Below are 103,954 nucleotides of genomic sequence, written 5' to 3' on the forward strand. Positions count from 1 at the left end.
CCTTAATTGGTGCGGTCATGTTCCATGATGACACTAAGGACAATTGTTAGGTTGTTATCCGATTTTCCGTAAATTCACAATTATTTTCCACTTAATTGATGGATTGAATCTTAAAACTCCGGACACCATGCATGGAACTGCTAATCTATTATTTTCTACTACCTCCTACCCGGGCCCAACCTCTGACTCACTCTCATATACAGGAAATCTCATGGGTGAGCCCTAGAGAGCTCCAACCGGTGGACAGATAGCATGGTCTTGGGAAGTCGAGAACGATCCAAATTGCTAGCCAACCATCATGTTCTATATCTCTCTCGACATAGAGCTAGGTGTTCCTTAATTAGAGTGATTTTAAAAAAATGCCTTGTATATATCGAACCGAGGAACTCCATCACAATGGCAGAGCTCCTCCTAAGATTGGGAAATTTTTCGTAGGGACATCCCTGCTTATTTACACAATAAGCTGTGTATTTTTGTGTTTTGGCCCTCACTATTAGTTGTATTTTCTTCTCTGACCCTACATGTATTTATTTTCTGCCTCCCCTCCTGACTCTATAGATGGAGTACTCTATAACATGACCAACCTGCAACTACTATAGAAACCGTTACTCTTAAAAACTCACCACTGGTGCAAGGTTAAAAAGCTTTAGAAATAAGTGATTTTGTATAGTACCAGTGTGCCGTGAGATAGAATCACATCAGTTTTTCTATTTTTTTTTTGCTTTCAGGACTGGCCCGGCGCGTGCTGTTATTAATTAATTACTCTATGATCATGTGCGGATGATTGGTCGCAGATCTTATACATGGGAGTTAGGAGCGCGTGGAGCCCCGAGCGTTGGTAGTTTGGACACCAAAAAAGATGTAATCAAAGCCGTCTCCATTGGAGCTAGCTAGCCGGCCGGTCATCATGGCACTGTGGGAGTGGGGTACTTGGAAGTCATGAGTCTTTGGGTTCGTTCCTTTCTCTTCTTTACATTGCTGACCAGGACTTGTGGTGCATGTCAGATATGGCCGGCCCCTAGATCTCATTTCAAAGAAAAAAAAAGGTAGTAATTGTTAAACCGAGGGGAGAGAAAATGTGGGAGAAGAAAAGCGGGCTGTTATAATTAGCTAATAACCAGCTGCAATCACATGCTCTTACCAATTTTATGAGATTACAATGTGAGCCAAGTATTATTAAAATAGCAAGAAGCCTCTTTGGCGAAGCTCCAGCCGCTTCGCCCCCCGTGGACAATTCGAAGACGTCATCGCTCCCTTCCCTTCCTCCCCGACCGTTACCCTTCATCCCCCTTCCCCTGTCTTCCTCCCCGTCGTCCACCGCCAATGTGGCACCGCGATGCCGCTGGGAGGCCAGATCCGGCGGCCCCACCGCTTTAACTCATCTCTGGCTAGATCCGACAGTCTTTTTTTTGCGAATTAAAATTTTAAAAACTAAACTAAAAGTTACAATGCTTGTCAAATGATTGAAAATTAAAAGTTACAAATATCCCACACACAAAAAAAACCGATACCCATTTTTGGGCTGTCGGAATTTGTCTGCCCATGTTGAGTTTGGTGGTCATACACCAATTAGTCCAGCCCCCATAAAGTAGTACATATTTATATCTAACTATTACATGTTGGTTATTGCACTACCTAGAGATGACATGTCAACACATTACCACTATATTAGGCATCTCCCAATGCTTGTCTCTTAGCACGTCATCTTAGGCATTTTGCTGACATGGCACCCTCTTAATGATGAAACTGTTCTGGTTCTTATGTTAGCGACTGTCTCTTCACACAAACCAACACAAAGTCATTAATTCTCTCTCACAAAGCTCTTAAATAAGTACTACTTTAGATACAACAATAAGAGAGCATTGAGGGTATGGTTTCTTAGCATTTATTATGCGCTAAGAGACAACACCTAAGAGACGATGCATTGGGAGAGTGGCCTTATTATCCTTGCTCTTATACTGATATATGGGGTATACAATTCATGGTCTTAATTGTCCCAGTGTACTAACGCTGCAAAAAGTGGCCACTATGTTCCAAAATGCATGACGTTTTGGATATAAAGTATGGGAATGTAGCCTCCGAGATGCAAATATGAATAGTTAGTAAGAGAAATGAAAAGTTGCATGAATAGAAAGGATTTTCCATCACAATTTGTACTCATAAGGATACGATTTTCATTTTGGCAGATCAATTAGTCTCCAGCGAGCTGCTAGCTAGCATAGGCCTACATTGAGATTGATGTCGATCTGCTTTCATCATGCAAAACTATCACTCGATTTCTGAGTTGTTATATCTATGTGTGTGTGTATATGTCTTACTTTTCTTCCAATAAATTTGTTTGTCAGTGATGGAGGGGGATTCATTCCCTTTGGGGCCATAAACTAAATACTTACATGTTGGAACGGGAGAATAATTCTCTTCAAATTTTAAATATGAAGCATAATTATTTTACTTAGTCCGTAACAACATATGAGGATTATGCATGCTACAAAACGTAACCAAGATAAGTCCACATGGTGTCTCTCTGTGTGTTTGGGTCTTCTTCTATGCACTTGTGAGGAAGGCAAGTGAAAAAATCTTCCAATGGATGTTGATATATATATGCTGCAGAGAATCAAAAGAGCACATGTTCTTCTTCATGCAATATGTCACTCTTCTTTAGTAGGACAGAAGACTGTCCCCTCCACATATGCATGCATGCATACGTCACCACCAAATAAAAAAAGAGCATTTCGCCACCAACAACGTACAAATTCAATCCAAACAAAAATGTGTATAGTGTTTATGGAAGGTCAAAACTAACTAGGGTTTAGCTTCAAGCTTCCGGGGGGGGGGGGGGGGTCCCATTTGGGAAGGGAAAGTAGACAGGATGAGTAGGAACATTGTAAACCGCTCGTACGTGTGCTGCCCTCTCACTGCCATTTTCTTTATCTGCAAGGGAATAGATGCTTCCTTCTTTGACAATTAAGCAAAGATTCTTCTCAAACATTCCCCAAAATGTGGTTTGATTTGGACTACTGTAACTCTCTAGCTAGTGACTTTTCTTAAGCAATAAGAAAGCGATAGGAAAAAAATAGTGGGAGCCAGGTACAATATATATGCCTAGGGTAGCTAGGAAATTATGAAAACTCAATGAAAGAGTTATAGAGATGTCAAATTAAGCCCATGGGGGCTCTTATCGTATACAACTAAGATAACTTTGTCTGTACAATACTCTCTCCGTTCCAAAATGTAGGGAATCTGGCTTTCGTTGACCGTCAAATTTTCTTAAGTTTGACCAAGTTTATAGTGCAAAATATAAAAATATACTCACAATTAATGGATCTAATGATCTTCATTTGGCACTATAAATGTCTTTTTTTTAGGTTGGTCAAACATTAAAAAGTTTGAGAGTCAACGAAAGTTATACGTTCTACATTATGGAAGGAATGAAGTAGTGCTTGAGTTTTAAATTTTGATGATTTTGTATGTGTTACCAGAAATTTCCTCTGGTGGGGAAAGGGGTATCTGCCCCTGAGATGAAAAATACAACAAACTTTCCAAGAGGCAAGAGGCAACAATAATAGCGAGGACAAAAACCCTGGCCGTTGACCGCGACGGATACACATAGTCGGCGAAGTTGCTTATTGAAATGTGTATTATGAGGCACACTGTAAACATATATGAAAGAGGTAAGTTGCACCTGTGCACATTTTTTAACCAAGATGGAGTGGATTCAGATTTACCGCCAAACTTGACTAATTGGGGTATTCAGAACCACAGAGTTCGAAGCATCATAATTATTTTGGTCATGCTTATATATGTACTTGTCTACATTATCCTATCTTTTGAGTGTGTTCTAATACATCCGCAGCTGTAAACCTCGTAATGAGCCTAGTTTCTGTTGCTAAAAAAATATGAAATGAAACAAGCTTATATATCAACATCATCGTTGAAAATGCATGTAACTTTCTCATGATCACGCACTGCGTTATTTTCTGCATGGAAGTGGAAGAATAAAGACAACATTCTCAAGAAAAATGCAATAAAATAGCAGCCTTATTTGAGCATATACTCAATCTCAATTGATGTAAAAGTTAGTGGCTAACAGTCCTTATCTTGCTACCAAACAACCTAGCTTGATTTGTCTTTATCATGGATGCAAAGCGAAAAGAGAACACACTTCTATAAATCAAAGTCAACTAATTACTTAAAGATCTAAGCATGAAAATTCCATGACGTTTCTGATATTTTTCATGTTAACATGTTATTTCCAAGAATCTCTCTTAGCCTTACAATATATAGTGCAAATGTTTCTCCCATAATTTTCTTCTGTCAGTCTGAAACTGAATTTGCTTCTTCTTCTTTTCTTGGTACAGAGGCTGATGAAAGAGTTGCCTTATCTCCGTTATCTAAAAGAACCTAGCATATTGCATATGAGTATAATTAACTTGATTATACATTAACATATATATACATGCATGCATAGTAGACAAAATGGGATCTGATTCTACTTTATCGAAGAATAAATGACATGATACAATACCACCTTTTTCAACCGTAGTTAACAAATCCGGTCTACATGCTCCCATGAACTTGTTTTGGAATCTAGGTAGGGGCAAAGCCAGAGATGAACTAAGCAAGCTTGTGGTTTGGATAAACATAAGTATATATGATCCATAATTCTTGCATTTTAAGTATTGTTGGCCATGGCCAAGAAGGCTAAGGTTTGGGCCCATAGGCCTAGATCCGACAGGAGGACTCCATAAAAAACAGTGTATATCGAAGAGAAAATTTATTCCACTCCAAATAAGGACATCTGAAACCAGAATTATTTTTTTGCACTTGTATCTAAAAAAGTATCACACATAGGAGTAGTACAAAAGCAAGTTGTCCGTAATAAAATACTAGTGATAGTACGCATATACGGTTAGTTTTTTCTTTTTTCGAAAAAGTGGATATAACCCCGGCCTCTGCATCGACTAACACAATCATATATTATTAAAGCCAGACAAAACCAGGCAGCAAAACCGAACAAAGTCAATCCAAAAAGAAAACAATGATTCCACCAAATTACCACTAACCCTATGGTACAAGCCGAAAACGAAAAGAAAGACAACTCCTAGAATAAGAAATGATGCACGTGCGCCGATGATGACAAGTCCAATCTAGACCGAACTCGGGATTTTCATCCCCAAATCCAAGCTTCAAACCATCACCTTCAGCAAAGTCACGACACAGGCGCACGTCAAGATTGTTTGATCTGGGATCAAGTGTTTCCGGCCACAGTACACATATACGGTTAGTGATTCTATAGTAAAGTTGGTATTTAACTTTTAGCTTGATGTGTAATTTAAGCTAAATATGCATGGTATCCACTGACATCTCTACAGCCTATAGTATTAATTTCGCAGGGAAAAGGTTAGCTTACATTTCAAGCACACATTTGGAGATGCTCCTTGGCTAGGTCGACCAGGACGACACTTCACTTAATTATTTGGGAGGCTCTCCTTTACTAGCACTCATGCATCATGCATAAGCCCTAAGTACTGGTCAAGATTCTAACCATAGGGTCAGTTAGTTAGGAAAGTATAGGAAGTAAACCCAATCCAAGAAGCAAACTCATTTTTCTTGTTTCGTCTTCTTTCCACGATGGTTTAGCTAGGGATTATTTACTAGCTTAGCTAGTTGTTAAAGAGCTACTGTAGACATTAAAAAGACATACTTGCGTGCAAATTGTTTGTGTGTCTTTCTAACCTCCGGCCGTCCCAACATAGATATCTCCAAGGCCACAAAACGTGCAATCGAACTTAATTTTCTAGTGCTTTTTACCACTAACTAATAAAAAATCTAACTCGCCAACTAATCAAAACTTGGTTAGGTGGAAATTTTAACATTAGACATTTGTCCTGAAGAAATAGTTTCTAGAATTTATGCCTTACATTTATGTTTGTGCAAAAGCACCAAGGTTGTTCATTAGATACCGTGCAAGGTACGTACTGTACGAAGGTACACCATCTTTTTTTTTTTGCGAGTACCATCTTTTTTTTTGAGAAACTCAGTACAAACGTAGACCTCACACACGCGCATACACTCACCCAAACACAGACCTCACACACGCACACACACTCACCCCTATGGACGCACACACGCACACCCTACCCCTATGAGCACCTCCGAGAGACAAAGCCGGCAGTTCTTGAGAGATTGACGAAATCACCACAGACGCCTCGCTATTGACGGGTACGTCACCTAACTACTAGTGAAAGAATAACGCCGATTAAACCCTAGAATAAATCCAGGTAAATGTGAGCACTCATGTCAAGTCTAGGACTTGAACCTTGGTGGGCTGGTTCCACCACAAGGAACCACACCACCTGAGTTAGGCTCAGTTCACTGCAAGTACCATCTTTTTAGGAATAGAGGAGTATTGTTTTCATGGTAGAAAAAATTAACAAAAATATCACTAGTAAGTTACTTAATACTATTGAGTTGCTTGGACAACCAGACATAAAAAAAATCCCCTAACTCTCTAGCATAAGCTTTTCTCTCGTTTGCCTTTGATCGATCAGCTTGAGATCATCTGTACAGAAGACATTGTTATGCTTTCCATCTTAAGAATTGGAAAGGGGCGCTGCATTTTGTCCAAAAAACTTACTCACCATTAATATGCATAAGAGTGGGCGCTCGGTTACAACGAACCAATCGGTTTGGTTCTTCGTGTTTTCAAAAAAATTGGTTTCTCAAAATCGCTAACCGATCTGTTCCTCCCAAATATGCTAACTTAAAATTCAGTTCAGCAGAAGTTCGGTTCGGTTGTCGGTTTTAACCGAATAAAACCGAGATATGCAGTATTGAGAAAAAGTGCCACCATCGCTGCGGGCATGCAGCCATCCTACCTTGATGCATGGCACCAACGGCCGCCGCTCGCTGCTGCTAGAGTCGGCGTGGCGCCGATGGCCTCCGGGAGATCGGGACATTGGAGGTCGGCAGACAGGAAATCAGGAGAGGAATCGACAGAGAGTGAAGGGATCAGGAACATGAGATGAGAGAGGGAAGGGAATCGGCAAATAAGGACTGGAGGTCGCACGTCGTGCCGTTGTGGGTCGAGGAGTCGTACAGTTAGTTTAGGCATTTCGGTTAACCGAGGTCAATGAACAAACTGAATGAAAAAGTTTGTTCTTCAGAACTCTAAGCTGAAATTTTGATCGGTGTTTCGGTTTCTGTCCAATCGGCTTTGGTTCTCGATTTTTAGTGATCGGTTTCGGTTTCTCGGTTTTTATGTCCGTCCTGAAATATACAAGGGCCTAACCGGACAAAGAAAAACGAACAATATATACTCATCCTATACTCTTGTTTACTTGACCATGACTTAAACATGCATGAAGTTGAACTGGGTAACAAACTATTTTATCAACAATGCACTGTATGTGTCGTGACCCGCGAGGATCGTCTTTTGACTCTCATACCGGGGTAAATATATTTATACTCCTGGTGAAAACGCATCCCAGTGTGCACAATTTCGATCATTAGGATTTGAATTTTGATAAAATTAGGGTTATATATGCCTCCACAACTATAGCTCTCACGGTCTCACCCCACCAAGAAGGTAGTTCTCATTCCAAAGCGGCGATTTTAACGGCTCCGCCATGTGCCGGTGCTCTGCATGCCTGCCACGTGGCATTGGGTCGGGTAATGATATATGTTATGGGTCAATCGTATATGGTATGAGTCAATGATATATGGTATTGGTATATGATACGAGTCAATGATATATGGTATCAGTCAATGGCATGTGGTTTTGGTATATGGTATAAATTAATGGTATATATATATGATATACTTTATGGTATATGGCATAAGATGCCACGTGTCAGCACATGGCTGGTTGCATGCAGCACATGGATGGTTGCAGGTTGGTGGCAGACTACCGCTAGGTAGCGGAGCCGGCAGACAAGTGTTTACGTTCTCATTCTACCTCTTGCAGTAATGTGCCTAGCACCAACTTAGGAACCAAATTGTATATGTAGAGTTCCCTTGTCGACCAGCCGATCTTTAGCAAAGCAAAATACTACAATATGTTCACTATATTGATCTGTATAAAAAGCACATCTTTGGCCTGGCATGATTAAAGACCATGTATGAACAAACTAAAGATTGTCTTCCGGCATTACATATAGCATCCAGAGAACTTTAGTGTCTAATCATTGTGTAGCCTATTTAATCTCCCAAAGGTATGTAAGGTGTGAACATGGTTGATTTATTTGTCAATGGCTCCCAATACACTAGTGGTGAAAACACACTCCGAAAACTTTTTCTAAAGAAAAGCTGTAGTCTAATTAATGTAGGGATCCTTCTCATCCCTCTTTTTTTAGTTTCGTATCATCTTCTATCAAGGATATGATGATTATTAGGTGATTAGTAGTTTAGGGTTCATGAGGATCTTTGAACAATGATGATTATTAGTAGTAGGTATTAGTTTAGGATTATTCATAAGGGCCCCCTGCTGCAGTTATTTTTGTAGCTTGGACAAAGTATGCAGGGGTCATACGGAGCGATCTTGGCCTGTGGATGCATGATAGAAAGCAGCCAATCATGTGGGTACATTCTCTCAGTTTAAGCACTCATGATTTAGACACTTAAACCCATATAGATATTGTATCCATTCTTTTGCTTTAATCAATTTCTGCAAATATCCAGCGTGCTGTGAGCATGTATGCATTCTCAAACCATCTAGCCAGTAAAATCCGGACTTATGTGTAAATGCACGGGTTGAACTCTTAGCATTCCGGTCGGCCTCCGGTCTCCGGTCAAGAAGGCCGTTTTTTTCTTCTTCACCCTTTTACCTTTTTTTACTTTTCACCATCAGGCCAAGCTAGGTCCAACACCGGCGGTGAGATTTCAGCGTCCGAAGGAGTCCAGTCATGTCAAGCTGATGTAACTCGATCTCCATGGCTGACTGAAAACAAATATTACTAATCCTTCCTTTCCTAAAGTGTCCATGCTTATGCACTTTCTGTTGCCTTGCTTGGTGAACTGATCAGTCTGCAGTGTGACCGTGCTTTCTTTGACTCCGGCTGCTTTTTTTTTTTTTGCGGGGAGACTCCGGCTGCTTTAAAGCTCCTTGGCTACGACTTTTCCTTTCTTGAAACTCTTTTTGTGTTTGTGCTATTTGCCAGTACATACATGGTCTTGTGTGAAATGCAGGGTTTGTGATGGGCTGAATTTACCTAGGGCCTTGTGACTTCGGTAGATGTTGGGTCTCCTCGATTCACTTCAGGCCCAAGAATCCATGATATAGATCACCACAGACTTGAATGTGCCCAGTTCATGTTCTTCGGCCTCAGATGTGGAGTGTTTTCGGGCGTCCGTGGATGTACTTGGGCTGGGCCCGCTTTTTCTCAATAAACTGCACGCCGATTTGGTAAAGTACACCAACCAGCATCACAACAAAGTGGATTCATCTTTCTAGAGCACTGCTAAGTACAACAGGCGTACGATTTTGTTACAACAATGTGTCTTCCCTAGATGAGGAACAAGGCTATTTCTACTCTCTTTTCCCGAGGAGATGAGTTGATTTCATGAAATTTTCACTCCAAAATTCCAAACATGCTCTAGTAAACCGAGTCATGTCTGAGTGGACAGACAACTGCTAATTTCGGTGTTGAGTTAGTACCTGCAGGCTGGAGCTGCATGCAGGATGCAACCAAAGAGACCGGCGGCAGGTGATGCGTCTCTTCAATAAAATGAGGATGTCCCTCTCTGTTGCCTACACTGCATGCAAACTGCCAATTAACTTAAAGGCTAAGAACACACTGACTGATGAGAATCCCAGGAGGGACACTTGGATCTTGTTTTTTTTCTTATCCTTTTTACATTCTGACTGCAGAAAACCAGAAATTACACAAATGTGCAACTTGATTAGCCTCTCTACTCCACACTGGTTCTTTGTTTCTTGTTGCTGCTGCTGCTCTGTTTTTTTCTACCTCCTGCCTTTTAATCTCTCTGTTGTTCTTCTTTTTTCTCTTTGGATCTTTTGTCATGTTGCAATTGATAAAAAAGGGCCTGTTGTTATTATGAGACGTGGCCCAGCACCAAACGGTGACAGTACAGGTGGGTGGCCCAGTAGTGTTGGCCCTTTCTTCTCTGGTCATCATCCCATTAAAATCCCATCGCCCTATCATTGCTTTGCTCCATCGACAACTCGTCGGTTGCCAATTTATTTCCCTCGTTCCGTTGTCATTCATTCATACCAGCGGGCCGAGGATTCCCAAAGCAATTTCTCAGCAGTTGTAGAGTTTACCTGAGTTTCCACGAAAACCTTATTTACCCTATGTTTTACTTGGACTGAAGTATAGTAGTCCACACGCGCTCCATGGACTTCTTTGAAAGACAAATGACACTAACACCTTGTTTGCGGTGTAGCTTAAGGTACCATCCAACGGTTAAGGAGGTGGAACCGCTATTGCTTTGGAAAAATGGGAGGTGGATCCCCTCCTGTAAAGTCAGTGACTTTGCAAACACTGACATGTAAATTGCAAGGGGACCTGCTTCCAGAAAAATGATACTCTTGCCCACGTGAGTAGTTGAGATAAAACTAGCTACTATTAGATGAAATAGAACGGTTACTGTTGGAGATGGCTTTCAAAGTATCATCCATCAGGAGATGTCAATTATATCACCTCTGAATGATCTAAATGATGTTCAAGTCAGAAAGAACTAATTCTTCTGCAAATATACATACCTTTACAAATTGTGGTGGCTACAAGTCAATAAAAGTGTCTTTTAAGGACTAGATGCTATCAAACAATTGAAGTACAGTACCAAATTTTTTCTCTAACGGCATATCCAATGAAAACCACCCAACTTTATGGTGAAAATTCTATGGGAAACTGATGTAAAGTTCAAAAGAAATCTCAAGAAAGTAGCATGTGTTGGGGAAATGATGTTCTATATACCTGTAAATTCAAGTCGGAAATCAATTGTGTCTGGCATCAGAAAAAAAAAAACTGTCCAAGAGATGGCTATAGGCTTGGAACAGCTTTAAACGGAAGCGGGTGGGACAAACGACATAAATCCGGTGGGGCAAGCGATTTTTTGTTGTGCTTAATTTATTTCAGAATTTGATGTGCAAAAATACACATGAAAGCAGAGAAAAATGAATAGTGTAAAACAGAGACAGGTAGATTGGTTTGGAATTGCGCATCTCTCCTAGGGCTAGGGCTGGCCATGTCTCCATTATAGCCAGAGATTGATCTTGTCGAGTTACAAGATTACAGCAGTTAGGATTCGGATAGAACCGAATAGAGATAGAGTTAAGTTAGATTCTAACTACTCTAGATTACAGCCGTATCACATGCGATTCTAACCGATCGATCTGTACATCTCATGCAATAGTTTAACACCCTCCCACAATCTAAACCAGGGAATGAAGGTTTAGATTGCGTCTACATTTAAGGAACGGTTGCAATGGCAATGGCTTGGTGAAGATGTCGGCCACTTGATCTTGAGAGGAAATGAACTTGATCTGTAGCCGCTTCTGTGCAACACGTTCACGAACGAAGTGAAAATCCACCTCGATATGCTGGTCCGCGCATGAAAAACAGGATTTGCCGATAAGTATGTTGCGCCAAGGTTGTCACACCACAGGACTAGGCTGCGATCTGACATGAGACCAAGCTCGGACAGCAAGGATTCCACCCAAACAAGGTCGGCAGTGGCATTGGCTAATGACTTGTACTCCGACTCCGTGCTTGAGCGTGATACCATGTCCTGCTTCCTTGCACTCCATGCAATCAAGTTACTCCCAAAGAAGATTGCATGGCCTCCAGTTGAACGCCTATCATGAACACCTCCACCATATCCCATCACACATGTCATCTTTGGCTAATTTTTTTAAAATAATATGATTTTTTAATCATTTTCAAAAATAATACGCGTTTTTCAAAAATTTCAAAAATAATACCGCCTCGGTCTCGCCCAAGCCGAATGGACCCAGTCGACCTGGCCCAAGCCGATTAGGTCCAGTTGGCCTCGGCCAGGCCGACTGCAGGCCGGCTGCTCAGCGTGCGGGGCCCCCACGAGGCGCTTGGCTTGGCCCAGACCGACTGAGCCCAGTCGGCCTAGCCTTGGCCGACAGGCCAGTCGGCCTAGCCGTGGCTGAAAGGCACCTGGTGGGCCGCGGGCGGAATCTTCCTTTTTCTTTTCCCTTTCCCTTCCTCCCTTCCCATCCCGTGCGCGAGCCCAGCCAGACGCCCCCGAGCCCCTTCTTCTTCCTGCTCGTGTTCTTCTCTGTTCTTCCTTTTCTCCTCAAATGCCCCCATTTTCTAGCCCTAATTACTGCATCTTGATCCCATTTAACCCACAAAATCGCATCCCCTACCTAGTTGGCACGCAAAGACATCTCGATCTACTGTTTTCATAGGCCATGTAGAGCTAATTTTGTGGTGCAAACTTGGAGCAATGGTGGTGGTTTGGAGGAGTTTGGAGGTGGTGGTGGTGCTCATCCGGTGACTGTGAGGCTGCTCGAGGTTGGGGTTCACATGCTTCAAGGGTAAATCCTAATCTCTCACGTATTTATCCTATAATGTATATGTTTATGAGGATACGTGTGTATGTATATATAGAAGTATGTTTTAGCGTTTGGTAGTGCTCATTATTTTGGACAACGGTTAATGTCGTACTGCTTAGTATTTGATGCGTCTAAATATTATGGCCGGTAGTAATATGTTTTGATAGACTAGATTTTTTTTATACCGTACTGTTTAGTATTTGACGCGTATTAATATTTTAAATCTGCTGTACTGCTTAGTATTTGACGCGTCTAAATAGTATGGCCGGTAGTAATATGTTTTGATGGGCAAGATTTTATTTATGCCGTACTGTTTAGTTTTTCACGCTAATATGCGTATTGTTTAGTATTTGTCGCGTATTACTATTTTTAATATGCCGTACTGCTTAGTATTTGACGGTCTTAATATTTTTTATATGCCGTACTGCTTAGTATTTGACGCGTCTAAACATTTTTTTAGGCATCAGAGATGTCCGGTGTAGTGAAGTTTGTTTTTTACTACGGTTCCGATACTGTCTTCACAACTGAGCACGGAGCTGATCTGAGTCACTTTAAGTATGCGGAGTTGGATCTAACGGCCCCTCAAACATCAACGTTTACTCAGTTGCAGGAATGGTTGGTACGATGTTTAGCGCTCAATCCTGAAACATACACCGTCCGTGTGCAAGCATTGTGGACCAAGTCAATTTCAAATATTTTCTGGGTTTTGAGGCCGATAGACCGGACATCAAAGTGGGTGCGCTGGTTAGAAAGTTGCGAGAAAAGGGGAACTACACCTGTCGCCTTAATCTAGGTTGTCGCTCATGAGACCAATCTAGCTGAAGGCGAGGATGAATCAAGTTATGACTTGTCCAATGCAAACTCTGTGTCGAATGCTGGAGGTGGTGGTTATGAATCAGGCCAGAGCTCCGGGGCAGTAGGAGAGGATGAGTACACTGGCGAGGCAGATGCGGACGAAGAAGATGGTCACTTGCAGAACCAGATGGAGGATGAAGATACAGATGGTCGTAGTTCTTATGACGATAAGTCTCATGAGTCAGACGAAGAGGAGGTGCCGATTCCTGCATCATGGAATCAACACTTCTCTTCAGCTATGACCGTGAACGATGGGCACGACTCTGCATGGCAATATCATCAGAACAACATTGCGAAGGGTGCCAGATTTCCTGACAAGAAACATCTGTAGGATGCAATAATTGCTTGGGCAATGTCCACGCAAAGGGTTTTCAAAACAACAGTCTTTTCACAAAAGTATCTGACAATGGAGTGCGAACAAATAGATTGTCCCGGGAGGGTGCATGTCTACGTTCCTAAGTATGACACAGATTGGGTTGTGAGTGACTTGGTGTTGCACACATGTGTCATTCCCAGTATGCCTCAAGACCATCGTAACCTCTCGTCAACGCTTCTTGCTCGGTTGCTTTACACGGAGATAATGGAGAGCAAAGCAATGGAAGTGAAGGCCATCATGCATAAGGTCAAGGTAAGGTTTAAGTACAACATTTCGTATGGCAAGGCTTGGAGGGCTAAGCAGAGGGCTCTTGAGGAAAGATTTGGTTCGTTTTTCGACTCGTACGACTCTGTTGTCTGCCTCCTCCATACACTACAAACCCGTAATCCAGACACCTATGTCGACATCCAACACTTCCTGCACCCAGAGTATCCAACTGTGAGGGTGCTGCAACGACTGTTCTTCCCTTTCGGTGTATGCGTCCAAGCTTTCCATCATTGTCGACCGGTGATATGCGTAGATGGCACTTTTCTCACTGGCAAATACAGGGGGCAGATCTTGACCGCCATTGGTCAAGACGGCAACAATAAAATCGTTCCGCTCGCATTTGCTTTCGTGGAGGGTGAGAACACTGAAAGTTGGTTATGGTTTTTCAGGCAGCTCAAGAGAGCAGTTGTGCATGATAAGCCGAATGTGTGCATCCTTCATGACAGACATGCAGGCATACTCAGTGCGATAAGGACACTGACAAACCCTAGGCCTGATGAACAGACTCCATGGCAGGACATGTAGAGTCGTTGGTGCATGCGGCATTTGGGGGCCAACTTCTTCTCGCAGTTCAGGAACAAGTCACTTATGAATCTATTCAAGAAACTCTGCAAACAGAACCAACAATGGAAGTACACTAGAATACGTGGTTATCTTGATGAGTTCACGAAGAAACATGTTAGGGAGAGGACAACGGCACGAAATGCAGCGGTAGCAGCACATGTAGCAACAGTGGCTGCACAGACAACAGTTGGAACAGGACCATCTGAGGAAGAACCTGTTGGGCTTTGTGACTTGCCAGGGTTTGACCCACCCGGCACTAGGAGAAGGGTTGGGAGGCAGATTCAGCAGTGGATAGAGCACGAGCCTCTGGAGCGGTGGTCTTTGCTGCACAACACACATGGCGCTAGGTACAGCGTCATGACTACTAACCTGGCAGAAACATACAACTTTGTCCTAAGGGGAGATAGGGCTTTACCACTTACAGCCATCGTCGAAGGTATTTTCCATGGCGCGGTGAAGTATTTCAGAGATAGACACCAGAGAGCTGAAATGCATATCATGAACAACCCAAATACACCGTACTGTGAAAAGATTATGAAGTACATGGATGAGAAGATGAAAAAAGCTAGGTCTCATACTGTCGTCGTTGCCAACTGACAAGTTCGGCGTTGGAAATGAATTGAGGACATAGGAGGTGAAGATTGAAAATGAAGCGTGGCCAACGTGTGAGTGCACCTGCAACAAACCAAAGTTGCTTCACCTTCCTTGCTCACATGTATTTGCTGCTTGCGGGCAGCTAGAGATGGACGCAATCTCATTTGTGTCTCCCTATTACCTGAAAGAGTCTGTGCTTAGCACATGGACGGGTGAGATGCTAGAGTTTCGTGCAATGGACAATTTCAACAAGGTAACCCTTGGTGAAAGGCGGTACATCCCTGACCCTGGGCTACTGCGGACAGGCACAGGCAGACGTCCGTCCAGGCGCATCCGAAATGATATGGATGAATCTGAAGCCGGAGGACCGTCACGACAATGTTTTCTATGCAACCATTTTGGCCATAGGGACACTTATTGTCCAACTTTCGGTACTGGCAGAGCTACTGCTCATGGAAGAGGGAGACGTGGACGACGAGGGAGAGGAAGAAACTAGACTATGGCCTTAATATGTACTCTATGTGAAACTATGTGTTAATTTGTACTATGTGTGGAACTATGCTATAATTTGTACTCTATGTGGAACTATGTTTTAATTTGTACTATATGTGAAACTATGTGTTAATTTGTACTCTATGTTTTAATTTGTACTCTATGTGGAACTAAGTTTTATTTTGTACTCTGTGAAACTATGTGTTAATTTGTACCCTATGTTTTAATTTGTACTCTGTGTGGAACTATGTGTTAATTTGTACGCTTTGTTCAACTATGTTTTAATATGTACTCTCGGTTTAACTATGCTTAACTTTGTATTGTATGTCTAACTATGTTTATAAATGTTGCAGGTACAAAATGAAGAGAGTATCATTGCTATCTCCGGAGATTGAGAGTAAGCATCAGGCTGCTCGATTGGTGGCGCATCCTGGGAGTGTCGAGCCCCTTGTCACGCGCAATCCTAAGGAAAATTGGATGATACACTCTGCCTGGATTCAGCGGTATTTATTCATTCATCCCTTGCATGTCCATTTTACTTATTCATCCCTTGCATGTTCATTTTATTTATTCATCTCTTGCATGTCCATTTTATTTATGCAGTTTGAAGTGGGCTGGCCTTTTACCTTTCGCACGACTTGTTGAGGCAACTCGTGCGGAAATGGTAGAGGGTGAGCGTCGAGGTTTCAACTCTACACGGCTACAAATTGACCACTCGCTGCTGAGCTGCTTACTGGATAGATGGAGGCCCGAGACACACACGTTTCACTTTCGGTGGGGAGAGATGGCTCCTACTCTCTAGGATGTGTCGATGCTGCTGGGACTACCATTGGTGGGTGATCCCATAGGACCGTTGCAGGCACCAGCTAATTGGCAGGAGGGTATGGCACTACGTTTTCAAGGTATGTGTTAATGTGTGCCCTACGTTTTCAAGGTATTCTTGCTGGAGCTGGGCCACTCACCTCGGAGGCTCACGGACCTAAGCTAGATTGGTTGCTCAATTACCAGGTTAGATCGATGTGTTTTAAGTTAATATATCTAAGAGCATACCTCATATACTTGCATGGGTTTACTAACATTTGGTTTTTGTTGCATGCAGATTCAGAAGTTTGGGTATCCAAAGACCCAAATGACTGAGCCTCAGATCACTCGGAGCCTTGAGGCATATATAATGTGGCTTCTCGGGAAGGTGATGTTCACCGAGAACCACGTCACCACCATTAGCGCACGCTACATCCCTATTGCAGTGGAGATCGCGAATGCAACTTGTGGTGACGACATCACACGGAGGAGTTGGGGTTTGGTTGTCTTAGCGGCTACGTACCAAGGTATGTGCAATGCTTGCCAGCTTGCGTCGCCCAAGTCAGCCCTGTTTGGATGTCCTTTATTGTTGCAGCTCTGGTCGTGGGAGAGGTTTTCTATCGGCCGATCAGACGTTACGGGTGATCACCCTAACCCTGAGCAGGAGTTGTTTGACTTAGAACACATCGACCTGCCTACTTTCGTGACAATTTAGACACGTAACAAGGTATGTCAAATGTGAAATTTATACATTAGTTTACATAAACCAGTCCTGGCTTAGACGAATGGAGGAGAAGCTACGCTCTGTTTACGCGGCTATCACGTGCACCCGCACTTCGGACGTCGTTCACCACCAGGCATCCGTACGGCCCCCTCGTCCCTCCACGCACCAGCAGCGGCCACGTCAGCAGGAAGCACCACACCTCCGACACCACCCGCGTCCACGTCTACCAGAGCAGTCGACGCCCAGGCCACCACCTCCTGAGCAGGCTGGAGGTTCGTCGTGGCACCAGCCGCAGTCTTCTTTCGACTATTGGCACCAGCAGCAGCCCTCTTTTGAGGCTGGAGGTTCGGCGTGGCAGCAACAGCCCCCCTCTTTTCAGGCTAGAGGTTTGGCGTGGCAGCACCAGCAGAGTCCCAGGATGAACTTTGAGTTTCGTCCACAGACCCAGCCACAGGGTATGTATATTTCTATCTATTGTGTTCATTACCATGACTGCTACACAATTCTAATGCTAAGTACTTTCCCACATGCAGGAGCCTACGGGCATTAGTCGTTGTCCGAACCCTCGTGGGGTAGTGAGCAGGATCACGCTCAAGGAGAGGACTATTCTGTCCAACACAGCTGGATGTTCAATACTCCGCCACCAGACCCCACACAGGAGGATACACAGTATCGTGAGGATGGGTCCGTGATTCCTTCGCGCAACGTTGTGCCACCTCATAGGTATGGCTGCACCACACCACAAGCACCCTCGGAACGCCGTCCCAGACGTCGTGCCTGATATTTGCATGTAGGACCTATGTATGAGACATATTTCTACCTATGTGTGAGACATATTTCTACCTATGTATGAAAGAGACATGTTACTATTTTTCGCATTCTTATTCAAGTTACATTTGCAAATAAAAAACGGCAGGACTGAAATACATATGCAATAGAAAGACTGAAATTAAAACCGACAACTTAAAATAAGATAACCTAACTCTAGCCCTACGAAGATGAAGTGCTCTTGCCCTTAGACGATGATGTGCTCTTTCCCTTCGACGGTGCAGTACTCTTCCCCTTGGACGATGAAGAACTCTTACCCGTTTTGCTTGGCATGAAGATATCTTCATCGGACGATGATGTACTCTTCCCCTTGGATGATGATGTGCTCTTTCGCTTCGACGGTGCAGTACTCTTCCCCTTGGACGATGAAGAACTCTTACCCGTTTTGCTTGGCATGAAGATATCTTCATCGGATTCCTCCTCTTCAACCCATAACAATGGATGTTTTCTAGCCCATTGTAGGTATGACTCACTCTTACCTTCACTGTGCTTCTTCCACCTTGCGTGCAACCTTAGCAGTTCTTGTCGTATCTCTGTAGAAGTTCTCAATGACAAATTGCACCTATATAATTGATGGCCCAGCTCAGTTAGTAGGGTGTCACTACTAATGAGTTCGTCCCATGGAACTATCCTATTGTCTACCTTGAAATCACCGGCTAACCACAATAGCTCATGGGACATACCTGACCAAAATCTACGATCATCTAGGAAGCCGGACGACATCTTCCCAGACGAAATGGTGAGACTACACTTCAATACCATGGACGGTCTTTTATAGTTACAGAAGATACAAATAGATGGGAAACAGTGGCGGGAGAACCAGGCGGGAAACGGTGGCGGAAAAAACAGGCGGGAAACGCTGGTGGGAAAAGGAGGCGGGAAATGGTGACCGGAAAAGGAGACGGGAAACGGTGGCGGGAGAATGAGTTTGAGAGCCTATAAATACCTCATCTTCGGTAGTCATCCAAGCATCCTTCCCACTACTGTTTTTTCCAATATTCCAGTGTCCCCCAATGAGTTTGCCTTGCTCTGACCAGGGCGAGAGGCCGAGGAGGATGAAAGATGCGATGTTGCCTCGGGGGGTGGAACATCTCAGGTATTGGTGCGGCAATCTATGCAAGGTGAAGGAGGTGACAGATTTTTCAGATAAGCTGGCCATGAGGTTTTTCATGTGCGCGAACTATGAGTATGAACCACCTGTCCCGGTTTCGCCGTACGACAAGCCTCCGGTAAGCACATTTAGGTGTTCTAAAACATGTTTTCTGTGTCATAATAGATTTGTAACAGTAGGCTTTTTTGTAGTCTCCTCTGCCCCTATGCATGTGGTATCGTTGGATTAACACGGAGATGCCGGATTGGGCGGTGGAAGAGATCAAAACAAGGTCCCGAAATGCATGGCAGCGTTTCCACGTGGAGGAGCGTGCGGAAAAAGCTACAGCCCAGGAGAAATAGAAGCAAGAGAGAGAGCTGAAAGAGCATAGGGAGGAACAACGTCGTTCGATTGATGAAACACTAAGGAAAAACAGGGAGAAAGCGCTTGAGATGCAAGAGGAGGAACGAAGGTGCATGGATGCTCGTGAGGCAGAAAGGGAGAGGCAAAGAGAAATGGCCGCCGTGGCAAAGGTTGCAGAAGAACGTGGCGATACGAGCGGAAAATGGCCTAAGTGGACTCAGTAGTGCTTGTGTTTCAAATGTATTTGCTATCTTTAATTATGTCCAATTGTGGTATTATCAATGTATGTTAATTTAATCGTGCCTTGGTTCCGTAACCAGCACATTATCGATGTATGTTAATTTATCCAAATTTATCCAAATGTCAAGTCTTTCAGTTCAAACAAACCGCAAAGAATCGACACAAAAATTGTCCAGCACATTATCGATGTATGTTACTCTTTATCCAAGTTGTCAAGTCTTTTAGTTCAAAAAACCGCAAGGATTCGAGACAAAAAATGGGCCTCGGCCGTGTATGCGTTGATCATGCAACGAACTAGTGGCGAAGCCTAATTACTTCCAATCGGATTCGGCGTGTTACTTTTATCCAAGTTGTCGAGTCTTTTAGTTCAAAAGACTGCAAGGATCCAAAACAAAAAATTGGCATAATTACTTTCAATCGAGCTGGCCGAAACTGACAGCGCCAGTCGGCCTGGGCGAAGCCAACTGGGCTTCAGTCGGCCTGGCCCAGGCCGACTGCCTCGTGGGGGGCCCGCACGCTGAGCAGCCTGCCTCCAGTCGGCCTGGCCGAGGCCGACTGGGCCTAATCGGCTTGGGCCAGGCCGACTGGGTCCATTCGGCCTGCGCGAGGCCGAGGCCGTATTATTTTTGAAATTTTTGAAAAACGCGTATTATTTTTGAAAATGATTAAAAAAATCGTATTATTTAAAAAAAATTAGCTCGTCCGTACATCTCATTTTTTTTCATTCAATCAAATGGAGAGAAAAAAATAGTGTGAAAAGAAAGAGGGGGAAGCACTCTCAGTTCTCAGCTAAAGCCTCTCTCAAGTCTCATCAACAACAAAATTAAGTGTTCCAATGGCAGCTGGCCGGGTTGTTAGCTAGCTTAATTACCACCATTTATAGCTAATTGAACATTGCACTCTCTCTCTAAAGTTGCAATGTTAGGTAACTCCGCAGTAATCTGAACAATCAAGATTAACCACACAAATCCCGTGATGTGATTACTGCAGTAATTTCTGGTCGTTCTTTAGAAGAATTTGGCCAGGTTTAAGAGAAGAGAGGAATATATAGTGTTGAAATTTCAAAGTTCCAGAGTGTTGTGATAATCTATACTATGTTAGTCGGCACTAGATTAGGCCACTCCCAATGCATCGTTCCTTAGGTGTTGTCTCTTGCCACACAATTAATGCGAATAAATCATATCCCCAATCCATTGTTTCTTAAGGTGGTATCTAAAGTAGCAGCTATTTAATAACTTTTGCGAGAGAGTTAATGATTTTGAGTTGATTTGCGTGAAGAGACGGTCGCTAGCATAAAAGACAGTTTCATCGTTAAGAGGATGTCATGTCAGTAAAATGCCTAAGATGACGTGCTAAAAGACAAGTATTGGGAGTGGTCTTAGTAATATAAACATGAACGGAACGTGAAAAGGTATTCCTTTCACACGACATTGGTTGATGAATAGGGCTACACATCGTTTTCTGGGGCCAAATTAGGACTAATCACTTTTTCTGGGTGTGATAGTTTAAGTTTATTTTTTTTAGCTTGAGATGTTTGCATTATCTCCTTTCCATACAACAGTTGCGCATATACCAATTGCACACCAACTATTATTTCTTGACAATGCTATTCAACTAACAATTCATAATATATGTTTGCAAACCTAAAGTGGCCTTCGGGCCGTCATGCCATGCTTCGGCGAAGACGGTGGTCAGTGGTCATTGGAGCTTTGCCCGGCGCCCGCATCAAGCAGGCGACACAGGCGATGATCAGGATGCAGGAGTGAAACTATTACAGCTCATTTGTCATCCATTATTTCATTTCATTTGGTAAAAAAAGAATTTCATTTCTTTGAATTTGAATTTCTAGTTCAAAAATCATGTTTTTCTATCACATGGATTTGTAGAACGGGAGACAATTCCAGAAAAATGATGACTTTTAGAGAAAAATTGGGATTAGTTCTTCATAGAATTTGAGATTGAATTCATGTGGCCAATTCCGTGCCAACCAAACAAGTTGGTTTATGGAATTCAAAATGAATTCAAGAATTCTAACCCCAAATGATGGTGTCAAACTAGTTGTAACATATATTTTCCAACCCTTCATTTGATCAAAAGCTTCCTGATAGTTTCAAGAAAGAGATACCTGATGCTATCCGTGTTCGATTCGACTTCAACACATTCATATTTGTATACGTACTATCCGTTTATCCGTGACTGACTCTGAGTCCAAAAAAAAGTTATGAAGTCTGTTTTCAAACCTACAATGATGCCAGAGAAAAACCAAGTAAAATAATGAAAATACATGACATATATATCGTCTTCCCACAAGAGGCCAAACTTTGGAATTTAGCGGATTATTTTTATATAGCATGTGTTTATGAAAAAAAAGAAAATAATCATACTCCACCTATCATCATTATAATAAGCTAGAGTTAAGTAGATAAAGCCTCTTAAATAATAGTGTAAAAAAGAGCCTCTTGAATAATTTCTCAAGTTTCACAAACTCAACTGCTTTGCAGCTCTCCACTTCTACTGTTCTAATGAAACCCAAACAGCAAAAAAGAAGATGGAAGTAAAAAACGAGAAAGGAAAAAAACGAGGGAGAAAGGGACCCAAGACTAAGAAAGACTTGCCTTTTTCTATTCCAACTCTCTCTTCCCCCATCTCTGCTTCTCCTTCTTCTCCTGCACAGTCCACACTGTTCCTCTGCTCCTCCTCTCGATCCCCAAATCCCAAGCTGACCAACCGAGCCCGCGCCCCGCATGGAGTGGACGGCCCCGAAGCCCGCCACGTCCCCCCCGACCCACCTCCTCTGGGACTGGGGCGACTCCGCCGCGCCGGGCTCCTCCGGCGACGCGGCGGGGAGGCGCGGGAAGGAGAAGCGGGCGAAGGGGGAGGAGGGCGGCGGCGGCGGCGGAGGAGGAGGAGGAGCGGTGGTGAGGTGCCAGGTGGAGGGCTGCGGGGTGGAGCTCCGCGCCGCCAAGGATTACCACCGGAAGCACCGCGTCTGCGAGGCCCACACCAAGTGCCCCCGCGTCGTCGTCGCCGGCCAGGAGCGCCGCTTCTGCCAGCAGTGCAGCCGGTGGGTGTTTCCTTGATGCTGCGAGATTGGCCGCGGGAGCTGTGTTATTGTGCTCTCGGTGCTCCTGCTCGTCGGACCTTGTGCTTTTCTTGCCTTCGATTGCTCTAAAGTCTAAACTGCTCGCAACTTTCTGCGATTGCTTTTGCGCGACTTTGTGTGTGCCTTAATTCCGGAAGCGCAAAAGTTCTGCGAGTTCGTGTCTACCGGCAAATTTCTTGCGCTTTCTTAGGCCAGGATGCATCGCGCTATGCTTTAATTGCGTGATTAGTTAGTCGATTAATCCGTGCAAGCTTGTGTTTAATTTGATGTGCTTATTGTTAGTGGGGTTTGGAAATCCTGGTGCTTTAGCCTTGAGATTATTTTGGGCGAGGGAGTACGGCTTGTTACCAGATTTGGGAAGAGAAGATGCCTTTTGCACCCACGATTAGTGCAATCTAGTGTCTACCTGTGGAAAATCGTACTGCATGGGTGAATGGCTGCGCCATGCATGTTTCCAGTTTCGGCATGTCTGGCCCCTGTCCTCTATATCGTGCATCTTTGGGAGGAAATTCTCTTGTGCTGTGGCTGTTGTGATTGAATTACTGTGTGGAGATCTGTCTTCCGTGCATACTTTTAGATGATTGTTAGTTTGTTACTTTGTTAGCCTATACAAATAACTGGCTCTGGTTTTGCGGATTGATTGGGTTTTGGTGATCAAGGTTCCATGCCCTGTCGGAGTTTGATGAGAAGAAGAGGAGCTGCCGGAGGCGACTGTCTGATCACAACGCTCGACGACGAAAGCAGCAGCCAGATGCATTCTCCTTCGCACCTGCAAGGCTGCCATCAACGTTGATATTTGGTAATTTATCCATTAAGTCGTTAATTATGCAAGATTTGAATTTTCCTTACTCGCAATTTGATTGTCATTGCTCATTACAGATGATAGACGACAAATAAGTTTTGTCTGGAATAAAGGTCCACCTAGCCATGTAAGGCCTTTCGCATGTTCTCCATGGGAAAGCCCATCTGAATTCAAGCTCTCACAAGTGAAGAACACGAGAGGAGTGTCAACCAATGGACAAGTTCATCTGGACAAATCTCATCTATCGAATGCTGTTCCAACACTGAGTCATGACATGGATGAGCTGTTCCCAGTAAAAGGTATGATTTCTCAAACATTTTGTAAACTACCATCGATGAAGAAGATGCTATATGATTTCTTGGTGGCTTAACACATTTATATTTATTAAAAAGAAGTGTTTTAATCTTTGAAATGTTACTTACGTGGTGTTTGAGATGCCAAACTCTGGCCCTACTCTGGAAAGTGTAACTGGCATGCTAATATCTCATATATTAACTCATATAGAATAAGTTATGGCTAATCATAGCATTATCAAAAGCCGGAGCTCATGCATACTTCAGCATACTGCCAACTGACCAACCATAAAAGAGCAGTAATCCCAGTGCTATTTAGCTGTAAAAATGTTGTTTCAGTTCACTCACTCGAACCAGTGAGGGAGATACTTCTTTATCTTCAATATTCTCGACTAATTCTTCAACATATGGGAATCTTACAGTGAAAGACTTACTTGTAACTCCTGCTCATGGCTGTTTATAGTTTCCGATAGGATTTTATTATCCTTAATAGAACATTAGGATTGGATAACCATGATTCCATGGCTTATTTCATATTGGTCTTCTATGCATTAATTGCAGAAATTCTTCTCTTGAAATGAGTCCCTAGAAATATATTTTATCATTGCTAGATGTATTTGTTGATCTTAGATACAAACACATGATGCCACTAGGCTTATGAATTTGAGTACATTCATTGTAGATAACGAAATGGAGTGTTATATGAAAATAAAAAACAAGGAGGTTTTATTCAAGATTTGTACTCCCTCCGATCCATAGTAAGTGTCTCAGATTCTGTACTAACTTAGTACAAAGTTGTACTAAGCTTGAGACACTTATTATGGATCGAAGGGAGTATCAAAATATGTGCTATGTGGAGTTGTGCTGCCTCAATAATGATATACACTAATTTTTCCTACTCCTGACACATAAACTTCAGTCTGCTATACTTGGATATGTACATATGAGAGCTTTATCAAGATGCTTACAACATGACTAAGCAGTACCATGAATATTACATTAGAACAACTTGCACCTGCATTGGACTAATTTGGTTTTTAGTATAGCTGATATATACTGTTTCATTGGTAGATAGCAGCCCTGGCATCTGAAGTAGTAATTATTGTTTCTATTTACCAAAAGTTGACACAATAGTGGTCTGAACATCACAAATTTGAAGCTACAATCAATATTGATATTGTGGCTACACAGCTAGGTAACGCGTACAAAGTGTTTTTAGATTTAAATGTTTGTTCCATTTAACAAGATGATGTCAATGCAACACTCAAGATAATGCACAGACGACAGCTTAGGAACTCCCAAATTCACTTTGGGATGTCTAATGTCCAAACTCCTGAATAAAGAATAACAGAGTATTGAGTCTCATGCTCCAACCAATTAATCCCAAAGCTTAAGCTGATGAGGCAAGGTGGGCAATGTACTCATCCTTCAACCTGGAGGCTAGTTACATACTGCGTAAATGCTTGCCAGCAATATCTGCTCAATTGTTCTTGTCATGTATCTCAAATGCATATGAGCCACAAGATTTTTTTGTTCAGCGTTCTAGACATCTCTGCTACCAATATTTGGATGTTCTTGGGTGTCCATACATTGATGAGGGAATCCTTTGATGGACTGATTGATTGATTCTGCAGGTCCCGATGCATCTTTAGCTGCTTCAAAATTAGATGGAGCACCGGATCTTCAGCATGCTCTCTCTCTTCTGTCAGCTAGTTCTCGTGGATTACCTGATCCTGCACAGCAAGCATCTTGTCTTGTCCAATTCTCCGGTGCCAGCCAAAACAGCCGGGGCCTTCATTCATCACATGGAGTGAGCTCTGCGTCGGCACCCTGTGCTGAAGGACAGCCTATGGCGCCGTCGCCTCACCTCGTCCGTTTTACCGTGGATGGCACCAGCAGTGGCTATGACACCACATTCTTCGGTCTAAACAAGATAAATTAAGGCGTGAAATGTACCGGCCTTTTTGGCTATTTTGGATCAATAGCCAAGAGCTTTTGCAAGAACTGCTTCTCTCGACGGTGTAAAATCTCACTGTTAATGTTACCTAGCTACATCAGCATTAATCTGTTTTTGTACAACCCTGCTGTCAACTGTTGGCTCTTCGAAACCATCGGATGAATTTGGACATGATTTTGTTTCACAAATTGTGCCTTATATATTTTTCTTTTCTTCTCCCTGTCAAGCCATTACACCTGTAGTTTCCTCGCATTTTAAAAATAAAGTGCAGTGTCCCTCGCAATTCCATGGCTACATTCTACGCATCATCAGTTTTAATAGAAGTACGAAAGTATATTGTGTATGTTATAATCACGGCTAAAGTTTAGAACGCAAGACGACTAGTCGATTAATGTTAGCATCGAACTAATTGATTGTTTGAGGTGAAATCAGCAATGCATTTTGGAACTAAAATTCAGATTACCTGCCATATGGTGGCCTACACCTGAGATGACTGATCATATGTGATGTATATTTTACACAAAGTTGAAGTTCACATGTTGAATTGGTCAATCGGTTGTTTGCACTGATAAGTCATGGGTATGCCAGGTTATATTAGTAGGTGATTTCATGATAATAAATCATAATACTAGATTAAATTTATTAGATTACTCTATCAATACTTGATAAAAGTTTATATCGCGATATGTTTTTTTGACTTTGTAACGATATTTGATTAGTAAGTGTTTGGTTCACCATCAGTCATGCATGATGTTAGTAGCGATAACTAAATTTTAAGATCACATATTGACACGTAGAGTCTCTTCAAGTATCAGTTTATAACTCATTCTTGCAAATATGTGGAATGTAGATTACGACGAATGGAGCTGAACTTAGGGCTTGCTTGTTTGGATTACGTCCTAGTGCGATAGCCCAATGGCAGCTGAACATGGGGACATTGGAACATGTGCATGCAAGGTGTTTGGTTGGCGTCCCGACTAGGCAGCATGCGCCTGAGTTAGGTCATCAAAATTGGTCTACTGAGCCCGGCTGTTTCTAGCGCTAGTATTTCGTCGGACTGGGCAGCAATTTTTGTCAGGTATCTTGTCCTGGCCTCTAACCAAACAGACCTTTACTACTTAATATTCTCATGACTCACGAAGAAAACAATGGAAAAAAAATTAAGATGTTGCAATATATTGACCACCTAACGGCATTTGTTACGTTTGGTACCGTAAAAACAAATATTAACGTATCACTGATTGTAACATAATGATCTATGTGGGTCTTAAATTTTGGACGTATCACCTAACTGATGTGGTTAGAGTGGTACTGCTCCTCGGATAATAGAATAAACCGAAAAGGAAGCTTCCATTACATACAGAGGTGACGAGACTAATTAGAGGATATGTATGATAGTTAATTTGATATTTTGTTGTATAAATAACACCAATTTGTCTTGAGCATGGAGAGAGAACAGCCTGGTTTGACCTCTAATTTAATTATATTTGTTTTCTAGAACGTGCACACACATACACACATCAAAGAACAGATTAATCATAAAACTCGAGGTAAAGAAAACGATCTTGTCTCCTCAAAGCAAACAGATCAAACAGACACAGATGCAGATGAAGAACTGAGTCACCGTCACAGTTGTCTTCACAAAAATCTGGGTGGGTCAGCTGGGTGTGTGGCTGATACCGAGTCAGAACAGCCAGGACCTGCCACTATACAATTCAGCATGTTGCTATTTCCAAATGGAAATTGCCAGCCCCATAGCACCGTACACTTTGGCGCATAGATATGGATCAAGTGGATGTGGTTTGACTATGCAGGAGATACTGATTGATCCAAATTGAGGTAACCAAGCAAGAATCATCTGAAATCTGAAATGCAAAGCGCGACACAGAAACACTTGCGAGTACAAGACAAGCAGATGTTATTAACATAGGAAAGCTCCATCACATCTTGTTAGCATACAAGGCAACATCTATACTTCATAAGATATTACTTTTACATGGAGGCGTGCAACTTACACGAGACAGAATGCACACCGATAAGCCTAGAGACTTCTGTAAGAGGCACACAGAACCCACACACTGATAACAATGAATATATTGAGATTGCCTCTTTTCTTCATTCTTCCCTGATTTCTCACTAATCCCCGCTGCGACCATCTAAACCTTTCTTGAATTTTCAGTCGGTAGTCATGGGTTCCGCGACACAGCAGCGGAAGCGTGCTTTACGGACATGGCTCACGACCTCCATCTCCGCATTCTCAAGCATGCACACGATCTCGGTAAATGGTGGGCGGACTTCAGGGTTCGCATCCCAACAGCGCGTCATGATATGGCTTAGAGAAGGTAGGCAATCATGTGGGATTACTGGACGAGCGCCCTTATTTACAACAGCAAACGCCGCCTGAACAGCTGTCATTTTTGTGAAAGGAAGCATCCCAGTTATAAGCTCCCACAAGACAATCCCAAAGCTATAGACGTCAACTTTGTGATCATAAGGCCTATGCTGGATCATTTCCCTGCGAACAAAAAAGATCAACCACTAACACATCAAGTATATGCACAGTATAATGCTAAACTCTTGTAGAGAAAATTCACAATTGCAAAAGCAGCTGGGTACTGCTGTTTCAATACTCAATAGTAAGCAAAAACACATATCCCCATTTGTCCATGTAAGCAAAGACAATTTAATCCATGCAAGCAAAAAGGGAACACCATCTGCTGGTTACGTTACTGTGCAGGCTAGTCCCCCCACTATGCCCCATGGCCAGAAAAATATTTGCCAATCCAATGTCAGCAAATTATCAGTTTGGTCTATAATGGAGCAATATTTTTTACAGCGAAACGATTGAAACTGCCATACAACAGACTTGCTTCATTAATAATTAAATCATAATAATAATAAATTTACCTGCTTCATTAAAAAAATAGTAGCAATAAAAAGGGGTTGGTTATTCAGGTTAGTAATCATGAAGGTATTGAGTAGTTAACAGTTCTATTTAGCACTACCAAACTGACTAAGGGAAATTGTTATGTAGCATGTACTGTTTAATTTTTTGAAAATCCGGTGAATATAATTAGAGCATCAGAGTATAATGTGACGGAAAAAAATCTCTGCACATCAGAGTTTGTAAATGCCACTCTTCATGCCAACAGATATTGACAAGCAGTAGAACCTCTACAGTGAAGATTTGGCAACTCATGAGCCAATACAGGAGTTGGCAAATGCCATGCCAAACACTATGGATTCAAATATATGAAGATAAATATGTACATAGGAAAATAAACAGGGGGGAAACTTACGGTGCCATCCAGCGGTAGGTTCCCGTCTCTGGTGTCATCCCTTCTGTTTTCACTTCAATACGAGCAACTCCAAAGTCAGCAATCTTAATGGACCTGTCTGCTGCAATAAGTAGATTATCTGACTTCAGATCCCTGTGGATAAATCCCAAGGCATGCACATAGGCCATTCCCCGGGCTACATCCAATGCTTGTTTGACAGCCAGCCTCAAAGGTACCGCCTTGTTCTGCCTTCTTGCAAGGAACTGCCGGACTGAGCCCCCTTTTGCATACTCAGTAACAATGCACCACACGATTGACTTCCTGCAAGCCCCTATAAACCTTACAATATTTGGGTGCCTCAGTGTTGATAACATCATAACTTCTTGCACAAACTGCTGTTCCAATGATCGTGCTCTCTCGGTGTCATTCTCAGGCTTCTCCAGCAGCTTAACTGCAACATCTTCTCCAATGTATGTTCCCCGGTACAGCTTCCCAAAGGCCCCTTGGGCAAAAGGAGCTCCCATGTCCAACCTCCCCAGATCAATGGCCCACTGCTGGTACTCGCTAAGTATCTCCGTTGGATGACTCGGGTCCATCAAAACCCGTGCCAACGCATCTTCATTTAGAGTTTGTGCAGCCACACGGTTGGGGCGGAAGACGCTGTTGCCAACCGAATAGTTTGCAGTTGGGGCATCACGGAGGCCTGGGTGCTTAAGTATGACAGTGCGGGACTCGTTCGAGCCCACGCTGCTGTTGTCCACTGACATGGTAATGGAACCACCGGCATAATTGGAGAGGTTGTAGTTGTCGGCGCTGTCCACGGACATGTGGGATCCCTCCCCAGCCCCAATCTTATGATAATAGGGCATGTTGTTGAAGCCATTGAACTCATTTTCTTGCATCCCCTTGCCACCGCCGCCGATCATGCCGTGAAACCGAGCCCCCTCAGCCATGTGAAAAGATGGGATGCTAATATCTGAGCTGCTGCAGATAGCACATCCTCACGCCGGAATGCCCTCTTCTGTCCACCCGCTAGCCCCTACGATCACAGATAGCTGAACCAGTGAAACCAGCCATTAAACACACACACACAAAAAAAACATGCAATCCTATATGAAGAACAGAGAAATTATTGCTTCATCTACTACCAACAAACATTTTCTAGATATGACAGGACACAATTTCTCTGCCAAAGAAAGTTGAGAAGTTTACTCATTTTGCGCAAACTACATATACACCACGCATCTACATCCAAACTTTAAAAGCCTTTCCCCCAAAAAAAGAACACGAAATTTCCTCCAATCCCGTCACAGCTCGATCGCTCCTCCCTACAAAATTCCGCAAACAGGCGCAACAACCCAGCAAACCGTGACGCCAAAACCAACTATCCACTTCCTAATCGCGCAAAAGAGCAACAATCGACCAGTCAAACAGACATCCGTGCCGCTGTTCCCCCAAAGCTGGGCGGATTTGGGGGGCCGAATTGGGCCTGAGCCGAGGGGCGACTCACCTGAGCAGGACGCTAGACGATCGGGCAGGCGGCGAGGCGGAATCGACGCCGGGGAGGAACGAGGGGGCGTCTGGGCGGAGAAAGATTCCGAATTGGCGTGTGGGGTTTGCTGCTCGGTGTTGGTTTGCTTTCTCCGGAGACCGGAGCAGAGAGACGACTCGAGACTGGGAAAAGGAGAAGAGAGAGAGATGGGGGGAGGTAGGGAGGGATGTGAACGAGCCGAGATACGAGCCGAGCTGGAAGCAGTCTCGAGTTCGGCTCAGCCAAGGGCTCGTTTGAGCTAAATGGCAAGTGGGGTACAATAAAAATCCAACGGGTTATTATTCATTTATTATGACGTGGGTTGTATAAAACCACCGCATCTAAGCCAAGATAACGGAGTGAGTTGCATAAAACCAACGTATTTAAGACAAGAGCATGGCGTGACCATCATTTTTGTAAGTTTTTAAGAAGAAACCAACAGGTTATTTATTAATGGAGTGAGTTGTATAAAACCACTGCATGTAAGACACGATATGGTGTGAGTGGCATAAAACCAACACATTTAATACAAGAATATCGCATGATCATCATTTTCTGTAAGCTTTTAAAAAATTCAACAAGTTTATATAGAGACTTGATAAATCGCACCGTTGGCCACTTGAATGTGTTTTGACAGCAAAATTGACAGGTTGGGTCTTAATGTCTGTGTTGAGTGTCACCTGGTAGTGTCCATTCATGGCCGAGTCAAACGAGCCGGCGCCGCGGTTCGAGCTCTCAAACGAGCCGACGCAGCGGTTCAAGCTCTTGGCTCTCTCTCTCTCCATCCATTTTCTCTTATTTATGGTAGACATACTGTCTCCACCGAAAATAATAAAGGAAATTTACTCTCATTTATTTTTTCCTTGCGCGTGCTTGTAGCTGGCATGAAATTCCAGCCAATTCCCTATAGATCGGCTCGAAATACTGTCTCCGCCGAAATAATAAAGGAAATTTACTCCCATTTATTCTCTCCTGCGCGTGCTTGTAGCCGGCATGAAATTCCAGCCCATTCCCTATAGATCGGCTCGAAATACTGTCTCCGCTAAAATAAGAGAAAATTTACTCCCATTTATTCTCTCCTGCGCGTGCTTGTAGCTGGCGTGAAATTCCAGCCCATTCCCTATAGATTGGCTGAAAATATCCTCCATCTCCACGTGATTCGAGGTCCACTCCCTCCCACGTGAACCATGCCCACAATTCACTCTGCCTACACGATAGAGATGACGTGTGTGCAACTAATGTCGATTTAAAAAAATTCAGGATGCTACAACTTTTAACTTGAGCAACCGAGCATCGGAACTGTAATCAATTTTCACCGCTAGGTCTTTTGTGGCAAGTTTTTGTAAACTAGATCCCATTTTTCTATAAATCTATCTGGCTACCTCCTTTGGTCTCGAAAAATATGTTTTAGTAATATTTCTGACATGCTTTCATGTTTGAAATAAACAGAGTATCTTACTAAAGTCCATTCCATCAGATTCGAAGGAATATATATGACTCATTTCTAACTTGTGTTAAAATGTCAAGACTTTTCTCGGGTAGGAGAAACCTCCGTCTTGTTCGCGTGAAGGCAGCTACTGATTTTTTACAAAAAGAAACACCGTTACGTCACATGATTAAACTTGGAAGTTGGAACTGGACGTTTGTACAGTACCTAAATTTCATCATGGGGAATAGGAATTAAAGGCATGGACGTACAGTAAACAGTCCAGTTTAAATCAACGAGCCGGAATTGTGCATTTTGTACGAACAATTTCACTGACGTGTGATGTAATCTTGGCTTGAAGCCATGCATATATGCAGCTGAGACGGACGATAAACCGTTTGCATTTCGCACCGGAGTATAGTGCTTTCTGAAATCGTTTTGTCATTTCGATTTCCGGATGGTGACGACTGACGAGGAGAGAGGGAGCGGGAAGAAGAGAGAAGAAATCTCCCGAAGGCTCGACCCTCACCGCAGTGGCGCCGCGCACACTCGCTCGAGCCCCCGCCCGCCCGCCGCTTCCTCCTCCATCCATGGATCCCAACGACGCCGGCCTGCCGTGCATCGTCCAAGCCCTGGCCTCCATCGATCCCAGCGACACCACCGTCCTGCCCTGCATCGTCCAAGCCCTAGCGGCGCTCCCCCCGTCGCCACCCACCCCCAAAACCCCAGCCCCTGCCACTCCCAGAGCCCAGCCGCCGCCGCCGCCCGCCACCGAATCCTCCAACTCCATGCCCCCGAGCCCCCGCCGCACGCGCTCCGGCCGCGCGCCCGAGTGGACCGCGGCCGAGACCCTCGCGCTCGTGGCCGCCGTCGCCGCCACGGACGACGGCTGGGCCCGCTCCGTCTCCGCCTTCCAGAAGTGGGCCATCGTCGCCGAGAACCTCGCCTCCTCCGAGGGGGCGGGAGGCTCGTCCTCCAGGCGCAGGGCGAGGCCCGCCGGCGACTGCAAGCGGAGATGGGAGGCTCTGGCCGCGGAGTACGCGGCGGTGCGGCAATGGGAGGCGCGGACCGGGGGCAGGTACTCGGAGATGGGCGCTGCGGCGAGGAGGAAGGCTGGTCTCCCCTCCGAGTTCGACACCGAGGTGTACGGCATCATGGACGCGCTCCTTGCGGATTCCGGCGATGCCGGGGGAGGTGGGGGCAAGGAGGGCTTGGTCGGTGCCGGTGGTGGTGGTGGTGCTGATGTGGGAGAAGAAGAGGGTGATGGTGTTGGAGTTGGAGAAGAGGAGGAAGATGACGATGACGACGATGAGAAGGAGGAGGAGTTGGAAGGTGATGACAATGAGGGGGAGATGCAGGTGGATGGTGGAAATGCGAATGCTTCTGATGATTTGGGTATGACTCCTCCCTCGTTTGCTTCCTGTGTTCACCGGCCAGCCAGAACTGATTCGCCTGTGGGCAGAGGTTTCGATTTGGTAATCGTGTGCTTTGATTTATGATATGTTGGTGATACTTGATGGTACAGTAGTAAATCTGTGCAGCTTATGTTATATGGTTGATGCTTATGTGAGTCTGAAATGCAGCCACATGGCATTGCAATGACACAAGGCAGAATATATTTTTTCATGAAATGGGGTGTTATGCCACAATGAGGTGTTCCTTAACTGAAGATGGTTTTCTTTGGACATTAGTGAAGTAGTAGTAAACTGATACTTCATTTGGTAATTAGCTCCACATTCTGAAGAGTGCTTTAATTTTTTTTGTTGCTTCTAATATATGCCAGCATTTTGTAGGAACCTATGTGAAACTCCCTGATCCGAATTTGTTACTCCCACCGATCCATAAAAAGTGTCGCCCATTTTGTACTAAGTTAGTAAAAAATTTGTACTAAGTGGGCGACACTTCTTATGGATCGGAGGGAGTAATATAAACTATTATTTCATAGTACTCAATGTTCTCTTCTGTAGGTCAATAGAAATTTCTGATGAGTGATGACACAATATATACCAAGTGCATGTGAGGTTCTCAATTCCTCATAAGTCATCTCATATTGGGTGAACCATTGAAGCCCATTTGCTACCAACATTGCCTTGTTTTATTTTGCATTGACATCGTTGTTATATTCTTATATGGATGGTTTGCTGAAGTACCATCTTTTGTGTTTGTGCAGACCTGAATGTACAAAATGATCGTCTGTCGCACATGATGATGACATATGTTTATATATTGAAATCTGATTCATTACCTTTTCCTACCAGCTACTGTTAAAACTTGTTCATTTCCTGTCATGTTTTACTACTCTGTACTAACTTGTGTGTTCCGTTTACCTAGAATACTGCGAGACAGAAACACAGAACGAGCCGAAAAAGAGCCAGATAGAGGCATGGGAACTGGCCAACAAGTTAAATGATAATGCGCAGCATATCCATATGATATTAGAAGGCGAGGTCGGCGATGATGCTGGCCAGAATCATGCCCCTGCCGATCCAATCTCGCCCAACGCAATGGAGAGCACTCGCCAGAAAGCTGATGAGCTGATCAAATCGCTCGGTGGGCTTGTGAGCTACCTGAACCAATTCACTGATCTGATCAAAGATAACGGGTTTGAGGATGTAGTTGGTGTCAACTGATTTGTGCTAGGAGGCTTCCCTTCCTTTTAAGGTTGAATCATGCTGCCCAATCCTTAATCTTTATCCCTGTCCGTCGATGTAAATATGAGGGCGCTGTAAGATGCTTGTAATCAACTGATGTAGGTTTGTAGCAGACATTTCTCATGGTGTTATCACCTTGATGTTTCAGATCTTAACTGGATCAGTGTATGTTTTTCCGGCTAAGTTCTTCCCACTCGATCCTAGTATGCCATACCAGCTAGTGAAATATTGAGATGAGTGTTTTTTTCATTGTGAAAGTGCCAACTTCGTCCCTTGACTATGTTTTGGTGCCTCCTTCGTCACTCAACTTGAAAAACAGGATAAAATTCGTTCTCATGCTAGTTTAGGACAAACCTATGCTAAATAGATTGTAATTACCATGCTAATACAAGTGAGACATTCATTCCTTCTATATTTTTATTTGACATGCTAAATAGACTGAAATCATGCCATGCTAAATAGATTGGAATTACCAGGTCTAATATTCTGAAGTTGCCGTGCTAAATAGGTTGGAATTACCAGGCCTTCTATTCTAAAGTTGACATGCTAAATAGACTAGAATTATCACCATCGTTACAAACTATGTCATTCATGTAGAAATACACTACACATAGAAAAAGGTTACGCAACTTACAATTTTCCTCCGTGAAAAATAGGCATCTCATTACAAATAGCAGTACTAATCACAAAAAATTGTCATAGAATTTTCAGAAATTATCAGTTCCTGTGATAAAAAAAACACGAAAACAATTAGTCTTGACTAAAGTAACCATGCTAATACATAAAAAGTTGTCAATGAAATCTAATAAAAAATTGACATGATATGGACATACTAAGTAGACGTGAAGTATATAATAAGTAAACATTTCATCAAGTTACCAGTACATTGTGATTGAAATTATCATGTTTATACAAAGACAAGTCACTAACCATGGGCCAAATTTTTTACCATAAGTAAGCATTATGATTGAAACTGCCATGATATATTATTCGAATTTTCCATGTAGTAGTTTGTAAGCTGCCATGCCTAAATATACAAAACTGCTAGCGCATTGTGATTGGAATTGTCATGCAACGTGGAGACAAGTTGCTGGGCAGTAGACAGTAAATTACCACCACCAAATGCATCAAGTGACCGGACTAGTCTAATTGAAATTACCATGTTATAAAGAAGTTGATTGCAATAGACATAAAGTAATCATGACTAAAAGCATCAAATTGCCAATGTGTAAAAAAATGCGTTCGCATCTAATCTAAAGCACCAAGTTACCTGTGCATAAAAAAGGAAATTTCCATGATGTTTATGAAAGGAATATGCCCGAGAGGCAATGATAAAATGGTTATTATCTTATTCCATGTTTATAATAGATGTTTATTTCTCATGCTAAGATAAATTGTATTAACCGGAAACGTTAATGCATGTGTGTCTAATAAACAAACAAGAGTTCCTAGTGATGCCTCTCATTTAACTAGCTTGTTGATTAACAGATGATCAAGGTTTCCTGATCATGAACATTGGATGTTGTTAATAACAGGGTCACGTCATTAGGAGAATGATGTGATGAACACACACCCAAAGTAGGTATAGCAATACGATCAAGTCATTAAGTTTACATTGCTATATCAAACACATACGAAGTAGCCCTAATCCTTAGACCATGAGATCATGTCAATCACTAACACCGGAGGAGTGCTTTGGTGACATCAAACGTCACACCGTAACAAGGTGACTATAAAGGTGGCGTTGGGTACTCTGAAAGTATTAGTTGAGGCTCATGGATCAAGAGTGGGATTTGTCCATCCAGATGACGAAGAGATATACTTTGGGCCCTCTCGGTGATATCACATCGATACCGCTTGCAAGCACGTGACTAGGTCACAAGGATGTCATATCACGGAATGAGTAAAGAGTACTTGTCGGTAACGAGATCGAACTAGGTATAGTTGATACCGATGATCGGATCTCGGACAAGTAAAATATCGCGAGACAAAAGGAATTGGTTACGACGTTTATGGTTCACACGAGATTACGGATCTCCAGATCCCATTGATGATTATTGATCGGAGATATGTCTCGATCATGTCCACATCATTCACGAACCGTAGGGTGACACACTTAAGGTTCATCGATGCTTTTGAGTGGATACGGAACACCGGAGAAAAGATTGGACAGCGTGGTGATTGTTTTCGAGGAGCACCGAAATTGTTTCGGGATATCAGAATAGTTAAAGGGGATAAGTGTTAATGTTTGTTGATTAAATGAATTGAAAAATATTAAATAAAAGAATTAAAATGTTTTATTCATTTATGGGAGAAAACCCCCTTCAATTTGAGTGGAGTTTTACACACATTATGGGGACCTTTGAGTTTGAATGGAGTGTCCACTCACATGAAGAGGGGAGAGGTGGGGGCACCCATTGGGCTGCTGCCCTTCCACTCCTATATATAGAGGGGTGGTGCTCCCCTTTCCATTAGAGACTCATTTGCACCTCTTGGTCCCTTTCTCCCGCTGCTCCACCTGACGAGACATGGCTTAGGCGAAGCCCTGCTCAAATAGTTTCTCCACCACCACCACCATGCCGTTGTGCTGCTGGAGTTTCCGGTGGATCCACTACTTCCGCTGCCCCGCTGGAACGAGGGATCAGAGGTCGTCGTTGAGCCGTATGTGTGACCGAGTGCGGAAGCGCTGCCCGTTTGCACCGCTCATCTTCGCGATCTTGAGATTGGCAAGTGATCATCTACATCATCCACGAGAACCGTTCTCGTTAACAAAGCTTTTGGTCTTCGAGGGTGAGTCCTTCTAGACTACGGTTTACCCGTTACTTTCATCTTCTAGATATGATCTTGGCCCGTTTGTGGTTTCAACCGTAGGAATTTTTTTGTTTTCTGTGCAACGAACCCTTCAGTTTAAACCTAAGTTGATGTGCAATAAACAAAAAATAACCATGCATACATGCATCAAGTTGCCAGTGCATGTGTTGTGATGCAGATGATGGCAATGGACCTGCATGGCAGAGATCCGTTCGAGGGCGGTAATCGAAAAAATAAACCCCAACAGTGTTAAAATCACAAAATCCCTCCCCATGACACAATTCCTAAAATCAAACATAGAACTGTTTAGACTCCACCATAATGAGGGACAAAAAATATACGTAGCACCAACAAGTTGAAGCCAGGAAAAAAATAGCTGATGGACCCCTAGATAAACCAAAATTCTCATCCAGAAATTAGATAACGCACAACCAAATAGTTCCTCCATTTGAAGCTCCTCTGCCCGAACGAATGTACATACATCAACACAAGATTTTAATTTTGAAAACTAAAGGCCCTTCCCTAGCACAAACACATACTTTCAGTGGAGAAACAATTAGCTCCACCGCAAACATGATGAAAGGGGTCACCCCCTAAACAGTAACAAAATACCAACCACAACCCGATAGAAATCATTTACTATCCAGCAATAGCCAGCCCGTTTCAACCGGAATCTGACACAAGGCCTCACAAAAACAGAACCCAAAAAGTACCACCTGATTTTAACGCGAATCACACACCAAAACAAAGCTGAAATGACCGAAATCTAGCAGCCCTCTTTGAACAATCCCTAACCTGGATGGAACACACAAATCCAGACGAAAATTGTGCATATAACAAACGGAAATTTACCTCCAAAATCAAGGCCAGGCAAAATCAAAACACAGAGCTACAACTCAAATTCCATGAAGCAATCTTTGTTCCCCCAATAGCGATCGCATGCATTCCGAATCAACCCAAATTTGGCGAAAATAACGAACACGCGAGGAGCACTGATGAATGGGGAAAGGGCGGGGAGAACTACAGTAACAACAACGCACGATTTTGCCGATCACCAGACTAAATCGCCGCAGATCAGAAACGAACACCATGAAGCAAAAGGAGATACGAGAGAGATGGATGAGGGTAAAACAACGACAGTCACCACGCACCTTGGATTTGAGAGCGAGGAGCAGACCCAGCCACGCACAAACTCTCTGGACGCCGGATTGAATCGCCGGAATCGGTTACCAAATCGAATCACCGGTCCCCGGAGAGACGAGAGATGAAAGTGATTGAACAGAACGGGCGAAGCAAACGAGGAGGGACAATGTCGTGTGAGGAAAATAGAGGAGGAAAGGATGGAGCGCGGTCCCCAATTTTAAATAGTGCAGGACACATGGCACATTGTCATTGAATGCGTGTAGATAACTGCAAGTGGCCACATCCAGCTGCAGCCTCCGCATGCATGACTAACACCAAGCTGGCGCGAGGCAGCGCTGGACCGATTACGTCAGTGCGTGCGAATCAGTCACATAAAGAACATCAGTGCATTATGTTTTAGGAAAGATCTAATCGTCTCCTCCCCTCCAGTTCAACAGACAAAAAATGGCAGAGGGGGAAAACAACCAAAACCCGCAGCAACAACCAACAAACAATGATAGCTCGTTTGTTATCCATCATTCGGGCTTAGAATTTTGAAATTCAAAATGAATTTCAGAAACCAATTTGTTTGGTTGGCACGGAATTGGTCATAAGAATTCAATCTCAAATTCCACGGAATCACGCTGTAGCTAATCCCAATTCGTCTTTACAAGCCATCATTTTTTTAAAATTGTCTCTCACTATACAAATCCATGCATGCGGTAGACAAACCTGATTTTTGAACACGGAATTGAAATTCAACCAAATGAAATTCTATCAAAATTTGGATTTCATTTCATTTCTGAGGATGGATGCTAACCGGACTGTCAGTTCAGTTGGAACTTGGAAGGAGGAAGAGGAATCGGCTGTTGGAGCCTATTCTTAGCCGGCTTAGCCCCATGCACGCACACACATGCAAATGCGAAGACGACGCCATAGCCCTGCCGATCTCGATCTCCCCTGCGTGCGCGCGTGATTCGTACCTACGTGCGGTCGTCATCAACCGCACCCCCCCGGGCGGGCGCTCCTCCCGCAAACACGCCCCTCCGGCCGGCCGTCGATCCATCCATCCAACTGAAGGACGCACGGATCGATCGCTGCGGTGCCGGCCCCCAATGGCGCGGCCGCGGCCGCCCGGCGCCATCGTCTTCTTCTCCCTCGTCTTCTCCGTCGCCGGCCTCTCTCCAGCGGCCGCGGCCGACGACGGCAAGACGGAGGGCGAGGTGCTGGTATCCTTCCGGGACACGCTGCGGTCGTCGGACGGCTCCCCGCCAGGCCCGCTCCGCTCCTGGGGCACGACAGGGCCCTGCAACGGCAACATCTCCTCCTGGTACGCCGTCTCCTGCCACGGCAACGGCAGCGTCCAGGGCCTCCAGCTCGAGCACCTGGGCCTAGCGGGCCTGGCCCCCGACCTGGGCTCCCTCGCCGTCCTCCCGGGCCTCCGCGTGCTCAGCCTCTCCGACAACCAGCTCACGGGCCCGTTCCCCAACGTCTCCGCCCTCGGCGTCCTCAAGATGCTCTACCTCTCCCGCAACAAGTTCTCCGGCGTCATCCCCGACGGCACCTTCCGCCCCATGCGCGGGCTCCGCAAGCTGCATCTCGCCGAGAACGACTTCTCCGGCCCCGTCCCCGGATCCATCACTTCGCCGAGGTTGCTCGAGCTCACGCTGGCCCATAACCGGTTCAATGGGCCGTTGCCGGATTTCTCCCAGCCCGAGCTGAGGTTCGTCGATGTGTCCCATAATAATCTCTCCGGCCCGATCCCGGGGGGGCTCAGCCGGTTCAACGCCACCATGTTCCAAGGCAACGAGTTCCTCTGTGGGAAGCCGCTGCCCGTCGCGTGCGACCCCGCGGATTTGCCGGCCGCGGCTGGTGGTGTCGGGGTGTCCTGGCTGGCCTCCGTCGCCGCTTCGCTCATGGTGCTCGGCGTATTGCTCGCGGTTGTCGGGGTCGCCACGGGCGTGCTCGGCAGGCGGCGCCGGCGAAGACGACGCGCGGCGGCACGGAGCGCGGGGTCCGAGGGCGACCAGACGCCGTCCAACCCCAAGCTCCAGACCGCGCCGTGCGTCAACATCAGCCAGGCCGCGTCCACGTCCGCCGCCGCCGCGCCGGCGGCGGCACCGGCAGCGGCGAAGCGCGGGGCGAGGCGGGACGAGCACGGGCGGCTGGTGTTCATCCAGGAGTCGCGCGTGCGGTTCGAAATCGAGGACCTGCTCCGCGCGTCCGCCGAGGTGCTGGGCAGCGGCAACTTCGGGTCCTCGTACAAGGCCACGCTCCTGGATGGCCGGTCGGAGGTGGTGGTGAAGCGGTTCAAGGACATGAACGGCGTCGGCCGGGAGGACTTCTCCGAGCACATGCGCCGCCTCGGCCGCCTCGCGCACCCCAACCTCGTCCCCCTCGTCGCCTACCTCTATAAAAAAGAAGAGAAGCTCCTCATCACCGATTACATGACCAACGGCAGCCTCGCCCAGCTCCTCCACGGTATGTAAATGTAATGTAACCAACAATTCATCTCCCCATCATTCATTCATATATATCAGTGATGGATCCTATAACTAAGCTGAGATCGATGGAATTTGTGTTTGATATGGATCAGGCAGCAAGGGGTCGATCCTGGACTGGGGGAAGAGGCTGAGGATCATCAAGGGGGCGGCGAGAGGGGTGGCGCACCTGTACGAGGAGCTGCCGATGCTGACGGTGCCGCACGGGCACCTCAAGTCCTCCAACGTGCTCCTCGACGGCGACTTCACGGCGGTGCTGTCGGACTACGCGCTGGTGCCGGTGCTCACGGCGTCGCACGCGGCGCAGGTCATGGTGGCCTACAAGTCCCCCGAGTGCGTGGCCAAAGGGAAGCCGTCCAAGACCAGCGACGTGTGGAGCCTCGGGATCCTGGCATTGGAGGTGCTCACGGGCAGGTTCCCGGCAAACTACCTCCGGCAGGGGAAGCAGCAAGGGAACGCCGACATCGCCGGATGGGTCAGCTCCGTGGTCAACGAGGAGCGCACCGGCGAGGTGTTCGACAAGGACATGGCCGGGACCCAGGGCCACGAGGAGGAGATGCTCAAGCTGCTCCGGGTCGCGCTCGCCTGCTGCGAGGCCGATGTCGACAAGAGGCTGGACCTCAAGGCCGCCCTGGCCAGCATCGAGGAGATCAAGGACCCACCGCCGCCGGAGCCCGGCGACTCCTCGACCGGCGCTGCCTAGACGAGATCCTAGCTACGTACGAGTACGATCCAATCAAGAGTGTTTGATCCTAACAACTCACGCACGTACTGATCGAATCATCGACTGAGACGAGGATTAATTGATCGCGTGCATTGCGCGGATTGCATGGTGCCAAGATGATCCAAGGCTTGCATGGGCGAGATGGCTGGTGAGCTTAGTTCAATGCGAATCGAATGATCCATCTGGTGAGCTAGCGAAGAGCCGAAGAACACATACATTTGAGCCGGCCGGCCGGGGTGGTGATAGGGGGTTTTGTGATGGAATTCTTGACTAATTTCGAAGGTGTAAATTGGTTTAGCATAAATGGATTGATGTTGAAGCGAAAGGAGATGCGGCGATGTTATGTTAGCATGTAATTAAGAGTACATTAATTGATTCCTTGGTTTACTTTTTCCTTTCTTTGGAATACATATATGTAGAAGTTGGGTGGAGAATGGAAAGTTTTGAGTAGTTCCTTCCAAACCATTCCGTTCTTGGATGAATGTCGGTCTGAAATTTGAGAGGATAAACACGTCTTAGTGCGGTGATGGAGTTGTGGGTGCACCCGGTAGATCAGCGAAAGTAAAGCTGGTCGCCTGAGTGATGTGAAGCCCATCGCAGAACGGGTGCAGCGTTCAATCCCGAGAGAAGGCAAGTTGATCATCGCTCCTTCGACCGTTGGTTAATATAGTGGGATCAATGTCCTCATTGTTTACAGGTCCCCTGTCATTATAAGTTTGTCATAGATTTGCTTGAGCCTGAGAAGCGGAGAAGCAATGGCAGAATCAAAGTGCGGGCAAAGAGTAATAGAAGAAGATAACAATATCATGTGTTCCCATAGCATGAGAGTTGGGAACGAGACACACGGCCAGGAGCATGTATTTTCCAGCCAAATGTAACAAAAATCTGATATTTGAAATGATGGTCAGCATACTACAAATCAAAAGATCACACAGCAAGGCAGTTATAAAAGATTGTGCAGCATGACAATTTCCGTGCTAATCGGTTGGTCAGAAAACCAAGTTAATCTTTAAAAAAAGGGTAATTTAAATACAAACAGAACATATTATGCTTGTATACTAGATTTGGGTAAAAGAAACTAGCTGTTAGACCAAAGTGCCAATAGACAAGTCTAGATACTATCATATAAGATCCATTTATTCCATTGCAATACATAGACACCATAGGACGGAATATTCTGGTTATACTTTCTTGGTTAGCGATACAACAAGAATAACTCGAGGGTTTGCGGCAAGTTCCTCTTGCAAGCTGCCCTGCAGGCTCCATCGGCGTTCCGCAGTACTCACAAATTTATCCATGATAGTTTCAGCCGGTCCAAAATGCTGAATTATTATCGGCTCAAATCCAGCTCTCAGCATATTGGCCATCCTGCTCGGGGTGATCAGCGTGTTGTCGCTGGTAGGTTCATGAACCTGCAGCTCTCTGATTGAAAATGAGCCCTCTGATTGGATGATATCTCTTAGCCCTTCATCGGAAGGTCCGTATATCGGTATGTAGAAAGATTCGAACTTTCCTCTGTTAATCACACCCTGGTAAAGTGGTAATTGTACCAAAATCTCATAATTCTAATTACACGACTATATTTATCAGTTCTCAAATGAGGAAAACGCTAAAAAAAAAAGGTAAAGTAAAATGTACCTTGGAGGCCATCTCACTTAAAATCTGTGCAACAGATTCCCAGGCATGAGTGTATTTGGAGGCAGGTTCTTCGGACCGCCTCCCTGCAAGGGAAACTACCATCCGGCCTCCCGGAACCAATTCTTTGGCCCTCAGTTCAAGGAATTGTGTGAAATCTTTACCGAACTGTCGTGCATAAGCTCCAAGGACAATGGTTCGTCTTTCTCGCCTAACATGCTCATCGATATCATACGCCGGGATTCGATTCCTCTTTAGTTCATCAGGAGCCTGTGGTCATGTCGAAAAATAATCTGCTGCTCAAGAAGGGATAAGTAATGGAAAGCAGACATCGAGCTGTGTAAAATGCATACCTTTGAGAGCCAGTGCAGGCTGTTGGACGAGCAAACAAGATGCAAAGAGTCACTGCAGAAGAGCCTCCCGTAAAAGGACCCTGGCACAATACCAGCAACAATGGACTTGTGACTCTGCTGGAACGCAACCAAGCTCTTCACCACCACATTGAAGTCATTGTCAGGGAGATCGTTAAGGAGGACACAGATTTCTGCTAATGGCTGCTGCTGATATCGGAGACAGTGGCTTTGGATGGCATCTACAGCGATTGACACTAACACGAGTGCATTTGGTCCAGAGGAGCAGCCCAAGTCTGCGACGACCATGCTTCTACTCGGCAACAAGGTGCTGGTGCTGCATAAGTCAGCGATAGCCTCTTCTATCAGGGACCTCATCCTGTTTTGTGCAGCGTTCTGCAGGCAAGTTATAATTCATCAGAAAGATCTCATTGATCTTATACAGTTTAGCGAAATTGTTTTCCTTTTAGCATTCAAGATTTTTGTTCTTCGCCTTATTTATAATTTTATTATCACAGTAACATAATTTATCGAGGAACAGGACCAAAGAAAAACAACAATACTCCTTGTCCTCGATTCATGTGGTAATTAACATAAAAGAGATACCTGCAAACTGGAGTTCTGAGCATAGCTTGTTTCTCCTTGTCCTCGATTCATGTGCACCATCTGTTCTGATGACATGGTCGTCTTCCAACTTAAGATCTTCCAACTTCAAGATCTAAAGAATGATGTCCAGCTGCTAAGTGAGGAATGCTAAGGCCTCTCCCAATGCAGGTCTCTTTAGGTGTTGTCTGTTAGTGCACAATAAATGGTAAGACACAACCTCCCCAACGTATAGTCTCTTATGTGTTGTATCTAATGGACTTTTAATTAATTAGATGTGGGATTGATACTTGCAACTCAACGATGTGGACTATTTGTGGCATGAACCAACCAGATTCATGTGTTTAACCCACTCAAAGATTTATACATGTGCTTATCACAAGAGATCGTCACCATATTTGCTTTCTAGAAATATTTAAACTGTCATATCATTCTTTGTAAGATATATAGATGTGTTGATCACAAGAGATCGTAGCCGCATATTTGCTTTCTAAAAATAAGAAAACTGTCATATCATTCTTTGTACGATGCAATGCAGCAATCTGAGAAATAAAACATGATTTGATTCCAAGACAACATGCGTCGGGCAGAACACAGATATAGACACACAAAATGCAAACTGAAGGTCTGAAGCCCACTGAGAGTTTTCTAAAAATTACTGCAGTGTCTACACCTGCTAGGCTGCTAGTACCACTTCCGGACCCGATACATGTTTAACGAATAACCACAAGAAGGCACAGAACAAAAATTCGTGAATAACCAGCAATGTTCTGAACTTCTGATGCAAAAAGCAGGTAAACAGCTAGTAGTAGTAGTAAACATACATTGACATGGAACAAGAACAGAACTTGAGATTTACAGTACAGGGTAGAGTTCGGAGCCACCAGCGGTGAAGTGCGGCCCTGTTGCCCTTGGGGCCTTTTCCCTGCTGCGGGCAAGGGGGCATTAGGCGGCGACAGTGGAGCTTGGTTATGGGCCAGAGGTCGTTGTGGTGGAGAGAACGAGGGGCGGCTGGGACGAGAGGAGCCTGCGGCGGAAAGCAGAGCAGAAGGGGGAGGCCGGCGACAGGGGGAAGGGGCAAGAGGCGCCGGCGACAGGGCGGGGCAGGAGGCGCCGGCGTGAGGGGAAGGGCGGAAGGCGGCTACGGGAGACCTTTTATTTTCCTTCAGAGTTCAGAGACGGCAGTACGGGAAGTCAAGCAAACCGCACGGGATCGATGGATTAATTTTTTTTCAGACACGAGCGCAACTTTGTACGTCCTGAATACAACAATAGTGTATCATTCATTCGTAAAAATATACACTTTCATTAGATAATTTTTGTATCAAATTTGTTCAAAAATATATGTATCAATGCGTCTAGATAGTTCCTCAAAGAAAAATATGCGTCAAGTTTCCACATGAAACGTACTTCCTCCATAAAAATAAAAAAACAGAGGGAGTATAATCGTACTCCCAAGTCCCCGACACTGCCCAATGAAAAGGCAAAATCTTTGGACGGGAACGGGACTACTTTAAGCAGATTTTGGATGAGATTCGGCCACCCGCACAGTCACATAGTGGGTGCTCCACTCCAGTGAACCATGGAAAGATCAAGCTACCAAATCAGGACATTTATGTTGCACGGATCGAATAAAGTGCAAAGGAAAAACCGTTAGGCGTCGCCACCTGATCTGTTGAATGCAATGCACTAGCTAGCAATTATGCGTATTCTTGTTCTAAAATGCCATTGGTCAACTGATGTCAAAAGACAGACATCTTTCTTTAAAGAGTACTACTGTACATTCGAATTTTTTTTAGTTATATGGAAGCATCGTCCTCCCACACGAAACCACGTTCATGCATACAAGCTCATGCTCCACTGAAGCGTCCATATCAGATCTATATAGCGGAGACCGTTTGAATATGGATTTTTGGCTCTCGGGATCCAGTGCCCTTTATAGTTCAAACATCATGAAAATCATGTTTTGAAGTTTCAAAAAAATCTGAATTTTTTTAGTATTATTATAGATGTATATTACATATCTGTACATTTTTGTGTAAAAATTCATTGATTTGTGGTCTGGGTAAAAATACAAAATCCGAAGATGTATAATAGCGCTATTGACGTATCAATTCCCTCCCCATATTTGGTATTAACAGTCAAATGATTACGAAACCGTAAGCATTTGACTGTTTGAGGTGCAGAAGCAACTAAATGATGCTTAATCCAAGGAAATCCATGTCTGTAAAACTGTAAATTGTACTCTTCCGATAAATAAAAAGCGTTGACCATTTTGTACTAAACTAGTACAAATTTTGTACTAAGTAAAGGACATTTCTTATGAATCCGAGGAAATACTAAGGCTTGCCAAACGAGTCATTACTTTGTTCGTATATAAATTATTTTTCACTTTGTGATACAGCAAGAGACGTAACGCACGCACCCATCATTATTGGGTAGGGCCGGTCGGCAACAGAGCAATGCATACTTAGTAAATATGCACAATTTAAACTCCTTTAACTTGTGATTCATTACGGTTTCGGCACAGGACTTGTGGGCTGAGCTGGGCTGCCAACACCGGCCTACACGTAAAAGAAACTATAGCCCAGCATATCGTTTCCACTTTTGAAGCCAAAATCTTGGCGTAAAAAGAAAAGCTAGCTACGTGTACTGCGTACAATCCCCTCAAAAAAAGAGAGCTACGTGTACAATGATAAAACAAAGACCAACAGGAAGCTACGGAGCATTTCGTTTCCTAGTCATAGCAGAAAAAAAAACGCCACTCGAACTAGCAACCAAAACAGCAAAAGGTTGACACCTGACACCCAAGCCCTGACGTAGATCGCCGCTCCCAGACAAAACCCAGCATCCAGTCTTGCTGAGCCCGTCCCACAGTTCACCATTCTAGCTAGGCTGAGATGAAACAAGGGTTTCCAGTAAAACAAAATCGTCCGTCTCTCAAGCAGTAGCATATTCCCCGTATTGGCGTCTCCCTCCCTCGACGCGCCTAAATTCGACGTCTGCCGGACCGCACAATACACGCAGTAATCCGACTCCTTCCGGACTCCACGATACTGTGGAACGCGCACCCCTGCCCCTTCGGATATGTTATTTCCAGCTAGAAACTAAAATTTTCACATCGGGACCAACGTACGCGTTTTGGTACAGTACAATAGCCCGTTTGTGAATAAAATAGAGGTGCATCTGAAACGGAGCCGTGCCCGGCTCTTGGCGATTTCGGGATACGTGGGCGGCCCGCCGGAGAGCCGCGTTGGAGTCGCGTCGCTGTCCTTCGTTGGGTGCGCTGGCTCGAAGGCGACGGGGCTTTATTGGAGGGAGTATCAGCGGCTACGATAGAGAACGGGTGACAACGGACATTCGTTGCTTTTTTTCCAAGAACTTTGATGTAATTTAATTTTTATTACGTTTAAAGTGCTTCTGATAAACCTTTACATCGATCCATGTTGTTTCGGAAGAAAAAAAAAGTTAGTGTGACGTGGTTTAAACCCCTGTGCCGTGCCCGGAAACTTCGACCACCCACCTTCTGTGTGTGGGGGGCTACAATTAAGTCTGATTTTGATTTTGACAGGACAAGCCAATGGCTCTTGTTATTTTCCGTCTCCTAATAATCATTTGGTTTCTTCTTTGTTGTGGTGGAACCAGTCAATTCAGATTCAAATCTCTTTTTATCTGATAAAGACACAACGGGTGCTTGAATTTTTTGGATTTATTTCGTGCTTTAACCAGCGTTATTTTTTCAGCGAGAGTGATGTACGAGGTGTCTGTGATGACTTTGTCAATCTCAAGATCATGGCTGCTCAGTTTCTCAAAGGTGCTCATAGGGTAAGATGTGCGTGCGTGTTTGCGAGCATGTGCTGTGGTGACCTATGTGCACAGATTTGACTTGGCCACTTATTTATTTAGTCGAAGTAATTCAAGAGTAGTTTTTCTTTTCTTTTGCCTTTTCACACAGGTACATTTTGCTATCCTTTTGCTTTATTTTGAGTTGTGGCCATATGCTTGTGGTGACCCATTTGGTTTCTTCTGCGAAAGTAACATGTATATTTCGTTTTGCGAGATAAAAGAACATCAGAGATAAGGGCGGGATTGGATGAATACGAGTATACGACGGTTCCCTTTCGGTTCGGAGTAAATTTTCCAGTGAAAGCATAGTCTAAGCTAAAATTGCAAGTAAAACAAATAAGTTGAGAACACGGGTGGCGCCTCATGTGTGGTGGATCAGCGGCTTCCGTGATTAGCGAGTGCACTTTCCTGGCCCGCGACATGGCAAGAAAGCATCATACTCTTCTGGAGACCATCCAATCGTTACTCTTTTACAACTTACTGATTAACGAAAAAGACAAATCTAACAATGCAATTTTGTTTTAATACGGCCCGTCTAGATGGTTTTAAATATACGTATTGGTTGGTGACTTGGAGATTCTAGAACGTCAAGTAAACAAAGAACAGCAGCAACTAATATAGGAGTATTTTAGGTCATGGACACTTGGTGTTCTCTATAAATACTATGTAATAATTTACATAGTAGTACTAAAAGAATCATGCAGTAATTCAATACGTGCCAAACTGGGACACTAATGAACAAAAATTCTTGCAAAAAAACTCCAAGAGAAATAAATCAAACAATCACCTTATATATGAATTTTCCTTTACTAGAATGCATTCCCTCTATTTATTTATTTTAATCTTACATCCATTAATTCCTAATTTCACAATATTAAAATAGTTTGACCAGACACCTCTTCATTTCCTCAAGTTAAGGTTACACACTATATATATGATCATTCACTTAAATTAATCTTGTTTTCATCTATTTGATTTGCATGCTAGAAAAAAAATGCATGAATACAAACGATTCCACACATGCCTTTGACTCCTGTAGAATTGAAAACCATATATTAAACTGACACGTGTTAGGTTACACCAGACTAATAATTTATATGATACGAAACCATTATTATTAGCAAGAACTTTTAAAAACGAATTTATTGATATAAATTTCATATATGAAATGAAAAAACACATAGTAATAGAGTTATCATTGGTCAAAACTTTGTCTTAACGAAACCAATTACGCCAACCTTTGTGAAAATGAGGAAGTATTTCTTTACTGCACATACAATTGGCCACAGAACTGCAAAAGTAGAGGGGAAATCCGTGATTGACAATCTGCAAAATTGTATAAGTACTAGATTTTCTTTCACTAAAAAAATGTCTTAAAGATTTCTAGATTTTCTAGACAAAAAGGAATTAATGATTCATAGCTAATTAAGCAGCCATGCAACTTTGCTTGTGCATAGGCAAACACATATGCGTGCATGTCAATGTCACGTACCTTGTCTGCTCAACAGGGAAAAGGAAGTCCTTGATGGTTGGTTCACGGTGAGCTCAGGTCACAAGAAAGCTTTATGAACCATAAATCTCAAGCATATTGGGCATGCATGATGAGGGCGATAAATCATTTTGTTAGGTGTGCCGGCCATGAGAAGAAGCAGACAATGACACATGACACTGCTACAAGTTTTAAAGGCGTAGCACTGTATCAACGAAGCAATCATATTCCTACTATTTCTATAACCAAGTTCCAGAGGACAAAAGAATAAGAATAAGCATGTTTTAATTTACCTGTGGTATCTTGGACCGGAAGAAATTCCAAAAAATCCAAACGGTTTGCACTAAGTTGTACTAAATCTTAAACACTTATTATGAATAGAAGGGAGTAAATTACAGGGAAGGAGTGTTTACTAGACATTTCAACGAAATTCACCAAGATCTTAGACGGAACCTTAGGGGGCGCGTTGCCTTTTGGCCTTTGAGTGCTTATTGGCATATCATGATGATGCATGATAACTTTTAGCAGCATTGGGTTCCGATTGTAAATGTTAACATATAATTATAGGTATATAAAATTAGCAGCACTTAATTTCCCGTGCTTGATGATAGCATTTGCAAGTGGCATGCTATAAACTCCCCCCCTCTATTCTTTTCATGACGATCGTGACACAGAAATAGAGACGCGTCCACATTGGATCGATCACACCAATATATGTTTTCTTTCTGAAAATTGCCAGGTTCTTTCAGAAAGTTCACGAGTCTTTTCTGTACTAAGAAAGAAAAGGCAAAAATAATGCATGTGAGAGTGATTAAGGGAGGAGCAACCAAAGGTAGCTGAAGAACTAATTGCGTTTCCAGAAATAAGCAGCCAAACAAAATTGCAGTGAAACTGCCGGAAAGCAAGTTTGCAAGTACAGCTGAAGATGGACGATCGATCGGCTGTGGAGTATCTGGCAAATGCTGAACAGACAAGCTACTCATGGGTCATGACACTTTCTTGTACTACTTGGACACATGACATTTACTCATGCATCCACACACACAACTAACTCTGTTGAAAAATTTGATAGTAGTACAAATGCATGAAGCGAACATTCACAAAAGGACAAGATCTCGTTTCTCATGCTCTGGCTTGACCATTTTTTAAGAATTTCTCGGAGGTAATAAAAAAGGACAAGCTCTTGATTCTCATTGCATTATTTAATATTTCCATGGAATAATGTCCAATTATGAGGAAATGTATGGAGCACAAAATAAAGAGGTTTTGCATGCGTAACCTCCACTAATTTAATAGATTTATTTTAATGTAGAACAAACAAACCTCCCTTTCCTAACTCCTCCACTCATGATCTCTCCCAGCAAATTTTCCCTTTAAAATCCCTCCCACCACCATCTCTCCCTTCCCTCTTCCCCTCCCTTCTCTTCCACTAGTATTCTTCAGGGAGGGAAGCTAAGAACTCTCTCTGGAAATAAGAGGGAAGTTGAGAGGGGAGAGAGCAAGAGGAGAGATGGGACTGTGAAGAACAGAACAACACATAAACCCATCTCTCTCTCTGTCTCTCTGAATCAGAGGATGATGAGGACTCTTGAGCCGGCAACCGGGCAGAAGGCCTCGCCTTCCTTCGCTAGCCTCCTGTCCGTCTTCCTCGGCGCCTCCGGCGCCGAGCAGCCGAGGCCCAAACGGAGCTTCGATGTCGCCGGTGGTGTCGTCGGGCTCGGCATCGTCGCCGCCATGGGCCGTGCCTGCCTCGCTGCCCAGCCGATCGCCATCGGCGCTGCGGCACGGCGCCGTGCGCGGGAGGAGGCCGAGCTCTCAGAGAGCTACACGTGCGTCATCACGCACGTGCCCGGCGGTCGCAGCGTGCGGAAGCGCGTGTACTTCGGCAACGGCTGGCTCGTGGAAGCCGGCGAGGCGCCGGCCAGGAGCAGGGCGGCTGACTTCTTGAGCCGCTGCTACCTGTGTACCAAGAGGCTCGATGGGCTTGATATCTACATGTATGGGTGAGTAATTAAATAGACTAACCATTTCATACATACATCAAGGAATTAATTAGTACGTGAAATAGTTTCAACGATGCGTGAGTACTTAACATGATCATTTAATTGGTATGCAATTCAGCCCTATTACTGTTTTTCTGAAAAGTTTGTGAGAATTTAGGTCCTTTTAGAATCTCCTTTCCTTTTTGTGAGGACAGTAGGCCTTCCTAAAAAGAAATATTTTGGTTGTAAAGGTTCCAGAATTAAGTTCTTGCACTTACTTTTTTCAGAGAACGACTAGGGTACATGGAAAAAATTGAGAAAAGGAGTACATGGGCTCGAAAAAAAAACTTGAGAAAAAGACTTCTTAATAAGACTAGACATTCCAGGCCCTTTCCTAGTTTTGGTTGAGACTTGAGAGGATGTCATGGTTTTGTAATCCTGGAAGACAATCTAGTTCAACCAAGGTGTCTTGCTATAGAAAGGAGTTACGTGCTGCAATAGATGTAGAAACAGTTAACTTATCAAACAGTTACTTAGTACTACACCACTCAGCTTAGCCTTAAAAGATACTCCGTATTTCTTTTCTACCTCCAATTTGGAACTAGGTATCTAGGGGAGATTGGTGGAAAACCTTTTCTATTCCAAACTAATTGCAAGATTTTCTAAGAAAAATTGATATGAGATGCAGCTCGGATAACACATCGCTTTAGATAGCAATCAGCATAGCTCGTGGAGATTTCACTATAATATTTTCAATATTTGTGACAAGCAACAGCATACTAACCACTTAATTACCTCTATTTTGCTCTTGACCTGCAATCATAGGGGGGAGAAAGCCTTCTGCAGCTCCGAGTGCCGATGCCACCAGATGCTAATGGATGACCGTGCAGATAACTGTGGATCAGAAGCCCTCAGGGCCAACAACTACTCGGCCTCGCAGTGCTCTGCACCAATGTCCTTCTCCCCTAGCATCGCAGCAGCCTAGCTGCTTGAATTGCCTAATGTCGTCAAGCTGCTCCTCAATTCTGTAGTAGCAGAGAGCATAGAGATCGAAAAGATCATTCAAGTGAACGGAAATAGAGTAATTACTAAAAATCTTCTGAATTATGGCTTGAATAAAACAGAGAAAGAAAGTTTTGGGGTCATTCCTCTGCGAGATGTTCAGCACTTTTTGAGTGTGATTAGCACTTAGCAGAGAAATGTCATAATATGTCCTATTCTGAAGTTTCAGCAAGAGAAGCAGTTAATTTCATGAATGTTAAATGGTTATATAATTGGCTTGGGAAAAGTATCCATGTTCTTATAAGAAACTTGTTTTGAGGAATGCGAACTTTATAAGTGGTAGTTCACATTCCAGTTCTAAACTCTGGTAAATCACAACGGAATCTGAACTGCTGCGGCAAAAACCAAGTTGTGAGAACTCAGGTATAATAAAGATGCACTCTTGGAAAAGAGTCCCCAGCCTATCTCAATCACAACTCTGATACATCCATATGGGCATATGGTTTATGCACGTTCGTGCAGATAGCAGGTGCCTAGCTAAGATCAACTTGCAATTTATGTCGTACACTCAGGTATAATAAAGATGCACTCTTGGAAAAGAGTCCCCAGCCTATCTCAATCACAACTCTGATACATCCATATGGGCATATGGTTTATGCACGTTCGTGCCGATAGCAGGTGCCTAGCTAAGATCAACTTGCAATTTATGTCGTACGCATACCTTATGCACCAGCAGATCAATTTCCCCGTGTCATGTATCAGTCGATGTCCTCGCAGAACAATTGATGTTTAAAACTCAATCTTGGTGACACACGCTTAGGTGTGTGTTCAAGATAAAAAAATCTTGATGACATTCTCTTGGCACTATTCATACATACACAGGATTATTCGAGGGCAGGAAAGCTTTTCATTTGCCAAACCTAAAAGCTAATTTGAAAGAAATGGTGGTTATCTGTCCTGTTTTGACATAGTTCTTGTTCCCTCGTTAGCAAGATGGCGATGCACAAATTATGGATTAAGTAGACCAAAGATATGCTGCTTGCATACTGACCTGGGAGAAAAACACACCCATAGACAGTCGTCTCTTGGATGGGATCATGGAGTATGAACTGCAAAATATTATCTTTGCCATCTAGTGAACTCAACTTTATCACTATACTTCCCAATGTTGCCATCTGGCCTTGGTTTTCCAGCATTTCCAAGCCCCTGACTCCATTTCCTGGATATGGACTTCAAAGTAAAAGTATCAACAGCAAATTCATGTCACTAACTACTACGACTCTGTACTCTGCAGCTCCGGCAGCCTTGAGACCACTAAACACTGATCATCGCTTTGCAGGTTTCCCTTTCAGCAACTCTTGCTGGAATTCCATTGGGCTTCTCCAAATACCAGCTCAGACTCGGACCATCTCTAAGAGAGGCCACAATCTCGTTTCACAAGCCCTTCATGGAAGTCTTCATTGCGAAATGCCTCAAACATCTGGAACCTGAGAAACGCCAAACATTTTGACCATATCAATCCTAACTTAGTTTCCTGAACTTTTCTATTCAAAAGGACATCTACTTCTCTCTTATAGAATGGAAGATGTGCTTACGGCACATCTCAGGACCTGGCTTGATTACATCATATACTGTTATTCCCCTTCCTCTCTTGATGTATACTCCCCTCCTGTCTTGTATATAAGTTTTCTATCTAATAAATATTGGTGTCGAAGCCTCCCCTGTGGCCTCCCCTGCAGTATTCCATCAAAAAGACAAGTCCAGTATGTACAGAAGCAGTCTCTGGCACAATCTGCTTCAGCTGTACCATGAGCATCATCATTCACATCATGGAGAACAAATCTCTAAAGATGCTCTTACGATATGGCACACGCAATAAACTTTTTTCTTTCAGAAAGAAAACCTAGTAATGCTAAAGTCTAGGTTTATAACTAATACCAAAAGAGAGCTGCAAAAACGAATCACTCCACCCTTTCAGGGTGCAATGGAGCATCAAAGGGATGCTCGCCATCATGGTTGCTGCTTGCCGTGTTATTCAGCAGGCTGAAGAACAACATGCATGCATGTCTGTCAGACATGGAAGATCAGCTGATGGATATGACTCTCAAACAATGGAAAAATTTGAAGTCCATCGCCTGTCGCAGTCTCACAGAGAGGTAAATGAGTGAATTTGCTATTAGGTAAATATTGACTAAATACAAGAAGACTTTGTTAAAGCAAAGCAACGAGCTTTTAACTTGACAGAAGCAAGAAAAAATATGGCCTTCTTAGTGCTCCATGAGTCAATTAACAGAAGCACATCCTAGAAACTGGCCCTTACAAATTATTGAAAAAGGTGTTTTGCTGCTGCAAGGAACTTAAAAAACCCACTCATTACAGAATATAACACGATTTGATACGCAAATCTACTCACTCAATTTAACTTGCATATTTAACCTAGTTCACACAGGGAGTATATGCCAGTATGGAGCAACTGTGTGTGTATTCCAAAGAATTGGTTCCATATGCACTCAAATGAAGAACTGATTTGGTTGTACTGAATGCTTTGTCCTTTGTTCGCAGAATAAAATAAAGTTCAACAAATGTGGATTACACGTGTTGATTACAAAGTGAAAATGCATATTGTTACTTGTACCAGAAAAACAATATTGTTATTTGTTAATGCCATAATATCTAGCATAGTACATGGGAAGAATTAGTACATCTAGCATGAATATAGTAAGTAAATTGAAAGATTTTGTAGTGATGCAGGAGATGTTTATACCCCTTCAACTCAGGCTCGAGCACTTTTTGGCTAAGATTTGGATGCCTACTCTTCTTAGTACATACAGATGTCAGTTTTTCATGATTTAGCTTTGGGTGCAGTGTGTACAGTCATAATGATTTGTGCTCTTTCTAAAAGACACATTATGCAAGTATGTTATGATATTGTGACCACAGCCTCTCACTGATTCGGAGCTACAGAACTTAAAATCTAAATGTATCTTAAGCCAAGATATTTTTAGATCAACTCTACAGTCTACACATTGAGGGTTCAATTCTGTTAAAACAGGTAACTCAGAGTAGGGAGACTAATAGCACCTAGCTTTCCAGTTCCAACTGGATCTGGAGGTTGTGGCGCCAAAAGTTCTTTTGTTTCTCTCTTTGTTTTGGTTCTTCTGTTGATTTTTTTCTTGCTTGTTCCTTTTCCATTTGGCCTTGGTGGTATGGTTTGCATCATTTTCATGCTTTATTCTAACACAAAACGGTACACATTTAGGTGTGAGCTCGATAAAAACTGGATTTGAACCCAAGAAACTCATGAATGTCGAACTTGCTGAGGCTCATAAAACAAACAAAGCACATACCACGTGAAGACAACATAATTTAAAGCTCACGGAATTGAATGAATAATTTTGCACTCGGAGTGCTCATTCTTCATTTTTGCACTATACTAGCCTGCAGACTTCTCAACATGTGACTATTTCTTGGCACAATTTCAGTAGAAAATTGATTTTTAAGCACTATTGTAGCAAATTATCAGGAATACGTGAAGCAGCCTTGACTCTTCAGTCATCTTTGTCCACAAAAAGTCACTACTATTTGCTAATTGCTCTGTACAGCAGAAATTAATATGTGCAAAACATCATATGTACAAATCTAATAGGTAGAATATTTTTCCCACTATAAATAGACAGTCATCAGTATGACTATACAAGGAAGGAGCCTGGGCACACACGCCTCCCCACCTCCCCCCAGCCACCACTATCCCAACCAAACACCCCAAAAAAGAACACACAGTACTAGAAAAGGATGAAGCATTCTCGTGTAGCCACCAAATTGTCTTCTTTTGCCAAATCTGGACAGCAGTCTATGAAATACTCCTGCCAGTTCATCTGTCAAACTAACCCACTCTTTATTCAACTAACTTATTTCACCTTGATCTCATTTGCTGGATATGAAGCTCTAAAGGTCCTTAAGTCTCAAGACAAGTCAAATACAATGAAAGATTTGGACCTGTTATTTACTTCTGTCTCTGCATCAACTGTCTCAAGCATGGCTACGGTTGAAATGGAGGATTTCTCAAGCACTCAACTCTGGATTTTGGCAATTTTAATGCTGATTGGTAGCGAGGTATTCACTTCAATACTTGGTCTGCACTTCATGAGGGTTAAATTCAATACAGAAAAGCCAGCCAACAAAAGTGACCGCTCATCTCATGTTGATATTGAATCTATTAATGCTGCAAACTTTGATCCCAGCCCTAGCCAAGGCACAGAAGTTACGGTGCCATCTTCCCAACTCTGCCTGGCAAACAAGGAACACGTCGACCCCAAGACTATCAAATTTTTAGGTACTGTAGTGATGGCCTATCTTCTAATAACAAACTTAGGGAGCCTCCTACTTATTTACATCTACCTCAAACTAGTACCAGATGCACAAGAAGTTCTGAAGAGAAAAGGGATTGGGAACTTCCTATTTTCTGTATTTACAGCTATATCCTCAGTTGCAAATTGTGGCTTCACTCCAGTAAATGAGAACATGGTTATCTTCCAGAAAAACTCCATTCTACTATTGCTAATTATTCCTCAGATACTAGCAGGAAACACATTATTTGCACCATGCCTGAGATACATGGTGTGGACATTCAAGAAGATTACTGGGAAAGAAGAATGCCATTTCATTCTTCAGCATCCAAAGGCCATTGGATGCAGGCACCTTATGAGTACAAGGAAGTGTGTTTATTTAGTTGTAACTGTCGTGAGCTTTATCATTCTGCAAACCATATTGTTTTGCTCTTTGGAATGGAGCTCAGAGGCTTTGCAGGAAATGAGCAGCTATGAAAAGATAGTAGGCGCTCTCTTCCAATCAACCAATGCGAGGCATGCTGGTGAATCTGTTGTGGATCTCTCAAGCGTCTCTTCAGCAATCACAGTCTTATACACCGTCATGATGTAAGTTCCTTTTCTAACCTTCTCCCAGAAATAGAATGTGTATTATGAAGAGAACTTCCTAGATTTACAGCACTCACCAGCAAACTATGCAATATAAGTCAACCACCTGAATGTGGAGCAAACATATTTCATCATACATCGGTCAAATAGTGGTTCTATTGATTAAGTTTAATCATATTCACATATATCATACTTCACAGATAGGTATATCTCATATATTAGATGGGAGATATCGTATTATATAATGTATGCTATCATTCAGATGAATTATTGTTAAGCTAGCCTTTAATGCATGTTTACACCAACTTGTATTAGGTATCTCCCGGGTTACACTTCATTTTTACACAATTATGAAGATCCGTATTCTAAGGCTAGAGAGAGAGATAACAGCAGAAGGCTATTGAAGGATTGGGTCTTCTCCCAGTTGTCTTACTTGGCTATCTTTCTAATGCTAATTTGCATTACTGAGCGGGAAGCAATGACCACAGATCCACTTAATTTCAATGTTTTCAGCATATTGTTTGAAATTGTCAGGCAAGTTACCGAAATTCGCTGCATTTTTCAGATACGCCTGTGGTTATCTCTTTCTGAGATTATCATTGCTAAACTTCTGTCTCTGATGCTTACTGCAGTGCATATGGAAACGTGGGCTTCTCGGTTGGTTACAGTTGCAAGAGGTTACTGAAACACGACGTATACTGCAAGGATGCTTCATATGGATTTGTTGGAAAATGGAGTGACAAGGGAAAATTAATTCTGATCGTTGTCATGGTTTTCGGGAGGCTTAAGACGTTCAATTTGAAGGGAGGAAGTGCATGGAAGCTTAGATAACATCGATAATGTGCAGACCTAGGATTTCCAAATATGTTATATAGCTTTGGGTGTACACAACAAATCACTAACGAAAGATTTGAGCCTAGTGTAGCATAAAAAGAAGTTGAAGGGTGCTTGTTACTCCCTCCGATCCATAAAATGTGTCGCCCATTTTGTACTAAGTAATAATTTTGTACTAAGTGGGCGACACTTTGTATGGATCAGAGGGAGTAGCACTTAGTATCATCACTTTTCTTTCACAAATAAGCCATTACACCTTCTTCTGCTAGGCTGCTAGTAAGAACATGAATAAAAAGATAACGATACAGAGAAAATAAGCACACAGCTACAGCGGTGTTTGGTTTCCATTGTCCATAAACATGTTACACTATACAGACCACCTCGGTTCACTGTATCTATGGCGCCAGTCATTGACAGTGGCAGAGAGGAGGAACTGGCAGGAGCCATGCCCCTCCCCCCCACCCCACCCCCTATGGCCTTACATCATTCTGCTATGGATAATTTCACTTGAACAATGTATTGTACGAAATATTTACAATACATTGTCCAAACGAGACCAACTATGGCGTACCAAATTAAGTTTTTTCTTTTCGAAAAGGAGGATGAAACCCCCAGCCTCTACATCAAAAGATGCACACAGTCATTTTCCCAGCATCCTAAATTCCTGCATCTGCCATCGTCCATGGAATCCCCATACTTTACCTCCCGAACAATACACTCGGTTTTTCATCCATTCTCCACACATTCAGGCAGAAGAAAGAGCGCAGATTCGAAACGACTAGCATCATAACTAAACATTAGGACATCAGTTGCCGGTCTCAGTCCTAGCATCAATAGGTGCGGGAAGCATCATCGCAGAACGCACGTGAGTTAACCTACCTCCGTAGTTCCAGGAAAACCAATCTAGGAGGACAAAGAGCAACAAGAGACAGCATAGTTACTACTGACTGAGTGACTGGTGAGGGACTGAGGTCTCGGTTCAACCACGACGCATTCGATGCATGAACAGCGAAGCTAACAAAAGCAACCGCCCTAAAATACAGAGTAAACCAGAGTAGTGCGCTCCTAGCCAGTGACCTAGAGCGATCCTTCGCCCTGATTAGCGAATGGAAGCGATCCAGACGAGGAACTGCACGATTAGAAACGTACCTAGATCCTCCTCCGGTGGAATACAGCGAAGTTTGGCACCGGGGGCACGAGGCGGGGCGACGGGGGCAGCGCCAGGGCCCAGGGCGACGGCTGATCGAGCTGGGGGCGCTCGCCGGCGACACACGCCAACGCTGGCGCCCCGAGGGGTGAGGACAATTCAGTTGGGCTCACTGGCGGTGGTCGCTTTACCCGGACCACTGGGCTCAGACCATGTGAACTGCGAGTATAGGTGGCCTCGGCCAACGAGCCGTGCTTTACCCCACTTGCACGGAATTAATCTGGCCGATCGGCCCGAGGCACAGCCAGTGCCGAGCCTGGGCCTCGACCTCAGGCACCCGGGCCGGCCCGGTACGGCCCGATTATTTATTTTTTCTTTTTTTTAGTTTTTCTATATTTGGACCACTAATTCCCAAAAATCTGCCCACCCAACAGTTTGGCCCATTATCTTTCAAATTTTGGCCCGTTTTCACCTTTTTTTAAGAATTTTTCCATAGTAGGGCCTTCTGCAACATGGCCTTTTCCCAGGCCCCGCCAGGCCTTAACGGGCCCGGGCCGACCCGACCGGGCTTGGTGCCGCGCCTGGGTCTGGAGACGGGGTTCGGGCCCGGCCCCTCTATTTCCGAGCTTCATCGGGCCGCGCCCCGACTAGGCCCGTTTAACCTGTAAGGGGCTAGAGTCGGGCTGGGCCGGGCCGTTGGCCATAGGCCTGGCTAACGAGCATGCTCGACTCGTTAAGACCTCGGCTCGTTATGCTCGTTAACCTTAACGAACATCAAAGTCTGTTTGGCTCGGTTCGTTTACTGGTCGCGAGCGCTCGTTGAGCTCGTTAGTGGTGAAAAAAATGGGCAGCATCTATGCAGAAAAAATGACAGACAAAACATGTGTACAACATTATATAATAAGTCCATAACAAATAAAACTAATAACCATTACAGGTTACAACACACATACTCATAAGACTAGCAGCCATTACACAGCTTCGGTGTCCTCATACAGTACAATACAGAAACACTAATAAGACTAATATTAGTTTGACGAGAGTACGAAACGACGAGACTAGAGACCCAACTGACCTAACGAGTCTTGAGCTTGGGCCGCGTTCAGGTAGTTGGGCTATTCGGGAGGGTGTGCTGAGCCTAACAAGTCGTGGTTACTGTGTTTGGTTCGACCGCTAGACGCCAGATAACGAGCTAACGAGCATGCTCGCGGGTCTCGCTAGTTCGGCTCGTTAAGCTTTTTAGTGTTAACGAGTTTCAGGAGGTGCTCTACTCGGTTCTTTAGTCTAACGAGCCGAGTACCAAACGAGTCGAGCTACTCTCCGAGTACCGAGTAAAATGTCCAGGTCTAGTTGACAACCTATAACTGTGAGGTTGCATAGCGGCCGTGCGGTGAAATCTAGTTCTTGGAAAGCAAAAATTGACAAGAAGGCATAGTTCTTCTATGATAAAATGTACTCACTCCATCCATAATAAAGTGTCGGAGCATAAAATTAGTACACTAACTTTGGTAGTACTGTACAACATGAGAACATCATAGTGCAACAAGTACACTAACATGGAAGCTTAACAACTAATTAATGAAAAAAAAGATATCGTATCCTAAATTTTGCGAATAACATTAATAAAAAGGTTTTGTGCATCACTCGATGCTAAAAGAACGTATCCTAAATTTAGGATCATTTTGATCGTGAAACCCGAGACAAATTCTAAATTTGCGCTCACAAAACGTATTTTAGAAACATTCAGATACGACGGTTAGATACGAAAGAGATTTGATGCCATTGGGGATGTCCGACGTACAAATACCTTCGTTTCTAAAAAAAAAGACAAAAAAAGACAAGAGCAGACAGTCTGACTGAGATGGAAAGAGAGAGCACATATTGAAAAGAAAAAGAAACTGTCGAACATCAGACATGAGCATTACACTAATTAAGCATACGCGGTCACCGATCCACGTACTCACTAGGATGCGTGTCGTCCAATATTAGGCCCCGCGCATATACTCATCGGCAGTTTCGCTAATGAGCTTGTGCAGCACGGAATCAGCGAAGGAAAGAGACATCTTTTTCTTCTCAGGAAGGAAGAAAGAATTTGATCGTGGGCAAATGGCAATTAATTAACTAATTAATCAACGGTGAGACGTAGTGCGAGCAAGAGGACAAAGCAGCCAACTCGGCCAAGTGCGTCACCTGACTCGCACACCTCCTTTCCTGTCTCGTCGGATCCTCCACGGCATGATCGCGGATTCTGTCTGGAGAACACAAAACTGCAATATCTTGTTTAATCAATTGCCCTTAAAATCTACAGGCCGTCTGAACTGGCCCCAAATTTTTCATGAAACATACTGTCTGGAAGAAAAAAAAATGTCTCACTTTGAAGTTAGAAAAAAACAGGTGATGGAATGCATGGCGAGACATAAGCTTGTGTATCTGTCCGCATTCGAGAGAATCAGAGAAACAATGGATCCTTAAGCACGAAGGAACTTTTGTCTCGACCGAATCTTCTCGTCTCTTCTTTAAGATCAGAAGGATCCATAACGAGCTAGGTGCATGCACCTGTCGCAGCCTCGTTTATGCAAAGGCAAAAAGGTTTGCAGGCAGGCACCACGGCGAGTTGCCCCCCTGGGTGTGCACAGACGATCCCGAGGCGCTGACGCGGACCTGGGTCCCACCGGTGGTGGCCGGCCATGCGACGCACCTGCGTCGCGTCTGCCCCTACATGAATTCTTTCCCTCTTCACCGACACCACGACCCCACTTGAATGCAGCCCCACATGTCAGTGAAGGTGCAGGAAATGGAATCGGGTGCGCACGGACAGCGGAATCCACGTGCTCCGCCCTCGCGTCCCCGGAGGTCGGTGTGGATCCGAGTCAGCTCCAATTCCGCTAGCGGACGTGAATTGTCCGGAATGCCCCTGGCGATGTTTTAACGCCGGTGCGGTGCGAGGCGCGACAACTTTTTTTTTTCTTTCTTCTTCCTGGTGACGTCCTCCGGTTCGTCGTGGTGTCCAGCTCTCCCCGCCGACCTCGACTTTTGGTCTGGTCTGGTTTGGTGGCTAGCGAAGCCAGGCATTGGTTTGGTTTGGTTTGGTTTTGCCTTTCCGGAAATGCCCTTGCTGTTTTGTCCTAAACGACCATGTGTTGTTTACTTTGTCGGGTTTCTTTTTCGGCTGAAACAACTGTGAGATTTCTCTCTGTTTAGAAATGCGATCGGCATGAGTGTTTCAAATGTTAATAGTAATGGTACAACAATGCATGCATGAATTATCTCTTACAAATTCAACACGGCTTAAAAATTACTCCTTCCGTTTAATAATTCTTGTCGAAATATTACATGTATCTAGATGTTTTTTAGGAATAGATACATCCATTTTTGAGCAAATTTAAGACAACAATTATGGAACGGAGGTAGTATTTCAATACGAATCAAATGACACGCTTTTGTGTAATATGATCTATTCCTGGTAGTCGTTGAACAAAAATTGGATAAGAGATAAATCTTTTCATGGAAAACATGGACAGATTAAATTTTCTCAAATGGAGTATATGGTAGCTGCATAAGAGGCATGTCATTCCATCTATTTAAAGATTTCTTCTTTTCATCACCATTTGAGTCGGCGATCTAGTGTTTTACTAACCCGGTGCCGGTGCTCTTTATGTTTTAAGATATGAGTAAATTGTTTCTTCTTTTTTACTTATTTAATTTGTCTGGGCCATGAGTAAACGTCACTACCTAAAACGGGTTGTCGAAATTCAGATATGGTTGGATATGTCCAAATTAACATGATATATAGTGATAAAAAACATATCAATTGGACCATTCTGATTTAAAATGTTGGCTACTCCACTAATAAAGAGGTACCTTAAGGTGTTAAGAAAAACCAATCGGACGCGTTTTCCACCCGATAAGAAAAAGCTCCTGCCCTAGCCGCCGCCCACCGCCGTTCCAGATCGATCTCGTCTCTCGGCCGGCCGGCGGGGAAGGGCGTCCCTGCTTCTTCTATTTTAGTGCTTTAGTATGTCTTAAAAATTAGGGTTTGGTCAACCGGCAGCCGAGTTATGGTGGTGATGGCGGCACTGTGCTGGTCAATAATAAGGTTTTTCCGACTCCTCACCACGTCGTCGACAGCGATCCTGACGGTGGCGTTGAGGAATGCGGGACGGTTGGTCACTACTCTTTTGGAGTGGTGGATTTGGTTTTGTGTTTATGATTTGCATGTCTGCGTGTATCGGTTTATTGAATCTTTTCTGATCGATGAGATTCTGCCAGCTTCGACCTCATCGTGGAGTTGTGCGACCAGGTCTTCTCGGATCCATCTGGACGGATCTGGAATGATCATCCAATCCTCTTCGTTGTCTTCTTCTCCGGGACGGTGGTCTGTTTCTCAGATCACTATCGTCAGCGTCTTCTGGCTTCGACCGGTGACTTCCCAGCTGCTACGTCAACAACGGTTTTCTAGCTCCGACGTGGTTGGGATGTTCAGAGGCAACATCGAGTTTCGTTCATGGCGCGCCACCGGCGAGTGCAGGAGAAAGACAACGACGCGTACATATAAGAACGCGTGTGTAATTTTCTTTTCTTTTAAATATGATTTCGTAAGGGTTGGTTGATTTTAATATATGGCATTGGTGTTCTCACAAAAAAGAGAATGAAAAATCAATCGGAAAGAAAAATCGTTTTAGAATTAAAAGGCGTGTGTGGAGGACAAGGGTGGCATCCGTTGTGATCTTAGGAAATGACGTACAACGTCCGTTACATCGCCACCAAACGGAGTAGATATCAAATTGTTTTTCTGGTCAATTTTTTTAACTATTCCGGTAAAAAAAATGTAGAGGCCGCTGCGATTCTTTTCAAAAAAATGTTTTAAGAAAATTGTAGAATTAAAATCATGGCCCGGTTGGGGAAATGGTGGCGATCGAGTGGCAAACATGTAGATACCTGGAAGAACATGTCCAAGAGACGAACCGAACCGCTTTCCACGCCCGCCTTCCTCCTTCCAGCTCCAGCCAGCCGCTTTTTCTCGCCCCTTTCCTCCCGCCCCTCTGATTGATCGCCGAAAAGAAGCTTTTGGCAGCGTTCCGCTTCACCGCGGCATCTCTAAAAGCACCCCATCCGACGCCGACGCCACGCCCCGGAGCACTCACCAGACCCAACCTGCTCTCCTCACCTCACCTCAGCTCCCTCCCCACGTGCAAACGCGGCGCGGCGCCGGAGGAATCGATCGACAGAGGAGGCGGCGATGAAGAAGTGCGCGTCGGAGCTGGAGCTGGAGGCCTTCATCCGCGGCCGGGGCGCCGCCGCGGCCGCCGTCGCCGAGCAGAAGCCCGGGCACGCCGCCGCGGCCGCCGCCGGCACGCACGGGCCGTTCGGGGTGTTCTCCGCCGCCGACCTCGCCGGCTTCGGCTTCGCCGACTCGGTGAGTGCTCTTCATCTACGATCCCTAGCTTCCTTCGTGTTCTGCGGCAGAGGAACCAAGGAAGCTGGTGTGTGTACATCACAGTAAAGAATTAGTAATAAGTATACTGTTTAATTGGGCAAATTAACTGAAGGCGATTTCATTGTTATAAGATGGTATTTCCGCTTTGCGTGATTCGTGTTATATCACTATAATTAATTTAATCTCCTGTAATCTGTGGACGGGATATTGTCTAGTCTTTCCAACATGAGAATTTAAATACCCTAATACGTATGAAAAATACTATCAGACAAGTGGATCATGTCTTCTAAGCATAGGAGAGAGAAATAAAACCGATCATGTTTCGCAGTAAAATAAAGTCATATGTTGGGGACTACCAGGAGGTCTTAAGATTCTCATGTCAAGGTTAAGAGTGGGTTCACTAATCACTACTGTATTTTGTTATCAGTCAAATTTTGGTCACAGCAGAAATCACTGAAATTTTGGTGGCTTCTTTTTCCCGGTCAACCCCGAAGTTTTTGTTTGTATTTGACCAAAATTCAACCGGAAAATGCCGAAATTTCACAAACAAATAAATTATGTTTAATTTTCCCTTATCAAATGTCACCGATACTTTTTTTGGTCAGAAATACAATTTAGTGAAAATGGTGAACCCAATATTACCTGGTGAATTTCGCAAAAAAAATATTAGCTGGTGAAAATACTGGTTTTCTGAAATGTGTATAACTCACCGGTATGTAATTATCAAGGGCCCACTTGTATGTAAGATTGAGGACTTGAGGTGGCTCGGAAGTCAGAACTAGAAGATGCAAGAAATTACTACTGTTAGAATTGTTGTACACCCTTCACGTGCATGATTGCTGTGTGCTGAGTTTGTTTTTGTTCCTGTCCAAGCAGAATACCCTCAATGGAGGCATTCACAATCATCTGTGGTCCCAGTCCCCAAACCTCGGTGCAAGGCTTCCTGCGGTCTCCACAACAATCGACTCTCAGTCGTCAATCTATGGTATCACCTCACATAAACCCTCATCCACAGTTTTCAGTTCATAAAAGTGCGGTTACAATAAAAATTCAGTTCTTTCTGGCATGATTTTTTCATTACTACACTGCACACTGAATCACATGTAGTTTAGATTTTCGGCAGATGGAGATTTGAGCAATTACCCATCGACAAATATCGGTGTAATTAAGATCCAAATTGGACCTTTTTTCTCCAGAAAAGAAAATTTGACTCAATTCTGAATTTTACAACAAAATTTCAGTTCTTGTACTGGTCTTGCTCATGCTCTGTTCAATCTTTTTGCAGCAGCAGCAAGTCCCACGTCAGCGACTAATCTAAGTATGAAAGAGAACCAAGGTTTCGGAGGCACCAGTGGTTCAGACTCCGACAGCGAATCGATGTTTGACATGGAGGGTGGCCTGTGCGACCAGAGCACAAACCCAACTGACGTGAAGAGGATGAGACGGTATACCAAGAAACATGAAACAATTATGTAGCACTTAGTGTTCATCTTTGCAGATAAGTGTTGAACGATTGTTTTGAAATCACAGGATGGTGTCCAACCGGGAGTCGGCTCGTCGATCAAGGAAGAGGAAGCAAGCTCACTTAGTTGAGCTCGAGACACAGGTAATGAAACGCTGCAGCGTGTAATCCACACTTGCATTGAGTTCAGCTGAAGTTTGTGAAAACAGGAAGGGTATATCTGCAGTCGTCAAATACTATCGCTATTTGTACCGAATATCCCAGCACAATTTCTCGAGTTCATTCTGACATGTCAACTGTGATCAAATAGGTTGATCAGCTCCGGGGCGACAACGCGTCCATCTTCAAGCAGCTGACTGACGCCAACCAGCAGTTCACCACCGCGGTGACCGACAACCGGATCCTCAAGTCGGACGTCGAGGCGCTCAGGGCCAAGGTGACTACATCTCAACTCTCAAATGGGAAGGAACCACACTGATGATCAACCGATCACAGCAGCCATTCTGATGCCATGGAGCCATACGCTGCGTTGTTGTTGTTTTCCAGGTGAAGCTGGCAGAGAAAATGGTGTCGCAGGGCGCGCTGTCGTGCGGGCTGGGCCACCTGGGCCTGTCGCCGGCAGCTCTGGTCCCGGACGGGCTTGCCGGGCTGGACTTCCTCCCAGGCGGCGGCGCCGACGATGCGTGCTTCGCGAGCCTGTCCCCGGCCGAGCAGGTGCAGGGCTCGCCGATGCAGAGCATGGCCAGCCTCGAGAGCCTCGATCACGGTGGCCGGATGCCCGGCGGCGGCGACGTCTGGGGCTGGGACTCCAACTCCAACGGCGCCTTGTCCAAGTGAGAGCCACGCAGACAGCTGCTGCTGCTGCCGCTACGTTCCACATCTGCCTTAGTAATCTGTAAGAGAGGGCGTCGTTGGGTTCTTACTAGCTGATGAAAACTCCTGATGGACTTGAGTTTTTCAGAGTCCTCTCGTGTCCTGTCAGTTACTATCACTTATCAGTACCTTACCTATCGGTATATGTTTGTGCTAAGTGGCTAAACTCCGATGCATTAATACTGTGGTAATCCACTATTAAAGATCTTAATTAGAAGATGGTTGCATTAGATGTCCTGACGGTGTTATGTTGCTGGGCTTCATCATCAGGAAGGGACAGATTCCTCGGTGAATTCCTGGATTGAATGCTTCTTTTTCAGAACAATTTTGTTTGCCTGACATGCTATATTTTCCGCGATGGATTAGAGAATAAATTCGATACATTAGTTTACCAATCACTATTCTAATTAGCAGCTTGATCTATACAGATTAGAGCTCCCCTCGAGGCGCCAAGTGCTACTGTCGGTCGTTTTGGATCGAGCCGTCGTCCCTTCCCGCCATTTCCCCCTCCCTGTCACCCTCTTCCATCTCCGCCACCAGCTCGCCGTACGCCGCGGAGGCCACGCCGCCAGCCTCGGCAATCGCCTCCAGCGCCGCCGCCAGACCAGCGCACACTCTCCTCTTCCCTTCCTCCTCGCTCGTCTCCTCCTGCTCCTCCTCCCCGGCTCCACGCCGCCGCCTCGCGGCAGTCGCGATGGCGCTCGCCTCGGACGCCACGGCCTCCACGGCCCTGCTCGCCGCCTCCACGTCCACGGCCTCGACCGCGCGCGCCCAGGCAACGAGCAGCCGCGGCATCGGCGTCGGCATCTGCGCGCTCCCCTGATCCTGATTCTCGGCGTCGTCCTTGACGCAGCTCCGCGCCCAGCCCCACAGAGCCGCCGCGTACCCGCGCTGCGATTCCGCCCACGCCTCCGTCGCCGCGCGCCACCCGCGGAGCTCCGTAGCGAGCGCGCCCGCCGCCGCAGCCGCGCGCGTCTGCCCCGGCGGCGGCGGCGGCGGGCCCCTGATCCCTCCAGCGGCGGCAGCGGCGGCCGACGAGGAGGACAGGAGCGCGCTCGCCTCGTCCGCCGTGCGCTTCATCACCCGGTGCGCGTCCGCTATCACTCTCCACATCCCCGCCAGCCTAAGCAACACAGCACAGACAATACATCAAGCACTTGGAGGGCGCCATTGTTTGTGCGAGATCAAATCGAAGCAGAGCACGTGCGGTGCGTACGTACCCTCGGATGAGTTGCGCGAGCTGCGGGAGGAGCTCGTGGTCGCGGAGGGCGGAGACCCGCCTGGACACGGCGTCGACGGAGGTGAGGGCGATCTTGAGCTTGGTGCGGAGGTCCCTCATGGCGGCCCGCGTCCTCTCGATGGCGAACGGCTCGGCGCCGTTGGCGTCCTGGCTCCGCAGCTGCGCGCACTTCTTCTCGTACGCCAGCCGCACCCGCTCCGCTGCCTGAAAGAAGAAACAAATATTTTTCACTTTTTTCAGTCTGAAGTCTGAATTCTGAACATGAGTTGAGTTCACTTCAATCGTGGGAGGAGTTGGTATTGGTACCCTGACTTCATCGTAGAGCCTCTTCTCCCACTCGTAGAGCCTGTCAAGGCTCTCCCTGTGGCTCTGGAAGAGCTGGAACGGCTCCGGCGAGGCTTCCCAGCCGCCTTGCTCGCCGCCATCGCCCTCGCCGCCGTCCTCGGCATCGCCTCTCGGAGGAGCAGGTGGTCGAACTGTCTATGTACAAGGATTGCAACGATCAATGCTACAGCTCTACTATACCAGCAATTGACACAACGACAGGGGATAATTGTTCAGAGTTCAGACAGGAGGAGGCATTTGTACGTACCTTTCCTTTTGTAGGGGACGACCTCGAGCAGCACGGAGACCTCGGCGGCGGTGTCCGCGACCTTGGCGAAATGGCCCTGGATGTCCCTCATGGCCTCCGCCACGCTCGCCGGCGGCCTGTCGACGTACACGGTGAAGTGGCCCGGGGCGCTCTGCTGCTCGACCTCCGCGCCCGCCATCACCCTCAGCTCGTTAATCACGCCCACCACCTTCTCCTTCTTCTCCTCTTCATCCTCCATTGCCTTCAGCTTCACCTCTCCTCCCTCTGCTGCCTCTTCTTCTTCCTCCTCCGATTCGCCTTCTTCATCCCCACTGCTACCGCCGCCGCCATCGTCGTCGTCATCGGTTGCTTCTTCCAGCTCCGGCATCTCCTCATCTCCTTCTTGATCCTCATCCTTCGCCTCTTCGACTTCGACGCCGTAATTCACATACCGATCTCGACCGGGCAGCGAAGAGAAAGGGTCGGCCCAGAACAAGTCCCACCCCGGCGGCGGCGGCCGCGACGGAGACGGAGAAGAAGAATCCGGCACGTCAATCACCGGAAGAGAACCAAAGAAGAACCCCTCAACGACGGCGTTCTGGGCACCCTCGTCTTGTTCATCCCAGTACTGCTCCACCACGAGCGGATGCACGGGAGCCCCGCCCTGCCTGAGGCAGTTCACCACGAACACATTCTTCTTCGTGTCCGGCGAGGCGGGGAGGTGCCTGCAGAGGAGCGTCGGGGGATCCCCCTGGTACTGCTGCTGGAGGAAGTGGAGGTGCTCGTCCTCGGCGAGGTAGTAGAAGAGCGCGAGCGAGACGCGGCGGAGCGACTGGAGGTAGGCGACGTGGGAGGAGGCCAGGAGGTGCCGCTGCGCCACCGCCTTCTTCACGAAGCCCCGCCGCTCGTGGCACGCGCGCACCGCCTCCTCCTCCTCCAGCCTCGGCTTCGACGACGAGCAGCCCATCGCTCACTAGTCACTACTCCCCGCCGCCGCCGGCCAGGTTGCTATTGCTAGCTAGCGCTGCTGCCTTTGATCGGATTCGATCGGAGCAGGCAAAGAAGAAGATCAGGTGGGATTAATTAGCTCGATCGGTATTGATATAGGTATACGGTGGATCGAGGTTAAAAAGTCCTGATGCTTTGGTGATGTCCGTCGTGTATCATCTGTCTGCAAGAAAAGAACATTTACTTGGGACGAGGCATTTTTACAAGGAATCATTCGTCGGGAAGATATGAATGCAACACTTCACACTGCTTCCTTGCTTTTCTTGTTAGATACGTGTGCAACAGCCAGGGTTCTTCGGTTACCCGGTAAACGGTCATACCGGTTTGAACAAAGTTTGGACAGGTTTATCAGTTTTGCTCAAACTTTGTGGTAAAAACACCGGTAATCTGTCCGGGGTAAAAAAATCGTACACCTCGGCCAAATATGTATGAAGATTTTTTTTTTGTAAAATAGCACACTAAAATTCAAAGATTAAAACGAGTATATATGTGAGATGACCCATTTCAAGAAGAGAAAAAAGAGGGTGATCCAATGGATTGAGTGGGTCACCCGAAAGTTCTGAGATAGCAAATTGCAATGTGTGAACTTAATATACGGCAAGCATAAATCATACACTAGCCGAACGGCATCCTTTCACATGAATCTTAGGAGGAGAAAATAGAATAATTATTTTTCGATAAAAGACCTTTTGGGCCCAGCTTTATTACAAAGCCGAAAGTATCAAATAGAAGAATTATTCATGCGAGTGGGCTCTATCTCATGTGTCCATGGGGGAAAGGCCCGTGTCAACAGAATATGTTCGTTCCATCACCTTCCAATTTGTCAGTTGGGGCACTAAACAACTGAATATTGCACCCCCACGATCAACGTGTGCATTCTAGCATAATGATGAGCTGCTATAAGAACATTCTTTATTTTGTTTTGATATTTAAAGACTTCTTTTCATGTCTCTTTTTTTTACCTGCATGCATTAATGTATAGGTTGCACTGCAATGGTTTGTATCGTTCTTGTCTTGGTACTAGTGTTTTTTTTTTGCGAATTCGGTACTAGTGTTTTGACTTGATATCACTGTTTCGACTTGGTACCAATGTATTTCAACATTAAATAGACACTCCCTCAGATCCGTAGACATTTATTATGGATTGAATGGAGGGAGTTATCATTTTTTTTCCGCATTATTCCAATTTTCGAAAGTAATGGTCCTCAGTGTGATAAAGAGAATCCAAAGTTTGCCCTTCAAGATCAGCCAGGCAAAGAACGTGAGACCCACGTGTTCGGACGACAAAGAACAGACCGTGGGACCCAGATGTCAGCTTCCCCAGACAAACGACCCGGCACGGGAGACCGTACAACACACCCGGCAATCAGGACAAAACAAAACTTAAACCCGAGAAGACGAAGATCGAACACACGACGGCATCTATTTAAAGCGAAATCCGCCACCCCCAACACTCCGTCGCCCCGTCCTCTCCCTCCTTCCCTCTCCCAGCCCTCTCTCCCTCTCCGACCAGATCGAGGCGCCGCGAAGGATCCGACGACCAGACGACGCCCGCGGCCATGGCGTTCGGCGACCGCATGACCACGTTCGAGGATTCCGAGAAGGAGAGCGAGTACGGCTACGTCCGCAAGGTCCGCTACCCTTACCGTCCCCCAGCCCTCTGCCCTCCCCCCTACTCTCCTGTTGCTCGCATTGCTTCCTCGTGGATCCCAGCCGGTCGCCTCGCGTGATCTCCGGTGCCTGTGTCTTCCGCCTGCGGTGTGGTCGGATCGAGCTGAATTGCCGCGAGATTTGTTAATGCGCGGGAGGTTTTCGATTGGGTTTCGCCGTTTCGGGGTGGCGGTGCTGGCTGCTCCTGTGGGTCTCTCACTCGCGATTCGGCGTTACGAAGGAGGCCTTCGGATCCGTCGCGCATTGGCTGGGAATTTGATCCGTACGGCAGTTTGTAGATTTGCGAGGTTGGGCTAGCAGTACTTGAAATTCGCGTGGTATTTTTGATCGCCGGTTTGTGTCACAATGCCGTTTGATCTGAGGTGTGCGGTTATTTGGATGGATGCGGATGGGTACGTTTTGGCTGTTGGCATGCTTGTGAGTGTCATCGGGCTTCTCTCGGTTAGCACTGGTCCTCCTTAATTGGCTCAATTACTGGGGATGTGCATAATTTTGCTGCGTTGGTGAGTTTATGATGATTGAATTTAGATGGGTTTATGATGATAAAAGTCTGCATATTGTGATCTGCCTGGAAGAATATTTTAGATGTCATCTTCTGCATTGCACTATGTGTATAACAATCCTCTTTCCTTCTGCGGATGGTATACTGACCCCTTAATTTTGTTCATTATGATTTGAACTTTTGAGTAACCTTAATGATGTAGGTCTCTGGACCTGTGGTCGTGGCTGATGAAATGGGAGGTTCTGCCATGTACGAGCTTGTTCGTGTTGGGTACGATAAACTCATTGGGGAAATTATTCGCCTTGAGAATGATTCGGCTACAATTCAAGGTATGCAGCATGCAACTTTACCTTATCTTCATCAGTATACGCTCACGAGGTTTGTTTGTAGTTTCATTCTTGTCGAAATATGGTAGCATGTCCAGATCACAAACACTGTTTACTTGTGTTTTCTAGTATACGAGGAAACAGCTGGACTGATGGTTAACGACCCTGTATTGAGAACAAGAAAGGTGTACTTTTGTGATGTGCTGAACTTAAATCTGAAGATCCATGTTTAACTCTTTTAACACATACAGTTGTGCCATGCAGCCCCTTTCAGTTGAGTTGGGACCTGGTATCCTTGGAAACATTTTTGATGGAATCCAGGTAAGCTGAGCATGATGGTCGTTTCTTTTCGTTTGCTTTACTGTTATCTGTGGTTAATTGTCATGACCTCGTTCATGTTCCATTTGCAGCGCCCTCTAAAAACTATTGCTATTAAATCTGGAGATGTGTACATTCCTCGTGGTGTTTCAGTTCCTGCTCTTGACAAAGATGCACTGTGGGAATTTCAGCCAAAAAAGCTTGGTAATGCGTTTAGTATCCTTTAATTGTGAACCAGGGACATCCTGTTAACCTTTTGGGGTGGTTCATATGACGCGCAAGGCCCTCTAAAACACCTCTTTTATCATTCGCTTCAGGTGTTGGAGATGTCATCACGGGTGGTGATCTGTATGCTGTAAGTCCCTATGATGTCGAATTCCATTCATGGATATTACCGTGCAGAAAGCTAGTAGTTTGTGATCTGTTGATTGATGCTCACTATTAACCCGTGTTCACGTGCTAATATTTGCGGATTATATGGCAGACTGTCTTCGAGAACACTTTGATGAACCACCATGTTGCCCTTCCACCTGGTTCTATGGGGAAAGTAAATTACATCGCGCCAGCTGGTCAATACTCCCTGCAGGTTAGTGTATGCTATCACTTGGTCCCATGTCCTATTGATTTGCATGTGTACTACTGGAATACTGTTTCTTAATTTTATTTCAAACCCTACTAATGCTATGCGTGCAGGATACAGTGCTAGAGTTGGAATTTCAGGGCATCAAAAAGGAATTTACTATGCTTCAGGTAAGGAAGTTATTTCTTAGAATTCTTTGAGCACTAAATAACTAGCTTAATATGTTGAACTTATTGAACTACAGACATGGCCTGTGCGTACACCAAGGCCTGTTGCGTCAAAGCTTGCCGCAGATACACCTCTTCTAACAGGACAGGTTTGTGCAGAATATACCTTGAGCCATGCTTTCCATAACAAAATTGGTTATTTTGTACCATGGTTTCTGTGCTGAGATGACCAAACATTCTCAGATGTTAGTTTTCCACTCCAATCCTACTTACTCCATTACTAAATCTCATTCTTATCTGTTTTGAAATGGTTCCAGCGTGTGCTTGATGCATTGTTCCCCTCTGTTCTTGGAGGGACGTGTGCTATTCCTGGTGCTTTTGGTTGTGGAAAGACTGTCATTAGTCAGGCACTTTCCAAGGTGATCACCAAATTTTCATTCCTTACTGCTCCTGTTGTCATAGCTGCAGCAAATGTTCCTTCTATTGTCTTGGCAGCATCTCCGTACTGACTACTGAGTTGAGTGATCTATGCAGTACTCCAATTCTGAAGCTGTGGTTTATGTCGGATGTGGTGAAAGAGGAAATGAGATGGCTGAGGTTCTCATGGATTTCCCCCAATTGACTATGACATTACCCGATGGACGTGAAGAGTCTGTCATGAAGAGAACGACATTGGTGGCTAACACGTCAAACATGCCCGTTGCTGCTCGTGAAGCCTCCATATATACAGGTATGATGGAGTATGCTGTGATTGCCATGGCATTTGCATCGGACCATAATATTAATAGGCACATATGCCATTACTGTGTAGCCCACTTTGTTTTGTGTACTTTTGAGCTGCTACTTCTGCCCTTGAGTTTCTACCATGCGTACTGACTAAAAGGCATCATTAAGATTGGTGCTTCTGAAAGATAGGAAAGAAAAGGCCTCTGTGCATTTTTTTCCTGAGATCTAAATGCATAGTAGTGTGGCAAACTGGTGATTCAGGATAAAAGTATTGACCACCTTCCCAGGTTCCTAGCTGTATCTGTGATTGTTGCTTACACATTTCTTTTCCTGCTATGTTTCTCTGCATGGTTTGGTCATCTCAAGCAGTGCTGACAATGCTCATTTATGAATCAAATGATGCTCTGTTTATCAACAAAATCTTATACAATATCCTTTCCCCAGGAATTACAATAGCTGAATATTTCCGTGACATGGGCATGAATGTCAGTATGATGGCTGACTCCACCTCTCGGTGGGCTGAGGCATTGCGTGAAATCTCTGGGCGTCTGGTGCGTTGCCCTTATCCCACTATACTTCCATGGAAAAAAGTCTCATTTTCACTGAAGTTCAGTTTCTGTGTCATTGTACTTTTCACTTGTTTCTGTGAGCCTATTACACCACATAATCTATCTATAATACTCCCTCTGATCCATATTAATTGTCTCAAATTTGTCCAAATATGGATGTATCTATGCCTAAAAAGCGTATAGATACATGTAATATTTCGACAATTAATATGGATCGGAGGGAGTATCACTATTAGCCATTTACTGCAATTGACCCATGATACTGTAAGCTTTTGGTATTATCACTGCCAGTGTATACTGTATAGGATATGTGAACTGGTTAAGCAGGATTTACAGAGTGATAACAAATTAGAAGATGAGAACGATTCTTATGGCTTCATGTTAAGTTAGGGCGGCAGGCATCTTTTGGATTTCACAAATACTTAATTACGATTGTTCTTTTATTTATGTAGATTATCTTCTATCCCTGTTTATGTTACTAATGGCACACTTGTTATTCCGAAGGCTGAAATGCCTGCAGATAGTGGTTACCCAGCATATTTGGCTGCAAGATTGGCATCCTTCTATGAACGTGCTGGTAAGGTGAAATGTCTAGGAAGTCCAGACCGAACTGGCAGTGTGACAATTGTTGGAGCTGTCTCTCCTCCTGGTGGTGATTTTTCAGATCCTGTTACATCCGCGACCCTCAGTATTGTCCAGGTAAAGAAGCCACTAAATTACTCAGAGTATCTAGTCCATATTGATTAATAAGCTTTATCCATTTGGTATTGTTAAACATTTGTTGTCGTTGCAGGTTTTCTGGGGATTAGATAAAAAGCTTGCTCAAAGGAAGCATTTCCCGTCAGTTAATTGGCTCATTTCCTATTCAAAATACTCGCAGGTCATTTCCTAACTTCAAATTGCTTTTGAGTGGAGTGTCTAGGTAAAATATGGAGCACAAGAGAATAAGAGTTAACTTTGTTTTGTCGAAAAACATTCTGTCAGTTAGCAAGTGCACCGATTTAACAATAGCATGTTTAAAGGATAGAAACAAGGAACTGACTTTGTGATGATTGGGCATGTGTGTTCCATCAGCCCATCCCTTTTGTTGCATCCTGTTGGGCTATTCTTATTTACCATAATGCTCATAGGTCCCTTGGGGCCCTCTTTCTCTGTGATATTTTACTACTCCTCTGCCCCCCTAGCATCCGGGTTTATGCTTTGTGGCCTTATAATTGTTATCTTTGCAGGCCCTTGAGTCCTTCTACGAGAAGTTTGATTCAGATTTCATTGATATTAGAACAAAAGCACGTGAGGTATTGCAGAGGGAGGATGATCTAAATGAAATTGTGCAGGTATTATTTTGTGACTTCGTGGACTATTTACTTGTCTGAAATTATATTATGTCTTAAACTTATTATCACCTATAGCTGTGTAATGCCTCTTTTTAGTCTGCAGTATGTTTATGCCTAGCATTGTGTTAGATGTGTAAACACATACATCCGTACCTAAGTCTTGGTATTTTGTTGACGGTTGGCCCTGCTAGTAATTTTAAAACAATAATAAAGCTCGATTTCAGTACTACTGTAATATTCAAAACTTCTGCTGGTGTAAATATGCTTGAGCTCTTCTTTTACTCTTTGCGTGATCTTAATTGTTGATCATCATTCCTTAGCTTGTTGGGAAAGATGCTCTGGCAGAATCTGACAAGATTACACTGGAGACAGCAAAACTTTTGAGAGAAGATTATTTGGCACAGAATGCATTTACTCCGTGAGTGTTTGTGTGATGCATTTTACTTACCTTTATCCATACAAGTTCTAACTAACCTTACATCTATGCTACTTGAAACAGATATGATAAGTTCTGTCCGTTCTATAAATCTGTTTGGATGATGCGCAACATTATCCATTTCAACACATTGGCAAATCAGGTAAATTCTCTTGCTCATTGCGCCAACAGTTCCATGACTTGTAGGAATGTTTTGCTATTTGAAAATTTAGAATTGTAAATTAGATTTTCACCTAGAAATTCTTAGGCCTCCCAGTATTTCATTTCAAAGTTTGTTTATACCAAGAGTTGATTATCAAAAAGATCTCGAATGCATGAGGGGGAAAACATACCTGTTAGGCCGTTAGGGGGTGTTTGGTTTAATTTCTAACTAAGTATCAAAGCTCACACATCCAAACAGGTCCTTGACTGTATATCTTGGTCCGGGTTAGGCCCCAAAATCAACTCCCAAGATATACATTGCCAATACCTGGAAAGAAGAAGCATAATAGGAATTACACCTGCTGGATTTCTGGGATGTGCTTTGATCAGAAAAAAAAACCAACTGGATTTACATGAACTTTAGGTTTTGGAATGTTACTGACATTCGGACTCCTTTTTTCACTTAAATCTAACTCCAATTAGCTTCTTTTAAAGAAAGAACCACCACCTTTATCAAGTTGTTTAAATCATTCACTCAATGCATATGTCTTTCTTAATATACACGTGTTTGCATCATTTGTAGGCAGTGGAGCGGGCAGCTGGTGTTGATGGGCAGAAGATCACCTACACTGTCATAAAGCATCGCATGGGCGATCTGTTCTACCGCTTGGTGTAAGTATTTACTATATGTAAACACTTGTTCCTGACCAATGACAACCTCGTTATCGATCTCCTTTTATGTATTACAGATCACAAAAATTCGAGGATCCTGCCGAAGGAGAAGATGTTTTGGTCGCGAAGTTCCAAAAACTGTATGACGATCTCACTACGGGTTTCCGCAACCTAGAAGATGAAGCGCGGTAACCATTTTTCTTTTTCTTTTTGTAAACAATGAGAAACCACGGGTGTCTTTACTTTTTACGAAGGCATGGAAGCTGCTGTGTATTTTTCCAATTCTGAGGGTGTAGTTTCGAGACTATGTACGGGAATTTTCAGCACCGGTACACGGTCGTTTTTGTCGCATCACTCTGTTTTGGATTAGTGCTCGGTGGACACAACATTTTGATGTATCATTAATAAATGATGGGCATGTTCATAGTTGAATAAAGTACGATGGCCATCTATTTGTACATCAATTACTCTCTTTATTGCTTTGTTGAAAAGCCGTGTTGCTTAAAATTTTGGCATCTTGCTGTGGCTATTAGGTGATGGACATGAGACAGCTAACCTCTACTACCTTAGTACGGCTAAATCTTCTGGGCCAAACTAGGACCAGATGAAAGCACTTTATAACTTTAAGAATTCGGAAGTGCCTCAGGTACGAGTACGATAATGGAAGTGTTACAATTTTGTTATGATAGGAATCTTGTCGTAACTAAATCTGCTAAGTTCACAAAATCAGATTAGTGTATTATTTTGTGGGGAAAAAAATCAGATTAGTCAATCGTAATGAAATCGTACAAAATTTATTGTACATGCAGCATTGCACATAAGTATTTGCAATATGCTCGATGACACCATCTCATTGTTAAAGTTGATACTCTGCGAGCTAAAAATCTGAACAGTTAAATACTTGAAATCTACTAGTTATTTCAGATGTGATCCATAGACTTATATCCACTTATGCTAGCGACAAAAAGAAGAGTACCAATCTAAAAGTTGTAAAATTGCCATAATCCAAGCTTAATTGCCCCTCTAATCTTTCAATGTTCTTTATTTGCCCCCCTTAAGATTAAATCCCGGCTCTGTCCCTGGTAGTGGGAAGAGGATTCAATGAAGTGATCACCACATACTTTACCCTTACGTCTCTTCGATCCATTCCAGATTCAATGATTAAGATGAACCAAATGCCTAGACTTAGCAGGTTTACTCATAGTTTCCAAAATATGTAAACACATGAGTTGAAGCTTTCCCAGAGCATATAATTAGACATTTACTATTTATTAGATTTTTTTAAGTTCAAAAGGTCTGTTTAAATTTGGTAAAATTTGTAGCTGAAACTTTAGAAGCTCATAAAATCCAGATCACGTGATCAGACATTTACTAGATCTTTAAAAGAAAAATTAGGTAAGTTATGCACTGAATCCCGGCTGCGTAATAGTGCAAATGAGGGGCAAAATTAGCACCATGATGTGGCCATTCATTATATGGTTGCTGGGAGCTGCCATTGTGCGCACCGAGTGGCCTATAACGTGGAACCGGGGTTTTAGTTACCGCCCAGTAACCACGTTTGTCGGGCCCCCATGATAATTGAACTTACCAAGAGCAAAAACTTTTTATTGGATTTAAGCTCTCACTCTGTAGATAAATTACCCTGTATCACTGCTAGATCATGAACAAATGCTTGTTGTGTTATGGTAATGTCTTTGTGTCTACAAGGAATTCAAAATAAAACTATCTTTTTGCAGAAAAGTTTGAATTCAAAAATCTTTTGAATTTTTTGGGCGATAACCGAACTACGTAAATATCACGTCCCCTAGTGGCTCTTGGCCACGAACACGTCATCATCCCGCGTCACACACATATTTCTAGGATGTCCTGAGGGCTATACATGGGATAAGCTCACTCAGGTCGTCGGTGACTCGGTGGGAGTCCCCCAATCCCAATGTTGCTCCTCAACTGCACTGTTCTTCCCTTTTGCTACTCTTAATTTTTTTTGCCACTATTATAAGTTGATATGACACTTGGACGTGTTAAAATGGATGCCCCACAACGATTTATGGTATGCAAGACCTCCGTTTTAATCGTATCGAACATGACATGGAGCGTCGAATGAACATACGTACCCACGTCGTAAGTAGCTTTCATACGAACCTGCGTGAGCACCATCCATGCAAATTCCATCGTGTAGTCAACATTCAATTAAAATATACAGCGTGTCTACGTGATACATGTCCTAATCGCTGGAGATGTTCGGACCGACTAATTCTTCCCTGTCCTCGGACCAACAGGTTGTTCTTTGACCGGATCCCAAATTCCCATTCCCATGTAGGGTTTCCACGGGAGAATTCCAATCAAACATACTCCGTACAAAACAAATCCTTCCAGTTTAAATCCGGAAATCCGTTCAATTCAATTGAGAAACACACATCACTTTGCCTTTTCTTTACCAACATTCCATTCGCCTTTGTTGTCTCCCTGGCTCCCTGCACCTACATTCCCATACTTTGCTTTGTGTTGTGCTATGCGATTTTTGAGGGTGACAGCTCGAAGTCAGCTTTTAGTTGTTTGTTGCTATCGTGCCGTGATCCACCGTCCACGGCAAGTCGGCAAGGAACCCCGGGAACTGGACGATCCAAAACTGAGGTCAAGAAGTTATTCAAGTTCAACTATCAATTTATCTAGGACACAAGGGGCAAGAACAAACAACCAAAGATTGTTTATGCTCTAGTGGGACGTAATTTGTCCCGGGGAAAAAACAACATTATCTAGCATTCGGACACGCATAGAACAAAGGGGTCTTCAAGCTTAAGGGTAGCTATCGTGTTGTAAAAGACCTTAAAATGGCTATATCTGACGACGTACGAAGGATAAAAAAGTCGCCGCCGAATTTCGTTTAAGTCGTTGCAATCTGGAGATGAATCTTCTTCTTCCGCTCTTGGAGAAGATTTTACTTTGAAAATTCTAGCACCCCTTATTTGGGAATAAATACAATCACGACTCGTAGAAATGAAGAAGAGTCCAGACGCCCGTGCTTCCAGTTTAATCAATGAATCTAATTGTCCCAAATGTTAGTACTTCAACTGGAGAACGCAGGCACTGCAATAACTAGAATCTCCCAAAATTAATTGCAGTAACCCGTTCTGTAAGCACATTAACACGTCCTCTCACTCAGTCTCGAGTTCCGACTTCCGACGGGGGCTTGAAGGAAGGAAGGAAACCGGGTGGGTCTTAACAAAATGATTAACGCCTGCGCCGCCGTTAATTAACTCATTTGGTTTGTTTAAATCCCTCTCTCCCCACTTCCACCGTCACCACCACCTCGCATAGTCCTAGTCCCACCACCACCTCCGGAGGAGCCACTCGCCACCGCCCCGCGTGAGCCCTAGCTCCGATCTCGCCGGCGCCGGGCCCCAGATCCCACCTCGCGCCTCTCACGTACCCCCGCAGCCCGCAGACGAGGCGCGCACCGCTCGACGCTCCGCCTTCCGTGCCGTGCGTGTACGTAAGCTCTCTCGTCCCACCGCCGTTTCGAGCTCGGCCCGGAGCCTCCCCCGCTCGGCTTCCTCGCATTGGGGGAGGCGACGAGCCGTAGACGGGGCGCAGGCCTGCTGCGTTCCGGACGCTTGCTCCTGCTGTTTTTTATTTTGCTGTTGCGGTTTTCGCGTGGGTTTTAGTTTTTTGAGGTGATTTGGGCGTGGGGCGCGTGATTCGGCGCGGGCTGGTGCGGTTTCCGGCTGCGGCGATCGGGTTGGGGTTGGGAAGGCGGTGAGAATTCCCCTGGGGATCGGGGGATTCGGAAGCAGGTTGACTTTTCTGAGCCGCCATTTTGACTCTTCCGCGCGTGATTTGATTTGGAAAGGGAGATCAACTCTTGCTTTCGCTGTGTTAATCGTTTAGACAACCATGATTCGAAATGTTCATTTGGAGCCTCGAAATACTTGCCAAATTGTACTGTTGCTAGTCACAACTCACAAGCGAAGCAAGTAGGTGTAGCGACAAACAGTGAGAAAAAGTAGCAGATCTCATAGAATAACATATAAGTAAGCTGAGGATGATTTTGTTTTAGCATCGCCAACTTGCCGAATTCGTTCAGCACATGATGGTTTGTGTGAGTGATTGTTATTGCTTTTGTGGTATATCAATGTGATTCATGGATTGGACACCTTGCATTGCAGGAAGGTGGCAGCTTTGGGGGTGTAGCGCTATTCACCCTTTTTGATAAGTGCCATGTAGTTTTCGCCTTCTGAATTATATGCACAGGATATGATGCCAATACTGTGCTCTTGATTTGATGATGGCAAGGAGATGAAAGTGTCCAAGGTGTGGCCGCGGAGCAGCAAGGACATGACAGCCATGCCACCTCCGCGCCACCGTGGCGCTGCCAAGAAGCCAATGTGGATAATTGTGCTGTTGTCAATGGTCTGTGTTTCGTTGATTGGGGCCTATGTGTATCCTCCACGGCGCTACTCCGCGTGCTACTTCTTCGCTTCAAGTGTTTGTACTCCATTTAAGGATTGGCTCCCAGCGGTAACCCGGCGGGAGAAGACAGACGGAGAGATCATTTCATCTGTGGTTATGAGGGATCTACTTTCAATGCCTATGCCTGTGTCAAAGAAGCCAAAGATCGCTTTTATGTTCTTGACACCAGGTTCATTGCCCTTTGAGAAATTGTGGGAGAAATTTTTACAGGTTCTTTGCTCATATACCATCATCTTCCTTTTTTAAAACGAATACAATCACTTAGAAAATAATTTTCTTGAAATTATGTACACAGGACCACGAGGGACGGTATTCCATTTATATCCATGCGTCACGTGAAAAACCTGTGCATTCTAGTTCTCTGTTTGTGAACCGAGAAATTCACAGTGAAAGGGTACTAACTTCCATCTCTACTTTGTATACGTCTTTTCCGTGCTTTACCTTAAGTTATGTGTTTAATCAGGTGCTTGAATTCAAACTAGTAAGAAAAAAAGACCATCGCATCTTTAAGTCTGTGAGGTTGCTGAGAAACAAGAAAGTTGTGGCATTGCTTGTGTTTTCGCCACAATCTTGTTTGATGTGAAAAACTGATAAATAACAGTAACAGTTACGACCAAAAGGCAGTCAGCAATTTGTACTAGGGCCTAAGGCTGCCACTGGGTAGGGTATCGATGAGTGCAAATGTGCAATACTACAAAGCCATGATGGTGACAGTCTCTCTGGATTGATCACTATTTACTTATTTAGTATTGGATAATCATGTAAACCATAATAAAATAACTGGATTGGTCACTCAATTTTTTTCTAGATAACTATGTGTTGCTCATCTTGCTAGATACCCAAGCGTCTTAATGCGACCATAAACCATAATACGCCTCTACATAAAAACATTCATGATCTTTGTTTTATTGAGAGTTTGTCTCTCATGCTGGAGCTGCTGTAGGATTATAAAAAGGAACCAAAATCTAAGAGATGGTATCGTGAGATCGTGGAAAAGATCGTGACAGAAGAAAAAAGTGTACAGAGGCAATATGAGCTTATAGGAAATCTGAAATTCAAGGGCTAAGTGACTACTTTTGCAGTCATGCATGCCACATCTTTTATCTGGATTTAACTTGCCGTGTTTTATATGGGGTTGGTTCTCCTACGAAGACTATGGTACAACTTTGCAGCAATCAACCTATACCCCATCTTTTAGAATTTCATAAGTATGAGTTGTTCCCTCATTGTTCTGCATAAGTCATATTATTAATTTAAGGCAAATCTTTGTATTTATAGAACTAAAACACTAATGTCTTTGTAATGCAGGTAGTATGGGGGAGGGTTTCAATGGTTGATGCAGAGAAGAGGCTGTTAGCAAATGCGTTGGAAGATGTTGATAATCAATTTTTCGTCTTGCTTTCTGACAGGTTTTGAATGATTCTTCTTGCAAAAGGTTTCCTTTTTCAAATTTTGATCAGTATGTTAATATTCTTTCTCTTTGTGTGACAGCTGTGTTCCACTACATAGATTCGATTATATATATAATTATCTGATGGGAACAAATGTTAGCTTCATTGATAGGTAAGAGCACTGCTGCTCATATTTGAATGTCTATAAGAGGAGGTTCCTTGAAAAAATTCTCTATAAGAGGAAAACACAAAGGATATAAGTTTCTATTTAAAACACATTTCCGCATGTATCATCACCTGTACTTTGATTTTGCTTAGTATCCTATTTACAAACAATTGGAAACAGTTCCATCATGCACATTTCATTTCACAGTCTAAACGGTGGTCTAGAAAAAGCAGATGTGACTTTCTATTTAGAAGAATAGAACAAGGAATGTCCTAAGATTAATGTTGAATTTTTGTCCACACTATCAGCTTCCTGGATCCTGGTCCTCATGGAACTGGAAGGTATTCCATGGAAATGCTTCCTGAAATAGAACAAAGGGACTTCAGGAAGGGTGCCCAGGTACTATATACTACTGTATTGTTTATAGAATATTTACTGCTCCAAAATCTATTGTTTTTTTTTGCAAGAGGAAGTCCATTAATTTATGGGCACTTGACTAATTGTAATGTCTATCTAGTTTTAAAAATAAAATAAAATAAAATGGAAGCTTTATTATCCCGACCTCTGCATCAAGTATGCATATAGTCCAAATTCCTACATTATCCGCAACAACCATAAAACAAGTGACTGCATCTGAAAGTGTGACAGGTCACACCTTGAACCGACCTACGTGTCGTTGTTTTAGTTCAAATTTGTACTAAAACAACGACAACAATTTAGGATCGGAGGGAGGAACAAGCAATCTAGAGCTAGCATGCCACCCAAACCGGGACATAAACTCCCTAGTGATCCACTTTAGTCGATTGACACCAAACTACTTCGGTTCCTTGTGCTGCACCTTCTGAACAACGCCCATAATCTGTTTTACACCTCTTAACTCTTCTAGGAGTCCAGAAAACACGTCCAGCGGTTCACTTTTCACCCTCCAACTACGGAAACCATTTGCTTTTCAGTCCTTTACCCTAGGCTGGTTTCAGGGGGTCACTTGGGTGCACTCACCGCTTTAGGTGGAATCGATGAAATCGTACCAAACGGAAGTTCAAAAAGTTATGAAAATGTTTCAAAACAATTCTACAACATTGACACACGATGCATCTATTATCTCGTAAATTCCATACCCAAATTCGATTTACAAATGAAGAAACAAAAGGACAAATTAAGATGCAACTACTAGTTGAACAGTAGAATTTGAAGCCAATACTGTTCACAGCAGCATTTGTCTTCTTTGTTTTTCAATGTGGAGATCAAATGGATTGGATTGGAAACTTTGTGACATGGAAGATATATCTTGCATTCATTATCTAAAAAACAGATCTATCTTGTATGAATGCTGCAATGAATATTGATTATTTTTATGACCTTTTTGGGTTTTCATCCGATCCGATTTCACCAATTCTACCTAGGGAGGTGAGTGCATACAAGTGATTGCCCTGGTTTCTTCAGTGGGTTCCGCCATGCTAACAACACTCGCCTTTGGAAGTACTGTCACGCAGCTAGACGGTGTTAGCTTCGGGTTGGAGCATAATCTCCTTTAGGTTTATTGATAATTTGATCAGGATGACATAATTAACATTTCTTTGTATAGAGGGATTTTGAACAGGAAAGCTTAAGACGAATCAGAAGGATAAGCAAGCACTAAACGCTGAACAAACTAAATAGATTGATACAGGGGAGTCAATTACTTGTGTTTCTTTTCATCCAATGCTGAGTAATTTTGTGTGCTTCCTGTAGTGGTTTGCTATAAAAAGAAGGCATGCTTTACTGATTCTAGCAGACAGCCTTTACTACAGAAAGTTCAAGCTATATTGCAAGGTATGTTTCCCTCTTTTGATGATTGTTCTTAAAACAAAATGCTACTTACGTCATTGCTTGTTACATGCATATAGTGCAAGCTGATTGGGAAGATAAATTGGTTTTGTACAATAAAGCTGATAATGAAAACTAGCGGAAACACCATTATGTTAGATCTAAACTTCAAGATAGAAAATAGTTCAGAAATGACCCGAGACTATGAAATGACTTTCTGCCAGTTAGTTTTGACTGTTTCAGATGATAGGCAAGGGAATTGAGTGGCTAGTGCTTCAAACAAATGCTCATGAACCTCCAGAGAGGTGCCTTATGTCATCTATTAGTGTGACTACATTACATGAGGCGCAAATGACCATATGACACAGTGCCAGCACTGTTTCTTGGTACATACTACCTCCATTCCTATATGTAAGAACTAAGGAGTCCTAGCTTTGTCCTAAGTCAAAGTTCTTAAAGTTTGACTAAGTTTATAGAAAAATATATCAACATCTAGGATATCAAATAAGTATACTATGAAAATATAAATCATAATGTTTTTAATAAAACTAATTGAGTCGTAGATGTTGGTAGATTTTTCTGTAAATTTGGTTAAAGTTTAAGAAGTTTGACTTAGGACAAAGGTAGGACTTCTTACATTTAGGGACGGAGGAAGTAGTTTTTAATATATCTTAGAAATACCTTAATATTACTTAACCAATGACCATGTGTTACACCTGGAATACTTTTTTTTGGAAGTTGGTTTTTAGATCAAACAATGTTTTACTTTTTTTGGTTTGCAGCCAGCAGAGGGACGGAACTGTATTGCTGATGAACATTATCTTCCAACGCTATTCAAAGTCAGTTAAAAATCTTTTGAAGTGATATCTGCCTTCCTTTTCCTTCGTCCCTGCTTTTTTTTCATTTACTTCCTTTTGAACATCAGATGGTAGATCCTGGTGGAATCTCTAATTGGTCAGTGACACATGTTGACTGGTCTGAGGGAAAATGGCATCCTAGGTCATATAGAGCTGCAGATATTACCTATGAACTCTTAAAGAACATAACGGTATGTTTTAATCTTACAAATGAAAAAAAAAAGGTTTGGCCAATCAAAATATGTCCGCACTGACTCATGCACTTCACTGTTCTGCAGTCTTTCGATGAGAACTTGCACATTACGAGTGATGATACGGTAAGCACTGTGATTCCTCTGTATCCCCCAAGCACAATATTAATTGTGAATGATTATTGGGGTCCAGTACTTCTCTTTGAACACATGAAGTTATTTTTCATTTTTGAATGCTTGCATGCTATGCACCCTATTAATCTGATTAGTAGTTGCCTTGCATTTGATCTTTTTATGGATGGAATTCTGCAAAACATTTCCACTCAAATAGTCCATCATAACTGCAAGTTGCAAATTGTGGTGGTGTAGCATTGACATGCAATTGACGTATTCCTTTATCTCTATTGCAGAAAGCTGTGACAATGACTCCATGTATATTGAACGGAACAAAAAGACCATGCTTCCTTTTTGCAAGAAAATTTTACCCAGAAGCTCTCAACAACCTATTAAAGCTATTTTCCAGTTACACGTCTGCTTGAACTCTACACTATTCTTTGCCATTGGCCTAGGATTCCCTAGGATTTTTCTGTTTTATGTAAATTGTGAAATTGATACTTAGCTGCTTAACACAGATCCGGGGTCAGAAACATGTTGTTGCTGCCTCAATAGTGATGTCCTGTCATTCAGGTTCCCTAGGTAGGGCTGAGGTGCTATATGTTTAGTACTGACACTGCCCTCATTGTAATCCGTTGTGCCTTCTGTATGTTTCTCTTAGTCATTTTTGTCTTCTTTTTTCCTTATTAGTTTCCTAGCTCCCATCTCTCAAGGAACAGGGGTTTTGTCAAAGTTGAGCTGTTATTATATGATCCGTTCTTTTTTGGACCCAGATTATGAAATGAGCATCACCTTATAGTTTAATCAGCTCGTCTTGAGTTTTGCAGGCATGTTTACATTTCTGTTGCACACATTTCCCCCCTTGGCTGAGGAAGTATTGTTCTTCACACCCACATATATTAGCAAGAGGACTTGTCTATTATTGTCATTGACTCTTCATATATTTAGATTTATGCTGAGTTAATATGCCAAGTTTGCAATTTTTTTACCTGTGTGATATCAAGGTTTCAGTATTCAGTGAACCATTTTCCCCGTATAAATATCCAATGCATTCACCATAACAGTATGCAGGAGTCACTAATCATGTTAGCTCAAAAATGTGGATATTGCAAAGGTCATCAGTGTACAGCATCTCCATTCAGCAGAAGAACTAGAATTTGTACATGTTGTTCTACTCAAGTGACAAGGGAGTACCCATCTACATTGACTGAGATCAAAAACGGGGGTGGGCAATTCAGAGCAAACTTGAGCTGCTTTGTCTTGGAGGAGGCACCATTGCTATGAGGTCACTGAAAGGGTCGCCAAACGGATTGTAAGACCCGGCTGGTTGTGAAAAATGCTGAGGCTGCTGCTGAAAATACTGGTGCTGAGGCTGGAAATAAGGCTGCTGCAGCTGATGCTGGTTGTATTGATGCTGATGCTGATGCTGAGTCGCCATTGCCAGCTGGACAGTAGATGGTGGCGCGAAGCTGTAGGACATGGCAAAAGGGTCATTGGTTTCAAACGGATTGGCCTGTCCAAGGCTGCCGTTGTAAGTCATGCTGGCGATCTGCTGCCTCCTTGCACCGTCTTCATAGAGGCTGTTGAGTAGCAGTTTGTCAAAGCCCCCAGCCTGTTAATCAGATGAAAAAATGTGCATGTAATTCAGATCTGGATAACTCTGGTATTTTATTCATGGGCGATGTCTTCTGAATTTGCCCTACTGAGCTATCAGAAACTAGCTAGGAGCAACGGGATTGTACCCACCATTTTGGTCTCAACTGCTCGGCTGGTGTGGCTGCTTGGAGCAGTGACCAGTGCAAGCTCCCACCCAGATGTGTTGCAAGAAAACAAGTCTTGACAAGTTGATGGCTTGCTATGATCACCTACAATCAGAGACCACATTTTGAGAGCAGAAATGCAGGTAAACTCATTGGACATCCGGTTGTGAATGCAACCATGCTTATGTGTTGTGTTGCCATGTTGATCTTCTGTACCTGGTCCTATAATAGCAAGCGCGAGTGCATTGTGTTCTTCGAGTTCTGTGACCAAGGGGTTCACCTCCTCATCCAGGTTCTGCATAAAGCATACAAGCAAGAAAACAGAGGAGTAAGATTCAGAGATACAAACACTGGAGTCGAACAGAAAAACTAGAGAAAGGTCTTTGGAGAAAGGTACTAGTAAATCTCCAGTGGTTTGCAATGGCTGGGGTTGTTGTTCAGGCTCAGGTTCAGGCCCAGGCTCTTGTTCCTGTTTAGGCTCTGCGGGCTCTTCTTTCTCCGCTTCTGCCGGGTTTTCAGGTTCTTTTGGAGCTTCTTGGCTGTAGGTTAGTAGCTTCCTCTCCTCACTCTCCTGCTTTGAGAGCATCAGGAGTTAACAAGCATAACAAAACATTACAACATAATTTCTTTAGCAATAACACTTCTCTCACAAAAAGAACTGCACTTACCACACTCTTGATTGAGGGCCGGGGTGCTTCTCTGATGTACTCCTCCATTGTTGTAAGAAATGATGGGGGTGGCTGCAGAACATTGAGCAACGAAACGCTCATTACAAAGCCATGATCATGAGATGCAGCAGCCCATCATCCCCTTCTCCCATTGTTATAGTAAGATAAGACAACTAGATCTGCAGCAAGCTACTTTGAAACCAACCTGTCTGAGAGTAGGAAACTGGAATGTTCTGGCAAGCTCAAGTTGTTTGCAGAAGTCATAGAAGTCGGCAAGATTTTCTGCCTGTGGATTGACAAATTGTAATTTCAAATTCAAAGCAATTTCACAGTACAAAACTGTGCAGGAGCCAGGGAAGTTAACATACCTGCATGCCAGCTCTTTTATAGATAGCAAGAGCCTTGACAGCATCATACCTTGGTGTCTCAAAGAACTGCATGGGATCAATGAGATCCATAAATCTATGCTTATGATTCAGAAATATTGACAAATATAATTCGTGTACGAGAATGTCATGAAAAAACACTTTACCATATCAACAAGGTTGATGATTCCATCATTGATTGCACAGTATATCTTGAAGCTCTCCTTCAAAACCTAACACATGCAACACACCACCATAAGATATCTTGCAAAATGGAAACATCAACCTTAATTAAAAAAAGGGCTGGTTGCAGGTTACCAAGGCTAATGCATATTGAATAAGGTAATTCGAGCATGCTGCACCTTCAGGCTGCAGTGGTGAAACCATGAATTCAACTTGTAAACAAGCCTCAGAACGGTTGCTTTGGAAAGCTTATTAGCAGAACATGGCAGTATCAAACCTGGCAGCCCATGAGCCTGAAGAGCAGCTGCTGCAGTGCAGGCAAATGCTCCAAGAGATCAAGGCAAGGCAGGGTCCTGGTTCTACTATGTGCCTGCATTTGTCAGGATCACAACATTTCAATCAGCAGAGCCACAAGGCAAACAAACAAATTCATCGCAACATTGCCAAAAGTACAAAATGTGTACCTTGGTAGAACACTGGGGAGATTTCATCAGACGCTCGGTTTCAATATCGTATTTTAGGGCCCTGAAGCACTCGAGCCGTTCCTCCAGGAAGAGCGCGTAGGTCCGAACCCATGCAGAGCAATCCCAAGCTGCCAAGATCAAGAACAAGGTGAATTGATCACGGCGCCATTTCTACCTATGAAAACCTTAGAACCAGGAATTGCCATTGTCATTTCTATCTTCTCTCATTAATGCAATTCAATGAAGGTCAAATATTTTCCATGTTCTTGGAAAAAATGGCTCGGCGGGATGCAAGGAGCAAACCTAATATGCTTGAGTCATCCTTAAAATTTGACATGTGCAAAACGTTTCCTCTGTATGAATAGGCCAAGAACTCCTCTTTGAAAGTAGGATCGCCTTCTCGCAGAAGCCTGTGCAGCACTATCAATGTCTTCAAAGCAACCTACAACAAGATGCCACGAACAATGCGGTTAACGTACTGAAATAGAAAGCTAAAATAAAATAGGAGACACAGGATGAAGAGCCCCCACTGTCCAATTCTTTGTCTTGGACAGCCGTCTCGACAACGCGTATATGCAGTAGGAAACATCGGCGCGAGGGCGATTGACCGAGGTTGCGAAGAATATCTCTGCAATGTGAAAGAGGAAATTACAAGATAGCAGTAGCTAGGATTGAAAGGTGTAACAGACTAACTCACTCCTGACGTGCCGTTCCTTGGGAGGGCATTCTACGTGGTTGGTCGCCTTCACAATTGCAATATCCAAATCCTGACAAACACCCCCCAAAATATGACGAGTGATTCATGAGTGCATCAAATGGAATGCACCAACTTAGAGGAAAATTAAGAATTCACATAGCTCCAGCCAGGGCCAAGAAAGCAATTAGGTTGCCGGATTGGCCAGAATGATCAGAGTTCAAAGACGAAAATTACAGAGCGATAAATCCGCTCGAGCAAGCAAGACGAATAAGGCAATTAAAGGACGACAGGGAATGAACCATCCAACCAAAAATTCATCGGTTCTCTGAAATGAAATGATGGCTTCGCTGGTTGGATTCACCTTGAAGTCGCTATTGACCTTGGCGAGGCCGACCCTGGTGGAGTCCTTGAGGGCGCCGTAGGCCTTGCGCCACGACCCCATCAAGCAGGCTGGGGATCGCTCGCTCGGTCACCGCAGCGCCCCCAAGCCCTGTGCGCGTCTCTCTCTCTCTCTCCCTTTCTGCCGAATCGGGGATGGCAATGCCCCCCCCCCCCCCCCCCCGGCCCTCGCGCTAATTTTAGCAAACAGGCGCCGTGCCGGCCGGTGCCGGCGCGGGCGATCGAGCGCGGAGCTAGCTGGCTGGCGCCCGTCGCGAGTGCGGATTCGAGCATGATGAGAGAGAAGCATGGGTTGGGTGGTGCTCCATCGTGTCAGCCCGCCCGGTTAATGCGGGCGGAGCTCTGCCCAGAACGCTCGGGGTTGAGGAGGAAGAAGAAAGGCCAGCCCGCGCGCGCTTGCGCAAAATGGCCGCGGCTTGATTTCCAGGGAGTTTGATTTTGATTTATTGAGTGTATTTTTTCCCTTGATTTTGATTATTTTTAACGGTTAAATTAACCTTTTTTAGAGGAAAATAAATAAATAAACCGTTCCCAAGAAGATTTATGTTTAGCGAATTCCCAAAAAGAAAATGAACCGGCATTACTCTAACGTCCATAAAAGGCCCATAACTCTCAGAGTCTCACCAGTCAGCACCCTCTGTCGTCTAAGCCCAGCCCAGCCCAGCCCAGCAATTCCGTCCATTACCGGATTAGCCAAACAAATCCCCCTCCCGAACCATTCCTTCCCCCACCGAAGCCAACGACCAAACGAACCCTAGAATCTCGAGCACACGAGAAGAGGGAGATCTCCGAGAGTCGCATCCATGGCGCTGCGTGCCCTGTACAACGAGATCCGCGCGATGAAGGTGCGCGAGGTGCCGGCGTACCTCAAGCCGCGCCTCACCTGGGGCAACGTCAAGAAGAGCACCGACCAGGCGGTCGACCGCTACATCGAAAAGTACATCGAGACCGGCTCCGCGGACCCGATCTTCCACGTCTGCTTCGGCGGGATGGCCTTCTCCTACCTCGTCAACCTGCCCTGGGAGCGCGCCCACCTCGAGCACCTCGAGAAGCACGGCGGCGGCCACTAGATCCGGACCCGCCTCGCGCAGGTGAGGACTACTATGTTTTTCTGTTTTTATTACTATCTCCTGATCCGATCGCCCGTGGCGCGATGTGATGCTATTCGGCTGATCGAATCGCATTTGCCGTGAGGCGTTGTCGATGGCTGAATTTAGTTACGGTGGCATGGATCGCTGCGTTCGTAGGTTAGATGCAAAATATTCTGACGTAGACATTGAATGCGTTTGATCGAATTAGATGTGGATATGTAATTTGCACCTACGTGAATTCCGGCGACAGGGCGTGCTATTTTGGGGCAACTGGGTATTTGTATCACTTTTCTTGGTGGCAATTGATCGGTTTGAGATATGGGCATGGTGGTGGCTATTTTTGTTATGACATGATGATACTAGACTGAAATGGCGACCTACGAATGGACTCTATCGCTCCTGCAAAATGTGGGAGATATAGTCTTTTGATCCCTCCTGTCAGGATATCGCTTAGCATTGTCTTTTCAGTTTTACTTTTTGCACAAGTAGATCATCCTTGGAGCTTTACATAGTTTGATTCATCTTATGTAGATTCTGCTTTGCTGCTACACGTCCTGAATAGCATAGAAAATTGTTGGTTGATCAATCTAAGTTCTGAGTGAGGTATTTCATGGGTACGGTGTGTAATTTATAGTCCACATTGTGTCTTGCCTGACTATGTATAGTGTGGAATTAGTGCGAGAGACCTATTAACCATGAAGTTGCTGCACATTTTGTGTAATTGTGTAGGTGCACCTAATATGATCAAATAGTGGCGTAAGTTTAATTCACCTTTTGTTGTTAGTGGCTAGGTCAATGGTTTTTAGATGTTATGTAAAAAACGGAATTCGCGAACTGATTTGACTTTCTGTTGAACTTAAAATGTACATGTGGATTCAAGTTATTCTGAAGGCCTTTTGCAGATTCAACAATAGTGTGACAGAACCTGCCTTCTATCTAATTAGTGTAGGAAGGTTACTTCCATTATGTATGTGAGATACTGAGATCCCTTTTCAAGAATGATGTATAATATACCTGATGTATTGATGTCAACAAGAACAGATGGCTAGTTGGCTACCTGTGATGAATATCTTACGTATATCATCTACTCGGTATTATATTCTTAACTGTAAACATGTGCATTATCCACTGCTTGTTGTATGTTCTTTTGGCCCGAAACCATATTTGCAACCTTTAATCAAATGTCACATGAGTCCATTGTCTCTTAGGTGACTGTTGATCCTTAACCTCATTTTTCTTTCTTCTGCAGGAGGGCTGATCTGCGGTTGATCCAGGCTGGTGTTTTCCATTTTTCTTCTACTGATGGGCTACCTGGAGCTGATGTTCATTTGATGGTCCGTTTATTTTGTATGGCAAGGCAGCAACAGACTGTCTAGTTCACTGTTATGTTCCTCTGCAACTTGTCATAAGCAACTTCAATCTGGGAAGTGTATCCATGTGATTAAAAACGTTTTCATCGAATTGAGTACAAGTTATCTTGTGAATTGTGATACATTCCAGTAATAAGTTGTCAAACAAACCCTTTGGCGTTCTTGTGCTGCCTTAATATTTCAATCTCTGATTTATATGCGTCATACTCCCTCCTTTTCATAAAGAATGATGCCCACACGAGTATTTACTTTGACCAAACCAACAATCAGACTAATATATGAGGGTTGCATGCTACAAAATTATATCATTGGATTTCTATTTAAATTTTTTTCCAACAATATAAAATTTATAACATATAATCTACATATTGTTGGTCAAAGTTTGGCTGCAAAATGCACGCACGTCATTCTTTGTGAAAAGGAGGAATTATGTTTCTCGATCTATATTCCCATTGTTGCAAACATTAGTTGTGCTACAGATGACACTAGAATCTGGATAAAAAAAAAAGGGAAATGACACTAGACATGGACGGAGAGATGCCACTGCGGCACTGGAGCGACAGGGTATGTCGATTGTGGTATGTGTATGTTCACTACTTGATCCGTGATGAAGTGTGCACCCTCAGTCAGACGGAAACAGGAAAAAGCGCCTCAGCCTTGCTCCGTATCTCTCTGCATCTGCGGGCTCTGCAATGAAGTGGTGAACATACAAGCCCAACAAGACATGTTTGTTTAGGAAGACCAACAGCCCAGCAATCCCAAGAAGACTCTGACTCTTCTTCTTCGTCATGCTGGCTTCCGCCTCCGCCGACGACCAGGCTTCCGCCATCCTTCCGGCTCCTGCGGCCGCAGAGGAGGCCAGAGAGCACGAGCATGGGGGATCAGGACGAAGACGACGAGCGGTGGCTCACTGCCCTTTCCGAACCGGAGCTCGTACGTTTGTGACGCCCTCCTCTTCTCTTCTCCCTCCCTCCCTCTGCTTGCTTCTATCTCTTCCTGATGAGAGAGAGAGCTGTAATGGTGGTGGCTGTTCTTGTGTTTTTTTGCAGGATTTTCTCATCAGATTGAAGAAGCTGGCCGCCACGCGGGCCAAGACCGCCGGCCATCCCCACCTCGCAGACCAATTTGATCTGCGGACGCTGCGGGCTCTCGGTACTCCACCGCACCTCCTCCTCCTATGAATACCCCGAATTTGTGCGATGAAGTGGCAGATTCTTTTTTACCCAAAACTATGAATTCATATCATTAGACATGTTTTTTGCTGATTTCAGTGTTGCAACATACAGCAGATCCCACGCAAATAGAAGTAGTACTTGCAACCATTTTCCTGCTGACTTTGTACAAAGCTATTGTAGGTCACAATCCATCTAGCAAAATGTACTCCCTCCGTTCCACGAAGATTGGCACGGCTTCTAGTTCAAAACCGCGCCAATTTTTATGGAACGGAGGGGAGGGAATAGCATTTATCCTTTCCAAAGGCCACCCTTTTGCTCAATGTCTTACTTCACGTGTATGGTGCAATCTCTTTGCTGAACATGCTTAAGCTTGCGCTTTCCAGAGGTTGTTCTGCTGGGAAGTTTCAAAGAACGACTCAAAGAAACCTCGGTAGATCCAAACATTCTCGATAGGCTTGCACTGTCAAGGGATGCTGATGTGGATTCCAGCGTCATTAGTAGTGATTTGGAGGTGTTCGGGTGCACAAGTGATCAGCCAACACAAAATGGTGTCAAGAAAAAACGAAAGCAGATGCAGGATGAGTAAGTCTTACTGATCAGTCGTGTCGCGTAGGATTGAAAAGGTTACCGCCCATGCTTTCATTTTCTCAAAGCATCCGTATGCTGCATTATGTTAGAATTACATACATGCACTACTGGATTTCAATTCACTTCAGTTCTAGGTAAGATTAAACCATGTTGACAAGAGCGGGTCATATTAAGAAGGCAACAAATTGAGTGCAGAAATGAAAAGTGCCCACAGGTAAAATATGTGAGATGCACGTACCAGGCAGGATCGATGAACTTTGGAAGTTCAGACAGAAGGAATGACTGCATATAATTGTGCCTTTGAACGACCGGTAGAGTGTCTTTGCCCCTGAGGTCACTATCTTCAATATACGGAACCAGTGACAGCACTTTCCTTTTGCTCATGTCAATTGTAACCAGTGATACTGTGTCAATATACGGAACCAGTTTATTAATTATTAACTAATTGCCGCGTCCGTCAGTTTCGACAATAGAATGATAGAAAGGGCACGAATATTTGAAGACACAAAGGATAAAAGTTATGAAGTAAAAAAATAGTAATGTAAATAACAATTAGTTAATAAGTTATCCAGTTATATCAGTAGTTTGCCTGATTGGAGTTAATAGTTTAATGCTAATGCATGCACACAATTGAATCAAGCAAAACTGAAAGCAAGTCCATGATGCTACTGCAGCTATATGAGCCTTCATAAAAGAACAAATAAATCATCTGAATTATGTTACTGCTTGCTGCAGAACCAAAATATTCCCATGCTTATGTATGTCAAACAGAGGATCACCATGAGATTCTTCCGCTTTTCCTACTAAGGAGTGACCATCTGTCGGTAGTATAGAAAATAGATGCCCTCTATATTCAGTTCAATACTTCTAGAAAGCAGCAAGGACTCATGAAACTACATCAAGGAAATAAGTTACAGTAAGCTTACCAGAGTTCCATAGAAAGAATCTTATTGTGGACTTGCTCTGAGCCCATGTGACCACTGAGCCCAAGTGACCATTTATCAGTAGTATAGAAGATGCAGAACAGCAGAAGACGAGGTTGCCTTTCCCGGGCCGCCGAGCGCCCTATACCTACATCATGCGCTTTCTTCCCACCAGCGCGGAGCCGTGGGTGGGGTTGTGTCTACGACCTGGAGGGCTGAGAGCCTGAGAGGCAGTCCCGTCGACGCGTCCATGAGAAGAGGAAACGGTGGCGTCCTGGACTCGTGGCACGAGGAGCGAGCGCGAGGGAAATAAGCCAGGTTGGTTGATGTGGCCCAGTCGGCCAGATTAATTGGTGGCCTTACATTTTTTAGTAAATTAAAAAAACCATCGCATTAGAGTAGGATTTCCAAAAAATACACCGGATTTGGTTAACTCCGTCTAAGTCCGTTTCTGAACGGTATGGAAATGTGGCAGAAGCCGAACGCCCCGCAAATATTACTATAAGCCAAGGGGGCCAACGGAAAAAAAAAATCCCCGATTCTTCTCCTTCTCCTGCGAGGCGCCCCTGCTTCCACCACCGCTGCTGCTGCGCATCTCGGGCTCGCGCCCCTGCCTGCAATGCAAGCGCACGAGCAGCGCGCCGGCCTCCTTCTTCCGCGCCTCCGGCCGTGCGCCCCCTGCCTCCACCCACCGCCGCTGCTGCGCCTCCTTGGCCTCGCCTGCAAGAGCACGAACAGCGCGCCGCCCCCGCCTTCTTCCCCAAATCGGCAGGCTGCCCGTCTTCTCCACCTCCGGCCGGCCGCCTCCAAACTTCCTCGTCCCTGCTGCAAAGCTCAGAAGAACCGCGACGATTCCTCTCACTCTCCGCTGCTCTCGCCTTCGAGCGCCTCGTCTTGGAGCACCCCCGCGTCGTGAACCGCCGCAGCCCCGCGACCTCGCCGTCGGGAGCCATCCCCAGCGCCGGATCCCTGTTGCCGCCGCCGCCATCCGTCTTTCCCGTGCCAGCGCGCACGAGGATAGCTCCTGGCAGCGCCCTACCATGCCCCGAGGCGCCGGACCCGACCCCTTCTTCCTTCTCCCGATGGGGTGTACGTCGGCTTCCTCATGTGTCAGCTTCGTCCTCTCGATGGGTGCCGGTCTCCATGGCGGAGGCGAGCACGGGCTTCGCCAGCTCGGGGCACGTGTGCAGCACGAAGGCGCGCCGGTGAGGGCGTCCACGAGGAGCGGGAAGGGCTTCTTGCCGCCGCCGTCGGCCTTGGAGGAGGAGCGGGCGGAGCGCGCAGGGGTCTTGGGGATGCCCGGGCGGAGCTCCCAGGAGAAGGGCACAGAGGAGGCGCGGAGTGGGTAGGGGAGGAAGCGGTGGAAGGGGGGGACTGAGAGCGCTTGGGTTGCTGCTGCTAGCCGCGCGGCAGTACGAGGACGAGAAGAGGAAGACGGTGGCGATGGAAGCGACGAGAGGAGCCAGACGAGCCATGCTTGAACTTGGAGAGCGACGGCCGTGTGACGTGAACAAGCAGCTCGCAGTGGCAAGGATGGAGCGGTTCATGCCGGTCGCCAACATCGAGCGCCGGCGCCGGGGAAGAAGGAGTTCGACGGCGTGGCCGGGTGGCACCGGTACCTATACCTGGGACTGGAGTCACGCTGGCAAGACACGTATGCCATGTAGGCCTGATAGTAGGCCATCTCTGTTAGTATCGGGTTTAGACGAAAGCGATTGAGCGGTTAACCAAATCCGGCTGTTTTTAGTCACCATAAACCGGTACGTATGTGAAATCCTTTTCTGTGTGCGGTGATTTTCTGTAACTTAATCTACATTTTTCTCTGGGAGCAGCAGCTCTTCAGGACGAAGGCCCACACCTCTCAAAAAAAATTAGGATGAAGGCCCACACCTCTCGAAAAAACATTAGGACGAAGGCCCATGAATGGACGGCCAGAATTTGCCCAGATGGTAGATCCGACGGCTGACGTGAGAGGGCTGGAAGGGGCTCAGTATTGTTGTCCTAATAAAATGGCTCGTGAATAAAGTTTTCACCGAATAATGGTTTTCACCGGATACGTCACCTTTATCTGGGATCTCGGACGGACTTTTGTTTTTTGACAAGTCAGATTCCGGGACTGATTAGGGCTAATAATGGATAGACGCATAATTCTATCTAGAGTCCCGGACGGATTAGGCCTTTCTCGTGGAACCTAGACGGATTAGGCCTTTCTTTTGGTATTTATACGTAAACCCGGGCTTCATAGCTAGCTCGTCGATCAACAACCGCGCGCCCCCGATCGAACCCGCATAGCAATACCCAGGGGCTCCCGTGCTTCTGCATGCGGGCGAAGGTCCATCACCGTATAAAGAGCCGGAGGAGGAGGAGGGTACGTGAAGAAAATCGTCTCTGTCTACATGGTTGAACACATCGGGTGCGGCAACCGTCCGTCGGTCCGGATCAAGATCAAGGCCAAGGTGGTCCGTACCGTTCCGACGGACGACGCAAAGATCGAGGCCTTGTCCCTCGCCATGCACGGCGGGATGAAGGCCGAGGTTGCCCTCTACCTCGCCATCCGGAGCAGGCTCAAGGCCGAGGTGCTGGAGAAGATCTTCTGCTTGGCTCAGCTACTGGCCGGCGGACCCAATAAAGTCGAGGAAACTGTACATGTTCTTCCGCCGCGCCGTCGATGGAGGGCTAAAAACCGAGGAGATCCCGAGCAGGCTAACGGCTGAGGAATTGGCGGAAATCCTCTCCCTCGCCCACCGGCTCGGGCTATATTCTGACGCGGAGGAGATCTTGAACTTTGCCTTCAGGGCCGGACTAATCGAGGACGATGCGACGGTGGGGGAGATCCTCTACCTCGCTGCCCAGCGTGGCCGTGGTTTCAACATGGACGAGTTCCGAGCGGTCGTCTTCCAGAAGTTTGCCCGCAGCGGGGCAACTGCCGAAGACGTGCTCTCTCTGATAGTCAGTGCATTACCAGAGCATGAGGAGAAGATTTACTCTATCATTCTGAAGAACCTACTCACATCCTTCAGTAAACGACGCAAAGACCCCCTGCTGCGTCACTGGGAGCTCCCGCATAAACGGAGGAGCGACCCAGGACAAGTGCCCAAGTGCCCCTTCTTCATCTTCAAGTTGAAGGCAAGCGCTGAGAAAGCACAAGTATCTTGGTGGATGAAGAAGTATCCTTGGTTCCCCGCGGAGAGGGCAGGGTCTAAAGCCTTGCTCGCACGCCTGAGTTTTGGAAGGGGTGATTTACGGCTGGAGCAGGCAGGTCAGGGCAACCAACCGGGTGCCCTCTCCTACTACACCGACCTCACATACACTGGGTGGCCTCGTCCAAAGGAGGGTATCATCAAGGAAGGCTCCTCGGTGCCACACAAGGAAGTTGCAGTTATCAAGAGGTTGCCTAGCGGCAAAGGGATTTCTATCATGTCTTACGTGAATAATCTTGGTGTCAAGCTTCATGATATTCTCTTTGTGCTGCACTGCCAGTCCGCCGCGGTGGACCTGAGCTTCACCGAACAGGAATTCTTTGTCTCTTCCCAGTTTACCGGGGAGACACTTTATGCCAGGGCTGGTCTTAACTTCATAGACATCACTGTCCCTTTGGAGAATCTGATTAAGAAGATTTACCTGATGTATAAGGAAGAGGATGGAAAAAAGAAGGGCATTCATGACATGAAAAACTACATCACCAGGAGAGGCAGGAGCTGATTCTCCAGCAAGAGGAGCAACGGAGAGAGAAACTAGAATGCCTGCAGATGAGAAGGGTGGAGAGCAACAATTATAAAATTATGCGGAAGAAAACTAAGGAGTTGGTTAATCAGATGAAGGATGGAGCAAGAACAGCGAAAGAACCAAGAGAAACATGGACAAGATGACCCATTGTTCCTGCCAATATCCCCTCTTCTGGAACAATGTTCTACATTAGGTGGATCCACCGGAAGAGATGTGCCAGAGGGAGGAAAATTATAATGTTCTATTGGGCAATTTGGCTATAAATCACGCCAACCAATATACTAATTAAAATCACACCATGTCAATATTATAAAGGGAAAATTATAGGTGCAACTGAAAAATTACAATTGCAACACGCAAGCAGACAGATGGAAGAGCATGACCACAAGGGTGACATACATATTCATTAAGTAAACTAAATCAATGCCTAATCCAACAAAGGATGGCTAATCCAGTCTACTGATAGACAACGAATTACTCAGTCGACTAAGAATTAGCATAAGCGTAACTAGATTCACACCTCTAGTCAGCTCAGCAAGAAAGGTTCTAGCCTCACTCCACTCAATAAACAAATCAAATTTAAATCTAGTTGATTCTGTCACAAAATATAAAATTCAACTTTAAGTCTAGTTGATTCTGTCACAAAATATAAAATTTATCGCAAAGGTTTTCAGCACAACTATTTAGGTGTCAAAAACCTTGACGTTGTCCTTAAGTTATGAAGCACGGCTATATAAGAATAAAAAAGTGATAAAAACAAACATCAGAAATATAGAGCCTAGCCCAAGGAAAAAAAACAAAAGGCATTAGAGCCGAAGAGAAAACAGAAAGCAGAACATACAAGGCTATGTACAGGACGCAGCCTGCTCAGACCTGATGAACACCATGGAAGCGATCAAAGTACGGGACTAAAACGAAACAGCAAACAATACTAATCTTAACGCAGGAGATGAGTGGTTCAGATCATCAACAGAGAAATGTAATTTCTCATGCGACTGTGCCAGAGCAAATTCGTATTATAAATGACTGTTCTGATCCTTAAAAAAAAGGGATGTTCTATTGGGCTTGCAGCTATTTCGGAACCAGTCATGAATGCCGATGATAATCAAAATCATTGCATGTACCATCTCCTTACCGGTATACAAGGCCCACGTGTATCCCTAGATCACTAATTTGATCAATCAATATATAATATAAATTGTATCTTGCAAAAGTTATACCATTAGTAAATATTTGAAATTTCTAATGATATAATTTTTGTGCAATAGAAGTCTTGTTACATTAGTTAAATTGTCAACATAGGGACACGTGTAGGCCCTGTATACTGGAAAAGAGGAAGCAATATCTATGTTATGATTCGGTAAAGTTTCCATGGTGCACGTTTGGCCATATTGGTACTACCTTAACGATAATATTGTGTCATTTATCTCACTGAAATAATGTTGATCTATAATTTCGTTTGTTGAATTTTGATCCTAACAGTGTTTTCTTTCCACCATTTTCTGTTATTTCATATTCTTCATTTCCTTCTTGTAATTCCATATTGTAGAAGGCTTGCTATTTGTTCTGTATTGTAAAAGGAAGGCACACGTTTTTTAGGGTGGTGAACCATAGTAAAAATAACTCTATGCAACATATAACACCAATATTAAAAAACTAAAAATAGTGTTGATACAAATAAAACAGATGAAATTGTCTGCTCCTAAGTCATGCCGGATAGTTCTCTATGATGGCTAGAAAAACAATCATAAAAGGCTAGTTCTATACCTTTCTCCTTGTGCTTAAGCCTTAAGCCCACATTGACTATGCCTGGGCAGCTACGCCCCTCTCTTCACTAGTTCCAACCTAACAGCAGCTAGGGGTGGGCATTTGGTTATGACCGGAAGTTTGGTCTTGTAGTTTCGGGTTTTTTTCGATTCGGCCTCTAAAATATAAAACCCGAACTTTACTGAGGAACTTCGCTACTTGAAATTTCGGTTACCTAAAGTTTCGGTCTTTAGTTAAGTCATGACTGAAATTTACAAAGATGGGTGATAACTGCGAAACAAAACAGGATTCAGTACAAATTTATGCAATGTTTTGCTGTTAAAAAATTTCATATCAAATTGAAGTTCTACATAATAATCCATTATTTGAATAAGATTCACTAATCTTAGACCACTCAATAAGATAACTAGTATCAATTGGCAAAGATGCAAGCATGCAAACAGAGGTGCATAGGTATATGCGTACAGCACACTAGCAGATCCCACAAAGTAGTCACAAGTGCACATGTTGACATGCATGTCGAATTGCCGAGGCATGCACTCACAAGCTCCATTTTTGGAAAGGGAATCGTGGCCTTAGGAAAGCAGGAACCGTCAATTACTTCTATTGAGCCCTGATTTTTGGCTCGACAAGTGGATTGGCGCCTTGATTGAGCTAGAGATTAGATCGCTTACCAAAAGTTCGGTTTATTCGGTTTTTCGGTCTTTTCTGAATTGATACCCGAATTTATACAATATAAATTTCGGTCCTTCGATTTTTCTACTCAAATATTCAATCGGTCTTTTCGGTTATCGGTTTTTATGCCCACCCCAAATAGCAGCTATGGCCTCCTGCAGATGATAGCACGGACCATCCCAGAATCCTCACCAGGTCGGGCGAAAAAAGAAAAGCAATTGTCTAGGAAAACACAAGATGCTTGCATGTGGATGAGCCGCGCCAACGACGGCCGTGTAGTTCGATTCTGTTGCGGTCGAACTAAGAGCATCTCCACTCAGCCCCAGGTATGGCGTCCGGCGCTAGGCCATATGGGGTTTGCTAGCGCATCTAATTCATTTGGGGTCAAACCGTCATCCAGCCATACTCCTCAAATTGTGCCCCCCAAAATAGAATTCAAACAATAAGTTTTTGCGCCACTTCACAGGCCGCCGCAAATCGCAACAAATTCACAGTCTCGGCTTACAAAATAACATCGAAATAACAAGATAAATAGATTCACTCTGCCGGATCATCCTCCGCAGGGGTTGAAGGCACTTCCGAGCTCGCCGGTAGTGTCGAGGTGGCCGGTGTTGCTATGTCAGGCACCGATGGTGCAGTAGATGTCGTCGATGGGGATGTCGAGGTCGCCTGCATTCTCGTTTTGGCCAAGATGAGCTTGCGTTGCCCATCATACCAAGCTTTCACCTCGTCGTCCATGCCGGGGTGGCGCACAATAAGATCATCAAGTCCTCCCGCTTCTTCTTCGCCGCGACGTTCATCTTGAGGATCTCGAGCTTCAAATCTGCTTCTTCATCACCGTCACCCACCGTGAGGCCGCGACCTCTTCCCTCTTGGCGGCGAGCTCCTCCCTCTTTGCATGTGTACAGGCGCTCCATGGCTGGCGCGGCATCCCTCGCCGCATTGGCCTTCTTTTGGCCGATGGGTCGGCCTCCGACACCGCAGAAACCACGGCATCTCAATTCTTGCGAAGACGTGGATGAACTTGAACTCGACGTCGTCGTTGTCCTCTCGGTAGGCAGTGAACATGGTGACCATCTACAAGATGACGGCAAATGTAGCATGCCACAACGGCGACACAACGGACCAAAATGTAAAAAAGACGCCAGCTTACCTGATCTGCGATGTTGCTGCCACTCTGGCGGTGCCGACGGACCTCTTCTTGAATGACATGCCGTTTGGTGCACGCTTGTTGGATCAAGCCCCAACGGTACGACATGCCGAACTCATTGTGATGATCATGCATGGACCAACATCTTGAACTCCGGATC

General features: G+C 44.6%; 13 protein-coding genes and 2 long non-coding RNA genes across 26 annotated transcripts; 9 read left to right on the forward strand and 6 right to left on the reverse strand.

The window, feature by feature from the left end:
• Positions 1-22,380: 22,380 nt before the first annotated feature.
• On the forward strand, positions 22,381-26,125 carry LOC100823377 (squamosa promoter-binding-like protein 4). The gene is made up of 4 exons (XM_003570320.4): positions 22,381-22,808; positions 23,507-23,646; positions 23,727-23,948; positions 25,577-26,125. The coding sequence occupies exons 1-4, from the start codon at positions 22,489-22,491 to the stop codon at positions 25,882-25,884; spliced, it is 990 nt and encodes a 329-aa protein (XP_003570368.1). The 5' UTR covers positions 22,381-22,488; the 3' UTR covers positions 25,885-26,125.
• Positions 26,126-27,793: 1,668 nt separating this feature from the next.
• Positions 27,794-30,869, reverse strand: LOC100824911 (serine/threonine-protein kinase STY13). 2 transcript variants are annotated; one of them, XM_003570325.4, is made up of 3 exons: positions 30,688-30,869; positions 29,199-30,216; positions 27,794-28,414 (listed from the first exon to the last, which is right to left on the reverse strand). In XM_003570325.4, exons 2-3 carry the CDS (start codon positions 30,128-30,130, stop codon positions 28,075-28,077), a joined length of 1,272 nt encoding a protein of 423 aa, XP_003570373.1. In that variant the 5' UTR covers positions 30,131-30,216; positions 30,688-30,869; the 3' UTR covers positions 27,794-28,074. The 2 variants fall into 2 exon arrangements, with proteins under 2 accessions (XP_003570373.1, XP_014756922.1); XM_014901436.2 differs by having other exon boundaries at positions 29,199-30,232.
• Positions 30,870-32,565: 1,696 nt separating this feature from the next.
• On the forward strand, positions 32,566-35,034 carry LOC100825826 (sodium/potassium/calcium exchanger 1). Its single transcript, XM_003570945.4, has 2 exons — positions 32,566-33,529; positions 34,466-35,034. Exons 1-2 carry the CDS (start codon positions 32,725-32,727, stop codon positions 34,762-34,764), a joined length of 1,104 nt encoding a protein of 367 aa, XP_003570993.1. The 5' UTR covers positions 32,566-32,724; the 3' UTR covers positions 34,765-35,034.
• A 2,327-nt stretch (positions 35,035-37,361) lies between these two features.
• LOC100826140 (pollen receptor-like kinase 4) lies at positions 37,362-42,377 on the forward strand. Its single transcript, XM_024460722.1, has 4 exons — positions 37,362-37,575; positions 39,907-40,378; positions 40,442-41,199; positions 41,315-42,377. The coding sequence occupies exons 1-4, from the start codon at positions 37,362-37,364 to the stop codon at positions 41,920-41,922; spliced, it is 2,052 nt and encodes a 683-aa protein (XP_024316490.1). The 3' UTR covers positions 41,923-42,377.
• Positions 42,378-42,921: 544 nt separating this feature from the next.
• Positions 42,922-45,726, reverse strand: LOC100827382 (jasmonate O-methyltransferase). Of its 5 annotated transcripts, none has more exons than XM_003570333.4 (5): positions 45,380-45,726; positions 44,535-44,719; positions 43,932-44,324; positions 43,582-43,848; positions 42,922-43,472 (listed from the first exon to the last, which is right to left on the reverse strand). In XM_003570333.4, exons 2-5 carry the CDS (start codon positions 44,607-44,609, stop codon positions 43,125-43,127), a joined length of 1,083 nt encoding a protein of 360 aa, XP_003570381.1. In that variant the 5' UTR covers positions 44,610-44,719; positions 45,380-45,726; the 3' UTR covers positions 42,922-43,124. The 5 variants fall into 5 exon arrangements, with proteins under 5 accessions (XP_003570381.1, XP_010233889.1, XP_010233887.1 ...); XM_010235587.3 differs by having other exon boundaries at positions 42,929-43,472; positions 45,416-45,726; XM_010235585.3 differs by having other exon boundaries at positions 42,929-43,472; positions 45,396-45,726.
• A 5,482-nt stretch (positions 45,727-51,208) lies between these two features.
• LOC100830428 lies at positions 51,209-53,119 on the forward strand. Its single transcript, XM_003570343.4, has 2 exons — positions 51,209-51,869; positions 52,674-53,119. The coding sequence occupies exons 1-2, from the start codon at positions 51,442-51,444 to the stop codon at positions 52,831-52,833; spliced, it is 588 nt and encodes a 195-aa protein (XP_003570391.1). The 5' UTR covers positions 51,209-51,441; the 3' UTR covers positions 52,834-53,119.
• A 178-nt stretch (positions 53,120-53,297) lies between these two features.
• Positions 53,298-60,019, reverse strand: LOC112271754. The gene is made up of 2 exons (XR_002965080.1): positions 59,768-60,019; positions 53,298-54,583 (listed from the first exon to the last, which is right to left on the reverse strand). It is a non-coding gene; the product is annotated as an uncharacterized LOC112271754 (long non-coding RNA).
• Positions 56,301-58,932, forward strand: LOC100826450 (probable cation transporter HKT6). 3 transcript variants are annotated; one of them, XM_024461731.1, is made up of 4 exons: positions 56,301-57,183; positions 57,433-57,784; positions 58,100-58,318; positions 58,417-58,932. In XM_024461731.1, exons 1-4 carry the CDS (start codon positions 56,643-56,645, stop codon positions 58,613-58,615), a joined length of 1,311 nt encoding a protein of 436 aa, XP_024317499.1. In that variant the 5' UTR covers positions 56,301-56,642; the 3' UTR covers positions 58,616-58,932. The 3 variants fall into 3 exon arrangements, with proteins under 3 accessions (XP_024317499.1, XP_010233891.1, XP_003570995.1); XM_010235589.3 differs by having other exon boundaries at positions 56,302-56,963; positions 57,423-57,784; XM_003570947.4 differs by having other exon boundaries at positions 56,302-57,784.
• Positions 60,020-64,783: 4,764 nt separating the features above from the next.
• Positions 64,784-67,769, forward strand: LOC100835109 (bZIP transcription factor RISBZ4). The gene is made up of 6 exons (XM_003570357.4): positions 64,784-65,181; positions 66,079-66,187; positions 66,488-66,647; positions 66,733-66,808; positions 66,975-67,100; positions 67,211-67,769. Exons 1-6 carry the CDS (start codon positions 65,005-65,007, stop codon positions 67,499-67,501), a joined length of 939 nt encoding a protein of 312 aa, XP_003570405.1. The 5' UTR covers positions 64,784-65,004; the 3' UTR covers positions 67,502-67,769.
• A 61-nt stretch (positions 67,770-67,830) lies between these two features.
• On the reverse strand, positions 67,831-70,675 carry LOC104583946. Its single transcript, XM_014901636.2, has 4 exons — positions 69,370-70,675; positions 69,084-69,253; positions 68,758-68,981; positions 67,831-68,660 (listed from the first exon to the last, which is right to left on the reverse strand). The coding sequence occupies exons 1-4, from the start codon at positions 70,313-70,315 to the stop codon at positions 67,994-67,996; spliced, it is 2,007 nt and encodes a 668-aa protein (XP_014757122.1). The 5' UTR covers positions 70,316-70,675; the 3' UTR covers positions 67,831-67,993.
• A 1,110-nt stretch (positions 70,676-71,785) lies between these two features.
• Positions 71,786-78,274, forward strand: LOC100837180 (V-type proton ATPase catalytic subunit A). Its single transcript, XM_003570364.4, has 19 exons — positions 71,786-71,987; positions 72,732-72,858; positions 72,985-73,040; positions 73,120-73,176; positions 73,266-73,377; positions 73,491-73,528; positions 73,658-73,759; positions 73,867-73,923; positions 73,998-74,069; positions 74,238-74,339; positions 74,455-74,650; positions 75,091-75,197; positions 75,720-75,914; positions 76,009-76,095; positions 76,445-76,549; positions 76,870-76,967; positions 77,049-77,127; positions 77,710-77,798; positions 77,876-78,274. Exons 1-19 carry the CDS (start codon positions 71,916-71,918, stop codon positions 77,988-77,990), a joined length of 1,866 nt encoding a protein of 621 aa, XP_003570412.1. The 5' UTR covers positions 71,786-71,915; the 3' UTR covers positions 77,991-78,274.
• A 2,799-nt stretch (positions 78,275-81,073) lies between these two features.
• Positions 81,074-87,597, forward strand: LOC100826766. Of its 4 annotated transcripts, none has more exons than XM_014901296.2 (11): positions 81,085-81,291; positions 81,965-82,478; positions 82,564-82,662; positions 83,577-83,677; positions 83,760-83,831; positions 84,134-84,224; positions 85,557-85,637; positions 86,414-86,470; positions 86,557-86,679; positions 86,767-86,805; positions 87,090-87,597. In XM_014901296.2, exons 2-11 carry the CDS (start codon positions 82,095-82,097, stop codon positions 87,216-87,218), a joined length of 1,176 nt encoding a protein of 391 aa, XP_014756782.1. In that variant the 5' UTR covers positions 81,085-81,291; positions 81,965-82,094; the 3' UTR covers positions 87,219-87,597. The 4 variants fall into 4 exon arrangements, 2 of the variants coding, with proteins under 2 accessions (XP_014756782.1, XP_010233892.1); XM_010235590.3 differs by having other exon boundaries at positions 81,085-81,287; XR_002965082.1 differs by lacking the exons at positions 86,767-86,805; positions 87,090-87,597 and adding an exon at positions 85,875-86,042 and having other exon boundaries at positions 81,074-81,287; positions 86,557-86,642.
• Positions 87,598-87,859: 262 nt separating this feature from the next.
• Positions 87,860-91,465, reverse strand: LOC100827074 (putative clathrin assembly protein At5g57200). Of its 2 annotated transcripts, none has more exons than XM_014901630.2 (15): positions 91,292-91,465; positions 90,931-91,000; positions 90,764-90,861; positions 90,537-90,675; positions 90,234-90,361; positions 90,047-90,139; positions 89,905-89,955; positions 89,754-89,819; positions 89,590-89,655; positions 89,427-89,507; positions 89,222-89,293; positions 88,951-89,124; positions 88,770-88,848; positions 88,540-88,658; positions 87,860-88,405 (listed from the first exon to the last, which is right to left on the reverse strand). In XM_014901630.2, exons 1-15 carry the CDS (start codon positions 91,370-91,372, stop codon positions 88,028-88,030), a joined length of 1,695 nt encoding a protein of 564 aa, XP_014757116.1. In that variant the 5' UTR covers positions 91,373-91,465; the 3' UTR covers positions 87,860-88,027. The 2 variants fall into 2 exon arrangements, with proteins under 2 accessions (XP_014757116.1, XP_024317500.1); XM_024461732.1 differs by having other exon boundaries at positions 88,951-89,127.
• Positions 91,466-92,022: 557 nt separating this feature from the next.
• On the forward strand, positions 92,023-93,966 carry LOC100841437. Its single transcript, XM_003570377.4, has 2 exons — positions 92,023-92,420; positions 93,670-93,966. The coding sequence occupies exon 1, from the start codon at positions 92,133-92,135 to the stop codon at positions 92,397-92,399; it is 267 nt and encodes an 88-aa protein (XP_003570425.1). The 5' UTR covers positions 92,023-92,132; the 3' UTR covers positions 92,400-92,420; positions 93,670-93,966.
• Positions 93,967-95,055: 1,089 nt separating this feature from the next.
• LOC112271954 lies at positions 95,056-96,739 on the reverse strand. Its single transcript, XR_002965521.1, has 3 exons — positions 96,480-96,739; positions 95,559-95,957; positions 95,056-95,438 (listed from the first exon to the last, which is right to left on the reverse strand). It is a non-coding gene; the product is annotated as an uncharacterized LOC112271954 (long non-coding RNA).
• Between the last annotated feature and the right edge of the window lie 7,215 nt (positions 96,740-103,954).

The sequence above is a fragment of the Brachypodium distachyon genome, chromosome 3, assembly GCF_000005505.3.
Source record: "Brachypodium distachyon strain Bd21 chromosome 3, Brachypodium_distachyon_v3.0, whole genome shotgun sequence".
NCBI classification, from domain to species: Eukaryota; Viridiplantae; Streptophyta; class Magnoliopsida; order Poales; family Poaceae; genus Brachypodium; species Brachypodium distachyon.

What these genes read in the sequence shown, in the direction of transcription:
- LOC100827382 (XM_003570333.4), bottom strand. Translation starts at nt 44,609, where the DNA reads ATGTCATCAGAACAGATGGTGCACATGAATCGAGGACAAGGAGAAACA. An exon ending in CTCAGAACTCCAGTTTGCAG is followed by an intron (nt 44,325 to 44,534) that starts GTATCTCTTTTA and finishes ACTTGCCTGCAG; the next exon opens with AACGCTGCACAAAACAGGAT. An exon ending in GCCTGCACTGGCTCTCAAAG is followed by an intron (nt 43,849 to 43,931) that starts GTATGCATTTTA and finishes ACATGACCACAG; the next exon opens with GCTCCTGATGAACTAAAGAG.
- LOC100824911 (XM_003570325.4), bottom strand. Translation starts at nt 30,130, where the DNA reads ATGGCTGAGGGGGCTCGGTTTCACGGCATGATCGGCGGCGGTGGCAAG. An exon ending in ACCTACCGCTGGATGGCACC is followed by an intron (nt 28,415 to 29,198) that starts GTAAGTTTCCCC and finishes TTTTGTTCGCAG; the next exon opens with GGAAATGATCCAGCATAGGC.
- LOC100827074 (XM_024461732.1), bottom strand. Translation starts at nt 91,372, where the DNA reads ATGGGGTCGTGGCGCAAGGCCTACGGCGCCCTCAAGGACTCCACCAGG. An exon ending in GCTTGCTATTATAGGACCAG is followed by an intron (nt 88,659 to 88,769) that starts GTACAGAAGATC and finishes CTCTGATTGTAG; the next exon opens with GTGATCATAGCAAGCCATCA. An exon ending in GAGCAGTTGAGACCAAAATG is followed by an intron (nt 88,406 to 88,539) that starts GTGGGTACAATC and finishes TCTGATTAACAG; the next exon opens with GCTGGGGGCTTTGACAAACT.
- LOC100826766 (XM_014901296.2), top strand. Translation starts at nt 82,095, where the DNA reads ATGAAAGTGTCCAAGGTGTGGCCGCGGAGCAGCAAGGACATGACAGCC. An exon ending in TTCGTCTTGCTTTCTGACAG is followed by an intron (nt 83,678 to 83,759) that starts GTTTTGAATGAT and finishes TTTGTGTGACAG; the next exon opens with CTGTGTTCCACTACATAGAT. An exon ending in AATGTTAGCTTCATTGATAG is followed by an intron (nt 83,832 to 84,133) that starts GTAAGAGCACTG and finishes CCACACTATCAG; the next exon opens with CTTCCTGGATCCTGGTCCTC.
- LOC100826450 (XM_003570947.4), top strand. Translation starts at nt 56,643, where the DNA reads ATGAAGCATTCTCGTGTAGCCACCAAATTGTCTTCTTTTGCCAAATCT. An exon ending in GTCTTATACACCGTCATGAT is followed by an intron (nt 57,785 to 58,099) that starts GTAAGTTCCTTT and finishes AACTTGTATTAG; the next exon opens with GTATCTCCCGGGTTACACTT. An exon ending in ATATTGTTTGAAATTGTCAG is followed by an intron (nt 58,319 to 58,416) that starts GCAAGTTACCGA and finishes TGCTTACTGCAG; the next exon opens with TGCATATGGAAACGTGGGCT.
- LOC100826140 (XM_024460722.1), top strand. Translation starts at nt 37,362, where the DNA reads ATGCCGTTGTGCTGCTGGAGTTTCCGGTGGATCCACTACTTCCGCTGC. An exon ending in ACTTCGCCGAGGTTGCTCGA is followed by an intron (nt 40,379 to 40,441) that starts GCTCACGCTGGC and finishes GCCCGAGCTGAG; the next exon opens with GTTCGTCGATGTGTCCCATA. An exon ending in CCTCGCCCAGCTCCTCCACG is followed by an intron (nt 41,200 to 41,314) that starts GTATGTAAATGT and finishes GATATGGATCAG; the next exon opens with GCAGCAAGGGGTCGATCCTG.
- LOC100825826 (XM_003570945.4), top strand. Translation starts at nt 32,725, where the DNA reads ATGGATCCCAACGACGCCGGCCTGCCGTGCATCGTCCAAGCCCTGGCC. An exon ending in GAATGCTTCTGATGATTTGG is followed by an intron (nt 33,530 to 34,465) that starts GTATGACTCCTC and finishes CCGTTTACCTAG; the next exon opens with AATACTGCGAGACAGAAACA.
- LOC100835109 (XM_003570357.4), top strand. Translation starts at nt 65,005, where the DNA reads ATGAAGAAGTGCGCGTCGGAGCTGGAGCTGGAGGCCTTCATCCGCGGC. An exon ending in GACGTGAAGAGGATGAGACG is followed by an intron (nt 66,648 to 66,732) that starts GTATACCAAGAA and finishes TTGAAATCACAG; the next exon opens with GATGGTGTCCAACCGGGAGT. An exon ending in TAGTTGAGCTCGAGACACAG is followed by an intron (nt 66,809 to 66,974) that starts GTAATGAAACGC and finishes GTGATCAAATAG; the next exon opens with GTTGATCAGCTCCGGGGCGA.
- LOC104583946 (XM_014901636.2), bottom strand. Translation starts at nt 70,315, where the DNA reads ATGGGCTGCTCGTCGTCGAAGCCGAGGCTGGAGGAGGAGGAGGCGGTG. An exon ending in GGCTCTACGATGAAGTCAGG is followed by an intron (nt 68,982 to 69,083) that starts GTACCAATACCA and finishes TTCTTCTTTCAG; the next exon opens with GCAGCGGAGCGGGTGCGGCT. An exon ending in CTCGCGCAACTCATCCGAGG is followed by an intron (nt 68,661 to 68,757) that starts GTACGTACGCAC and finishes TGTGTTGCTTAG; the next exon opens with GCTGGCGGGGATGTGGAGAG.
- LOC100830428 (XM_003570343.4), top strand. Translation starts at nt 51,442, where the DNA reads ATGATGAGGACTCTTGAGCCGGCAACCGGGCAGAAGGCCTCGCCTTCC. An exon ending in CTTGATATCTACATGTATGG is followed by an intron (nt 51,870 to 52,673) that starts GTGAGTAATTAA and finishes CTGCAATCATAG; the next exon opens with GGGGGAGAAAGCCTTCTGCA.
- LOC100841437 (XM_003570377.4), top strand. Translation starts at nt 92,133, where the DNA reads ATGGCGCTGCGTGCCCTGTACAACGAGATCCGCGCGATGAAGGTGCGC.
- LOC100837180 (XM_003570364.4), top strand. Translation starts at nt 71,916, where the DNA reads ATGGCGTTCGGCGACCGCATGACCACGTTCGAGGATTCCGAGAAGGAG. An exon ending in TGATTCGGCTACAATTCAAG is followed by an intron (nt 72,859 to 72,984) that starts GTATGCAGCATG and finishes TGTGTTTTCTAG; the next exon opens with TATACGAGGAAACAGCTGGA. An exon ending in CTGTATTGAGAACAAGAAAG is followed by an intron (nt 73,041 to 73,119) that starts GTGTACTTTTGT and finishes TGTGCCATGCAG; the next exon opens with CCCCTTTCAGTTGAGTTGGG.
- LOC100823377 (XM_003570320.4), top strand. Translation starts at nt 22,489, where the DNA reads ATGGAGTGGACGGCCCCGAAGCCCGCCACGTCCCCCCCGACCCACCTC. An exon ending in TTCTGCCAGCAGTGCAGCCG is followed by an intron (nt 22,809 to 23,506) that starts GTGGGTGTTTCC and finishes TTGGTGATCAAG; the next exon opens with GTTCCATGCCCTGTCGGAGT. An exon ending in TGAGCTGTTCCCAGTAAAAG is followed by an intron (nt 23,949 to 25,576) that starts GTATGATTTCTC and finishes TTGATTCTGCAG; the next exon opens with GTCCCGATGCATCTTTAGCT.